Source organism: Brienomyrus brachyistius, chromosome 9, assembly GCF_023856365.1.
Source record: "Brienomyrus brachyistius isolate T26 chromosome 9, BBRACH_0.4, whole genome shotgun sequence".
Classification (NCBI taxonomy): Eukaryota; Metazoa; Chordata; class Actinopteri; order Osteoglossiformes; family Mormyridae; genus Brienomyrus; species Brienomyrus brachyistius.
The window spans coordinates 16,088,481-16,208,449 of record NC_064541.1 but is presented as its reverse complement, the minus strand read 5'-3'; the positions used below and the strand labels follow the sequence as shown (position 1 = coordinate 16,208,449).

Sequence of the window (119,969 nt, the reverse complement as noted above, 5' to 3'; positions counted from 1 at the left end):
AAGGGGGAGGAGACATTCCGAAGGACACAAAGTATGTGTCGGTTTTTTTAAATTTACTGGACAGTGATCTGGTGGAAACTGTAATTACAAACATAATGCAGTTGGCAAACACAATCAGTGAAATCCCAAAGCATCCAAAAGCACCAGTATGTTTGCGATATCTAACAGCTTTATAACAATCACTGGAAAGAATGCATTGCTGTACAAGAAAATATATCATTTTAAAAATGGTATGATTACAAGCAACAAAAATTCAAACAACAAAAATGATGAACTGTCTAAATTTTGTCCCAGCTGCATGCATTTGGCACAGCGTGCTGTTCTTGTCTGAAATCTTGATTCCTCCCCAACTGGCATGTGTTAGACAACATGCTGACTTAGCAGGACTCTAGAGGATGTCTGGACAGGAAGCTGTTCTACCACACTGCTGATCTCACAATTTTATTGTTTCTGTTTACTGTTAATTTCCCAGGAAAAGAGTCACATAAAGATTTCGGGATATTTGCATGGTACGGAAGGATACCCTGGCAGAGTCTGGAGTCCCAGCACTTTGAATAACTGAGAGGCTTTTAAGTTTCAAGCAATTCAGGTTCAAAACCAGCATGCGCAAAAACCCGATGCAAAACGTCAGGCAGACGATGGTCAATAACATGTCCGATGAGGGCCAAACAGAGATCAGGCGACAAGACAATCTCAGATTCTAGGAACAGAACGGAATCAGAAAACCAGAAAGCAGGTGATGTCATGATCTCCACCTCTCCTGTTCTGCTCATGTTTGACCAGCAGGGGTCTCTCCTGGCCCAGAGGAGCCCATGTCTCCAGTGCTCTTAGCCGCTGCCTCATAATGCCTGTTCCACCAGAACCCATCTGTCCAGACCCTATATGTCCAGACAGGAAAGTTCCTGTTGGCCCAATGATCAGCTGAGGGACCTTGGGAGGCTAGCAGAACCAGACCCATATCTGGGGAATTCCCTACCTTAAAGGGTATAATCACCTACAGCTAAGGGTACAACTGGGGTTCAGTTACTTGTCACTGGATCTGTACCTTTTTGTTCCGACAGTGTATAGTCCCAGTAACAAGTGACTGTACCCTTAAAGGTACAAAGTGGTGCTTTTTTTCTGACAGTGTAGAATCTATTCCAGGAATCACTGAGGTATACCAAGGATGGGAATTTAATCCATTACAGAGCACACGCTCACACACAAAGCAAATGTGAGAGTGATCAATTCAAATGGACTTTGATGGTGGTGGAGGAATCAGAGTACCTGGGGGTGGGTGTGCCTCCCAGTCCTGCAGAGATGAGGCACACCCACAGGGAGCCACAGTGCTGGCCCAGATACGGCCCAGAATCTCGTGTCATCTAGAGCAGTGTTTCCCAATCTGGTCCTCGGGAACCCACAGTTAGTCCATGTTTTAGCTCCCTCTCAGCTCCCTGCCAGACAGTCCATGTTTTTGCTCCCTCCCACTGGGATCTGGACAGGAGCAAAAATGTGAACTGTGGGTCCCAAAGGCCGGACTGGGAAACACTGATCTAGAGTCATCATCTGACCTACCCCAGTACAGCACACAGTATCAACAAAAAATTACTTAGAAGGCCCTAGAATGGCTTCTGGGTCATTACCTGGTAACTTCCAGTGAGCTAGTTTGGAGATTTCAGCACCTTGGACAAGGAAACCACTGCTGGCATTTCTAGCTCACTGCCACTAATAATAGTCTGGGTAAATTCCCACAACCAGAAAAGAAAATGTTCATTTCCAGCTAATGTGTAATGCGTTTCCACTTTAGATGATTCCGTTAATTCCGCTAAAATGAGCATTTAATATTAGATCTGTATACTATGGCACAACAAATCACGGAATTAATCATGGCTTAAAATAGCACTGCTGATAGGCACGATCTGTCTAGTTTATTCCTTCAATCCAACTGAAACAAAATTATTTAAACTACTTATAGTAGACCTGGGCAAAGGCCAGCTCATGGTCCATATCTAGCCCACGAAGATGTTTTTACTACTACTGCTGGCCCCACAGCTCGGTGCAATAATATCAGAGTTTATCCCACTGAATGAGAGGGTTTCGGGTCGGGGAGAAGTGTCTGACTGTCATCTGCGCCTACACGCTGAATGGAATTCCAACTGCATACCGGGGGAGGTTGGGGACACTGAGTCTGAATGGACACTGTTCCGGACCTCCATTGCGGAAGCGGCTGTACGGAGCTGTGGCTGCAAGGTGCTCGTTTCAGTCGTGACGGTAACCCTCATACCCGATGGTGGACACCAGAGGTGAGGGGGGCTGTCAAGCTGAAGAAGGAGGCCTACCGGGAATTATTAGCCTGGGGGTCTCCGGAGGCAGCTGACAGGTACCGGCAGGCCAGGCTGAACGCGGCTCGGCCGGCTGCGGAAGCAAAAACCTGGACGTGGGAGGAGTTTGGTGAGGCCATGGAAAGTGACTTTCGGTCGTCCTCAAAAAGATTCTGGCAAACCGTCCAGAATATCAGGAAGGAGAAGCAGCTCCTGGTTCCTACTGGGAAAGTCTATTCCGGGGTACTGGAGAGGAAGGTGAGATCGATAGTCGAATCTCAGATTCAGGAGGAGCAGTGCGGTTTTCGTCCTGGTCTCTAAATGAACAGAGCAGAAGCTTGGGCCGCATTGCCGGTAATAAGTCGGATGTGTTCCCCGTGCGGGTTGGGCTCTGCCAGACCTCCCTCTCCCCAACCCTTTGTCATCGGTCCTGTTTACAATATTCATGGACAGGATTTCTAGGCGCAGTCAGGGTGTTGAGGGTGTCCAGTTTGGTGGCCTCAGGATTGTGTCATTGCGTTTTGCGGATGACGTCGTCCTGTTCGCTTCATCTGCTGGGGACCTCCAGCGAGCTCTGGAGCAGTTCGTGGCCGAGTGCGAAGTGGCGGGGATGAGGATTAGCATCTCCAAGTCCGAGACCATGGTCCTCAGCCGTAAACGGGTGGATTGCCCGCTTCAGGTCAGGAAAGAGGTACTGCCCCAAGTGGAGGAGTTCAAGTATCTCGGGGTCTCGTTCACAAGTGATGCTAGAAGAGGTTTTCTATGCATGTCCTACAGGGAGGAGGCCAAACCCAGGACGCACTGGAGGGATTATATATCTTGGCTGGCCTGGGAACGCCTAGGCATCCCCCCCGAAAAGCTGGTAGAGGTGCTTGGGGAGAGGGACGTCTGGGTATCGCTCCTGATGAGAGTTACCTGGACCCAGGACAAGCAGATGGTGATGGATGGATGGATGGATAGATGGATGGATGGATGGATATACAACAATATCTAACAAGTCTATTATTGTAGCTCAAATTTGGCCATCCACAGAAAGAGTCAACAGCCATTTCATTGAATCAAGCCTTTGCACAAAATGTGCATAAATGCATAACTACTTAAAATAAATACTAAAATTATTTTAATATTGTGAATATAAATTCAAACATAGACTTGCAAATGTAGATACATGTAAAGAGGGAACAGCTGCTTTCGGTTAGAAAGGATATTGTTTAATATGCTTTAAGTCACATCTGTGTGCTGCCATCTAGTGGAATTATGTTGTACCTGCGTAATAGCCCGGTAACTGGGGATTTCGTTAGTGGTTATGCGAGTCGTTTACAAGGCGTAATGGCAAAACCGCACGTTAGATATCCCACAAATTTCAGAAATGGTATAGTGTCATTTTGATATCAGGAAAATCAACAAACCATGCAATTTCGTGCAAGATATCTTCGAATAATTGTGAATATTACCCGTAATAACTTTATATACGCAGTATAATGTTGAGGTTTTGGGGTTTCCAGTATGAACGTCTAACTGGAACAATAATTGCTTGCTGGAATCTTGCCTTTCATATTAACATTATGATTTAGCGAGATATGATGGTTTAATATAAAAAGAGAACAATTATAGTGAACTATTATTGTGTGTTCAAATGATTAATATCTGATGAAGACGTCGCCGGGCGATGAATGCGCAGAAATAGAACAGAACAGGTTCAGTAAGCCTGAATTTCTGTAATGAGGTAGTCAATGAGAAATCCGCGCTCTTTGGCGTTACTTGACTATTAAACTTCTGTAAATGGAAAGGATCACAGTGGAAAGTCAGCACGGCTGCCCATGTATGTAATGCCTTTTAGTAATCTTTTTACGTAACTGTTCAGTAACTGCTTAAGAGCTGTTTGTGTAGTAGGGTCATTGTTTCAAGCCAGGACTCGATTGTAACGAATTAATTTCATGAAAACCAAACGTAAAATTGTTTGTATAATGTTTATTTTTCTCAGTTAATTCGGACAAAATTCAGACCGTGTGGCTGATTCTTCTTCATAGTGCCGACACAAGAATCAGTTATACTTGCATGGTCATATAGAAGAGAAACAATGGCAAAATCATCGGTGACTATTTTTTGTTTGCTTTTTTTTACGTGCATTTTCTCCGGTTTAATTACTGTCGAAGGATGGTGGTCGCAGGATTTACCTATAAACACGTCAGATAGTAGCGAGAGCTAGAAAGAACTGGTGAGTGACCGGATTTGTCTTTGGGCAATTCCATCATAAATATTAGACCTGCGACGTAATTTTATTTTGCTGCCCTTTTTCAAATAGTTTGTTCAAGTTCTGCTTATTTTATTACACTCCTTTTAACATTATAACTGTTACAATTACATTGCTTGAAACGGAGTTTTATGAAACTATAGGTTGCAATACCAAACAAATCAGGAGATCTACATTCTGGGGAAAATTTTGTCATATTTATCGGCCTATATTAAATTTACAAGAAAAAAACTGAACGTCACAAAAAAAGGTTTAAATTCCATATTTTAATGCTTCTCACATGCAGGACGGGAGGTTCAAATCTGAAATCACGTATCCAGTCTGTGGCGTGTACATCCTTCACAGCCCTTACCATACGAAAAAGAAGTGTATTATAAATATATACTTAAAATTAGTAAGTATGCTCAGTAAACTTCCTATGTACTTAACAGAAATATATAATAAACAAAGTCTGACTTAAGTATACCTGGCTTAAACTGACATGCATTGAGAAAAGTCTAGCTTATATGTAAAATGTATTTTATTTTTAATTTTGGGATTCAAAACAATGTTCATTTTGAGTGACTAAGAGAAAAAAACTATAAGTATGTTTCGCTAATTTTTATTAGTGTAATCTACACATACAGTAGTCATATCGCTACTGTGCTGTTTGTAGCAATTTCAGGTATAAAATTACAAATAATTAATATTACTAAATAAATACACGTAAAATATATACTTTAATAAACTAAAAGTGGGTCAATTTAGTCCCAAGAAATATACTTAATAAAATGAATTTAAGTATGCCTTTTTTCAGTAAGGCTTAGGCACGAAAGTATGTGGCCAGCGGTTGCCTGACGCCCAGTCTAGGGGTATATCGTTACCTTAAACCATATGCTGCGTTGGATTGGCTCTAATCTAAACATTTTTCTATGCGTCAAGCGTTTTAATATACAATTTCTTTTAAATATATTTACAGATGCCCTTCGCTACATTTCGCTGACGCAATTAAAACATTCTGAGGAAACGCGGCACTCGCCTCGCGTGCAAGCTCGCGTTCTTTACCTAATACATTTATAAAAAAAAGTTTCCATTGTCTCCCAAGTTATTTCTCATTTTTGATAAGTCACATCACTGAACAACTTAGCTACGACGGCATGCTCCGTGTTATTACATGCTCCGAGCCAATGGAACGCTTGCAGCGGTGCATGCTTATGTATTTCATAAGCTTCGTTTTCATCTGTTCTAGCTGGATGTTCTTCACAATGTTTTGGAGAAACCTCAGAACAAGAGGATGAGTAACTGGGATAGGAAGCCGAGTCGACTTTCTGTTGTACGCAAACATCCACAAAATATATTTTACATTGGTGTAACAAATAAATAAAAACTATATAATGTAGTGCCCTCGTTGTTAGACTACTCTTTTTAGGGGACTGTTAGGCATAGAATAAAGTATTTTTACAAAGAGAATTAAACATCTCGTCCACTCCCGTTCAACATTTTTCCCAAAATGATATTTGTATCTAATGACGTCAGATCCAGTGTAATGCTTTAAGCGTGGAGTATCAACATTCGTACGTGTAAGTAGATTGCCGTCTTGTTAACTAACACATCACTGTTCTTCAGTTCTCTGCAGGTGACCTTTGTTCTGTGAAAAGGGGACCCCGGTTTGGCCAACTATGCGACTGTCCACGAACGTCAAAATGCAGCTATTTCTTCCTCAAATGTTTATGATATCACGTATGCAAACTGTTCTGCTATTTGATATACGGTTAAAGACTAGCTCCAAAATTAGCTGTCTGTTATTGTTTTTAAATAAATGTAATGAAACATATGCAAACATATTTCTATAACAACTATTATAATTTTGTAATGTAAAAATGCCAAGAGACTTTAAAAAAAAGCCAAAGTCCAAACTATTAATTTAATGAATCATATTTAACTCATTTCCATTGAGAAATATGTCTTTTAAATTTACACAAAGTACATTAATTACACAGGACTTTGTTATGCTGTTCCAACTTCCAAAAAAAAAAAAAATCAAAACTACCCCCCCCCCAAACCTGTAATGACCAGTTATATTTTCATGTTATTAGTCATTACACTGATTGTCCACAAGGGGTCACTGGCAAACAAGTGAAAATACTGTATGGTTCCTGCACTAAGGAATCAGCCAGTTATTCCTAGTAAATGTTTTAGACCATTAGTGTCCTAAAAACCAAAATACAATCTCTTTGCAGTTGGTCAATTACATTTTAGCAGCACCACAGACCATATAATAAAACATAAACCACATCCAAAAGTGAAGTCAAACACACTGCACAAAACTAGTTGAACATTATTTAAATAACTTATAAGATCTCAATAATTAAAAGAAAGACAACGACGGTGAATTTCAGATTATTCCACTACAAACGTTCAAATGCTGCCCCCCTCCAGAGATACTGAAGGGGTGCAAACAAGAGGGTTATTTGTGCCGCATGTTTAACCAAGCCCCACCCCACCCTAAAAGCTGCGGTCGAAAGCTTGACGTCCGGAACCCAGATGACAAATGTAATTTTAGCTTCATTATGGGGAAATAAAAACCTGGATAGGAGAACGAGAAGCCATTAATTCAATTGGAGCAGGACTTTGGAAAACGTGCCGATTCTGAATGATCGTGGAGAGTTAGGAGCGTGCAGAACACTGAAAACATTCAAGCCGTGATCAGATTCACTGCCGGTACTGACCTTAAAGCTCGCTTGCGGCTCGATTTAGTTGCTTAACACATCATGTACCATTCAGACTAGCAATGTGCATCACAGACGCCTACCACACTACCCACCGTAGAGCACAGAAATCCCACATGTAACATTAACATGATGGAACAGATCACTGGAAACTGGAACCAATCAAAAGGCAAACCAAAGCACTGGAGTATATCCACGTGGATTACTGACAGTGAAAAGTGCTTTTTTTTGGAGTTCTAATCCGTGCTGCACACAGTACTTAAATGCCAAGTCATTTTCTGGTCTTTAAATGGGCAGCAATGGTACTATAAGACTATCAGAGGAGCTGGCTATTGCTTTAACTCTGCTTGTAAATGTTTTCTGGTGATTCTCTGCACAACAGCTATAAATTAGTCCAATCTTTTCATCATTCATCAGTTTTTACTACTGAATTAATGGGCTTAGAATAGCATTTCGTCACATCATTTCCCGGCAAAGACGGGACACAGACAGACACCCAAGCAAGTCCTCTAGGAAGGTAATTTCACACTGGGATAAAACTTTAGTGATGTCTTCATTAAATATGTCGTGCAAACAGCACTGTAGCACTTTCTGAAAGAAAGGGTAAAAGTGTGAACCTTTGCTTGTCCCTGGAGCTGTACCCTTGAAATTCGACCTTTTAAGGTACAGAAATTGACTCTGATGAACATTACATAGGTACAAACAGCATTAATGTACCATCAATGGTACAGAAATGTTACTCGGGGTCCATTACTGTACCATAAAAGGTACAGTAACCTGCAGCTAAGGGTTCAATTGGCAGACCTTTGATGGTACAGGCCCAGTGACAAGCAAAGGTACAAATTTTTAACTTTTTTTTTCTGAGAGTGCAACAGGTGTCCAGTTATATTAACTCTCCTGATTACGGAATCACCTTTCCAAGTGTATTAAAAACTAAATCGTACATTTAACATGAAAAGAAGGACCATCTGATGACTCCTGAAAAAGGACACCGCGCCTTGGGTTGCCGGTTCCTGCCACCCCAGCTACACGGATTCCAACTGCCTGCGGACTTTCTCTGATGCCCGCCGGTCAAGTGCCCTCTGTCGCAAGATCACCAGGAGTGCAAAGACCACCGTCAGGCACAACACTGTGCCCTCAAACTTCCAGAAGAGACCTTCCTCCACTGCGACAGAGCGACAGCTGGGCCAGCAAAGGAAGGAAGAAATGTATGCAAATCAACTGCAGTATATCAGCCAAAACATAATGTAAACTGTAAAACAGCACAATGTTAAAAATCAGAGTGGTGACACATATAGTACAGACTCTCCGTCCACATCCTGAGGTACTGTACGAGACATCTAAGCCATACTAGGTGATAGGAATAATATATATTACAATTAATCTAAGCGTTAATGAAAAATATGATTTGAAATACATTTCAATAATAAATATGTAAAGAATTCAGCATCAACGAGACATAGATGATCACCTCTTGTACTCATCCTTCTTGGACTTGCCGCAGTTGATCTTCTCAACATATCCAGTTGGGTTGCAGACTGGCCATGATCTCTGTGGGGGGGGGGGGGGGGGGGGGGGGGGGGGGGGGGGGGGGGGATAACCATGAGGTGAAGGGCACGGCTCATACTGCACCCCAGCCGAAGGCAATCTGGATAATTCTCACCAGCTGGAAGGCGTTGCACTGGAAACACTCAGCTGATACCACAAATTCCTCCACCTGCCAGCACGGCGTAGCCATCGGATCCAGAGCTGCGACACGAGACCAGCCGTTAGCTTGCATTCGTTAGCTGCTATTCAGTAGCAGACTGAATAATTATTTATGCGTATTTCAGAAGCAAAGAATACACCATCAAGCTCTGACGTCTGCATCCCTTCATAAATTAAAAAACATACTTTTTCCAAATGTTTATGTCATAGCCTAATAACCAAAAACATAAAGAGACAGCTTACTTGAAGTACTTTCTTTGCTCAAAGCAGATACACCAAGCACGCTGTTTAGGCAGAAAGAAATCGTGGGTTATACCCCAAGCAAACGTTACAAAGCAACTAACCACGACTCAATGGATCTTTCTGTCTTACCTAAAGGATAACAAGCACCACAGCAGTGTGCAACAGGCAATTATCCTTCTGCAAATCCTACAATCGCTTTCCATCTCATTTAAACAGATGTCTGGATGTTGCCAGTACAGAATCACACCAAGTGTGACATCATCGTATACATTTTTCTACTTTTGAAGCTGGAAAGACAGGAAAAGACAGCCTTAACAAGCTAGTCAATTACGATTTAAAATCTAAACCCCAATACGTCGCTATCTGTGAAGCAGTTATCAAACGTTACAAATTATACAAGTATCTAATATGTCTGCGCTGCTAAGAGAACTGAACATACATGTAAACTTACTAGCTATAGCATAAACTCCTATTAGCTGCTACAGAAGGCATATACTCACCGAAAGATATTGTCTGTAGTGTTAACTTTGACAATAGTAGCCCATGTCCATCAGTTTCGCACGTAAATGGACTCGACAAGCTACTAGCAGGACTTTAAGCTGAACATTATACCGACAGGACCCCGTGAAGTTTTCCCACTTGGGGAACTCTGTACGCGCTGGGTTACTTTACGCAGGCGCTACGCCATCGCGTAAACATGCCGCAAATCGTGAGTTCCGTGCTGTAGGTTCCACGTAACTCGCGGAAGCGCGCGGGCACCGCCTCCCCGGCAGGTGACGTCATCGCTTCCGCTCACTTCGCTGCATCATGGTGGCTCGATCAGCGCGTACGTAGTATGTTATTCGAAGGTTCGCCTCTTGTGCAATATTAGATGCTGTTCGACTCCCATTTTAAAAGCGAAATTCGTATTTCCATGCCCAGTGGCGAGCACAACCTTTTGCTAACCGTCGATTCCGCTCAGTCTAACAAATCACGCTTATTAGAGACCTTATGGCTTATAATGGTGCTTATGATTACCCGAGAATTTGCCAAGGTTTTGACTTTGCTACTGTACGCACATCATAAACCTTGGAATGAAAGGAAATTGTGGTTCACCACTCTGCTCCAGGAATTACCAACACTTTATTAAACTTTTTACTGACACCGTGGCTAAATTTCCACAGGACACTTAAGTAACCTTAATCGTTTTTTCTATATTTCATAGCAAACACCTTTGGCCTACTGTAGTGGAACTAAAACTGTTTTATGAATCCCTTTCCCTTCTTCAGACATCAGCAAGGCAGTAGCTTGACTATATATAGTGAGGAAGCGTATTCCAAATTGTCAGATTCATCAACACAAGTGCTCTTCATCGAGCGGACCAAAATCTGAATGCTCAGTTACTCTGAAAAAGCAGGGAAAGCCAAGGCAGAAAAATGCCCATCCAAGAATCTCAGTATGTACACATTCATTCATTTTTTTCACTGCTTGCCTGGGTGGTGGGGGCAGTAGTCTGAGCAGAGATGCCTAGACCCTCCCTCTCCCAGGAGATACCGAGGTACTCCCGGTCAGCCGTGAGATCCATTACATCAACCAACCAATATCAGTACAAGACACTGCAAACTTCGTAAACAAGGGCCTGTATTTTTACAATAGTTCCACTCTTCATAAATGCATAACCAAAAAAAAAATCCTTCAATATATGCTTGCCTGTTTTATTCACATGTTTATAAGCACACAGAGAGTGCGATAATGATTCTATGGAGTTGTTTTTGTGCAGATAAAATTCTTCAGATAGGCGACACTTAGTTGTTCCTTCATCCATTTAACGAAACAGAAAAGGAGCTATACAAATACGCTATGTGGCTCACCAAGCTTACCAGCAGAAGGACCATCATAGCCTACAAAAGTAAACCTGTCAAATTGCCAGCAATCATCTGATGAAGAACCCAGAAGAACAAAGCTATTCGTACAAGATTGTTCACATCTCGTCCGCATGTGCTGGTTTCGTGGGATCGGCATCGCTGCTCCCCGGTCCTTCGGCTGAAGTCAAAGCCAGAGACAATGCGTCTGTCTGTCCCTCATTCGGAAGCAAACTGTTTCTGGATTGGTTCTCTGCCTGGTCCACACCTTCTTGAGGGACTGTCTCCAGACTTTCAACTGGCTGATGTTGTAGACTAGAAGTCCGATCTAAGGTATCCGATTGAGTCATGTCTGGTGAACTGGACAGGATTTCATCGTGAACGTCAGCGGCGTCCACGTCTTCTGATATTTGCAAAGAGGAGGCGGGGTCAGTCAAGATATTTCTCGAAATAACTGTAAGAGTGAAGAAAAACACAGAAAAGTGGTCATGATTTTTCTCAAATTCAGCACCTGTGAACTGATAAATCTTAATTCAAGCTCACTACATATACTATTATGCTATTAATAATATATTAAGAGTATGATGTTAATTATGTAAAACGCAGCCTGGAAGTTCATTGAAACCACCACAGAAAAATGGATCATTTTCAGGGATCCTTCCAAAACCTTCTGAAGTAAAGACGAGAAAACACAGACGTGTAAACTTTCTGTCAGATTAACGGTCAGAGTATATGCATATAGGAATCAATGAACCATGTTCCCTTGACTTGGTACATTACAGGCAAGGAGTTTGGGCCCCCACTCTCAGATTAAAAAAAAATAATAATGATACACTGCTTTTTAAAACTTTTATTACAAGAAAATATTACAAATATTTAAAACATGTAACTGACTGGTTTTGACGGGAACCCTTCTGCACTGAAAATTTTGATTTCTGCCCTCCGTTCAATTGTTAGCTTTCTAGCCATTACGAGCATAAAAATAAGAAATATTTATCAAAAATTCGGACTAGTTGTGACAAGAGCAGATTGAAACGAGGAACAGACAGTGCCTTAAACCTCTGACAAACTTATCTGGGACACGGCAGACAAGTAAGTATCGTTTAGTTTATTAAGACACAATCAAGAGAGGCCAAGAGCAAATCAAGTTCTGACATTAGTAAATAGAATTCCAACACAAAGTGAATGCCAATGCACTAAAAGATCTCAAATGTCTTATTCAAACCAATAATTTCTATCTTTGTGGCTAAATAATGTTACTGCAAGCTATACACTACTGAAAACCAGTCAGTTACATTTGTTTTAAGTATTTCTAATATTTTCTTGTAATAAAAGTTTGACAAAGCAGTGTATTGTTTATTTATTTTTTTTTTAATCTGATTGTGGGCCCAAACTTCTGGCATGTACTGCATAAAACTAAAATGGTATGTGTATGCTTTCTGAAGCAAGCAGAATGAAATCATGTAATGATTTAGACTTTTAAGGGAGAGCTAATCAGTTCAGTTTAGCTAAAGGAATATGGCTGGAGTTATTGGGGAGAGGGTGAATAATCTGAAATATTCTGGAGGGAGGGATAAGCATCCAATGACAAGAGCAGGGATTTGGCTGTTTTGTAGAGCACATTATTTCAGTCTGTTAACTACAGTTGTCAGAAAATGTTTGCGGATTTATCTGGACTTCTCAATGAATGGCTCCTAAAATGCGATTTTCATCTCGATCATCTCGAAAGTCATAGTAACAGATTTAACAAAGGACACGCGCTAGATTGCCGATTCTTTGCCGAAGAAATGGCTTAAACAATCAGGGCAGTTGATGAAAAATATGTAAACCTTCAGAATAATGATATCTTCAAAAGTGGGTAAGGCGTTTTAGTCAGGTATGGGTTTGATCTTAAAAAAATCAATTCAGTGTTGATTACCTGCTCTTCATGCTAGACCAGAGAAGAAAAGAAATTCAGCACCATTTCTACAATCCATAACAGTTGGTGTCTCAAGCCATGGAACATCAAACAAGTGACAAAGAAGCTGAAGGTGACAAGTGAGGATTTTGCAGGCATCTCTGCGCTTGAAAACATCCATGTTCCTGATTCTCTGATAAGAAAAACGCTGAAGGAGAGTAGTGTTCATGGGAAGTAACCAAGGAGGAAATCACTGCTCTCTAAAAAGCATCACTATCTCATTCGCTGAAGACCACCCAGATGTTCAACTGCACTACTGCAACAAACGTTCTGTGGAGAGATGAGGGAAAGGTTGAACCTTCGGTAAATGTATGCAGTGCTCTATATGGAGAAAGGAAAACACTGTATACTAACATCACAACCTCATCCCGGCTGTGATACATGATGCAGGGAGTGTGATAATGTGGGCCAGCTGGGGCCTGGATGACTTGCAATCACTGAGGAACCAATGAATTTTAAGTTGTGCCTAAAAAAATTATGCAGCAGAATGTCAGGGCGTCTGCGATCAAAAGCCTAATCCAATAATCCAAAACACAGAAGTAAATCAACAATCCACGTTTTCATGGCCAAATCAGAGCCCTTTGTTGTGATCTGAAGTAAAACATCCCAAAAATATGCATGAATTGAAACACCTACAGAGTTGCTTGAGGTTATTGCCAACAAAGGAGGCTGCATAGTTTCTAAATCCAATGATTCACATATTTGTTCCATCAATGGCCTTGAAAAACCATTGTTTTGTTTTTTTTTTTTTCAAAAACACAAGGTGGAGTAAAATGTTTTGTTTGTTGTTTGTCAAATAAAAACTTAGATGAGGATCAGATCATGGAACAGGAGCCATTCCTGTAGAAAACCAGATAAATAAAACAGATTTACAAACGTCTTTCATAACTGCATTGGAAATATTTTTCGAATGACTACAACGAATAACTTAACCAATGTTTTAAACTATGTAGCCTTGTCATGGCCTTCGTAACACGTGAGCGTTAAGAGTGTAGGAGTACAATGATGCACGGTGTGTAAATGGCATCTAGAAACAGATTTAGTTTTGCTACTAATTAATTGTCATTGCTGTTTATACTAAATATACTTACATTTCCCAGATTAACATACTAATTAAATTATTCATTTCATTCCTCTTACTGAGAATGGAATATTTTAGTTAACCCAAACTGAAATCCTACGTTTGGAAGTAACAATCTCGGTATATTTATGTTCACAGTCACCCCTGTGCCAACACCAGAATGAATACACAATAAAACATTTGAATGAAAGCTCTTGGAACAAAAACTATTAAACAAAATCACTTGGAGTCCTGTTTACTGAAGATCTCTACCATGTCAAAGCACACCCTTTCATATTCAACTAAATGTAGCCTGACCTGCCGCAGCAACAATGAGAACCGCAAGATCAAGATTCTCGCCACCCTGTTTGACATGCTTAACAGGACTTTTTCCAATTGTATATCTCAGCCAAGACAAAAGCATCCCTTAAATGGAATTCTGGTGTAGCTCAATACTGAAAAAACATACCTTACATTGATGCGGGGCTGACATTAACCCATACAACTCTACTGCAACATGCTGCGCCATACATCCAGCAAGCAATGGGAATACATTCAGTGTTTTAAGGGACATACTACATCAAAAAGGCACATATTGGAGCATTTTTGGCCAAACTGGGAATTTATGTTAGGAATTTAAGACGCTGTTGCAAATGAAACCTTGTCCTTGTCTTTTTCTAACTATTATTATCTTTTTTTTTTTTGCAAAGGCATGGCAACCTTGAGAAGATTAGTCTGCACTACCTACACAGGGGAAAAAAAAACCCTAAACAAACTTCACGTATTAGCAGAAGGAAGAATCTACCTCCAGTTTGCGCATATCCCTCCTCCACTGACGCGGAACCCCAGCTGAAAGGACTGTAACTTGGAAAGATGATGAGGGCCAGGGAGAAGAGGAAGATCTGGTAAAAAAAAAATACACACATGTAATCAGAGAGCTTTATGTTAATCATGTGTTGATTGGCTCTCCAGTTTCCCCCCTACAATCAAAAGACATGCTGAGGCTCACTGGAGTTACTGCATTGCCCGTAGGTGTGCATGTGTGAGTGAATGGTGTGTGAGTGTGCCCTGCGATGGGCTGGCCCCCCATCCTGGGTTGTTCCCTGCCTCGTGCCCACAGCTTCTGGGATAGGCTCCGGACCCCCCGCGACCCAGAAGGATAAGCGGCTTGGAAAATGGATGGATGGATGGATGGAAGGGTGTGTTTATTGGCCTCAGTACATCATTTATGTCATTCTTCAGTGAAGTCAAGAAAAACAAAGACTCCTGAGGATCGTTACCATAATGCAAGTGCTGGTCTGTGCTGCCTTGGTGGCCGTTCGCTTGATCAGGGCTTGCAGCTTTTGCAGCTGGGCCAGGAGGGATCTGCACACAGACATCTCCTGCTTTAACACCTGAAGGCCACTGTGTCACCACGCCGACAGGGACCAAAGTGCCGTATTCAGTCCTGGGGACTGACCAAGGTTTCGTTTCAACCAACCAAGTATAAAAAGTCACATTAACAGGGCACTCGACCGGCTGGTTGAAACAAAACCTTGGTCTGGATTTGTACTCTCTGAACTGGAACTTCCCACCTCTGTCAGTAACGGGTTACTTTCGCGAGCGACTTCCCCTGCACTGGCCTTATAATGAATCTGTGATACGGACGGTGACACATACGTATTGTGCCTTTCCAGCTGCTCCACTGTCCTCTGCAGCTCCTGGTTCTGCACCGAGCATGCCGCTGCCCTAGGACACACACAGCACCATGCAGAGAGGTGAGAGGATGGCTTCTTCCAGGAAAGAAAAGGGTTTTTGTCACTGGCACAGACTTAGACAGGCCAGCAGGCGCGATAAAGGTGGCGGTACCTGCTCTCCAGGCCGTCGATATATTCCTTTTTCCTGCGCCGGCTGTCCTGAGCCGACTGTTTGTTGCGGATCTTGCGCCTGACCTTCTTTAGAATGCGCTCCTCCGCCTGCAGAGGAATCCCACCACAGTGCACTGTTTTCACTGCAAATATGTCATAAATATACAGCTAAAAAAAACCATTATTTCTTGGTTATTATTTATATCATTAAGTTACCCGAACCAAACTGAAGATATCTCGATGAAATCGTACGTCCTGCAATGATGGAACTTATTTTTTTCCACCGGTCTGTGTTTTACCAGATCCATATTTCCCTGATTAGTGATGCAGTTTACAGCAATACCTTTGTGAGGGGCAGGTTATTAGGCAAGGAGATGCCTTCCTGATTCAGAAGCTTCTGTTCCTCATCGGTAAGATGGAGGTCTGGGTATAACTTTACAAAGACAAACAGGAAACCGCTAATGATACAATCACAGAGACTAAACATTCCTGGAATAAAATAAACCAGCAGTATTTTTGTTTCTTTTTAAGGCTTTTTATTTCTACTGACAAATTTGTAAGTGATATGTTTTCTCTATTGAATCTTCATCAAGACCTACTGGCAGGTTCTCCAGGTCCTGGTCATCTTTGCAGATGAGGCTGGTGGATGGGGCACCATCAGGTTTTGCTGTAGGTGCCAGGGGCAGTTCATTCACAATGCAGGAATCAGACATCAGCATGTGCGTGCTCCACTCGTCTGGGGAAAAACCCACTGCACTGTCATTACCACCGCAGGCATCTTAATGTGCTAAGGAACATAAGGTATCTACACTACAAAATCCATGGCACTTAAAACTGTTTTTTTTCTATCCATCCATTTCCTGCACCCGCTTGTCCTATTTAGGGCCGTGGGCTTCCGGAAGCTATGGGCACATGGCAGGGAATGATCGAGTCTGATGAGTGTGTGGTGAAAGCCCATAGCAGGGTACATACAACCAAACAAACAAACAGACACACATCTATGGACAATCTAGTAACTCCAATTAGCCTCAGCATGTCTTTGAACTGTGAGGGGAAACCGGAGGACCCGGAGGAAACCCCTCAATGACACGGAGAGAACATGCAAACCCCACAAACATGGAGCGGAAAACTAAAACACTGGTCCCAGAGGTGTGAGGCAACAGCGCTAACCACTGCACCATCATACCACTCGCACTGTCCACATTTGCTAATTTTATCATATAATTCTTAGAGTAATGCTCACACAGCAGACTTCCCTTATCAATACACATGTGAAATTATATCAGTCTAACCACCAGACCAATCTGATACTGATAGGATCGTAAATTCCATTAGTCTTTTAGCATCGTTTAATCACTAAGAACTTTCCCAAAAATATGGCCTAAATTCTCGTAGATACTACAGATAACAGAATGTACATCCATTTCAGATCTTTTTTTAAAATAACATGGATATTGTTTGCAAAATACCATGTGATTTACCTAGCTGTATGGAAATCACATCCATACTCGGTTGTTCTGGCTCTGTCTTCAGATTATTTAGACTGCTGATGTCATACACCAGCTGGTAAATGGCAGGCGGGGCCTGGTGGGGCTCCGAGGCCCTTGGAGGGCTGTCAGAGCTTGGATCTTCTGAGATACCACTGTCGGTTTCTGAGAAGACCTCCCCAGGAGGTCCGGAGGGATAGACATCATTTGGGTTGATGGCAGAGAGGACATCTTCAGGTTCACTGTCCTTCAGACCCTATTAAAGGAGAAGAGATGTTTATCTGTTAAGGTGGCGACTCAATAAAGGAAAAAGGTGCATAGGTTATGTTCCCCAAAGGTCATAATCATCCATCTTCCAACCATGTATCCTGGTCAGGGTTGCAGGGGACGTGGAGCCTTTACCAGGCAGCACATGGCACAAGGTACACCCTGAACAGGAGAGCGGTTCACATCATTAAGTGCATGCACACACACACACACACACACACACACACACACACACACACACACACACACACACACGCGCGTCGGGTCAACATATCTTTATGGGGGGCCGCTCATTCATTTCTATGGGAAAAATGCTAACGCTAACTATGACAACCTTAACCCCTACTCAGTTTTTGCATTTTTAGTTTTTTCATTGCAGTCACAGATTTTAATTAAACACTGTGTCCCCATAAGGTAAGGTATACTCACACACACACACACAAACACACACACATGCACCAGGGCTGAACTGGCCATCTGGCATATTGGACCTTTTCCCAGTAGGCCGATGGGTTTATAGACCCGTCCCTCCATTCAGCGGATTTAATCATGGGGGACCCCAATGTCCATGGTTGACTTTTAATCCCAGTCCAGCCCTGACACACACACACCAGCATGCACTACAAGCTAAGAGGCCAAGCAGCCTTACTGCATGTATTCAGACTGTGGGAGGAAACCTTGGATCCATGTCAATAAAAAAAAAAAAAACAGTTCGCAAAACAACAGCTATCATTTAATCCTAAAACATACATACACATTGGGGGTCCAGTGCCCAGGCCTCCAGGGTCTTTGGTGTCGTGCTGTACGGGGAACTAGAGCAAAGGAAAGGCTCATCCAAACCCAGACCAGCCTCTATCTCGATGTCGTCCTCTCTCTGCCCAAAAAACACTTCTCCGTTCTCTGCATTCATGTCCTAAAAGAAAGAAAAATAATGTTTTACAGCTGAACAAAATACACAAAGTTCACAACGATAAGCATTCAGAGGAATGTTAAAAAATGTACAATTAAAATTCAGACGGCTTCCCACTTGATACATACGTCTCCCATCAAAACCAGACAAGAAGAAGAAGACATGAAGCGTCCTCATTAGCTGACAAATGCGACATGGAGCAGGTGTGGAATTTGCTTAAGGAGTGTTCATTGCAGGAGGAGTGACTTCAGAGCACTTTTTGTTTAAACAGTGCAAGTTTTTCTAGAAAGGATATTTGTTTCCTGGTGGGCACAGGCCTATTTTCCACAACTTAACAAACTTTCACATCCGGAACACCTTTTAGCCTATAACGTATTTACTCATAGCTTTATATACACAAGCGGCAATAGAGTTTCCATCCGCAGGCAAGAGAAAAAATAATTTTCACATACAAAGCGAAAACCTACTAAGCATCCCAGAATTTTTGAGTTTATAAATGCAAGCCTGTAATTTACTTGAAAGAATGATATGGAAATAAATATTTTCTGTACAGCCGTATCCGACACAATTTTCTGGTTATTTAAAACACATAAAAAAGCTTGATAAATACTCATCTCATCCTCAGTTTATCTAATCAGTTATGACTTGCACAGGGAAAGTATAGGAACCATTATGTTTATTGAATATTTTATCACCACTACATATTTTTATTGGCATCAGTTCTTAATTTCTAAGAGGACTGAATAATCGCACTTCTTTCACATAATGATACCTAATAATTGTACTTATTTCCGCAAAGGCGTAACTATCAAAAACCATCGTGTCACGTATAACTATCAATCTATGCGCTTTTCCGCGCTATTAATTAATACCCTTCGAGATTTCTATATGAAAATATATAACATTCCATCAGATAAATGCATGCACAGTACAATTAAATGTTCACGTATATTCAGAGCAAATGATTTTCAATGTTTCTGTATAGTTTTGTTTCCTGGCATTGCATTGCAAAAAATAGAAACTTCAGACAGTAGGTTTTCAGTGCTTCGATCTTTATAACGTGGTCATCTTCGGATATCTACTTACCTCGCATTAGCCGAATACAACTTTAGGTTGCGACACCGTCTCAGTTCTTCTTGCTCACTGTGTGGGTGGAGCTTTCTTTCTTATGTCAAGCCGGATAAACAAGAGATATATTGTATTCACATAGTACATTAACACCACCATTCACTAACCGACTGTGCCAGAGACTATGGATAGATTGTATCCTGGCTTTAAGCACTGTTCGTACATATTCTCATATATTCTCATATACACCTTATCGTAAATATGTGTTATATCGCTGAATGTACCTTTGCACTAACTTATCATTTTTCCGAAGCCGGTGGTTAGACAGGGAACTTCTTTACTCTCCAGTGGAATCCAGCTGGCAAACCTTATGTCAATCAACATGAGAAGGCGGATGTAAAAACGACGGAACTCCCTCGTCCCTTATTCTAATTGGCTGGTATAATTCATCTGAACAATAAAATGGCAGAGGATTGACCAGCATACTTTGGTCGTCAGTAGTTAGCACTTTGACTGGGAACTACCAGTTTAGATTGAGCTTTTGCAGCAGCGGGGATGTACGTAGTTGTCATTAGACTCGCATTGCTAGAGGAAGACGGTAGTTCCGCTATAATGACGCATGGGCTCTAAAGAGGAGCGCAGAAGTATGCATGCTAGTATGCATGCTAGATTGCGTGCTAGGTCTGTCTAAAATTCAGAGCATACCGAGGACACTGATTACTTAAAAATCTGTCATAAATCCTTAATTTTTTAATAAACATTCTTTAGATCCACGTAACAAGTTAAGTTCCTCCCTCGCAACGTCAAATAAATAACGACTTCCTTGTTGTTAAGCGGGTCTCCCCCTGCACCCATTTCACTCCGTCTCCACTTATGTGATCAGCACAGCACACAGAAGTGCGTGATATCTACCTTTCAGACCTAGTGATGCTTCTGTCTTTATCGCCGTGGACGCTGTGTAAAAAGAAGCGTGTCGTTGCCTGTTGCAATTGCTTGCACCTATTATAGATTGTAATGCATGTATTTGTAACATAATGCATGACATTTATAAATTGCGCAAATTAAAATATTAAAAGAGCAGGTTTACATCGCTAATCATTTAACCCTTACGATTGCCGAGTAATTTGGCTTTTACAAATATCAGTATATCTGGTCTAATGAAAAACACCTTTTAAAGATTAACTTTATTGATCCCGGGAGTAATTATAGGTTTGTCTTATGAACTCATGGATGAATAGCCTGGTAGGACTATGTCAAAATGCATATCTCTACCACAAAGAAATGTCGTTTAGTAGGATTGTTCTTTCTATATTATATGTTTAGTGTTTAACGGTGTGTATGAGTGTGTCTTGTCAGAGTACTGCATATACATGTAGGGAATTCCCTCCTGTGTGACGTGTGCTTGCTGAGCTAATCTCCATTGGATAAACATATTGGATTAACAGTTATAGAATTTAGTGATCAGTGGTCATTGTTGACACACCACAGCACACAACAACGAAATGCATCCTCTGCATTTAACCCACATGTCACATGGTGACATAGCAGGGGGCAGCTAATTCAGCTCCCAGAGAGCAGTGCTTGCTATTAAAATAGCAAAAAGAACCAGATTACAATAAAACTTCCTTGCAGGATATTTGAAGCCATCTATTGGGTTGGATGCACTTTTCTATTAACTGTCTTTAAAAGTTACTGGCCTTGCGTTTCTTGCTTTCAAGGCAACTGATGAGTATAATTTTCATTTTGTTCATTTATTCTTCACATTTGTCATTTAAATGAGCTTTTATTGGTGTTAAATTGTGTCTGTGAAGATGTCACTGTTATACCACCTTGGATACATTATGTAGAAATAACTCTAGATGTGAACAAACCCGAAGAATACGTTTTGACTCGGGTTGTGAACTGAAAATAGTTACTGTAATTCATAGAAAGTAATGGACGGAGCTGTAGCAGTGTAGCCTCAGTGGTGAAGGGGTTGGCAGAAGTAGTACGGTGGTAGTATAGATGTTTGTTTGTTGTATAACATCATCATTATTGACAGAGACTAGGCCTGTCAAGGGGCTGGTAAGCTGGGCTGTCAATCTACTCCATGGACCAGTTGCCCACAGCTCTGCATCATGTTATACTCTCATCATGCCTATGTGCACCCTTAGCGTTTGGCTTGATATCAGACCAAGGTTAATGTGCTTCTTCAGCAACCACTGGACGGAAGTTCATCTGGGGATCCGAGAACTAGATAACTGATGAACTTTTATGCTTTTCCCATATTGGTGCTCTTCGTTATCAAAGAACGAGTACAAAACATGTCAAATGCCATTTTTTTCCAAGACTACGGAAAGTAATATAGGTCTATAAGTAGTTTTGCTATCTGTTAAGATCTTTGAAAGTCCCCTCTGCACATTTTAGCGCATACATAAAGCAAACTCGCTGATAATAAGTACTTACAAGCCAAAATGGTGGATTGTATAAAGTTAGTGTCACGTTACAAACCCTCCTACAATTTTGGAGTTTTGCGCCAATCGGGTGACGAGTTGCAGAGATGCATTATGATTGAGTCTGAGACTCAAGGCGCGCCGGATCCTGCGGATTTACGGGAGGTATAGAGCACATTCTTTGTGGGAATAGCGACGTTCGCAAATTGAGAAACTGTTGAAACCGTCAGATCAGTCCTTTCGGTCCATCACCGCTTTGCCTAGATGGACGAAGACAAACACGGTAATTCAGCCCACTAACCATAACATCTAATGTTATGAAAACTTTTAACTTGTTTTTGTTAATGATTGACCTCTAAATACTTTAAACAGTATATTCCTTTAGACCTTTTTTCCGTTGTTTTGTGTAGAACGTTGTTCTATATGTACGCGTTATGGCATATTGTTGATTTGCAGACAACTGCATATCTATATTTACAGTATTATCTGTATCTTATTGAACTTTTCATATGAAAAGGAATCGACTTAATAAAATATCTAATAAATATGAGCATAATCTTCCGGATTATACCCACCCTTGTTTGAGTATAGTAACGGGAAGGAAATACCCTTGCGTCAATGTTCCGAGAAGTTATAGTCAGAAGTTGGATTCGATTCAGAATTCAGATCTAACTTGAACAGCTGTATTAGAACATGTTAAATCGTTCAATAAAGATTTCGGTTAAATATAATTCACTTTTCTATGCTTTACCACAACATCTCCGTTTATCAGATCTATCCCCTTTTATGACATGTGCTCGTGAGTTTGTCGTATTGTAGGCAACGTTAGTGGTCCATTAAACAATAATTATCAATCGTATGTCAGCTTGTAACTTCAGCGTAGCTATTACGATTGTGCGATAAGCAATGGATTTGCGTGTTTATATTCTGTGATGGGTAAGATCTTGATTATGAACATCGAAACACAATAATTTGTGTTGCCGCATGTTTGAAGACGTGGTCCGTACTTTGCATAGTACAGTTTAACGCTCATAAATTAGTACTTAATAACTCATTTGCGGTAAAGTGATAAATGCTAAGCCCAAATGTGTCGTTAGTAGAAACTTAATAAATATAATGTTGTTACCTGAAATATAGAACTTTTGCTGCTACTTCTTAAAACCAACCCATTAATATCTGTACATCGTGTTACATTTGTTTATTTTACTTGTGTTTTCTCATTAATATAAGAAAATGGAAATGCAGGAATGTGTTTTTTCATCCGTGATTTGGTTATTTTTCGTATGCCGTTACACTTTTCAAAACAAAGATCTTAAAGAAAACATAAAATGTAGTATTCGGCATTTTTTTTTATTTTTGTTCCAGGAAGTGTTGACGTTTGATTCGCGAAGGGCATCTCTGGCAGGGTGCCTAATTCTGACGAGAGGGTGAGATACGAATTTCGGGTAAAAATGACATGGATGCATGCTGAATCACAAAAAAGCTCCACAGCTTTCGAGTCCGGAATGGATACCACCTTGGGCACGAGGTCCGGGCTGGAAATTAAACTGGTGTCACTCTTCGTGCTGCTGTTCATGACACTTGTAAGTGGCTGCTCTGCCTTGTGCATCATCAGAGGAAGAGGGAGGTGTAACACACACCCAGGTAAGACTGCAACACTAAGACGATCGGTATTAATCGTCATCCACCGGTTTTCCATACCCATATTCGGGATCACGGGGGTCCGGAGACTATCTCAGGAGTGAATAAGCGTATATATACGTATTTCTGCTGCCTCGTGCCCATTGTTTCCGGGATAGGCTCCGGACCCCCCGCGACCCAATAGGATAAGCGGTTTGGAAAATGGATGGATGGATGGATACGTATTTCTGCGGAACATAGCTTCCTTTTCGAATAACGAGTCTTCTGATTTTTTTTCCCGTTTTTTAGTTAGTGCTATAGAATATGTGAGCCATTCAGCAGTCACACTCATATACACATATATTGTAGTCATACTCAAAGTGCAAAAAAACTTTTCAATTCCTTTCAAGGGTATGAATTTTAGGCCTGCTGCACACATGCAAAGTTAACTCACGTAACATCTAACGTCTGTTTATTTGCGTTGGAAGAGAACAGAATGTCTCTTGTCATTGTACACAAAAGGTACAGCATGTTTGAATTAGTTTATCTGACAAAACGGTGTGATTTACTACTCAGAGACACGCTGCAAGGTGCTAAGTTTGGCGAGCTGCTTTGCGGGTGGCGTGTTTCTGGCCACCTGCCTGCTGGACCTGGTTCCTGACTACCTGGTGGCGATCAACAAGGCCTTTAGCAACCTTGGGATCACAGTAAGGAGTTGGGCAGAAGCACAGTACTGTTCTCTCTCTCTCTCTCTCTCATACACACACACACACAGGCAGTCCCCAGGTTTAGAACGTGTTCCGTTCCCTAAATCGGTCTTTAAGTCAAATTTTTATGCAAGTTGGAAAAATAATAGTGTAGTACACAAGAATAAGAATATTATACAGAAATAATAAAACTACATATGGTACTGTACTGTGTGCTGAGCTGACGAACCGCTGAAGCCACGCAGTGTTTTCTGGAGTATCACAAAGTAATGCGTACATTTCTTATTCATAACCATTGTCTTTAACCAAGATTTTTAATATAATAGGCTTTATGGCATTTTGTTCGTAAGTACAAATTGTCTGCAAGTCAAACATTCTTAACCCGGTGACTGCCTGTATATATGCAATTTTTTTGTATATATTTGCTACACTTTCCAATCTTGCAATGTGGAAAATTCTGCAGTTCCTTTCGCTTGCTGCAAAATCAGCTGCATTTGGTTAGTTTCCAAATTATCATGCAGTAGTTTGCATTGTAATGATTGTTTGAAGAACAAGTCTTGCTTGTCTTACTTCATACATTGGAAATGTTACCAGTTCAGTATGTGCCGGATACTTGTGAGTGTTAGATAGTTCTGTGTTCTTCTCACACTGGAATTCTGTTCACCCAGTTGCAGTTCCCACTACCTGAATTCATCCTGGCCATGGGCTTTTTCCTGGTTCTGGTGATGGAACAAATTGTCCTGGTCTTCAGGGACAAAACAGGTGGCTTCACAGGAGAGAGGCAAGCCTTATTGATAGATCCAAGTATCCAATCACACGACAAAAATGGCTTGGGCCAAAATCACCTGCATTCTCCCTTTGCTCATGCCAGGGATGAACCAGACAGAATAAGACATCCTAGCAGGGAAGGAGTCCACCTCCACGTTGATTTCAACTCTCACTCGGCCATCCGTTCTTTCATCCTGGTGTTCTCGCTTTCCCTGCATTCTGTGTTTGAGGGGCTGGCAGTCGGACTTCAACAGGATAAGCAGCAGATTCTGGAAATCTGTTTGGCTTTGTTGCTTCACAAGAGCGTCATCTCCTTTAGCCTGGCACTCAAACTCACCCAGGGTCACCTTCGCCAGGCTGCAGTTGCCGGCTGTCTGCTGCTGTTCTCTGCAATGTCGCCACTGGGCATCGGACTGGGCATTGCTCTCACTGAGACCCAGTCCACCCCTCAACACCAGCTTGCACGTTCCACCTTGGACGGTCTGGCTGCCGGCACCTTTATATACATCACATTCATGGAGATCTTGCCTCACGAGCTGGGCTCCTCACAGAACCGCGTACCCAAACTGGCTCTGCTTCTCACTGGTTTTGCAGTGGTCACTGGTTTCCTGTTCATAAAGATATAGTGCCTTACCAAAACTGTCTTATCCTTTGTTTTTCTGAAGGGAAAACTGTGTCATAACAAATAAATTTGTGTACAAGAACATGCTGTGTTCACAGAACTTCTCCTTCAAAGGAAAATAATATCATCACATACCATGACAAAATATTGGATTTAATATATGTGTAAGTTTAGAATCTCCTTGCTTTACTGCATAAAAAGCACCTTCTTGAAATGTATATCCAAAACAAATAGGTTTATCAACTGCAATTTAAGTATTTGTAGCATTCAGTATTTTCCTTCTATTTCTAGACAATAGTTCTCCATCTAGGATGGCTCAGTATGTCGGACTATAGACATACAGCTCCAGGTTGACTTTGGTAGGTGAATTTCTGTTCCAAATGTGTCATTATGTCTGTTTCTGCCCTGGGATGGGATGACATCCCATGTCTTACTTGCTCACCACTACCCTGTCATGAAAAATGGATTATATTCAAATTAAAAGAAAAGTGGATCAAACAAATACATTTCCCCCAAATTATATTTTTCTTTAGAATAAAAAACATAAAATAGCACATTCAGGGGCTCATTGCAGCAAAGCAAGAGCATAAAGTTAGTTTAACAGGGAACTACTTTAAGCTGAACATTTCATAAAGTTTTACGATCCATGTTTACGTAGTGTACTCATATGTGGCAACTTGTATTTGTACTTCCAAACATTACTGTAGCGAGTTAGTATATTAATTTCCGTATTACGGTGTTAATTAATATTAAAGCTTTTGGCAATAAAGTCAAAAAAGCACATACAAAATTCAACATATTCAAGCATTCGAAATATCCCTTCTGTATTTTTGAATCATGAATCGTGCAGTTATGCACACACTGCTTAACTAGTTCGGCGATCAACGTTGTGTTTACAACTGAAGTGGAAGGGATCGTGTTACTTTTACACGCGTCACAAGCCTGCAGTCCGCAGGGGTTAATGGGACTTGTAGTTTAACGCAACAACTGACCTTTGACTGCACAAACTACAGCTCGTGTTATGTGAAAACTACACGTCCCACATTTCGACTTGGGCAGCAGTCCAGAATGCCCCCCCTTCCTCCCTCCCCCGCCCCCCTCCCTCTCCGCTGCCCTATTGCCCCTCCCCGTCTGCCTTCCTCCCACCAAGTCAGATCAGTTCACTTAAGTAAAAGATGTCTGCGGCGGGTACGGGTGCAGGCGGTTGCGGACCCGGTCCGGGTGCTGGTCCTGGGGCCTCAAATCCCAGGAAGTTTAGTGAAAAGATAGCCCTGCACACCCAACGGCAAGCCGAGGAGACGGCCGCCTTTCAAGAGGTCATGATGGACATCACCTCCACACGGGTAAGAGGAGCAGGGAGGTGTGGGGAGACTCCCGAGTATACACAGGCCTTTCTGGGTAGGTACCCGCAGAGGTACCGACGGACTTAAAAGTAAGGAGAGGTACGCCTCGCCAACTTGCCAGGTAATGCGACTTTTTGTGGTGAGAGGGGGCTCGTTAGCAGATACGTGCTCGGCTGAGGATGCTTGCTGAGGTGACTTGACGGCTAGTTTGGGTTTAGTTGGTACTGGACAAGCGGCGCGCTCGAGTGGCTGTTACACAAGTTTAAATTTGTTTTTAAAACAGATTCCTGTAGTAAACGCCGTAGTTAAACCGCGTCAGTGACTGCAAAGTGACACATCCGGAATGTCACGACGCCACTTCGCTAACTAGCGGGACCGAGCCGGCTCAGTAATTAACTTTAGTCCCGGCGCGCTCCAGCACTAACCGCCGCCGTCCGTCTGCTAGCTCACGAGCCTCATTTTGGGTCAAGTCCGTCTTTTAAAATCGAGCAGGCGACGCGTAACCCGGTAGATTCCCGCTAGCCGCTCAGCGTCTCGCCTCCTTTCGGCGGCTGGCGTCGCTGAATATGTCAAAACAGTCGCGGCCCGTCGGCTTGAACGTTGCCGACGGAAACTTCTGACGGATGCCTGGTAAAGTCGGCTAGCGCGTTAGCCGCGTTAGCTTGGCGGAGGATGCAGCGCGCTCGGCGCCGTTTATAACTATCCGAATAGACTGGCTGTCTAAGGTGTGCGGTTGAGTTTAGCATATTTTCTCAGTGCCTATTTGCCTTTTTGGCGTGCTCGTATTTACGTTTGATGCTGCGGGCAATCGAAGGGTAGCGCCCCCCTGTCGCCGTACCGAACGCTCACGGCGGCCGAACTGCCGAAAAAGTGACACATCTGATGAGTGACAACTCGTAGCCGCTCGTCGCTTAACTCAGTGGAAGCTCTGCAGTTTTGAATAGAGATGCACTGGCACAGTGTAGTGACGACGGGCCGTCCGGTAGCACTCGGCGACAGTGATTGCTTTTGCAAGTTCATTAGACTATTAAAACAAAAATGTGCATGGAAATGATGCCGTTGTTTAAAGACTACATTTGCATCAATCGCAGTAAATCGCACCGCCTGGAGCAGGACCGTATTTCTCGTAATCGCTCTTCCCCAATGCATGCTTGCATTCACCGTATTACTTCTAGGCTCTATTTTCTGCACGTCCGTTTGGCTGCCTGACTGCCCCTTTCATTGTGGGTTATGGGTCTTTTAAGTGGGTTGTGGTGGGTAAGATAAATTTAAGGTTCGCTGGGTATGAGCAGTGTTGTCGTCGTATGAGGCCTGTCTTAAAATTCAAGAAAGAGTAGAGGAAATTACTTTTGTACTGGTTGACGGATATCAGAACTATTGGGATGAATGCATCGCAGCTGCGGTTTTTGTCAATCGTTGAGGTTGTATCTCTGGCTTAGAGTATGTCCGGTGTATGTGGAAACTAGGAACCGATATCTGAAATTCCATCAGTAAGGAAAAGCATAATGTTTTACGTGTAGTAAAAATAATTGTGGTCCGGATTTGTGAAGCTGGAATTTAAGTAGGTAATTACGTGCCTATTTCCTGTGAAGTCACTTGTTGAAAGGCTGCGTTTGAAAATCCCCGAACGGTGATTTATTTATTTTTTTGTTATATTTTCAAAATTCCCCGATGGTATACCAACAAGCTCACTATCGAGTGTTTTTCTACACGTTATACTTTATCTGCTACCCCAGCAATTAATCATCTGTGGATGATGGTGATACATATCGTTTGTTAGGCAAAATGCTTTCGTAGCCAAACGTAATTCACCTGTATACATTCGCTTTTCAAGGAAGAGCATCTGTGAGTTGTATCGCACAGCAACACTTTCGATAACAACAGTTCCATTAAGAAAGGAGAACTCCTGCTTGTCTCAGTTGCTTTTGCATCGTCAGTCAGGCCTAGGTTGTATGTATATTTAGAACCCAGTAGTATCTCTGCTTTGCATTGAATGCTTGCATGCATTTCATAGAAAAATCTGTTGTATATAATTTATTGTTGTGGAGGAGGGGGTGATTTATTTATTTTGTGCATATGCAGCCCCATAGTTGTGATTTTAGTGACATATAATTTGCATACAGTCCAGAAGTATTTCAGTAATGTCATGTCGACAGGTATTTTTAATCCAACTTGCTTTAAGTTTCAGCACATTTTTTCCCTTCCCAAACACTCAAATTTCATATTATCAATGTCCTGTTTGGCTCAGAAGTCTGCAGTTGAACTCAGTTTTTGTCCAAATACCACCGAGCCGTAAAGATTTTACTAATCCTTGTTATCACATATTGTGGCGATTCCACAGTGCTCATCAGTCATAATTTTTTGTCCATCTACCCCTACTAAATTTTCATTTATGAGACGAGGCATGATATATCAAATCTGTACTTGCTTATTTACTCAATGCAGATAAACCAAGATTATTGTTAGCCTTCAATTCACAGTAAATTCAGTTTATCCAGATTTCAGTTACTGAAATCTGATGTACAGCTTGTTCAGATCAAATTAAAGGGCTCAACTGAAACAAACTCCAGCACTCACAGCGGACGCCGAAGAGCAAGACTGAGAAGTCTGATATCTAACAGGAATTAGATTCAGACTTTATCTATCTTCTGTCCTGCTAAATGACATGGGGGGAGACCAGCTGTGAAGTGATTTTGTGTTTTTCCTGCCAGATTCAAGCCCAGAAAGTGCGCTTGGCACGGACGCAGGGTCCGTATTATGGAGGTTCACTGCCAAATGTCAACCAGATTGGGAGAAATCCTTCTGATTTCCAGGTAAGGCTGAAGCACCCAGTCTGAATGTTCGCCTGTGATGTGTGTTGATATTTACTCTTCTGGTTAAGTCTTTGACACTGTCCATGTCACAAGAATGAATATACAGTATGCATATTATTAAATATGTCACTAATGTTTCTGTAATGTGTATCTAGTGCACAATTGTTTCCCATTCTGCCATGTTTACCTTCGTTATTTCACTCTGACCCTTTTGACCTTGCCTAGAGCATCTGTGTGAGTTTATGGTCCCGGCACTGCAGGTTCCTGCCTAGGGGGTACTATAAGGAGGTGTACAACTACTGTAAGAATGCAGATCTGCCCTTATCCTGCTTTTGCAATGGCTTGTATTATTTAGGTGTACGAAAGTACTTTTCAAGCCATACGAATGTGTGCAGACAGTATCTTGGCAACAAGGTTTGAAATGAAATAAAGTGATTCTTTTCCATTTGTGCAAGTATAGGTATGAGTAGATGGACATTCATTGGTTTTCGGAGTCCTTGGAGCATTTTTCTGGGTTAAGAGCCTTCAAGGCCCATAAAGTGATGCGACTACTCTGCCAACCATGGGATTTTAATGCTGTCAGTCGTAATTGTATCAGTACTAAAGGACTGCAATAAATTCTGTCTCCTAAGACTAAGGGTACATTATACCTTCCTAGATTCTACTGTCTCTCCAGTGTCCAGTCAAGGATGACCCAGTTGAGGGATGTCATTTTGACCTCCGAAGTTTAAGTGCTGAGTTTAGAGAAATGATACATTTTTCAATACGATAGAAAAAGCCACTGGACTAGGTTAAAAATCAGGAAGTGAGTCTCCCCGTGTGCACCAGTGAAAGTGTCGACTTGAATCCTAAGGAGTTGCTGGGTGGCAGGTATCTGTAAGCATACAGATGCCCCCCACAAATGGGCAAACATAAGGGATTCAGATTATTCCAGGCTGGTATACACGGTTGTGTAGGCTAACAGAACCTGGCATTTTAGTAACATTTCATTGTTTTTGTTTACATTTTAGATTGACTTCATGCGAACTCTGCGTCTTTGAAAGTTTGTCTTTTTTTGTTATGGTTTAAGGGAGTAGTCTAGCAGTTTTTTTTTTTACCAATACAAATTGGATTTTCTACATACTCAAATTGTTTAGATAAGAGAATTGATTCGTACTTAAGTGAATAATCAACAAAATACTTTTGGCAGAAAGCCTTTATTTAGCAACAGTGGATACTTTAAGCAGGACATGGTGCCCAGTGGCAGGTCTCTGTGGTGCTTTGTCCTCAAACAGTCCCTTGGCCTGAAAATGAAACGATAACGTGCCACGTCTTCATCAGCAGCCTTCTTGAAATCCCTGATAAACAAAGATTTTTAGTGGCATAACAGTTTGTCTGATTCTTAATACCTTGCAGTAAAGTTTTTGTTTGCTGTAACTATTGAACTTGTATAGGTTAGACTTATAAAGCAAAGCAAGGTTATATATGTGACCCATCACCACGAAATGAGTCTTATGGGTGAAATTCTACCAGTGCGACTTAAGACTCATTTCGTGGCGACGGGTCATGTATATTCAGTCATAACTCCGAAAAGTTTTCAGGTAGACTTTCGTTATTTTATAATATACTTTTACATTTAATTTTTATTGGATGTATCTTAATACTAAATGCATACTTTTATGTACATTGCCTCAATTTTTTTTTTAATGTAGCCATTTTTGGTGTCTTCTCATTTTGACAATGTTGTGTCATTTGTCTAAGGCGTTTCTCCGATTTGTCGTTCTCTGTCTCAGGGTTCGTTCCACTCCAACCTGGACTCCATTCGCTCCACGCGACACCACGGCCTGGTGGAGCGCGTACAGAGGGATAGGAGGTTCATCTCCCCGGTCCGCCCCTACAGGAGACAAGTATCCTCACTATCGTGACGTTGCATGGCACGCCCCCTGCTGTCAGTCACAAGTATTTCCTATTCTCCTTCAAAGGCTGAAACCAATCATGTGTCCAACACTAAACTCCCAAAGTTGCATATCGGTTAAGTGGATTTGGCGGGTGCTTCTGTATGCAGGGATTTAATTCACCATTTACTTTGTATTATTTTACCAGCTCACTGAACCTTGAGGGCGACTCGTTTGGGTCCCAGCATTGGATTTTTGGCTCTAGATTCACATTGTCAGTGTTTAGTGCTTTGTCAGACATTGTCATTGTGTAACTACTCGGAGGGGAAACCCAGCAGGAAATGTGAATACTTCTGATTTGGTAACTTCTAGCTATAGTATAAATCTTTGCCACGTTAGGAAATTTGCAATTTTGTAAGCACAGATATTGCTGCGTTTGTATTTATGCTTCATGCAATGCTTAAATTTTGCAAAAGTTGCATGTAATTAAAGGTGAAGATTGCTTGGAGCTGGATTCATGTTATGCTTTGTAGACGAGTTTAGATGGAATTTCTGGGAGTGAGGCTGCTGTGTTTGGCGTGTTGTGAGCGTGTGTTGTGAACTCTGCCTTAACTAGTGCCTCCTCAGACCGACAGCTCCCAGTACAACTCACCATATTTATCCCCGCCCCCAGATCCCAGCTGGAGAAGGTAATGGCCACCAGGCACATGTGCAGCCCCACGCAGGCCTGTTTACAGCTTGGCAGCTCACCTCTAACTGCAGCTTATGTGCCTCTCTGAGCTGTGCCTTTTAATGACTCATAGTCATTAGATTAATACAAGGCAGATGTTTTATTTTATCCGTCTTTTATTTATTTATTTTATATAGCTGATTCCTTTTAGGTATTTTTTTATTATTTCCTTCTGTCCTTGCATTGCATTTTCATTGGTCTTCACTGAACTTACCTTTTGGAATAAAGGACCTTCAAGCAGCTACTTTTTGATAATTTTATTAGTTAGCATTTGCGCAAAGAGCAAATGTCACACTTTTTTTTTTTTTTTTTTTTAACTCCCTTTCGTGGTTCTTGTTTTCTGTTTTTTATGACGAGTTTAATACTTAGTCGTTAGGATTGCTATTAAAATATTTAAATCCAAATGTCTGATTAAGGTCTGCAAAATGATTTTGTATTAAAGGTCTCCGTTTTTTTTTTTAAAGTGAGGCAGACCATTGAACTGGTGTATTACTACAGATCTGCATTCTGGTATCTCACTGATCTTCTGGTTCTCTTGTACTAATCCTACCTGTGGCACTTGGCAAGATTTCTGTACTTTTTGCTGATGTTGACTGGCGGCTGTTGCCCAGAACTTCTCCGGAAAGAGAAGTTGGGCTTTACTGCATCATTTCATGCAGAAACAAATGGCGGAAACCTTAATTTTGGATTTTTGTCCGGGTATTCCGGTTTCCCCAACATGGCACATTAACAACAATAATACGAGGCAAAGCTAAGAAGACTATCAGCTTTGGGTTGTGCTTTTGGGCACTTCCTCTCCCTCTTCTTCTTCTGCTATCTCTGCTCCCAATCTTTTTTTTTTTTTTTTTTTGGCTCCCATCAGATCTTTCGATTTGGAATTAATGGTAATTTTTCTGTCAATAATGAAGGAACTGGTCAAGCAACTTCCCCCTGGACAAAAGCCAGTTGTTCCAACTCCCAACCACAGCCCTTAACAGGTGAATTTAAGCATCCTTTATCCTTTGCAAAGGCTTTCTTGCGGTCCCCACCGTCCTCTTGCATTTTGGAATCACCCAGCAAATGACACCGAAGATTCTAAAGGACCTGGGTCACGCTTATGTCGTAAGCTTAGGGTGATTAGTGAGAGTGCTTGATGTTTGGCTGTTTCTGAAGACAGAAGATGTACATTGTAATCCAAGCGTGTAGCCCTGCTGTTAAGGTAGAACTGCTTTGACATGTTTGCTCTGAAAATGTTTTTCATATGAAGGAAATTTGCTCCTCCTTTGTTTTATTTTGATGATAATGCTGTTCTCCTCTTCGTTATCTTTTCCACCTCCTCTCCCCATATCTGCTGTTCTCCACAGAACAAACTCAGACTCTGCTTTGCACACCAGTGTCATGAATCCCAGCACAGGGGAAAATTTGAGTTCTGGACATGGCTTAACTGCCCCGAACAGGCGCAGCGGTAAGTTTAGCGAATAGCTCTGTGAACATTTCAGAGTTCGCATGCTACAGTGGCAGTATTTTTTTGATGACTGGTGTATTTAAATGGAAATTAGATGTTTTACTGTATTTTATTTCACAATAAACTTTATAATAAAGTTTTTACTGTGTGTGTGTGTGTGTGTGTGTGTGTGTGTGTGTGTGTGTGTGTGTGTGTGTGTGTGTGTGTGTGTGTGTGTGTGTGTGTGTGTGTGTGTGTGTGTGTGTGTGTGTGTCTTGTGATGGATTGGCACCCCATCCAGCATGCTTCCCTGCCTTGCGAGCTGTACCTGTTGACATTGGCTGCCAGTCCCCCATGATCTTATCCTGGATAAGTGATTGGATCATGGAGGAATTGCTTCATTAAGCTCTGGACTGTTATTTGTTAAGAACAAAATCTCATTTAGGATCTTAGAGTTGGTTTGTCTGCCAGACGGCCTCTTCAGAAGAAATCCTTTTAGTGTTTTCTTTAGTTCTCTTGATCTCCAGTAGAAACAGGCAGCCACTCTCTGAAGTATGTGTATTGTCACTGTCCTTTAACATCGAGTTGGACAATCTGAACCTTTTTTTCAAGGGTCTTTGGTCTTCTGATGGGGGTCGTGTCCCCCTTTTTGTTTTCCTATTCTAGGCTTGACTGAAAGTGAGGGACGAAAGAGTGAGTGCTCTCTTTTTCACTCCACAGCAGTCGTAAACTTGGCTATAGCTGTCATGAGCACCGTAAATGCTCAGATAAACACACCTCTACACTGTCAACTGAAGCTCATTAACTTTTAAGTACTCTCTTTTGGTTTGTAGTGGTGCAGGACTGGAAATCGTTTAGCTTTTTCACCAGTTTGATCCTGTCCTCCTCCTAGTGTTCCCCTTTCCTGTGCCGCCCATTGAGGAGAACATGGTAGATGAAGGGAAGCTGCTTAAGCCTTGGGATACCAAGAAGGTACCATTCTATTCTTTAGAAGCCATGATGGTGCAGTAATTGTAAATTACGTTGCATGTTATGTTTTAGTAGCTCCATAAATTCGGTAATATTGCTTCAATGCTTCATTGCCTGTTTTATGTGAGTGGTTGGGGCATTTGAGCCCATATATAAAAGGTCACGGGTTCAAGTCCTGTGGCTGTCAGTAATCATATCAGCGCCAGGCCCTTAAACCTGGTTATCACTGCTGTCCGTCCCTCGCTTGTACAGCGCTTTGGATAAAAGCACATGCTAAGTAAATGAATGTAATGTGAAGTACTTCCGGCGGAGAGCCTTTTCTGGGTTTGCGTTTTAATCTCTGCTTCTGTCCACAGTTACCTTTGCTTTCCTCAAGACCCAAATCCTGTGAAGTTCCTGGTATCAAGTAAGTCAACATGTGAATTCTGAAATGAGAATAATTCTTTATTGCGGCAATGTTTAGGATGAACGAAATCATTTGACACTGATTCTGGGTTCTCTTTTGAGGTATTTTATTAAATGTATCACTACCACTACATAATTTGGATTTGCATAAAAAATAATAAATGAGTGAAATGTATTCACACCTAAAGTAACCTTTTAAGGATGGCTCGTAACCTGATTCTGTTCATATTCTATCACTATCAGTGTACACTACTGCCCTTGTCTCTATATTTGTTCTAATGCTAATTCACTGCCCATTACAGTTCACTGCCTCTGCCTTCTGTGCCTCTCCTGACTCTCTATCTCCCCCTGTGTTTTCCCAGTGTTTTTCCTTCCCCGGATCAGCAGTCCTGTGCCTCCCACATTCCCTCCGGCCTGAACACGGGAGGCTCCTTGCCAGACCTGACCAGCCTGCACTTCCCTTCACCCCTGCCTACTCCCCTGGACCCGGATGAGCCTTGCTATACGTCACTGAGCGGGGGCAGCAGCACCGGCAATCTGGCCAACACCCTCACTCAACTGGGGATAACGACAGGCAACGCCTTCCACTTGCAAGGTAGATTGTTTCTGTGCTTCTCCTTACTGCCAGGACCAGTAATTAAAAACGTAAATCTAGGAGGAAAAAATAACTGCTTGTAGGACCGTTACAATTATTTCATAAGCCTGATCATGATCATTTGAACTGAATTTTTTACATAATTGTTAGAATCCTCTCCATTCATCAGTATAAAAATAGCTGGATGAGACGAAACCGTCGCTGCTTCCACATCTACCGTGTAATTTTTGGCTGGCGCTCGTTTAATGACATCATCTCACTGCATTTCTGGGCCGATGCATATACCACCTGCTCGATTTGTACCTCGCATGTCTACACACGCGCAGTGTTACGGCAGATTTTACGACGGTGCCCGATTTCTTTCACTACTTCAGTTTAATTTTACCGGCTGCTTGTGAACGATCTACCAACCAAGCCCAGCCCGATGTCCACTAGCCCAGAATATAACCCAGATGTTTCGATGTTGGGTTCTTTGTGTTGTGGAATGATCATATGTGTCCCTGACTCCTGTCACTATTTTGCTCCAGCAAAGTCAGTATATTATGTCAATAGGACAAAGAACTACAGGAATGTTTGTTACTTTTCCATTTATTTCTGATCCCAATGTTTTGGTGTAATATAAACAGGTGCACATAACTGGTACACAAGTATGTGTTTGCCATAAAGCGATACGTACGGGCATTTCTTCTTGTAGCAAGGCAATTGCATACGTATTATGTGTATTCAAGCTGTTATGACAAGGAATTATAATGCATTTGTACATTTGCTGATCAGTTTCTGAAGTCAACTGAATCATTAACACTAAGGGTCCGTATCATGTTTCACTAAGCTGGATTGCCCGATAACTTGTAAGATACCCTAGCTGTAAATGGATTTTATCTTCATTGTCTTGTATTTACCCTGGACTACCTTAATTCCAATAAGTTATTCGGCTTAGTTTATTGTAAATGTAGGCAATATGATTTGTGGTAAAATGGCAGGATGAACGGTGCACCCGTGCAAGGTAAAATCGAGCAGATAGTATATGTTGGGAAAAGTCAAGACCCACTATTTATCTTGACACTTAACTTCTTCACATTTAACTGAAGCGAACTGGGACCTGCTTGAAACTAGTGTTTTTTTCGCGGCATGGCTTATGTACGCATCGGTCCCTGTATACCAGTGGAAAAGTGCAGCACTAAGAAAGTGCCCATTTCATAGGGCTATGATGTCGGGCTGCACAGCACAAACGGGCTACGCTATCCCACAAGGTCACTGGAGTTGCAAACGGAATAATAGAACATTACCCACTTTGAACATTATCACAAATTTTTGTCAAGATGCCAGAGAAAGTTTCTGTACAAATTTAAGTAGAAAACAGTGTCCAGTTATATAAGTTGACTTGTTTTTTTTCCCCTTTTAAAAACTGTTGAAAAATTTTCACTTTCATGCTATGTCATTGGTAAACATCTGGTTTTGGCAGTATGTTCAAGTGCATGCATGCATACTGCTCTCCTGCATGCATACAGTATGCACTACATTAACAGTCAAGTAGTAGGCTTTTAACCAAATTCAGTACCTACTGTGTAAGGATGCAATTTCGGACGCACCCTTAGACTGAGGCTTGCTTAGGCTGTTGAAGATACTGAGAGAATTCAGAAGTATTGTCATGTCCCTGAGTTTTTACACCTTACTGCTGGACCCTTATAGCTTCCACGCTTCTATTTGGTGATCGTCCCCAAATAAGTGGCGCAGATTTTGAAAGCCATGGAGTGAAGTAAATGACGGCCATAGGGATTAATTAAATTGAAAATGAATTAAGCAGTTTGGCCTCATGTGTGTTTGTTGTATTGCAGTAGGACGTGTATTCAATGAACGTGAGCACTGCACTCGTTTAAAGCGCAGCCCATAATTAGTGGCTGTATAAATTCTCTTTTACCTCTGCCCCTCTTATAATAATTATTATAATTATGTTCTGCAGCCAAATGTACAGCTTCAGACTGGAAATAAAAATCCTTTCCAGTGACCTGCAGAGTTTATGGCATTCCCAAGTGGTTCTGTGATGTTTTGGGGGGTCCCGGACGCACTGACAGTGAGCTCTGTGTGTTTTTGTCTCTCCTCTGCTCAGGTCTCTCAGCATCCATGCAGGGACCCCTGAACACCCAATCTCTCCAGTCCTCGCTTAGCAACCCTAACATCCAATCGTCTCTGAGCAGCCACTCCTTCCCCGCGTGTCTGAGCCCTGCCTCCCTGCATTCGTCGCTTAGCAACCCATCGCTGCAGTCGTCCCTCAGCTCATCTCCATCGCTGCCACCCTCCCTCAATAACTCGTCCCTTGGCGGCAAATCCCTGCAGCCATCGGCCGGTAACCTTGGTTACGGCGGGGGCGGGGTGGGCGTGCCCAGTTCCTGCGCTTCCTCCTACCCCCCGCTACTGGCTGGCCAAGGGCAGCCGCGGCTCTGCACGTCGCCCAGGAGGCGGGCACAGCTCAGCCCGCTCATCCTGCCTGGCAGTGCGGATGCCCGTCGGCACCATTCGAAGCAGTTTTCGCCCACCGTATCTCCCACGCTGTCCTCCATAACGCAGGTAAAACCGGGGGATGAATGCCATGAAGCCCCCTTGGCCAATGCCATTATACTGATCCCAATCAGAATCAGGTTTATAGCCCAAGTATTTTCACATAAAAATGCAAAAAAGGATTTTATAAGTGATTGGTCGATCGTCTGATCACACGATTAATCAGTTGTTTGGGCCAAAACATATAGTTTAAAGAGAGAAAATGCTTTATTTAAAAATGCATTTAGATATGTTTTAAGTCAGTCGTAATTAAAACTTAGCACAGTGTTGAGAATCTCTGGTTAAAATGGCAAATTGGCTTTCTGGTTGTGTTGGCATGCCAAGTGAGCCTGGTTACTGACTTTGCAAGATTAAAGTAATTCCACGTTTTTGATGTTTTGGTCTTGCGTTGACCCTGCACAGTCGGGCCTGCTGTATCTGCCATACTTAGCTCGCTACTGACTTTATATAACACCAACATTTAATGTTTGCTAGGTGTTATATATGATTTATGCAGGAAACTGCAAAAATGCAACTAATCTTGCAAAATTTGTTGTCGGCTATTTCGATTGCGTTTTATCAAAGTTAAGTTAGTTGTTACCTTAATTGCAGGGAATTTCTCTGGTTGTCAGTGGCTCTCATACATACAATAGATGCATGCATAGTTATGACAATGCTCAAATAATGCAACACGTACAATGTATATGACCTTACAAATCAAAACATTTGCATTAATGTGGTAATGGGGTGGGGTTACAATGCAGCTGAGGGGTGGTATCTCATGTATTCTGACTGAATTTCAGAGACTGAGTGGCTCCACATCTAGGCCGTTGTTGCATCTAGTTTGGCTCCAGGGCTGAAATGTCCTTCTGCTGCTTGGTTTATTTTCTCCGCCTGGTTTCCTTTTCTGGTCCTTTTGGGAATAGAGTCCAAACTTCATGGCGGAGTTTTGCCGGAGGACATGCAGTCCCTTTTCCTGTCCTCCGGCGGCGGTCTGCATTCTCCCCGTTTCGGGATTCATGTCACTGACACTCCCGGTTGTCACCGCAGGGTGTCCCGCTCGACACCAGCAAGCTTCCCATGGACCAGCGGCTGCCGCCCTATTCCTACAGCCCGGCCCAGCAGCCCCAAACAGCCCCATCTGCGCCCCATCAATCTCTACCCAAGACCGGTCCGGCAGGGCAGCCGGCGCCGCAGCACCAGCAGTTGAACCACCAACAGCTTCAAGCACAAGCCCAGACGCAGCTGCACGGTCAGAACCTGCCAAATCCGCAGAAGACCCACAGTGCTCCTGGTGCGCAGATGCAGCAGCTGCAGAGGCCGGCTGCGCCGATGCAGGCCAAGGGCCAGAATCCCTTAGACATCCAGGGTCAGAACTGTCAGCACATGCAGCAGGACCTGCAGGATGCGCAGACGCGCAGCGGCTCGGACCAGCAGGGGCAGTCGCAGCAGAGCCTTTCTCAGCTCCAGCAGATGAATCACCAGCTAGTCAGTGACATGGGCGCATGCAGCGTGAGTATCCCCATCCTCCTCCTGGTTACTGTCACTCAGAACCACAGCTAGGGTCAACACTGTAGAGCAGAAAGCAAGGTGCTGCTAGAGATTTTGGGCCCTATGAAAGCATATCATATTAGCCCTCCAACCGAGACCAATCCAATTATGTTCTACACTTTACTCTACTACCTGTCACTCAGGGACCTTTGGAATCGTCCTTTTGTGGGTTTTTGGATGAGTCCCTAAGGTCTTCTGTTTTTTATTTATTTTCTTTTACTCTCCTATCTGTAGGATGCCTCTTTATTAAACTCTCTTCTTGATGACCCCTGTTTGGACCTCCATCTTGCAGCTAGACAAGCCCTTTCTCAGCAGGTAGGTCCCAAAGCTCAGCGAGGCGTGCTTGATTCACCCATGCAGTAGACCCAGGAATGCGGGAGATGAGTCGTTCAAACCTCGTCTTCATTTACATTTCAGATTTTGCAGTCTTATTGCTGTTTGCTTCTGAGTCACGGTAGCTTTTGTGTTTTCTTGTTTGCAGTTCAACATGGAGCCTCAGGTGGAAAGCTTGTCCTTCAACCACAGTTTGGGATCAGGACCCCCGGCAAGCAAAACTCACGAGGGGTCCTTCCTTGACCAGGTGTCCCTGGACTTCCAGGACTCAGGTGACCAGCAGCTTCTCAACAGCCAGAACCAGACCCAGAGCTTCGGCGGTATGGAACGACACGGCGTGCCTAACATCATTCTGACCGGTGAGCTGGGTTTAGGCTTTTGATGGGACTGTTGTGGAATCGAAGGCTGTAATGTCGCATATACTGTGAATTAAAAAATTAGTTGATTTTAAAATATGGTGAATGACACTACCTGGTCGTGTAAGTAGTAATAAATATAGTCTCACTTTAACTTCAGGCGACTCCCCAACTGGCCTTTCCAAAGAGATCACCAGCGCTCTGTCAGGAGTTCCAGGCTTTGAGTTGGACTCCTTTTCCTTGGATGACCCCCTGCGGATAGTCCCTATGTCACTCGAGGGCCTGGGCATCCTGTCTGACGCGGACCTCATGCTTTCCGACCCTTCTGTGGAGGACTCCTTCCGCTCTGATCGCCTCAAGTAGACTGGCGTTGGAAGGGTTTAATGAGACCTGGGTGAGCTGGGAGCGTCTCTTGGAGCCGGGCATGATGGGCTTGGGTGAAATGTGTTCTGTCGTCGTCAGAAATCGGGCATTTCTATGGAAACGATCGAAACGATCTAATCATGGGACCAACGCTTCCCTGTCCAAGAAATACGGTCACTTGTTCTTATGTCGATTTAAATATGAACATTTAAGCATTGTGGTAAGACTGCAACTGCATGTTAAGAAATGCACTTACAAAAAAATGTAACAGACCTGAATACGGAGCCATGTTATTGTCGCTTTTGTTTATATTGCTAACAATCTGTTTACCTGGCTGTTGTAATTGACGTGTTTCATTCCAGATTAGTAGATTGTCATTCTTCGAGTAATACTTTACACGCTCTTGGGGGTATTTTTGTTTTGAAGATGAAAGTACACCTGAGATTGAACCTAGTACTATATATGTCACCCGCTTATGCGTTTGGGGGGGCGGGGGGGGTCCTACATCCACATATTTTCTCCTACTTTCATTTCCTCTAACTACAACCAGATGTTGGCCGGTTTTGATAGTTAGCAGCTGTACCAAAATATAGGATTAAAACGATCATGAAAAGGGTCAAAAGCGTTCGGTATTGACAAGGGTGTGAGGGCGTGCTTGTTTACCCATGTTTAGGAGGGTTTAGTTAGTCTCTCCATATTTTTACAGACCAAATTATCTAGCCCCATTTCTTAACTTCTGAAGGTCAGCATGACACATTCCTGAGGCTTTTATTTGATTATTGCTGTTTATTTGGGGGGAAAAAATGTTTAATGTTCTGTAATGCACTTCTTGTAATATTTCTGTAATATTTACAAATTAATAGCACCTTTCCTGTTTGAACAATGGCTGGTTACACAGGTTCTTGTACAAGCACAGTTCAGACTTCTGAGCAGTTGCATATGGTGCGACGCCTTTGGCTACTTTTCAGAATCGACTCCGGCTGTAAAAATAACTGCATCTGACTGCTTGCCTTTCACTGTACAGTCAGGCTGCCTGACTGTCAGTCCCGAAGGACTGGAGTTCTGCTGGATTCATTGCAGTGTGCTTTGCTTTCCCCCCACAAGTACCCAGGTAACATGTCACCCAGGTCTCAAGGCATAGGCTGCTCTGTGGCAGTGCTTCTCAACCCTGTCCTCAGAGACCCCCCAGACAGTCCAGTTTCTTGCTCGCTCCTAGCTCTCAATACACCTGCAATAGGTATTCGGTGTTCTTGATTGGCTGGGAGCTGGGAGGAAGCAAAAATGTGGACTGTCTGGGGGATCTCCGAGGAATTATTTGTGAAACACTACTCTGTGAGAATCTAGTCATTGGATTATAGTGAATCCGCCTGAAAATGTAGCGCGTGCCTGCATGGTCAATAGTGAGTGAAATGGTGCTTAAAAACCATAGTCTTATAGGTCATTTCATGAGTGAAATTCAGGTAACAAAAGTAATTAATTCTAATATTTTTAAATGCATGTTGAGGTGGGATCTCGGGTGTGGTTTTGAAATGGTTTAAACAGTGATTACATCCCCCCCCCCCTCACTTGCAGGTGTTTCACCTGGTTAATCTAGATTGTAGGGCATATTTTAAAATGCAAAATAGAGCTAATAAAGTTTTATTTTTTTAAGAGTTAAATACATGTATAAAAACTAATGAAAAACATTGCCTAACGCAGGGGATCAGTGTGAAGATATCTGCCAAAGCAACACGTCATAAAGCAAAAGTCCTTTTGTTTTAAAGCTGGGGTTCAACCGTTTATGTTGTGTGCATGCGCGTTCGTGTGATGCCTTAGCACTTTTTTTTTAAAGGAAACTTTGTAATCTAGCACTATGCAGCCCGTCTGTGGGGGGTGGGGGGGTTAATGTAAGTGTTAAGGGTGTCCCTTATCATGGGGAATAAGCTCCGCTTCAAAGGGTTTTATTATTGAATAGTCTGTCCCATGCTAAACAATGATGAAAGGTGACACTCGCACCGCATGGCTGTCACCCTCATGTGCCACTTTACTGTGATTCCTTCAAATGTTCTCCCCACATCCCCAGACTGTATCAATGTTTTATTTTTTAGCTTAAAGAAATTGTGTTAACTCTACGTAAGTCTTAACAGTGCCTACCGTGTAGGTAATGTGGTCTTTAAGAATGAACCTGTGTGTTTGATACATAGTGGTGATGGCATGAAATAGTCCAGTGAGTTCAGGCAGAACATGCAGGCATTAGTTTGTGGTGACGATCCAGATTGTCTTAACTTGCATGGTCAATCAGTGCTCTTGGTCCCTCGCAATAGCCAAAGTATCTTTGCTCAGTAACTTGGCATGAGTGCTCTGCCCTATAGAAATTGTTACTGATAAAATTGTGTTGATAAAATGCATCTGTATGTGTTTTTTTTTTTTTTTTTTTTTACCATACTTAGAAGCAGCCTGCCTGTTTGAGAGATTTAAGTACATGAAATTAAAATGACTGGAGCAGAGAGAGATGGCCAGGTGCAGTACGAAGCTGTTTGCTGCTGCAGTGGTCAAGCCTCAATAAAGAAAATTCCATTTTTATGAAATAGGAGGAAAGAAGTATTTATGCTTAAGGGTCTAGCGCTGGAAGCTGGCCAAAGATTACATAATTTACAAATGTATTTACACCTTTTGTGAGAGGAAAAGCTCTATGTAGGAAAGATCCATCAGTATGCATTTGGCAGGTGCTTCATTTGCTTCAGAAAATATTTCATTACGGACAGACGTGAGCGCCATATTACTACGATACCTTTGGATATTAAGCAAAACTGTCTCTTACTGCATGATGTCAACAGTCTACTTGTTTTACATTCTATACCATTATAAGAATATCAGCTGTTTAACAGCTGCTTTGGTCATTCAGCACTGTAACTTAATTGCAGGGTTACTACTATAGAATTGATTCGAAATGCGTAATGGTATGAACTCAAAGTCTAAAGCAAAACCGTTAAAGCCATATTAAGATTTGTGGAGTGTGAGTTAAGGTGAATCAGGGAGTTTGTACGTGTTAAATAGATGCAATAGTAACGTATGACGGTTATGCTTTACGTTCCCTCGAAAAAATTCAAACAAGAATGAATTTCACTTGTCTGCAATTTTTGACGTGTTACCCTGTACTGCAATAGCGTTGCATTCAATTTTGTTCTCTTTCCAGTAGGGGTAGCTGTTGAGCAGCAAAAAAAAAATGTGATTAATGGGGACTGTGTAAAATAACGGCCATATATAAATACGAATTTGTTTTTTCTTATCAGTGCTATTGATTGCAGTTGTTTTAATATGTATTAATGTGTATTTTAAATTTTTTGCTTTGTGGTGGTGGTTAAAATGCAAAAAAAACCCTAAAATATTTGCTTCAGTGAAATGCTTTTTACATTTTTATGGCTATCACCAGGGACACAATGTTGTAAATAATATTATACTTTAGGTGCTTCTTAAACCTAACAAAATTTTTTTAAAGACTGTATATTCACAATATTTTACAAGAAAATAAAAAGGGAGATAAAAAAAAATGTGTGCGCATTTTTAATGGTCAACTTCCCACTTTCAGTTGTTGGAACACACTTTGAAGTATGGAAACATTAAACCTTCCTGGGACAGCTGTAAATGGGGTGCAACAGCTGCAAACACTCCTCGGACTTTTCGGCAAGCGGTGTCATAAATAAAAAACGAGGCGCCATTTTTAAAATTATATTTATCCTCTTCAACCCCAGGATGTGACTTGGACAGTTACTTATCTGATATTCCAGCTTGCTGATTATACGAAGGTTATTTAATTTGACTGTATCTGTCCCCAGTACAGTTTAGTTGAGCTGGTGGGTGAGGGCATTTCTGTCGTACATCCACGCCGGCAGTCGTCAGTGTTTGCTTTGTACGGGCACCATTGGACACCCCCATCAGCACCCACCCCCACCCCTTACGTAGCCGTAATGCTGCATATGACGAGCTGGAGTGTCTCGCCTCTCTCTCCGCGGTCAGCTGTAGACGGAGGCCCGTAAACTCCTCCCCATTAAAGACCGATAAGCTATTCCGTACCCTGCATCATAGCCGTTTCAGGAGAGACTAGAAGCGCAAAGGAAAAAAGATTTTGATGTCGCTCGGAGCATCTCCCACTTGGACGTAAAATGCTTCAGCATGACCTAAACTGTTAGAGATGACGATTACAGAGCTACGTATAAGCTGCCAGCAAGGACTACGCGGTAAGGATGCAATGTTTTAATGTGGCGGTGAGTCATTTACAAGTAGCTAGGGCCGTTTTATCTCGCACTTTTATGATCGTGGCTTGTGTGCTGTACTATGGGGCTGTGCTAATGCGTGCTGATCCCCGGACTGTGCAGTTCAAACGTCGGGATGCGGTTGTTTCTATATGCGTCGCTTGGGTTGAATGTACACCCTACCGATTTAATAGTAAAATAAAACGAATGCAGCTTTCATGCCTGTGATTTTTTTTTTTTTTTTTTTTTTTTGTGAAATGTTTTATTTGTAGGGGTTGGACGGTTTCCGTTCTGCTAGCTAAATACACTGCATGTGGGGATTTTATAAATGCATTTGTCCATTCAGTGCGATTAAAGGGGTCGCCGTCTGGCTCGCTGTCGTGGTCGACTGTGTGACGCCTCGCCTATTTTTGATTCAGAATTTAAAAAAATAAAATGAAGAAACCGGTCACATCGCTGTGTGTTGGTGCTTTTTTGTCAAACAAATGAATACTCTGATTTCAACACGACACACACGTGTCTAGAGCTAAAAGAATCATAGATCCGTAGTGTTCGGGTCATATAACGTGCAGACTGTATTGCTTTAGTGTGTTTTTTCCCCAAGAATTAATACAGCATTTAGAGCTGGAAATGTGGTGTCTGTATTGGAAAGAAGGTCGAGTTAAATAAAATTTGCATGTCACGAACTATTTATGTAAAATCGCATAATCAAGTAATATCCCGAACAGTCGAAGCTTTCAGTTCATAACAATCATCTCGATCAACGTTAATGATATGCACTTCTATGTAAGTCACCTTCGCAACTGACATATAGACCCGAATAAGGCAAATAAAAATGTTAGACTAATTTAAATTTTTAGGGGCGATATAGCTATTTAATCTTCGTCTACGTATTTGTTACTCGGTGCGTGATGTAGGCCAAAAACAAATGTTACACAGTTGATGGCATTTGATGTATCGATGCTTTTGTTTTTCTTACGATAAGGTAGCTTTGTAACAGAAACCGTAACTTCCTGCGCAAAAACCTCACACGCTTCGTGCGCCTTAGTGTCTTTCAAACGTACAAGTTCTCACAAGTTTTAGTTATGCGGGCGTGACTGCGAGCTGTGCCAGTTACCCGCACCGGTGTGCTGCGTAAAAATGCATTGGATGTGAAAGGCCGAGTGGTATTTTAGTTGAGCGCCTTTCTGTCCATGTCAACACCGCTAGTGAAGAGGGCGATGACGACACTTAGTCTTTGTGTTTGAGCTTTTTACGGATATCATTCTTTTTGGGTTAATTTCTAAAACGAGTTATGCGTTATATTTGAACGGCGATACGTGGGGTCAAGGTCCACAAACTTTTTCACAGAGGTTGATGTTGCGCCCCCTGCTAGTGTGTTTGACATAAGCACTTGAAATGTGACGTGCTATGACGTCATAGTATAGTCCTTATTGTCACTATATAATGTGAAGATCATGGTGAGAAACCAGCATTTCCTACAGCACTCACGAGAAAAGGTAAGACTACTTGCTGCCATTATTAGAAATCAGATTAGGAGCATTTCATGAAGTTGTTTTAATTGTCCACGCTTTTCCTTTATAGACATTTGAAAACAACAGCAGAATCCCTGTAGGTATAAAGGTTTTTTGAGAGCTGTGTCTCTCTGCAAGGCTGCTTTACCGAGTTATGTACTGCGGGACAGGTTATAAAGGTTGCCTTCTTTATCCGTCACCTTGAACTTTTGAGGCACTAAAGGGGATCTGAGTGGAACCGCATGTAATCTCACAGCCTCCTTGAGGGGCACAAAGTGGGATTTGGGTTTCTTTATGGGCCGAGGGTGCCACGCTACAAATCCGGCATGTTTAAATGAATGGGATTTTTATCTCCCAAGTTTAAATCCAGTCTCTCTTTGTAGATGTTCTAGAAGTTTCATGGGGCATTATCAATCTGGGAAGCGTGAGCTGAATGCAGATATTCTTGCAGTTGTTTCTCTGTTTAGCTATTTTTTTTTTTTTGTCCAGTTATCTGTTAAATAACCCGATCAATGAGCTTTTGTTTAGGGCAGTTTAGTTCTGGAATCCGTGTTTATGGCAGCTGTCTATAGATTCAAGGCATTGAGTTTCTCAGGAACCTGCTTGTTCGCCGTCACTGAGGAGGCCAGATCCGTGGAGTCTGCTGGGAGCGAAGCTGACCTGCTGTTTCACGCTGATAGACTTTCTTCCCTCTTACCTGCTGTCCTTATCATACCAGCCGTGGGACATATCTGAGTGGAGCAAGTGACTCCTTATGTTCATTGTGAAATGAGGCCACATCCATGCAGAATACATTGTGGGGTTGTGCACCAGAAGGATGACGCAACATTTATGGCTAAGATGATGTGCTGCTGATGTTACGGTTTTGGTTGAAATATTTGGCCCCATTTTTGTCAATTTTCTAACTGTTTTTCCTGGTCAGGGTTAGTGGCCTGGAGCCCAAACCAGGCAGCGTAGGTGCACCTGCTTTGTTGTCCCAGTCCGTCTTTGGACAAACTGACTGCATAAGGCTTCTGTACAGTACTAAGATTTGTTTAGAGCTGTATATCCAAGTAGCAAGTGTATATTTGTTTAGAAAACATTTGTATTATTTGACCATATACAAATAAACAGTATTGATACAAAAAAAAAATTCTTTTATCATCCTAGATGTTCTTATCTTGTTGGATGGCTTGAAGATTATAGGTTTGGCCGCCAAACCTATCATTACGTTTATTTGTTAAATTTCACCAATAGCAATTAATTGGTCACTGATTCAGTTAATTCGCCTCATGAGGTATTGATTCGTCCAAACAAGCTGTACAAGCGGGTGAGTTCAACAAATACATGGATTTATTGAATGGTAGCTGCAAGTACCGGGGCGACTTGAGGATTGGTTTCGAAACTGTAACACTTCTACAGACATAGTTTTGTACCGAAGTAAGCGAGATTTAAACATGCTTTCGTTTGCCTGCCTGAGACTTTCGCAGAGCACTGTAAATGCGCACACTGGAAAACGGAGGGAACTGGCCAGTACGGGGAGAATTGCACACACAGAGTGAAGGGGGTCTTTGAACTGCAAATCCTGCAGGTGTGAGGTCATTGTCCCACCCCCCCCAGGCATATTTAGTCAAATTAGTCCGCTGCTGCTGATTCAAAGCATATGAGTCAGTAGTACTGCAGGATTCTGTTTGAAGCATAATGCTTCTTTGGTAGATGGGCAATTTTGCAGAAGGTTATTCACAGCGCTGGCCCACTTGAACATGTGTGCTATGACAGCCTCCCAACAAGCTGCGGATTTCCACATTAGTGTCAGTGTGTTAATAAAAATCATATTGGCCAGAATACTAAGGAAGTCAACATTATGCATATTTTCAACGCAATTCCATTTTTACTCCCTTTTTTTTAGTAAAACCTTTGAATCTATCCATTTGAGATGGTCTGTGTATTGGGCTGTAATCAGTGCTGAACCTTGTGAACTAGTGAAATTTGTTACAGTACATTTCTTTGCTTCTCTCATGAAATATTTGCAAGTTCAGAAGATTGTTACAGTCATACGGGTCCTTTATTACAGTCGGTTATGAAAAACACCCTCTGGAATGCCAACTTGTGACCAACACGTATTTTGAATTTGTATAAATATTTCTTTTCATTTAAATGTGTTCAGTGGGTCCTGCTGCCCCCTCACTAGCGGAGATGGTCTTCAGCATTAGTAGGTTGCTGTCCCTACAGTGTTTTTTTTAGACATCCTTTGGGCAGGTAATTGCACCTTTTAATGGCCACCTTGGGTCAGTGCTTACAGACCGTTCTGGTCAGAGTGCTCAGCCTTATGCATAATAAAGGCACCTCCGACAAGCCAGTCCATGGTGTTGGTGCTCTCTGCTATGGGCTCCTGGGATGATGGGCAACAAATATCAAACTTCACATTGCTTCGGACCTGTAGCTACAACGTTCTTCTTTGAGTAGGAGCGTGAGACCGGTAACGATAGGTCAAAGAGGATTTTCTTGATCTAGCTAATATCCAGGCACCAGGCTGCATGAAGGCTGTCTTTTGAACCCTCTCTTGGCGGAGTCCCTGGCGAGGGGAACTAAAAAGAAACTAAGTGAATAAAGAGCTGAAACCCAGGGGTAGAGAAGAGAAAAAGTAGAAGGAAAAAGTCCCCATCTCATTTGCAGGAGTTGGTGCCATCGCTAGGCTGCGATAGTGGGCTGGAGATTGAGTTCTATCAAACGACCAGCATGATGAATTTCATAATGCGGGCAGACAGGCGAGTGAAGGTCAGGTTTGGTCTGTAAGGACTGGGTGACCGATAGCCAGCTGACCATAGCCGCACGCGCTAGTGCCGGTCTGTGTGGATGTGAAACCACAGCATCTCTGGCTTTGAGAAGCTGTTTTAATTTTGTTAGTCGAACCTCTCGTGTGGTTTTATCGAAGTGAGGGATTTGTCCAGCTCATGAAAGGAGGAAGTGGCCGCCCGAGCTGTGGGTTTGAGCAGTGGCGGGGATTGACGCTTCCCAAGAACTGTGTCCTTTCTCTTTGCGGTCTAAACCCTGTCTGTGGTCACATGTCACATGATGGACTGAATCGCAGGAGTGACCTACATGCCGCTGTACTCCATTGTTATCGCCGAAACATCTATGGCTGCACTGTTGACATTCTTCATTGTGCACAAGAATCTTATTCATCCTGTCTTTCTACTGTCATCTCTTCTGGTAAAAGAAGGTCTTTCATATGCTAACTCTGTATGATTGGTGAGCAGATCAATGCGTAATCCACTCTGAGTGGCCCCGTATCGTAACGATTACGTGCCTCTCTTCTGGCATCGGCACAGCGAAAAGGTCGGCAGTTTCTAAATGCCAGCTCTGCGTTTTCTTGGGCCGCTGTGCGGTGGCGGTGAGATCTCGTGCCTCCGTTGGCCCTCCAGCTCCTCAGTGCCATCCTGCCTTGTGGCACCCGTGCAGGCCTTCCTTAGTCGCCAGCCGGATAAGCTAACGGCCTGCTGCTGTACTACTGCTGCCATCTTCCTTACCCCGGTGATTTGTATTCCGCAGGCATGTCTTGATATATTATTATTTTAATCGGCGTCTCCCGTTTGCCGTGTCTGAGGGCAGTGTGACATTCGACCAAAGTCATGCTGTGGCGTATGAAACAACGGTGCGAGTCACAGCAGTGTTACATGTGTCTTTACATCATAGAGTGGGTGGTGCTTTATATTTTCTGCCAGTCTTTTTTAATACGGTCATCCTGTATATGAGTTAATCACGGGTCTTCTTCCTATCAGACCAAAACTGCCAACTGCTCGAAATAAACTCTTCCTTTCTCCCTTCTCCTCTCTCTCTCTCGCTCTCTCTGTTCGCTCGCTGACTGGCGTTCACCCATTTCTGCCTTCATCCCTGCCATCTCTCTAATCCCTCTTCCTTTCCCCTTGTTTTTCTTGCACCTTCTGCTGGCCCCACGGGTGCTGACTTTCCAGTCTGTGTCGTGTCGCCTATATTTGTCCCTCCGTGCGCCTCCGCCAACGTGCGCATTGCCTCTCGCCGAGTGGTTAGATTAGGTTTCCCCGTGCTGACCGGAGGGCTCTGCCCAGCTCCTTAGAGGAAGATCTTTACCTTTGTTCTGAGTCTCTCAGCCACCCTGACCTCATGGAAGCACTCAAACAAGGGAGAAGTACTTGCAAAAAGAGACGTCTCATTCCCTGCTTTGTATGCAGCAGTAGGGAGACAATGTTTGGACACAAAAGGACATTTCTTTCGTTAGTTTTCTGTATGCAGTTGTTAGGGCTGTCAGTCAGAGTAACTGATTATGTTCAGGCGTTTAGCCTTTTTAAAGATGGCCAACACAAGCTCCCTTAAGTTTAGGTGTAGCTGAGGCCTGGTTTCATGTGCCCTGCTGTCTCTGTAACACAGGCTCAGTTCCCTTTGCAGATTCCCCCAATGCCACGTTTTTTCGTTTGCCACATGTAGCATTAGCCTTCGCTAATTTCTGTAGGCTAACGCTTTCTCGAGAAAATATATTTAATAATATCCCATATACATAAAAGAATTTAATATGTCGATATAAATATTTTTTTTATTGCGGTAATAACTGCTATCGTTTATCAGGAAATATTTATGTCGTGAGAGAAGTTCCACTGAATGGGTACCATTTAATCTGAAAGCGTGTGCAGTCTACTAATTACACCTTTTCTATTTGGTTACGCTACTCACTGTCCGCTTTTTTAGTTATGTATTGAATATTAACCGTGGGATGTTTTAACGTCTTAGGCCTTGCGCTGTTTGAGTAAAAGCTGAGTGAGTTTGAGTCTCCTGCATAGATGCTATATTGCCTTTGGATCCCTTGCTGTGAAGCGAGTCGGTCTGTACCAGCTGTGGCACTCCTGTACCATGTGTCCTCCAGTCGCTGTATTCCTGAGGGGTCTTAAAATAGAGAGCCCACTGGAAATAGCCACTTCCCCGGTACGCTGACACGCTGACGGATAGGGACGGCGTGCCCACGTGTCCCGTCAGACGCCTCTGGAGCAGAACTACAACACCGAGCCGGGACTGGGCTGCATGCGCGTCGCTGACAGTCGACCGCCGTGACTGAGCTGGGCTCCGCTGGGGATCGCGATGGGTGCCAAGGCCTCGCAGAAGTAGATCTTCCTGGAAATGTTATAACGGAATCTGTTTAATCAAACTAAGGGGCTTCTGGTAAGTCAAAATAACGTTTGACTTTTTTTTACCTTTTGATATTGTTGTGCTATTGGGAATTAGCTGCTTGTCAACAGAGGTAATCGCAGTAGATTTCTTCGCTTCTCCCATGAAATATGTGCAAGTGTAGAACAATGTTATCATTCTCTTATGTTACTGTGAGTCGTTTGGGTCTAATAACAATGATATGAAACACATGATTAAAATGTCTTGCGGTTGGGATCTGTTACATGTTCAGCGGTCTTTGTTGCCGAAGAGTAGGTTATTTGTGATAATTTGGTATTATCGAATATTGTTACATTTAGAACAGATGTAGTAATTACGACAAAAGCAAGATGTTGTTCATGGACTGTTAGGCAAACCTTGTAGTCAAATATAGATGAATGCCGTCATCGTAGTGTCATTCGAAGGAAGCAGGGCTGTTTTCAAACATCAGTCTTGCTCTTCCTGTCAGTGTTGATGCTGAAGTGGTCGCTGCTGATTCTTTTAGTCCTTGTGTATTCTGATTGCCAGCGCAGTTTTAAGTATTGATGACTCCCTCTCAAGCTTGTATGCATCGGCCTCATTTTTTTGGACTTGGATGCTCGCGTGTTTCCAGTTTGGCGTGTTTTCGTTCCCTGTTAACGAGTGTGCGAGGTGACATCACGTGCTCCTACTCACAATGAGGCGTTGTGGACTGGCCGGACTCCCACGGGACCGCCATTGTCGCGATGGCCCCGTGTTGGCGCGGGGGGGGTGCTGTGCCAGCTGGGCTTTCTATAAACCCTTTTTCTGATACGCTGAATAACTCCTCTGTGCTTCCCATTGGCTGGGCCAGTGACCCGGGCACTCTGACAAGCTCGTGGCTATTCCCTAACAAATCTTTTTTGCTGACTTAATCGACTTTTTGTCCTCCACAAAAAGGCGTAATGGCCCGTTGATTACAGAATAACAAAATGGCCCTTTGCATAATGGCATTAGAATGCTTTTAAATTAAACATTTAAATTAAATGTAAATTTTATAATCTCTCTCTCTTTCTCTCTCTCATGTTCTTCCGAGTTGGTCAGAATGCCACAGCTTCCATTTGTAAGGAGACCAAGGGAGTTTGTGGGTTTTAATAGACTTTGATAGCATATCAGCAGGTAGGCCTTAACTAAAAGGATGCTGGTCCCTAGACCTGCTGTGATGCCCTTAAAAAAAGTATTTGTCATTTAGGTATATTAAGGTACTTAATATCTGTCTGTTTAAATGGATCAAATTGTATCCTTAAAGACAAAGAATTGATAGGTGACACGATTATAAAGAAAGCGATAACAAAAACAGTAAAAACAATAAGGATCCATCTCCACTGGTGCTTGGACCCCCTAATAATAAAGGATTTAAAGGATTTTTGGTAACACTTAAAGCAGTCATGTATAATGCATTATAGATACCTTCATAATGCATTATAATGCATTCATATTTTAAACATGGTTCTAACTATTTATAAAAAGCTGTGACACATTATAGTCATATGTATTATGCATTACGAATGCTCTATGAAGCTCTGATCCATAATGCACTATAGATGCCTTCATAATGCATTATAATGGTCAGTATTATGTCCGTTATAATGCATTATGAAGGTATTTATAGTGTCCTGCATGTCTGGCATTTTTCAGTGCAGCTGTTTGGAACTATGACTGTTTGCAGTATAAACCTGGATATATCTGTAGTGGTCTGTGTCAGTCAGTTCTTTCATGGCGGCCTGTGTTCTTGAAGGATAGGCTGTTATGCTCGGTTCTGTAACAGATTTGGTAATCGCACTTGGTGTGAAGAGCTTGTAGCAAGTATGGAAGGAATCGCATCTGCCTTTGGACCCTGGAGACGTATTTTTCCACAGCACAAACTTGAGCGTAGGATGGCTTGGAGCGTATGAGGAAAAACAATGCACTGGACGACAAAGCCTAAATAAATCCCCAGAGATGGAGGGAGATCTTCTTGGCTGAACATCGCGATTCCGGTTGACTGCAGAATCTGGTGGGAAGGCGTTTTGTGATTTTGGAGGAGAGCGACTTGAACACTGATGATTAGCAGGTCTGAAGGTCTCATCAAACGGGTCGGTGGGCTAAAGGGTTCAGCGAAGCCAGCGTCACTCAGTGGCGCAGAATGTGGAATCGCTGCCCTGTGATGATGCTGCTGCTGTCCTTGCAGTTTGTCTGGACGGTTCTTATCACCCACGGGCACCTGGGGAACTCGGTTGAGTGGCTTCTGCAAGCCTTTCTCCATCTGCACTACTGGTACAGAAATGATGGTCTGTCTCTGAGATATAGGGCCCTTGACAGACCTCTCTATGACTCGTTAATCAGCAGCTATTTTTAGAATTTTTATATAGGTGCTGTGCCTTTTGCTTGGGTCTATGTGTGTATAAATAAACATGCTTTTTGATATAAATAACACAGGAAGGAACTGGTGCACTTGAGGTGTTTTGTAGTCAGCTGCTCTAATATATAATCTGACTGGTTGCCACTCTGTTGTCATATAAACATACCAGAATATTAACAGAACTCTACAAATCTTGGGGGGGGAGGAGGTTGCACATTTTTTTCCTTTCACTTCTACTTGCAGTAGGACGCCTATTGTCAGCCGGCCAGCAGACTGATAGTACGGCGCACGTCCGGTGATTCTCCGTCTTAACGGATCACCCTATGAATGGTGTCTCGATTGGTTTTTGAAGTGTGTCAGATCTCGCAAGACGTATTATTATTTTTATTTAAAAGTTGGGTGTACCTGGAATCAAGAGTGAGCACGATTACACTGAATCCCCAGATGAACTGCAGCTGCGATTTCCTTCCTCTTGTCACGCTTTGGTGGTTATCACAAGTTATAACAGAACCCTTGTGCCAGTTTCCCCCCTGTTGCCACATGCTGATTACGTGGCTCGGATTGACCCCAGAAACAAATGGCAGTTTGGAAGAAGCTGAGCTCTTCAGCTGAGAAACAGTAGTACAGACAGTCGGGTGATTAATTTTTTTTTTCTTTCACTTCTTATTTACTCAACATGAGTTTCAAAATCTTTATTATCATTTCTACAAGTACTCTGAATTACTTGTGTACCTATTTTCAGGTTTAAGACAATATATCAATAAACGGCAAATAACAGAATTATCAGGGCAAATAATAAATGTACGGCATACATGAAATATACATGCTGTATATTATATACATACAATATACAAAAAGACAGAATTAGGACAACAAGGTGCTAACCCTTAAATGGCAGCGGTCAATAAATGACAATGGGGTTTTTCAGTTAATGTTACTGCTGCTGCGTACTTATTGCATACTTATTGCTGCTGGAAATAAACTCTTCCTGAATCTTGCAGTGCAGTTCCTGATTTACCTGTTCTGTGGCCAAATACAGCTCCAGATCAGACACTGTGGATCACCACAGAAATTCGAGGGAAATTTCATACCTGCAGCAGAGCGTTTCAGTCCAGTACAGATTAATGCTGCTGAATGTTAACTGAAGTTTTCTGGTTTAAACAACTAGCTTGAGATGTGGACGGCATTTGGTTCAAAGTTGCGTTGCTTGGCCTAATAACAGAAAATGACGAAACTCCTGCCTGTTGTGATTGTCAGCATTTCATTGCTTTTCCTGTTCCAGTTAGTCAGATGATATATGCAGTATCTAATAATGGTCCAGTGAATTCTAATATCCCAGCCCGTGCTCATTAGTCCTTATTTTAATTCCAGTTTTAGAATAAATTTCGCGCTCGGTGTCCGACGCATCTGTCCGCATCCCTGCTCTGATGCCTCCGTAGAATAACCATTACGTAATTAGTGCTGGCGTTCGTAACACTTTTTAAAAAAATCATCATAGAGATCATAGAGATTTTTGTGTATTTCAGACCTGCTGTTAATTTTATATTGTGTGGAATAGCTGATGTTATTCAGTAATTTGGAGGGATGTTTGTCAATGTCTGTGTGGTTTTATAGTGCAGGAGGGCATGAAGAATTATCAAAATTTATCAGCAAACTGTGCCTCTGTATCTTGTCCTGATCACCTGCCCGGCTACACCATGCTGGCGGCTTGGCCAGTATTATGGTAGCGTACAGTATACTGCGGTATCTTGAAATTTAGCCATTTGGCGAAACTTAACCCCTCCCCCGGAAAGTTGTATAACGAGGGACCACTGCCCCCTGACTGGGCAAATTTTTTTTTTACCAAAACGAGAGTGTCGCTTTTGAAAACACTGTCCAAATACTGCATTCCATGGTATAATAATGGTATGAAAAATGAGATGCCAAGCACGCCCCCTATGAGGATTCCCAGTGCACCTCCTCACATTAATCCCCGAAAATCCTGTGTGCTGTGGATCTGTTTGCCTTCGCTAACAACAACGTTTTCACAATAGCTGTATAGTCAGAGCAATTTAATGAGTGAGCAGTGAGTGGTGACTGTATATGATCTTCTGATACTCTTCATATCTCAACCTGTCTGTCTCTCCCCCCACTGCAAGGAAACTTCCTGTCACAGTTAGCTGATGACATATTTTACGGCGCAGTCCCAACGCAAACTACCGTCCATCCTGTAGGATGTAAACATGACAAGGTCTCCCAGATGAGCTGAGTTTGCAAATTATAGCTGTCATGTCCGTCACAATTTCCTCTTGGAAAGTGAAGTAAACTGCTCTCTGTTGAGAGAGAAAAGAAGAAAAATATAGACCTGCTATTTTATTTGCATCTACATGTGAAATACTGGCGTGAACTAACTCTTAAAATTTCACTCTTGTTGTAAGAGGAGGTATCGACTAATCGGAAACCCCCCCCTGGGGCGTTATTGCTGCCGGCACGCTGCTGAGAAACTCAGTCCCGGACAGGATGTGCGTGTAGCTGGGGTCACTTCCTGTTTTCTTTTTCCCTTTCATAATTGTGTTTCATCTCTCTGCATTATGGCAGGCGGTAATAAACCCGCTGTCAAACATGGTCGTGTTGCTATGCGTGCGCCGTAATGATAAATGTCCCTAAGTGTTTGTCGTAGCGCAGTTTTACCGAAGGCAGTTTATTTATGCGAGTTCTGTTAATGCAGCTAAAAGAGGAGGATTTCGCAAGCCGGCTTTTCTGTTACGCTCATGATGCCTGACACCAAAGGATCCTCTTTTTAGCTCTGTACGCAAATAGAATTTCCCACTGTAAGAGGAAAGCGGGGGAATGGCCATTATTACAAAAGGAACTGCAAACGTGAGCCATTTCATGTTATTTCTTGACTTGTTTTAAAGTGTTGTTAACCTCTCAAGCCCGAAATCTAGGGCCAGACAGCTGCGGGGGGGGGGGGGTGTACAGAAACAGAGGGGCCTAGACGAGGATAAGAAAAACAATGATTAAGGCCGAAAGCGGAGCGTCAGGCTCGGAAAGGGGGCACCTTGCTTCAAGCACCGTGACAACAGTGGTCTGTCGTAAGAATGAAATCGGCACGGGGGTCGCTGGTAACCAGGAAGGGTTTCTGGAGGAGGTTGGGCCTCTTGGAGAAAAGCGTACACTAAGCAGTTTTATTATTACCATGACACGCTGTCCGTCCGCGACCCCGCCTGCTCTGGGCCCCAAGTCTGTGTTGGATATGACTGATAATTAACCGCTTTCAAATGTATCGACTTGTAGCGGATAGGGTAACGGCCTGCCCTCATGTGGCACCATTTCACCAAATGGCATTTGACCCCCAGAAGGGAATGAGCTCCCGGATGGATGTCGTTTCTATTAAGGATGTTGGCCTTGTACCAGACGCATGTTCCAGACGCATGTTCAGGTTTGCATTAGTAGCAGTTTGCGACTTTCACTGGGCATTGAAGGTCTTACCCCGAGTGATGCTTCACTGTAACCTACCGCCCCTTCCGGCCAGCTATGTAGAACTATCCCATCGATTTTAAATATAAAGGCAAAGATCCTCGAAGCCTTCGATGGCTGTTGCTCACCATGCCCCAGCCCCCCGTATCGATTTTGCCATGTTTGATTAAGGAATGCGATGCCTCTCGGTTTTGTCTGGTCAGATATTCCTGTCCACGTCCTCAGCATAATTCGCTGATTGAATTGCACCTATTTGTCTGGACTGCTTCTGTTTATCTGACATGCGAATAACTGACGACTCCTGCTGTATCTTTATGTGGTCGAAAACCTATAGAGTAGACCTTCGTAGCAGGCCAGGAAGTGGCTTGTTGAAATGCTTGTTTATGAATGAAACGTTGCTGCAGTTGCATGTACCCGCACCAAGTTGATCTCGTTCCTTGCGTATCCTTCTCCCTCGCCCTCTTACTCGCTCGTTCCCGCTTTCGCCTCACGTACCCATTTCTCTCTCTCTCTGCCCCCGCAGTGGCAGGCAGGCAAACGGCATGACTGAGGAGAAATGCCCGCAGCTGGTGGACTACTTCGTGGTGGCTGGGCTGGCGGGGGGCTCGGCCCCCCTGGACGAAGATGGGCAGCAGCGAGGTGGACGTATGGTGGAACCGGTGACAGACCTGGCCGTGATCGCCAGGGGGCTGGGCGAGGAGGTTCCTGAGGGTTTCACCTGCATCGAGAAGACCCAGGGCGGCCACCCCGCCGAGCTGAGCGCCGGCCTAATCAACAACCCCCACATGTACCTCTGCTACCGGAGGGGCCATGACAAGCCTCCCATCCTCGACCTCGGGTGGGTGGAGGGCGACTCTTGTCTCTTTTTGCATCAAAGGTGCCAACGCCACCATTCTACTTCCAAGTATGCCTTTTCAAAGTATATGTGGATTGACTGAGTGCACCAGTAGTGGTGCACCGATATGGTCCCTTCTTTACTCATATTCAAAGTGGCCGCCCTAATTCCAGCGGTGAATGAGTGACAGAATCCCTCGTCCTCCACTACAGAAAATGGCTGACCTTCTAATGCAGCGATTTACATTATTTTAGTGGTTATGTTTTTAGTTCTGTTGCCGCTGGCTTTAAATATTGACGATAAAGTTGAAATATCGACCAAGATTGATACATGGGGCCGATACGGATATCTTGATTTTTAACAAATATCGTACGATACCGATATGTTAACCGACGTATTGTGTGTCTCTGTGCACTGGCAAAGGTGGTAGCTATAGTCCAAGATGTTTTTTGGCTCTTTATGTGGCAGATCTCATATTTTTTATATGGTGTATTGGTCGACTGAGACGTTACGCAAGCTTTAGCCGCGATTCTTTGCAGAGGAATAGATCTGCATACCAGTCTGAGAGCATTTGCTTGCCTTGATTCACAGCAGTGACCTCATACGTAGTGAAAGACTTGGGTTGCTTGTCTAAGTCCCAGTGGCGATGTCCTTCCCCAGGGTGCTGTACGAGGGAAAGGAGGCGGCCAAACCCGGCTGGCAAGTCCTCGAGACCACGCCCTACAGCCGCTCGGCCAGCGTGAGCTGGGGGGGGCCCACCACCCACCGCACCTTCCTGATGTACCGGCGGGCCCCCGACTCGCAGGCCCTCAACACGCTGGGGGTTACCGACATTGCCCTTCTCCTCCCCAGCAAGGGCGAGACTGTGCCCCACACCTTCTGCAGGGTGGACAAGAACCTCAACACCGGCATGGTGAGCGTTCAGAGGCTTGTGATTGATGCAGGAGTAACAGAGATGGAAATGACTCCTTGGCATATTTAGAGAGGAAGGAGCTGAGCTAAACTGCAACGTGAGGAGAGCTCCTGGAACCCAAATATGGTTCATGCAGCACTCAGTTTAACTAATAGTGAAAGTGCATAAGTGACTCAATAGCATCAATTCAATGATGCAGTCTTCAGCTGAGTTCTGGATTGTTTTACCCTTTGTAGTCCAAATGTAGTCATTTGTCAACAGTATTTTGGTACATTCAAAGGTGGATTTTTCAGGTCCAGAAAATAAAATTCCAGACCAGGATTTTGCTTCAAACAACCCTTTGAGTATAAAGAGTCACAGGATACTCAACTGATTGGTTGAAACAAAACCTTGGTCTGGATTTTTACTTTCTGGACTGGACATTTCCACCTCTGGGTATGTAGGGTTTTTGTTTTGAGTTTTTATTCTGCAGTCTTATGTGGAGTTATTGGGGTAACTGAGACATGCGATAGCAGTAAAGATTCTCAAGCAACCTCAGCTATATAATGGCAATGTCTTGCATGGCTCTGGAAGGTGTTTAATGTTGAGTCTTGGAAAGCTTGGAGTTCTTTGACCTTGAATGAACGGCATCACCAGGCAACAGCTCTCCCTGAGTAGAAGGTTAAGGAGTGGAGAGCATTAATGCCTCGATTCGACCCTGAACATAGGGGAACCGCACAGAAATGAGATGGGATACCAGGTAGTCAGCACCATATTCACCATTGTTGCACATGTGCTTTGTCTGTAGTGGGGTCCGGCCCTGTACCTGTGCTATAAGAGAGCGATGACCAAAGCCAATGCCCTGGCCTACGAGGCAGGTGGGTCCTTCATCTATCAGCCTCGTATCCTTGTGCATTACAGCAGGGACGCAGCCAAAGGGCACATTATCGTCATTAATCATACTCCGGAGGCCCCGTTGGGTTGTTTTAATAGCCACCTTCACTGTAAGTCTTCACTTGGCCGCCCCAGCATGTGTACTATAGCCAGTAAGATTAGATCCTTTGTACAAACGCTGCATTAATTAGCGAAGCCCAGCGATTCCCGAATTCAGTAATCATCTTTCTGCGTGCGAAGGTCTGATAAGCCGCTATCCCGAAGATGACCTGGACTCCTTTCCCCTGCCGGACTGCGTGCCCGTGTTTTGCCTCCCCATGGGCGTCACTGTGGAGAGCTGGCCCCTCAACACCAAGTACCAGCTTCCTGTCTTCTCTACCTTTGTCCTCACCAGTGCCTGTGGAGACAAGGTACCACTGGAGCTGCCTAGAGCATCACCTGCTAGATGATTAACCTCTTGCATCAAACCTCTTGCATTAGTTTGCTGGGCGGAGGGTTTAGCACGTATCTCTGTTTGGGTTACCTCACTTTGTTTCGTTTGTGGTAAAGGAGAACCTTTTAGGGAAGTAAGGCCATTTGCGGTTCTGTCCTTCTACTCCAGGAATATACCTGACGGCAATATTCAGGCAGGCAACGTTTTCAGATCCGGCCTGCCTGACCATTTGACCTCGTCCTCAGGTGTACGGGGCCGCCATCCAGTTCTACGAGGCATTCCCGCGCGAGGGCCTCTCGGAGAGGCAGAGCGTGCGCCTAGGTCTGGTGAGCGTGGTGGACCGGCGGCCCATCACCAACCGCTCGCTTCAGGTGAAAAAGAGCATCTGCGTGCTCTCCCACTGGCCCTTTTTCACCGTCTTCCAGAAGTTCCTCACCTTCATCTACCGCTACTCCATCTCCGGCCCCCACGTGCTGCCCCTGGAGAAGTGAGTGACCGGACCGACACGGACTTGTACTCGAGAAGTAGTCCCGTACCCATGAATCACCCCTGTAGGCACGTGGTCCACTACTTATAATGTCAGTCCTGTCGACTTGTGGCAAGATCCTCTTTTCATGATGTAATAAGTCAAGGGCAGCAACAGGAAAGGCTGAGCTCACAGAAGTTAGAATAAGAAAGATGGAACAGAAAGCCCATTGTGGGAAAGCATAGTCATTGTGGGTAAAAAAAAATGTTTGTGCTCCATCGACACAATACAGAGAAGCTTGTGTTGGTGTTGGCTAGAATAACAGGTAACCTGTATAAACTGGACAGTTTCTGCTTCTGCATCATTACAGGAAAGTGTTCAATCACCCAAAAAGAAACTATACTCGTTCGAGTGTTTCTGTTTGTGTAAAAAGGAGGAGAACAGCACTCATGTTATATGTCTCATGAACTTCCGTGGCATGAATGTCGAACAAGTCTGAAATGAGTTATTCTCCATGACTGTCTGTTTCATGTCCAGTCAAGCAAACCTTAACGTCTCTGCTTTTCAGTTCTAGTAGCTTTATAATTGTCAGAATCAGTCGATGTTCCTTTCACTTCATCTTTATATGCAGGGTTATGCATTGCATAGCGACGGGGATACACTCTGGCAAACGCATTATGTAGGCGATTTCATCATTGTGCAGACATCTTAGGGAGTACAGACGCTCCTCTACTCATGAACGTTCAACTTATGAACTTTCAGACATGCGAATGAAGAGGACTGTAAGTCCAAACTGTTGACTGGGCTCCTGTTTCCTGTCCGCAATGTCAATTTATTTTTTTTTCGGTGCTCCAGTTCCTCCTAGTGCGACTTCTGTCCGCTACTCCCGCCCGCTACTCCCGCCTCGCAGCAGCGTAGCGTGCGTACTCCCAGCATCCTAGTTCTTAGTCTCTTGCTTATCCCATTAAAATGATGTTGAATAACGACTTACGAACATTTCAAGCTGCGAACGGCTGTTTGGAACGTATCTCGTTCGTGAGCAGAGGAGCGTCTGTATTTGCACACTATGCGTGACATGGCATACTGTAGAGTAAAGTACAGTAGAGTGAATTTTTTTTATAAGTGGAACGACTACACTCTAATGGTAAAAAATACAGTATAGTAAATACATAAACCAATAACTTTTATCATTATAGAGTATCAGGTTCTATACATAATTGTATGTGCTATATGACTGGGAGCGCAATAGGTCTGTTTACAGCAGTATTACCACAAAAACGTTGTGTGTTGCACTATGATGCTATGATACCTTTCAGCTCCGTTCTTAGGAATAATCTTAGGAACCACCATTATTTATGCAGTACGTCATTCACCGAAATGTTGCGCAGTGCATGGCTCTCAATTGTATCGTTATAGTCGGGATTATTTTTCGCATGCAAGTACACACTTTTGGTATAATGGTTAAAATGCGTGGTAATTTCTTGTGATAACAGTGCAAATGCTTTTTAATTTTTTGCACATTTGCATTGTTGCGACAAGAATTTACCGCACATTTTAGCCTTTACGCCGCAACTGTGTACTTGCGTACCATCTATGACAAACCTAGGTTGTAGTTTCCCTTGCTTGTTCCCTAGCTTGTTCCCTAGCTTGTTCCCTTGCTTGTTCCCTTGCTTGTTCCCTAGCTTGTTCCCTTGCTTGTCCCCTTGCATCTCTATTCTCACTTGCCAAATTGTACCCCCCCATGGGTACACACACATGTGCTTGGACCACGGCACCTCCTCCAGCCTGAATGCATGTTGTCTTCGCAGGCACATCTCCAGCTTCATGCACAACGTCCCGTTTCCCTCCCCTCAACGCCCCCGGATTCTCGTCCAGGTAAGACGGCTGGCCAGTGAGTGCAGGCGAAGCAGCCCACCCTACAAATGCATATGTAAATAAACACAAATGAATGCACAGCTAACCTTTGAAAGTCTTTCTTAGTATAGTACTGCAGCATACTGCATCTCACCTCTCATGTTCAGTGATGAGTTCCCATGGACCTCATGTTTGCTTCTGTTTTGTGAATTATTTAAGGGTCCCGCTTCTTCCGCAGGTGTAGGGTTTGTTGCCCTGCCGGCGGGGGGGGGGGCAAGCAAGTGATGTCACTGGTCAGAAAGTGCACATGCGGCTTTCGGTAAATTGCCCTAAATGGCCAGACAGAGCTGTCATTAAAATTTCAATCAGTCTGACTGTATATTCCCACCTACAAATGGATAATCATTTTACATGTAATCACCTGGAGACAGAAGCAGTAGAGCAGGGGCGACAGATGTGATCCTCAGAGAGTCGCTGTGGGTGCCGTTTTTTTGGGATGACCTCTCAATCAGCCAATCACAGTGGGTCCCCAGGACCGGAGTGGGAACCGCTTCTTGTCTATTGGCTGAATAAGAGGTCATCCCAAAAACCCGCACCGGCTCTCCATGGATCAGGATCGCCGCCCTTCAATTAGAGCATGGGGCGTTTTGTCCAAACCACCCGTGAGATCATTCACAGCAGACTGGACTGTCTGTGGACATCAACAATATTCATATGCTAGGGTCATTAGTTAGTATAAGCTATGGGTCCAGAATTAGAAGCAGAAACAGACGATGATGATGATGATGATGATAATTATGCAGCTGCTTTTGGGACAGGTTATGGTGTTGAGGTCGGACACAAAGAGCAAATGGTAAACCACATGAAAGTAGGGAACCATCCAGAGGCACCACAACTTACAGAGTGTGTGGCTTATAGATCTCAACTTCCCTCAAGTCTCCCAGATTCCTCTCTCTAACTGCTATAAGCCTCTAAATGGAATGAAGGGACAGCTGGGTTATAGAAGTATAGTATAGTATAGTAGGGGCACCATAAAGGGGGGATATGATGTGATATGACATGATATCATCGGCGCTAAACTGTCTAGTAGCGTACCTATAGACGTAGCATGGCATAGCATTCAGGTGTCTCTGGTTCCGAGCCTGTCTCCAGCTGGCTACTTATTAATTTGTGACTAACATTTATCTTATAATTAATATTAATCTTTTTAGTTATAGCCATTTATTTTCTTTCTTCGGAATTGACATAACAGCACAGTCATGCCTAATTAATGAAGGGCTGTTATGAAACGAAAGTCTGTGACGAGTCCCTGGAAATTGGGGTGGAAAACCCTCGTTCAGAACACAGTGACAGATGTAGATTTAGCTGGTGTTGATTGGTGGAAGGTGATCCGATGATCAAAGCATGCCCTGCATTGTTTGATCAGAAGTACATCTCTCTGGCTACTTTTTCTGTCTAGGAAGGTCTTGACTGAGTGTCTCGTTGCAGCTTTCCCCATACGACAACCTCCTCCTCTGCCAGCCTGTCTCCTCCCCTTTACCACTCAGGTAAAGAGCATCGTCAGACATGTCCCATTTAATTGTCTCGCTTGTATTTCAGTGCCTTCAATCTAATATGGGCCAGATAAGATGTTGGTTTGTGGCTCAGCCAGTTTGGTCTGTGTTCTTATAGTCGGAAAGTTGCTGGTTTGAATCCTGTCCTAGTTGATATTTATTCACCTCCCCGTTGGGTCTTTAAGCATGGCCCCCCAAACAACTCTGTTTCTGTGTGTGTGTGTGTGTGTGTGTGTGTGTGTGTGTGTGTGTGTGTGTGTGTGTGTGTCTCTCGATGGAGAATAGATGAGAGATGTGGCAACTCAGCACTGCGTTCTATCTGTACTTTTGAGCATTATCTTGTCATTCCGGCAAGAGCATAGACCCCCTTACAGCAACTGCAGGATGCAGTGTGGCCGTGCCCCGTGTCTGAGCTCTCCTCCAGTGTTCTCCTCTCTGCCTGCAGTGGTGCCAGCTTCGTGAAGCTCCTCCAGAACCTGGGAGCGGAGAACGCCTGCACACTGCTGCTGGCCGTGCTGACGGAGCACAAGCTGCTACTGCACTCGCTGCGGCCAGACGTGCTCACCTCCGTCAGCGAGGCACTGCTCTCTGTGAGTCCCCCGTGGACCTTCCTGTAGGACAAGCGCAGAGGTGGGTGATTCAGGTCCAGAGAGTAAAAATCCAGACCAAGATTTTGTTCCAACCAACCAACCAACCAGCTGAGCACTCTGTACTGGTTGGTTGAAACAAAATCTTGGTCTGGACTTGTACTCCCTGGTCCTGAATTTACCCACCTCTGGGCACGCAGGACTGCCAGTCAGGCGCATGGCGCTCAGCCATGGTTGAGTCATCACGTGATTGAGTCGTGTGTCATTCATAAAGGGCTCAATAACACACGAGGTTAAACTGTTAAACATGCTACGGGACGATCAGCTGCATGTTGAAATTTGACCAGGAGCCCAGTAGGCCATTCAGTATTAAGATTAAGATTAACTTTATTGACCCCCCCAGAAGGTAATGCTGGAACTATGCTATACTCGGCAATACTCAAATTACCTACCCAACCCAAATATGGGATTTAAAAAGTAAGGAGGAAATTGACTTGTTGAGTTCAGGTTACTGTGAAAATGTATTTAGCTGTAAACACAGGAAGTCTGTAAATTTATAGTTGAATCAACAAAAGGAGACCTGTTTGCTTAAAAGACAGCTGGTTTATAAATAGCACTCGCTGCTGTGGTGGTGCTGACTGCTGGTTTCACTGCTTCCCCCTCGACGCAGATGACATTTCCTCTGCGCTGGCAGTGTCCCTACATCCCCCTGTGCCCGCTGAGGATGGCGGACGTGTTGTGCGCCCCCATGCCCTTCATCGTGGGCGTTCACTCCAGCTACTTTGACCTCTACGACCCCCCTCAGGACGTGATGTGTGTCGACCTGGATACCAACACCATTTTCCAGTGAGAGCATGCAGTGCTTGATCTGCTCAGCACTGGGATCATCTGTTGTTTTATCCACCGGCCCCAGGTGCCGGGAAATGTAAGAATCAGAATGCGTACTCCATTTTTTTTTTCCTTCACCTCAGATGTGAGGATAAGAAGCCGCTGTCCTGGCGGTCGTTACCCAGAAAGCATTGCAAGACCCTCTTGACGACCCTCAGTAACCTGAATAAGACCCTGGAGAAGAGTGAGTTGGTGTGCATTGTACGTGGCTGGAGGATGGTGTCTGTAGACGTCTGGGACAGTGAAGATTCCTTAGAATGCGTTTGTCATTAATACCCAACCCATTTGTGTATACTTGGTATTCATCACGTTAATACGATTATTATGGTCTGTTGTCCTTCCTTGGTACTTTAGTAGGTTTATCCAAACTCTGAATTTCTTCGTTTTCATGCCCTTTGTCTCCCCTTCTTCCCTGCCCCTGTCCTGCTTCCCTCAGTCTGCATCCCCGGCCAAGAGGACGCCACCTTGGAGTTCCTCCTCACCGACTATGACCTCATTTACGGGCGTCAGAAGCAGCTGGAGCTGGAGATCCAGGAGGCCTTCCTACGCTTCATGAGCTGCTTGCTGCGGGGGGTACCGGGCGTACCTGCTTCCCATCACACAGGCCCCCTCGGAGAAGACCACCAACTGCAGCTCCCTGTTCAACCTGCAGGGTATGTGTCTGTCTGTGTGTATCTGTGTTTGTGTTTCTGTGTGTGAGCGCAGCAATTCAGAGACTTGCTTAAATCTTACGTTGCTTCACAAGATATATTCTTCTGTCAGGGTTCCTCAAATCCCGGGACCGGACCCAACAGAAGTGCTACACCCAGCTGACGCGCACCCAGATGTTCACGCACTTCATCGAGGAGTGTTCCTTCGTGAGCGACAGGCACGCTTCACTGGAGTTCTTCGACGAGTGCGTCCAAAAGGTCTGCCTTTGCGCGCCAAAGGAATGTCTGCACGCAGCGGTGCCCACACTGCCGTCCTTGGCGCCCTTCGTTGAGCAGGAGTGTTGTGTGACGCTGTCATTGAAGTACTTCTGGTCATGACTTTCTGGGGAGCTGGTAGATAATCACAGGGTGCCGTGTCACTCGCTGCCCAGGTGGACGTGGAGAAGCCGGAAGAGGTGCGGCTGATAGACCTTGATGAGACGCACAGCGGGGAGCACACGGTCTTCATCATGCCCCCAGAGGAGCCGCAGGAGTCTGATGGATCCGAGTGCCCCGCCCCCTATAGGTGACTCATCTTCGTAACCTTCTCGCATGACCGAGTAGCTTCTCTCCACTCCCCCCCCCCCAGGACGCACTGGCTTCCCAGACTGCGCAGAGTCCCTCTAACGCTGCGGGGAAAAAAACACAAAACGTTGCTCATGGTGACACTGCGTGAGCCGCCCGAGGAGCTGGAAAGGAGCCGAGAGGAGATCCGTGACCCCCGGCAAAAAGAACATGATAAACAGCTTTGTACTAATTTGCTAAACACTCATTTCACGCCACACGTCTGTGCAAACAGGCCGGATGAGCAGCACGATTTATAAGCTGACGTATGGCTGACGTTTATGGGGCTTACAGCAAGCAGGCAGCTTGTTCCGCTAGCTCGCTAATAGGCAGAATTTTATATTTGCCTGCTTGTTGAATGTCCCACTCAATTCACTAATAAGCTTCGTTATGACGCATTGGTTATTTCGTAGCGTCTGCCTTTTCGTCGTTAAATGCGGAAGGGATCACTTTGGCTTGGCTTAAGTCACTGACCCAAAACTCTTGTCTAATCAGAGTGGGTGAAGGTGCTGTCTCTCAGAATGAAAGTTTTGTGGGAGCTGTTGACTTCCTTCAGGTGTTGGGATGCTTCCTATGACCTCGTGTTGTAAATCTCACCTGTCATGCCTTTTAATCACATGGGAGGCTCCGGTCCCCTGACAGTCATTGCTACACGCTTGCGTCACCCCAACACTAAGTGTAAAAGGTGGCAAGTGAGGCTCACAGTGGCTGCGGGCCCTGACTGCATCTGTCTGCATCTGCGCAGCTACGAGACCTTCCCGTCACTGCACCTGGAGCTTTTCGACCGGCCACAGGACCAGCTCCGTGCCCCGGCCAAGGGGAGCGCCCCCAGCAGCCCGGCCCCTCGGCGCACCAAGCAGGTAGGGGGCTTAATCTGCTGAGGCTGGGGGGGGGGGGGGTTGTAGGCTCACCTCAGCACGTCAGACACACTGGAATCTTCTAGGACTCGGGTGGCTGCATATTTACACACGTATGAACAATAAAATTACAAATGTTGTTTTGTTTTTCAGCCCATCCATTATTACACTAATCAGCCTAGTGAGGTCCTGTCATGTTGAACCCTGATGCCTTTATGAAGCTGTTAGTCACGTCTGGACACAGCTGGTTAGAATCTGAAGGGAGTACAGAGGTGGGGAGGCCAGATCAGCACTGGCTGTCTTACACAGGGTTGCGAGATGGAATGTGCCCCCCCCCCCCGGCCCTGGCTCTTATGTGTCCTCACAGGCGCAGTGGGTGGGGGGACAGTTTCATCCAGAACTGGAGTGAACTGAAATTGAGTGGGAACCAAATGGCTTTAAGAGGTTTTACAGTATCACCATGGCGATGGTTTCTGAATTTGCTGCAGTTAAAATGCTATTGCTGGCAGGAGAATTTAAACCATGTTTTTTGTAAATTGATGGTTTCTTGTGAAGTAGTTGAGTTTTTTTATTCTTATCTTTCTTGAATCCATTGAATGTTTATCTTAGTGTTTCCTCTTATTATTTGAATGCTGCTTTATATTCAGGTTTTTCCTCATTCAGTCAGATGTTTCATCATTTCTGTTCTGCTTCTCCTACTTTTATTTACTATGTCTGTAGCTCATTGTTCGACATCTAACACACCACTCGTACATGTTCTCCTGTTAGCAGTTAGCTCTTACACAGCTTCCCCCTTATGTTCTCCTGTTAGCAGTTAGCATTTAGCTCTTACACAGCTGCCCCCTTACATGTTCTCCTGTTAGCAGTTAGCATTTAGCTCTTGCACACCTACCCCCCTACATTTTTTCCATGTTAGCATCTGGCTGTAGCGCAACTCCTTCATTTGCTCCTGGCTCGCATGTGAGCCTGCAGCCCACATCCTTCTTGTTTGTTCTTATGCTTTGCTGCATTTGGCCTCCATTTTCCCGTCACTCCTGTTGCACTGATCTGGAATAAAGAGATATAAACCGAGATTTCAAGGTAAAAAAAAAATAAATCTGTTTAATTTCTCTTCAATCGAATGCCCCGTCGTCCAACATACCTTAAATATTACTTTGAGTATATTGAGCGTGTAACAGGCTAACAAATGTATAGAGCATAGGGTGATTAATTACGAGGAACTAATTATTATGTAGGAGCACAATAATTGTAATGGCAATTGTCCTGTAAACTGTGATGGTCTTTAGAGCAAGCCATGCAGAATTAATAGGTAACTTTAAATTTGGAAGATATTGCTTTTGACATTAAAAAAAGAGGTTGCTTTAACTAGGACACAATTAAATCTAGATAATGTTCATGCTTGTGTGCATGACTTCGATGTCGATTAAGTTTGACATGTACTGACAATGCACTGTTTGTGAAACTTTAGGAAGTGGGAAATTTTTAAAGAGATTACCAGATCTGCATTCGAGGGAATATTTAAGCAGGTTTTATGTAAATGCATAATAAGAAATTCTACAGAATAATTCCATCAGCCTAGCTTGAGGACATGGAACACATTTGAAATCGTTACTGACAAAAATTGAATGCCTCAATGACGGATCTTGTAATTCTGAAACAATCACTCATATATTAAACTCCTGTTTTGTTGTTTGATGAAACTCCAGGTGACTCTAGTGTTCAGAACTTTCTCTGGCGTGTCCAAGCAAGTTCTTTGTGTGTTTGAGAAGCAAGCAGCTAACTATATTATAATTAAGGCTGCGTATCTTCACAGGTCTCACGATTCGGTTTGATTACAATTATGTCAGCGGCTCAATTAGATTCCACGATTCTCCTATATTAATGCACATGGCTGCTTTTTTATCAAAGAATACAATCACTCTGAACTCCAAAATAAGTGGAATAGGCCTAGCCTACTATATATATTGTTTGACATCGGTCATCGCCATAAAACACACCTTAAATCCTTCTGTAGTGTAGTGCTTTACAGGTGTGCTGTAGCTTGTAATATACAAACATGTTTCTTAAATAGAACTTTAACGTTCTTTTTGCTTTATAAATGCCCCAATATTTATTACAACTAAATAATACATACAATTAATAATAAATAAAAAATTCTTTAAAAATGAAAGCATCAGAGAAATACATTTGAAAAATTCAACGGCGATTTCTCTTACCAGAAATCATGATCCGGTTACTTAATGTCATCCGCAGACTTTGCAGTGAGCAGTTTAATGTAGGAACTATTTCCTTCTACTGACCTCCGCACACCGATCATGCCACTGCACGGAAGATACAAGCAGAAACAACCCAGTGATTGGTACTGGTACTCGACCAGGAAAGTTAAAACGAAAAGAAAAAATACAGCAAAGGTTGCTATTGGGAAGTTCTTTTAACTGGCAGAACTTTAATTAAAGCAACGTTACATGGCTATCGTCAGTTATGTTTGGTCACTGCATCGATGCAGAATCCTCCATCTGCATTGCAGTGCATCTTAGAAACAATTAATTTCAACACCCCTGAGAGAAGATGCAGAAGTTCTAAAGAGAAGATGCAGAGGTTCACTCCCTCGGGGTGGTAACATCATCTTCGATGGCCATGCTAATGTTGTGATGTTCTGACTTATTGAAATGTTTATCCATCACACAGGAGATCAAGCTGGCCCAGAAGCGGGCCCAGAAGTACTCCTCAGTGCCAGATATGTGGTCCAAGTGTCTGCTGGGGCACTGCTATGGGCTGTGGTTCATCTACCTGCCCACCTTCGTGCGGGCGGAGAGCGCCAAGGTGCGGGCTCTGCACACGGCATACGAAGTGCTGAAGCACATGGAGACCCGCAAGGTGGTGCTGCCAGATGAGGTGAGGGAGGAGCCCCATTCCCCCCGCTTTCTTTGGGTGGTGTTCTCCTGTGTCAGCTGCTGCCTTTGATCATTAGGCGCTTTCACACCTCAGGAACTTTTTTCCAGAACCAGAACCTTCATCTGGATCCAGGGACTATTGTCGTGTTCACAAAACAGGATCTCGGCCCGATTGTAGTTCCCCTTGCGTAGTTCCAGAACCCTTTTTAGTACCTATTCCAGACTAAGTATTTGAACAAAAACTACGGGGGGGGGGGGGGGCACTTACTGCTAGGGCTGCCGCTAATTGCGGATTGATTCCTATGGATTGATCTATAAACTATTTTTAATAATAATTGGTCGATTATTCCAAAACAATTTTCTTCCAGAGTATCAAGTTTCTTTAAATGTTCACAACAACAAACGATACCATTGGAGGGAAATAACATTGGTACCAACAAGCCCAACATGCACGATCACACACTGGTACCGTCAATCCACGCGGAATAAGGCCAGATTTTAGCCTAAACATTTTCTCACTTATTCAGTGGAGGTAGCAGACAGACAACTTTATGGCTTTGATTATTAATTTATTCAGCAGTTACAAGGACAAAAAAATATTAAAAAGCTCTCTGCACTAATGTTAATTTAATAGACGTGAATAGACAGCGCGGTGGTTTTCTGCTGCTCCAGAATAGCTCCTGTGCATTTTCTCTTCCAGTATCTTCCATAGTGCTGGTGCTGGCGTAGCATGTCATCGAAACTTTGCACAGTGCAAAACCATTTCTTTGTTTAATGATAATTTGAACTGCTTCTATAATTATGCAGCGATATTAAAGGAAAACTATTTTTATTATGAAGTGAAGCATTTCATGAACCATAGAAGTAATTTTGTAAAAATAATATTAAAAAGATTGATTTAAAATATTTATGGGGGCCTTTCTGAAGGACCCAAGGGGGAAACATTCTGCCGACTTTTAAGCTGTAACCTTCTGATCGGAAGCACGGTCTCACAACCCGCTGAGCTTCACGCCACGCAGTCCAGCCGCGCGAATAACGCAGTGCTACTGCAGTGGACTGATGAGCTTCATCTTGCCCGTGACTCTGCTGAAGCCCCAGGTTTAGTGGCGTGTGTGAATCTGCCGTCAGGTTTGTTACCGGATTCTGATGCAGCTGTGCGGTCAGTATGGGCAGCCGGTGCTGGCAGTGCGGGTGCTGCTGGAGATGAAGAAGGCGGGAATCACGCCCAACACCATCACCTACGGCTACTACAATAAAGTAAGTAACAATACAGGGTCATTCTATTACACTTATCCCTCTATATCTGCACGCAGCCCTTATTCTCCTATTCTGCTCGTTACCTCTAGGCTGTGCTAGAGAGCAAGTGGCCGTCCACCAATCAGGGCGGCCGCCTCCGCTGGACCAAACTGCGAAACGTGCTGATGGCCGTGGCACAGTTCAGGCAACCAGTCAAGCGGCGGCAGAAGAGCGGGTCTGTGGGATCCCACGCAGGTATCTGTAAGCTCAGCATGGCCGTGGGCGTCTCCCTGTGGGTAGCTGGCAAGCGATTGGCTGCCTCTGTGGGCCTAATTACGCTCTGCTGATGAGCGGCTGTGCCTCCCTCGTACGACGGTGCGTGACCTGCTGTTTTACGAAGAAAGCGGTCGGCTTGGCGCCGCACGCTTGACTTTCAAAGCATCTGGTCCAGTTGGAGGATACTGCAGGCAATTAAGTCTCTAAACCGAACACTTCTGAGTGATGCTTTGCCCGATGCTGGTGTGGCACATGCATGCAGTACCGCTCCACCCATTAGGAGACATAGGTAGTCACCTAGGGTGGTGTCTGTCTAGGGGGTGCTGATGTAGCAGGCCAGTTTCACTTTGTCTCTACGTGCTCCTCGTGTGGGGGGGTGGGAATGGGGGAGGCTTGCCTCGGACGCCACCTGGACTGCAACCGGCACTGCGTGTACAGTTTTAATTGCCAAGCCACACATATGATTGATTTAGGCCTGAGGTGGCAGTTTTCAAGGCGTAAGGAACAAGGAGACCTCAGTGCTGATTTTTGCTGTGCTCCTCCGATCTGCTGCAGATATTCTTGTGGAGCAGCACGCGCAGCCAAAGCTGCAGTCCGCTCTAATCCGCCAGTCCAGCTGGAGTGGGCTGAGCGAGGCCTCCAGCTATGAATCCCTCACCAGCCTTCTTGTCAAGAGCAACAGCCTGAATAGCATGCGGGCTTCAGTCGACAGTGAGTCATTCTGTCCTTTCCAGTAATCACTTAAATATCGGGTCTGTTGCTGCAATGCCTTAGTAAATAAGTTAGATTGTGCAGAAAGTAATCAGGTGATAATAATAATTATTTCATAATTAGTATTAGGGTTCTCCTGGTTTTCTAGCAGGTTGTGTACTGCGAATATATTTAGGAAGCGTATCAGGGATATGATTATTCTTGAAATGTGACCTTAAGATGTACCTTCTGTCTTGGCAGAGCCTACGATGTCCAAGAGAGTCCTGGCCCAGAGCGGTGCAGCCGCGGCCCGGAAGCCGCCAGTGGGTCCGCGCGACTCCGTAGGCTCCACCGTAGCGCCCCCTGGTGGCCGATTTGTGCGGCGGAGTGACATCTGCTTGTCCACCTTCTACAAGGACTACGCTGAGCCGGCAGGGTCGGACTGCGTCTGCCAACCTGGAGGGAGGGAGGGGAGGTGAGAGGGGTGTTCATATGAGGTTGGGGGGGGGTTAGGGTTTGGGTTGTGTAGAATAACACCATGTTACCATGGCCCCCGGCGGCAGAGCTGCAGAACCACGAGAGGCGTCGGGCCGGAAGGCCGTGGACGAGAACTGCAACAACGTGTCGTCGCCGAGCCGCGGCCTGGCGGGGAAGCTGCAGCAACTGCTGACGCCCACAAGGAACCGCGCCTCTGTCCGACGCGCTGCCAGCGTGGATGACCGCAGGCCTGGGGGGGGCACCGTGGCCACTCGCCGGGTGTCCGAGCAGCGGCAGTCTCGCAAAAACCAGGTGGCAGACTCGCTGTTGAAGGCCAAGGAGCGGCTGTACAACGCTACCTCTGAGGTGTGGCTTGGGGGGGGGTCTGTCACACCGGGCTGCCACTGTTCTTGTAGCTCAACATGCAGAATGCTGTGCAAACAATGTGATGGTTGTGGGTTTGAATCCCAGGCGGCGCACGTAAATTGTAACGTTTTCCTTCACTCTAAGGGTGATGCACAGGGGAACGTTTAGAGCAATGTTGCTGGGCAGTGTTGCTGACTGATGTTGCTCAGGCACTTTCCCATTGATAAGGGGCAACAAATATCTATTTGAAAAACTTTGATTGGCAGTGGGCAACTTTACGGCATCATCCAGATCCAGATGAGTTGCCCTTTGTCTCATCTGCTCGGCATCATTTGCTCGAGAAGTTGCCCTGTGTACCATCATCATAAGATGTGTGTCTGAAATTAGAGTGAATTAGAACAGGTTTCCTTGTCAAAGAAGCCTCTGACTTTTTGACTAAGATTATGTATTATACATATATAGTATGTGTATACATGTTTTACAAGTACAAAATACTAAGGAATATCTCAGTTCAGTTCCAGTAAAATCAGAAGACTGATTGTCAATCTGAAACATCTTCTATCTGTTTTGCTGTCTGTTTTCACCCCAGAGTTCGCTCTCAGTGGGGAGCGACGTTGACATCATAGAAACCACCAATATGACCTTTCAGCTCAGGAAGTCCTGGGATTCCACACAGGAAGGAGCGGGGCTTGAGGTTTGAACCGTTTCCTGTTGTGTTTGCTGGAGTGCAGAGGAGTTACACCCTGGCATCAACATGTACGGCCTGTATCTTTTCCATCCTTTGTGTGAACCCTACGTGATGCCTCTCCAGGTGCTGATGTCCAGTTGCTCAATTTGTCGAAAATGTAATTCGCTGGTCTATGATGAGGAGATTATGGCCGGTTGGACGTCTGATGACTCCAACCTCAACTCCAGTTGTCCCTTCTGCTCAGCCACCTTCCTGCCGCTGCTCAATGCAGAAATCTGCGACCTGGGGTCCGTCTGCAGGTACATTCACCATCTGCCTGCTCTGTGTCCTGCTCCTATGCTGAGATGGCCCATGCCAGTCCTGTTCCCTTATATACTTTTCCCAAGGGTATTGATGTGCCAGTAATTAAATGGCTAACTGTGTCCTTGTTTTTGAGACAAGAATGTCTTGGTGGCCTTTAATGTTCCCTTAATAGGTCATGGAATATCTCAGTTTTAGCTTTCAGCATCATTAACATCTGAGGGGCGATGAAGGTGCACGTGACGGATGCGATGCAGCAACCAGCTTGTGGTTTCGCTTGCAATTTACAGCTTGGAGCGCAACAACTCCTTTAAGAATGGCTCTGAGGCAGCAACAGCGCTCCCTGGTGGAGTGGATGGATTAAAGCAGCATCTCTATAATGGCGTGAGCGAGGATACCGGCTCTGAAACCAGCGCGTATTCAGAAAGCAGCACTACCACGGTAGTATAGATATCTCTTGGTGTCACCTTCTGTCTGTCATGTTGATTAATGGAGAGCTAATGTATGGATTAATGCAGGCTTCTGGGTATTTAGGACATGTTTCCTATCATTTTAACAGTCCGGGCCCAGGTATCTTAAACCGAGATTCACATGCTGGTGTTGCCAGCAGGAAATGAGGTTTAATAATGTACATCCATGTATCACTCCTGCATGTAAATGATCGGCATTTTTTTTGTAGACGAGTGGGAGTTCCATTCATCCATTTTCTGAAACCACGTAATCCCAACTGGGGTCGCGGGGGGGGGGGGGGCGAAGCCTATCCCAGGAACAGTGGGCGCAGGCGGGAACCAGCCCTGGGCAGTCGGCAACACACCACAATTTGTTGTGGAATTTGTTGTCTATGCCATTGCACCCTCTCCGGTTTGACTAAAATGCTGTTCCAGTCAACTGTGCAGTACGCTATGTTAGATATTAATATGTTAGAGCAGTGTTTCCCAACCCTGCCCCCCCCCGACAGTCTACATTTTTGCGGGGGAGGGAAAAAAGTTGACCATCTGGGGGTCCCCCCAAGGACTGGGTTGAGAAACACTTAGTGATGACCCAATGAAGCTTCATGAACCAAATGCTGTACTTTCTGACACCACTAGATGGTGCTGTGTATAATTTAAAAAAGTTAATAAACGGCTCAATTCATGCCCCAAAGCAAACCAAGAGCACCATCTGGTGGAGTTAAAAAATGGTTTCTGAAACTTCATCTGGCCATCACTAGAAACTCTGTTTTAGAGCATCCTCTTCCTTAGTTCTTTCTCTGAGCTTTGAAACAGTGCTGCTTCATGTGCGCCTGACTTGCCTGCCGCTTCTTCCCCCAGGGTTCCTCTGCAGGGGGTATGCCGTTGGTGACTGTGGCATACCTAAGCCCCCTGGTACTACGCAAAGAGTTGGAGAGTCTGCTGGAGAATGAAGGAGAGGCCGTCCTGTCCCAGGGCCAGCTCCTGGACAACCACTCCATTATATTTTGGAACCTGGTGTGGTACTTCCAGCGCTTGGGCTTGCCCAGCAACTTGCCACAGCTTCTGCTCTCCTCACAGCTCCCTGTTCATCTCACCCAGGTGCCCCCCCTAGTGTTTTCTCATAGTACTGCATGTCCCTACTTTTCCTGTGGACTTCAGAGGGTGACCGTACTTCCCTGTGTGACCCAGGCTTCCGAGAACTTGGCGGTGAGAGTGCGACTGCTGTGGGACACCCTGACCCCTGATACCGATTACTGGCCACCGCTCTATGTCCTCTGGAGAATACATAGTAAGATTTTCTCTGCCGTGTACCTAGAAGGTCGCGCCATTTCAATTCTGTCATAAGGGAATATCCTGCAGGCAGAGATGGTTGTGGAGTGTGTGACTAGTTTGTGTTTCGGGGTATGTAAGCAGTGCGAATTGTGTACCAGTGTGCAAATTATGTTTTGAAGTTCCAGTGTATAGTTTAATGTAATCAGTGTAACTCTGTGCATGGTTTTTGGTGAACCAGTTTATGAATTATCTGTGGTTTTTGGTGTACAGTGTCTGTGGTTTTTGCTGTACCAGTTAGGGCTGCACAATTTATCGTAAAAAAAGAAAAGCTGTTTCAGTTCACACCTCATTTCTGAAATGCGACGGTTCTTCTGCGTTGTATTGCGTCAGCTGGATCAAATCAACAACTACTTTTCCCCAGAGAGTCCCAAGCATCCCATAATTCTGCGTTCTCTTTAAAGGGCGCTTTTCCAGTGACCCCGCCAGGTACCTTACTTTTGGTTCTGCAAGAAGGTACCAAAAGTACAGTACCTCAAGGTGGTTTTCCACTGGTGTAAAATCTGGTACCGGCACTGAATGACATCACAGCGTGAGGCGGGATATTTTGTACTGAATTCGAAAAATGACTGAAGTATATTATACGGCTGGTCGATGTGCGGCGATATTACCAACATCGCATGTTGTGCAATTTTTACTTCCGCGTGCATTTTGTCTGTGGTTCTTGGTGTACCAGTGCATGGATTGCGATGCTGCCGGCACTCTAAGCCACACGTGGTCCTCCTCTCCAGGCGGGGTGCCAATGCGCAGCTACAGCTGGAGGAGACACAATCACCCCTTCACCCTGGCGTTTCTGGAGGAAATGCTACGCTGCGTTGGCATGAATGAGGTGCACAAGGCAGTCACACTCTTCCTGGATACTGTTGCCAGGCAACCTGGAACTCCTCTAATACAGAGGTGAGCGAGAGAGCGCGAGAAACGAGACGATTGCTGCGGTACCTTTTAAGTGTGGTGCACTTCTGTTACATGCAACTGTGTGTCACTTATACTGCTGTGCAGAGGTCTTAGACAGAAAGAAAATGATGCTTAAATGATGTTGGTGTAAAACTGTGGTTTAACCGCTTTCAAAATGTGTCAACGAAACCATTTGAAAACCTCTATTGAAATCGCCCTCGTATTTGCTACAATCTTCCAACGCACCCATTAGTCTTCTGACCCGACCACTAGCTCTCCTCATTCGGATGATCAGTACCTCAGTCACTTTCTTTACAAAATTAATCAATCGGTTAAGTGAGCTGGTGGTGAAATTTTAACAAATGCATGGGATGGCTGGGGTGCCCCCGAGGAAAAAGATCCGACAAGATGCCAGTAACTTTTTGGAGAAAAGAAGAAATTCATGTTAGTTTTCATTGCGTTATTCTTAATTTGTGTTTGTTTAAATGTTAAATAGTGTTTTTTACTCGGAGCAAATATACCCTCACTGCTCGGATAAACAGCTTTAAACGTTTCCTTTGGCTACCTGACTGCATATAAAGTATGATGTTTACTATTTTATTATAATAAATATTGTGGCATATTTTTGATCAGCATTATGCTGCCGTAGGTGCAGGAATAAAGAGTTCTGAGTGTTTCACGGACAGACGTGTGTCACTTCTGTTTTCTTCGTAGGAGTCTGTACAGAGAGATCCTGTTTCTCACTATGGCTGCAATGGGCAAAGATGTTGGTAAGTTTATCAGTTCATCACTGAAAAGAAAGGTGTTTGTCTCTGTCTGTCACTTTAACGTTTGGCCAAAACGTAACAGGCAGTGATACCTGGGAACATGGACGATAACTCGCTGTTATACCCATGTACATGGTACTTAACCATAGTGGCTCCAATGAAATACCTTCGTAACTAGCCAGCCTGAGGCCACCTTGGGTTCCTCCAGAATGAACTGGATTCTGTGGCTTTGCAAAGGGGGGCCTCTGCTCTGGGGCTCCGTCCCCAATGAAGACCTTGTCTCCAGTTCCGGTATTATGGGGTTAAATATTTCGATAACTGGTAATTTGATCCAAAATTAAACAGACACCAGTAATTTCAGATCTGCCTTGTGACAGTCGAACTGTCATGCACGTCTTATTTGTTATTTTGTTTGCACTCGTTTGTTGCCACTAGGGGTCACTGCAGAGGCTCAGTGCAGAGGCTCAGTGCAGGGCTCGCTTCCAGTGACGCGCAGCAGGGTTTTCATCAGTTTGAAGTGTTTCCCCCCCCTCCCGTCTCCTTTGCTCCCACAGCTGCGTTCGATAAGAAATACAAGGCGGCGTACACGCGACTCAGCGGGTCCCTGGGGAAGGATGAGCTGCACAGGAAGAGGGTCCAGCCCCCGAGCCCCAAAGCTGTGGACTGCAGACGCTGCTTCCTGTTATCGCTGGAGTGCTGAGATCCACCCAGGGAGGGGCCAACACCCGGATGAATACACACACACACACATCCACGCTCCAGTGCGTTTGCCTGTCAGAAGCTTCATCCCAGTCTAAACTCAACTGGTGTTTTACCCGCTGCGGCCTGGTCAAGCTATCGCTAGTTGTCTACTCGCTGTACCTCAGTTCTTCAGTCTGAATTCCCTGACTCACCCCTAACTAATCGCATTCACAATATTGACTTTTACTGAAGACGAGTGTGTAGTTGGTTTAGCCTGGACCATTCTTTGCCGCAGTTTTGTTCTATACATCTTTGTGTATCCTGAACTAACCCCCTGTGGCCTCGTTGTTCCCTCTGGTGCCCCCCGGGCATCTGAAATTAATCGTTGTCGGAAAAGCACTTTGACCTGCTGTGACCTTCCGAATCTCGTTTGACTTGAAAATTAAGCTACTGCTGGAACCTTCTCTGAAGTGTGCGTACCTTGGAGGTGTAAACCACTCAAAAGGAGAGACGCGACGCAGCGGCCCATACTGATATGTAACAGGTTTAAACGGAGAATAACGCAGTTTTCCTTGGCACGCGTCATGTGAACCGGTAACGTACCTTTAGCTCGGAGCTAAATGTCACCGATGAAGCTGTATGTAGTAACACAGAGCCGTGTTCGTACAGACCCATGCAGAACAGCACTGAAGATCAGAGTAGCTGTCGCTTGATGTCATTTACGAGCCTGTATTATACTTTGCGGGCTACTTGCCGCCCTCTTTTGGCTTTCTGTTAAGGGGCTAGCCAGTGTTTGGCGTCTAACTGAGCCCTTTCTCCTACCGTTATTCATTGGAATCCGAGCTACATCCCTCCGCTGGGCTTCCTCTCGTTTGGTGATATGGCAGGCCGCTGGGTAAGAGCATGCTGCCTTAGCGCACGCTGGCTGTGGCGGGGGGGTGCACCTTCGCAGGCCTTCATCCCCCTCCCCCTCTCAGGAGGGTCCCTTGAACTTGCCGTGCCCGGCATCAGAGTCCGTCGATTTTTGGCACCCGAAGACACGCGCGTCACTCGTAGAGAAGATTGACAGGCCGTACGAGATGCAGCGCTGTACGTCTGCCTGTTGCCCCCCCCCTGCCCCTCCCCCGCCATCCCCAGAAGCAAGGCCGAGAACTTGGACCAAGATCGATGGCTGCAATGTTTCACTTCACCAGACGGTGGCAGCAGAAGCACTGAATGGTGGCCACTAAAGGAGCCAAGGCCTCCGGATTCTGACTTTTTTTTTCCCTTTCCTGGACCCACACCTCCAGGTTCCTGCCCTGCAAATATACATCAAACCATTTTTTCAAGGTTCTAAGCTGTGTATTTTTTTTTTGCCTGTTCTACAGGGCTTTTCTGGCCAGGGGGAAAAAACTGTGAATACTGTATATTGAAGGAGATGAGCAGAATAGGGAAGCGGGTATTGGATATGTGATCCCTCATCTTTTGTATTCCCCTTCCTTCCCGTCCTTGCTGTATACGATAGATATGTCTTTGAACGCTTCAGGTAATGTAGGTTCAGTTTTATCATCTGCGGGGTCTTTCAAGAACTTACCCATTGCTACTATTTTCCCACAGCTGTCTCTCTTCATTTGTCCCTGTTGCCTGGATTTTGATACAGGGCTTAAATGCATTGTTTACTCTCTGTGAATCCAGGTTAATGTTTTAGTATCTCGGTGGTTTTCAGCTGTAAGGTCCTTCGCTTGACAAATGAAACTTATAATGTGGCTTTTGTATAGCATTGGTCGGGTGTCTGAGAAGCTTTTCTATTGCACAGTAAAAATCCCAGATTTAAAACTATACCCCCATAACAGTGGGGGGGGCGCAATCTGCAGTCTACTGTAACATTATTTTCAATTAGCTGTTACCTTTGGAGGAGTTGTGTCCATGTCGGATTGTGGATAACATCTAATCTTTTTGTGCATTTTACGTCCCTTGTTGATATAGATTGTAGCATGACTACTGTGCTATTCACAGCGCCCCAAGATGCACATTCAAATGCATAGAGTGTAGATTTTAACCCAACAGGCCGATTTGCACAATGCGTTAACAATGGTAAATATACTGACACTTGAGAAAAGTCTTCAGAGTTATTGATCCACCAGCCTAATGTGAATAAATTATTTATTTTAATTCTTTTTGGTCCAGCAATAATATACATTTAAGAACGCTCCGATTCCAGGCGGGGTAGCCTCTGGGTCTGGTTCTCTGTCCTTCTTAGAACCAAAGACTGCAAGTGGTTCCGTATAATACTGAGGTTTTAATGGCACCTTCAAATCTTTATTTGACCCTTCCATTTGGTTCCGCTGATTAGTGTTAAGTCTACACTGATCATTTAGCTTAGAATCTTAGCCTGAGATGGGGGGGGGTTAAAATTATCACAGTGTAATAATACGTTAAGTTAGCCTTTCTGTCTACGCTGACAAGAGCAATAGTTTTGCTGTACCTTGTGCCATATGCTTTGGTAATGGGTATACAACACAGTAACGATATCTGATATATGCTGTGTTGATCTGAATTAGTCAGTGCTATTTATCAGTGGGACAGTTACAGTTGAAACCCTGTTTCCAGGGTGTACTTTCAAAAGAATAGATATGCCATGAAGTAATTGACTTAGATTTCCAGGCTGTTCCCATCAGCTGGATTGTGTGGCTTTCGACACATTTGTGTTTAGGCAGCTCACTGCTTGTGTTAACTATCGTTTGGAAAAATCTGTTCAAACACGCGGGCGGCCTTTTCGTCCTGGTTACTCTTGGCAGGCGATCGGCCCACCTTGTGCTTTTGCTCGGCTGAAACGGACGTGCAGCGGACCTTTGCAGAACTGAGCTGCCGCATTGGGTGTTCAGCGGTAAGAAGAGTGGGTCTGGTCAGACCTCGACCAAACTAGCTTTTGGCAGGAGTGACCAGGTGGCGGATGGGGTAGTAAAAATCAGCTTTATGGTAGTGAAATGTCTCTTAAGACACACCAGGGTTCAACGTTTATGCTGGACTAGAGCGTGTTTCATTTTCAGCCCCAGTGTAATTCAAACCGAGAATGTTCAAGAGGGAATTTCAAGTAAAAAAAAAATATATATATTTTTATTTTTTTATGGATAAATGAACAGAGAGATGAAAACGATTTTATTTAAGAGTGACTTTTATTGTGTTGCTGTTGTAATTTATATGGCTGTAATTTTTTTTGTTTTGTTTTGTTGTAATTGTCTTGTTTTTAAAAAACAAAACAACCCTGTAATCGATTTGGCTCAGCGTGTTCTGTCTGCTCAGTGTGTGCTCACTTTGTTAGCAGATATGCTGGGACTACCAGAAAATTTGCAAAAAAAAATGAAACCGCTGTGTTTACTTGGACAGAATTTGAGTATGTACTGGCTGTCATCCAAAGTGACATGCATAGCTTTTCATTTTTCACATTTTACACATTTATAATTTGCAGCAGTGCAGGTGTAGGCATGTCGTGCAAGGGGACACCCCGAACCCGGCTTGTATGGACATGCAGGGGGGGGGGGTGATACAACCGAGGATCCTGAGATGTACTGCAGCATCATAGTTAATCCTGCAGATGGACATAAAGAAATAGAAAGACTGTTTCTTTAAAGGACTGACACTTGGTACTGATCCATTATGAAAACCCTTGCAGGTTTAAGAGCTTTTCAGTTGTAACACTTGTCAATTTCATTATAGGACCAAGGAAGAGGCAGAGCACTACTTGTTAAACATGAGAAAATCCATGCAGCGCAGAGCAGAGCTCCATGAATCTCTCCCTCTCGCTTTATCCCCAGTGTGGTTTTTTTCCCCCTGTTTTTTCCTCCTTTCCATCTCTCTCTCTCCCTATCTTTCCAGCTTCACCCCCTTTCCATTCCCTTTCTCTCTCGGCGCTCTCCGCCGGCTCCTCTACCCGCCGGATAATGGAGTCAACAGCTTGTGAAAGTGGCAGTATGAAAAGCGCGTGGGGTGTGATGGCAAACCCGGATTAGTGTCCTGTGATCGTCGCCATGGGTAACCGCGAGGCCATTATGCAGCAAATGGGATAAGGGGCTATGGCTTTCCGGGCAATGGGCAGCCAAGGACACTTAATATAGCTCTGTGCCGTATAGCAGCCCTGACCGTTTAACTCCAAAGGCCCGATAAACAACTCCATCGCTCTAGGCACTCTGCCAACACAAACTAGGTGGAAAAAGGTCTTTTCTCTCTGAACAGCCCCTCTGCCATCTGAAGTCCTAATCATTCACTGCCCACCATCACTTTATACATCTGCTTGCTCCGGCTAAGTTTGAGTTTTCCTCTCTGCACAGCAGCAGGTGCTTTTGATTACATAAAAATTCAGTCGTCGTTTAATTAATACGTACATCCCACGACTGTGTGGCAGATAGGCGGCTGATTGGGTGGATGATGCATGCCTTTGTTGGATTGTGAGACCACATCACCACAAATAAGCCCAACCATCTCGACTGCGAGCACGTCGATTCTCGCGGAATTCCGGGAGCGTGCCTCTGCTCCCGCTCCCGACGTCTTGGGAGTTTTCTTGCTCCGACTGCCTGATGTTTGTCATTCTGACATTGCTACCCATGAGAAATATGGAAACCTCACGCTGACCCTATGAAAACATCTCAGTTTAAAGTACATGGCATACGCTACCTATTTGGCTGTGCTGGTGTCGTTGCCACAGTTGGTATTCAGCTGCTGCTTACTGCGTATTGAGCTGCACACTAGTCTGTAAAATTTATATGGTCTAACTTCTATATAGCAAGCATGTGAAGTATTGGTTCTGAAGGCCATGTGCTGCACCGTAGCCAATCACAGAAGAGGAGACAAGGGCGACTGTTCTAATCGGCCGGATGAATATGTGCCATTAAATGTGGTGCAATTAGACAGTCCTCTTAAATTACACCATTTGTTCCAAACAGCCCGGCATTAGATGTGACTGTGAGAAACAGGTCATTTAATGGGAAGAATTCCTGACGCCGGGGTTGGCATCTAACATTAATTGCAAGAACAGTCAAGATGTATGCAGTAAACTGGTTATTCTGCTTTTGTTTGCAAAATATGTTCCGAGTACATGATTATGCTTAATGCATCCCATTTTCACGTATTACAGAGGATGGAATGAACTTATAGCGATGGTGGTGGCCAGTGGTTCGGGAATCGCACTTGTGATCGAAAGGTTGCTGGGTCAAATCCCTGACCAACAAGCTATCACCCCCGGTGCTGAGTTAGCTGCCCTCCGCTATGTCATGATGTAGCGGACACATTGTGTTGTGGTGTGTCAACGATGATCACTGATCTCTAAATTCAAAACAGAGATGTACACTAGCAAAGTTTCCACTACAATCTTAATATTTTATATACTATTACGTATTTGATAAATTGTTACATTCAATCACATTGCATGCAGTCAGTTTGCAGTAGATAAGTGGTGGTGAAAGGTGGATGATTGAATACTCCTTATTATAAGCAGCTCAAACAGTGCACAGCACATACAATGTACTCTGTGAGGGATCTTTCACATTGCAGTTCATTGTAGTATCGATAAGAATTGACACAGCCTTTTAACTGTAACAGTCTTGCTGTTTTAAATGAGTGAAGCAGTGAGTACAATGAAAGTGCCCGTTTGTCAACTTTATAATTCTAAACTCTATATCAACACAAGGCTGCATTGCAAGCAACCCAGTCCTGATGTTAATTTGATTAACACCTTCAGCTCTGTTGGGGTAGGGTGAAAATGACACGGTGGATTCTGAATGAGCGAGCTGTATTCAAAGGGTTCTTCGAAAGATTCCTTGTTTGTGTTCGCTACATAAAATACACTGAAATAAAAAAAAATGGACGGTTGGACTTCACCTTTTCCAGATGATCAGTAGGTAATCAAAGGGCTTATGAACTGACCTTGTGATTAAAGGGTGCATATTCCAGTACTTCCAGAAAGACCCGTTGCTCCCTTGCATTTAATCTATATTGTTATTCCATGGTGGAATGATCTTCATGCATGTTGGTACCGTGAGAAGCATCGGGTTTTAAAATAACCGAAAATGTTGAATTGTAAGTTTCTCAATGTACAGTGCATCTTGTGTGCTTCTTTCTTCTCGCGAGCAGAAATGTAAAATGCTAAGTAAGCTGTTTGCCTGCGAGAAGCCGTACAAAGAACCGATCTCTTTGACGTAAGGCATTTAAATTTTCTATAGCGCATGGTTTTTCGAGCCGATCAACTAACGTGTGAGGAGAGGTCAAACGCAAAGTGCCATTGCAAAATGACATCAGCTACGTAAACGAGGAAGGGTTTGCATACTTTCAGCACTATGGCATGGAAAGCGTTTCGTAGATGTGAAGGCAAGGAGGGCTGATAAACATTCAGGGCATGCAAGAAAATTATTGTTAAATAACAAAAAAATTTAAAAATAAAACAACCCCGTTAAATATTTTAATATTTGTTATAGCATGCAATTCTATATTTTCCATTGAACTGGCCCATTATATATGTGCCTTAATACTGTTAATTCGTTTACACCTATAAATATGGTGCTAAGGGAAAATGGTACATAATCTGTCAGTGTGTGTACACAGCCGACCCTTCCAGATCGCGGTTGGGATTTGTGAGTTACAAAACTTTTCGTGTGTTATCTGCAGCTTTCACAGATCGCCCAAACACTCCCAAAAACATCCCCGCGTAATTTCTTACGCAGACCCTGCACTAAATCGCAACCGCGATGAGGAAAGTGGCAATACAGAATTTTTAAAGTATTGCTGAACGTAAATGAGTAAAATAGTAAGTGATTTAACCTGCCCTGGGAAATACGGAGCAATAAAGACCAATAAATTAATTCCAGAAGTTATGGGCTCCATGTACTAATTTATCTACGAGAGAACTGGGCTGCCAATTCGCAGCTCACAATTTAGGGTGAGAGGTTAGTGGTATTACATCATATTGTATCACTGCTAATTGAGACTTCATACAGTTCAGAAGATACAATTGTCATATGTACTATATTAATCAAAAACATTTGTCTTAAGTAGATCTCTGTAGTGCTTTGCAGTTGCATGCTGGGAATTGTATTTTTTCCAGTATTTTTTTTTTTACATCCGTGCTGTTAAGGTATGAAACACCCTGACCTCATGTGCACCGAGATGGCACGCCAGATTCTACAAAATCAGGTAGAGATCAAATTCAGGGCTGCACACGCAACATAGCAAGGCAAAGAATTCCGCAATATTACACCCTTATTCACAAACCACCTATGTTATGCTTTTGATTTAAATTCTCTCCCATTATCCAGAATTGATGTCAGGGGGCAGAAACTGAGTTAATCTCAATGCTAGCATGAGGTATGTAGAAAGGCGTGTAGAAATACTAAAATACGTTAAACAGGAGACATGGAGTTAGTTTAAATGATAATACATAAGTGCAGGAATACCATAAGAGGTATGTGGGAAAATATATAGATTAGGGTTAATTATTATTAATCACGAAAAGCAGATGGCCAGGCTGCATGTAAACACAGTGCTCAAATTACACTGCACAGGTTTCGCTCTCAGATACGCAAAATAGACCAAACTTCCTTTCTATTCACTTGTATGCTTGGAATAACCCCTGGAGAGGAAGTTAATAGGATTGTTAGGAAGATCATAAAGGGGGCTAATCTGTAGCCCTGCCAGAAAACAGACATGCTCCCCTTGCTCCATGCCCACCCAGTCCCGGTTCTGCATGCTGATATCCAGTACATAATGGATGCACTGTACCGACTTGAAACCGGCCCTAATTAGATCTATTTTGCATGGCCTTTGTGAGGGAACAGAAAAGGCATCTAATGAAAAACACCCAGTTGGCCTGTGGTCCCTTTTAAGGGGCTGGCCATTGTGCGCCGGTGGTGCCCCACTGCGTATGTTAATGCTTGTTAATTGGCTGTTGTGTCGTGCTGGGCGGCACACAACTTTCCGACAACTCTCTGGCGGAGCCTCCCTTTCTAGCTGCCCTGCGGAGGCGAGCTGATGGGGAGGAGCAGGCTGCCAGCCCGGGCTCTTACATTGGCAGAGGGCACCGTGCATTAGCTCCAGATCAGAATGACTCCATTGTTTCTTGCTGACCCTTTTGGTTTCAGCTGGAGGTGGAAATGCTGATTGTTGACATTCTCCGCATCCGCTGGTTTTATTAATTCCTATATAAATAGCTGTGACTTGAGCTGCCTCTGGCTGAAGCGGCGAAAATGCGCGAATACTAGAGTGGGCTTTATTTAGCTGGAAACTAATTGCACCGATTTGACTGCTCGTTAAGCGGGAGCAGATTTCATTAAATTCACAGGTGTCAGTTACCAGAACTGAATGTGTGACTGAAGGATACAGATCCGGGTCTCAGCTTCAAACCAGAGCATTTTCTCCTGGATTCCTACAGTAAAACGCATAACGATACAAGCAAGCAATGCTGTATGTTAGCATGAATATGTCTGCAAATAATGAACTGATTGCAATTATTAACCTTAACTCAAAAACAGCCATAGTGATTGTAAAGGAGAATCGATCATGTGACGTCTCTGTGATACAGACTATGCTATGAGTGAGAGAGACAAACCAATCACAGGTGGGGCAGAGTTTTTATGATGTTGAATGTAAGCCAATTGTGTCACGTGATGTCTGTGCGATGTAGCTGAGGCTGCTTATCCCGGAAGCAATGGGCTCGAGGACAACCCAGGATGGGGGGCCAGCCCGTCGCAGGGCACACTCACACACCATTCACTCTCACATGCACTCCTATGGGCAATTTAGTAACTCCAGTTAGCCTCAGCATGTTTTTGGACTGTGGGGGGAAACCGGAGTACCTGGAGGAAACCCCACGACGACTTGGGGAGAACATGCAAACTCCACACACATGTGACCCAGGCGGAGACTCAAACCCAGGTCCCAGAGGTGTGAGGCAACAGTGCTAACCACTGCACCACCATGCCGCCCCGGCACTACTACTACTACTACTACTACTACTATATACTACTACTAATAATAGATGCTTTATTGATCCTCATAGCGAAACTGTCTTTTCACCTCCATGAACGCAAGCTTGGGCAGCCACCAGTTATACTATTAACTATGTATTAATTATCCACAAACTAAGTCTTAATTACATAATGATCTAACGTTAATCCATCGTTAATGAATTGTGATGCATGTTTTATCTCAATCAGTTACTATATTTACGGCGTCTGTTATTTCTGTGAAGCTTTGTGAACTACTGAAGGAAGTACTGAAGGAACAAGTAACACAGGTTAACGGGTCATTCTCATCAAAGGTGATTTTATGTGGGTTTTGTAGTATTTTTCATGCTGATTTCAAATCTAATTTCAAATCTTTCTCTAGCACGTCAAGTTTTTATGATGAAGCTGTATGTAGTATGATATTATGTACATAGCATCACCGTTCTCTAGGTGACTAGATCTTGAGTTATGTTTTATTGACACTTGTCTAGTTGCGATTTGAGTATAATTAATTTGCTCTGGTGCGCATGCACATGTCTTCTGTATATAACTTAGTTTGGCGGGAAACGGAGGTAGCTGTGCCTCAGGTTTCATTGCGCTGACGTAAACTTCCCGGTGAATTTTTTGTATTATTTCTCGAACAGTTGCAAAAGAAATACTAAATCTGACTCTCGAGTTTGAATTCTGGGTCATCGTCCTGGAAATCGAAGGCGGCGGCGACAAACAGCATCAACTCTGCTGGCTTTCAGTCTCTATCGTACCTAGAAAGTGTATTAATCATCCAGACAGTTTCTGTTATGCGTGTGCTTCGTTCATGATAAAAGCACAACGTCGCCTCATCACTGCAGATCTTAAGAAGATATACAAATTATACTTTGGCTGTCCACTTGGAGACCAGGATAAATCCTGGGCTCCACATGTCATCTGTACCAGTTGTTCAAACGGTCTGCGTGACTGGCTAAATCGGCGAAAGGCAGCAATGCAATTTGGAATTCCGATGGTGTGATGGGAACCGCGAGAACGAATGCTACTTTTGCCGCACGAATACAAGTGGATTCTCAGCTAAACCTAAGCACAAAATTGTTTGTCCCAGCCTAGATTCTGCAGTCAGGCCTGTTCCTCATGACGACTCATTGCCTGTCCCTGTACCGCCACATGATGGTCTCGATTCTGTAGAAGGTGATGAGGAGTACGGAGAAGGTGCAGCTGGTTACAGTGCAGAATCATCTGATACTGATTACATAGCTGATGAAGATTCAGAACCGGAGACTTTTACACAAGCAGAGCTTAATGATCTTGTTCGTGATCTAAATCTATCAAAAGAGTGAGCAGAACTTCTGGTTTCAAGGCTTAAGCAGAAGCACTTGCTTGCAAAGGGTGTTACTGTAACTCAATATAGAAAACAACATCATAACTTGACAATGTTCCGACAGCTCACTGTGCTACTGTCATGACATCAATGTACTCTTCAACAGTTTGTCACAAGAACATGTTCCATCTGAATGGGGTCTCTTCATTGATTCAATGAAAAGAAGTTTGAAGGTAGTCCTGCAGCATAATGGCAATTCCAAACCCAGTGAACCGATTTGCTCATTCTGTTCATCGAAAGGAGTCCTACGAAAACATGAAGATACTGCTTGAAGCAATCCGGCATAAAGCGCACGAATGGAGCATCTGTGGCGATCTAAAGGTCATTGGCATGTTGATGGGAATGTGAGAAGGATTTACCAAATACTGCTGTTTCCTGTGGCTGCGGGATAGTCGATCTACTGCGGAATATTATATCAAACGTGTCTGGCAGCCAAGAGGTGCTCACGAGCCAGGAACAAATGGTGTTCAGGTTCTGCCTCTAGTTGATCCACGTAAGGTATTTTTACCTGCTCTCCATATCAAGCTGGGCTTGATAAAGAACCCTGTGAAGGCCATGGGTAAAGTTAATTCACAAAGTTTTCAAAACCGGGCTGAGAAATTCCCAAACATAAGCCTTTATATATTTACATATTTTACCTTCATGCTACAGTGATGCTGTTGTTTTAGTACACAATACTTGCAATGACGGTATTAACTAGCATTACCCATAACTCAAAAAGTTGACGTGGCAGAAAAAAAAACTGAAAACAGTTGAGGAATCAGCGTGAAAATGATGATTTAAAAAAAATTAAGTTTTTTGTTGTCCTGTGTAAAGAATAACAAGTGAAATGCTGATTTCATGTTTGCTCATCCTTATGGAATTGAGACATATTTTATCTGAAGTAGCAACTTTATTTGTTCATGATTTGTACTTCAGTAGTAACTGAGTTATTACTAAATATTTGTGCCACATAAAGGAAAATGTTACTGGCTAAGTGATAGGTAACAATACTATGGGAAATATTCAGCTATAAAAATACAGGAAATCAGATCAACAGCAGAGCTCAAAAAATGTTTTGTTTTTTTTTTTCATTTGGCCGTCAGTTGGCTGCTTATGGTCACAGTCAAACCGCTGCACTTCTGTTCCTCAGAGGCTACAGAAAAATCAATATGGAATGTGTCCTTCGGGGCCTGTAGGTGTCAGAACCTAGATCGCCTCAGTTTAAATTAAGAAGAAACAATATAGTGGTTTGAATCAAATTTGGCCTATTGAACTGTGGACAACCGAGGGGAAAACGGGCTGAAATTCCCAGTATACTCAGTATAATGCAGTTTGTGGATCTCAGTAGTTTCAAATTTTCCGTGAAAGGTGAGTCAGCAATCCCCGACTTTCAGCTGCCTTCTGTAAATTTGTCAATTACAGATTATTGGAGAAACTTTAAAACTTTGCAAGACACAGAAAGCCCCCTAAACACACAGTAAAACTGTGTGACTCCCCCGGACGCCGTCGCATTCCCATTCAGACGCGCGGACCTTTCATTCCGTGCGTGCGCGCGCGGCGCCGCCCTCCTCGCAGCCTGTCATTGGTTCGCTGTCTGCAAACGTGCCTCCGCTCGCGGACGGTGTCGTATCAATGCCCATTCATCGATCGTGTGTTAGCGGGGACAACAATAACGCTGCATAACTAATGCTCGCCGTCCCTTGCGGGGGTCCTATTGAACTGAGGCTTGGACCATTCTCAAAGTGGGTTCGGACGGGGCCAGCAGCCTATTCTGGCCATCACTGGACAAGAGAAATAAAACAGACGCAAAGATGCATTCTTGAATGAAATTCCTTTCGTGCATATCGAAAAGATCGTTTAGAAGACTTGTGACCATTATATGTTTTGCATTTAACCTTGTTGAATTTTTTATAGTCAAGACTTTCCGTCGGTTCAAATGTAATTTTCTAAAGGGTTTCTCAATAGACCCAGCTGTTTATAGACCTGATACTGGATTTGTTTCTCCATCATGAACACCTTTTGCATGTTCCTGGTATTTTCACTGCTGGTCTTCGATTCAAGTAAGTTGTTTTTCAATATGTATTAAATTTGTCTTCGCACAATTTTCGTTTTGAAAGAAAATGTTGGTTGAAAGGGATGGATGACACGGCACGCTACTGTCTCTTAAACTCATTTGGTTTTTATATAACTTTGCACTGCATATCTTCTGCGAAATGAACCGATTCGAAAATATGTAATGTAAGGTGTTTGTGTTGAAAGTTACAAGCACCGTTACAGCGACGAGCGCCGTTTGTGGACTGATCTCTTCTTGTAATTTGCATTAATTTTCTTTTTGAAACCTACGGGTCAAATAAAAATGAACACAGAGATCTGGTTTTAAGTGTTGAAAATGTTGGCAACGTAGTGAGAATAAAAAAAAAATCAACCGCATTTAGTGTCTGTCACCTGCGGTAATCAGCCTTTATTACTTTTACAACCAGTAGTTAATCTTCCAGTTTTACTCCCAAGAAGAGCACATGCTCTAAGAAACAAATTAAATAAAAACAATTTAAATGGTAGTTTCCGTTTAATCATCTGTGGGCTACAGAAAACAATTCAGTAATATGGTGACTTGTTAAATCATGCATATTTAGCTGCGAAATCCGCTGGGTGGGTAGCCAGTTTTACAGAATGGGCTTTAGTAAGTCATTCCATTATATTTAGGCATTATATTCCGTCTCTTGATTGTTAAATGCAGGTCTTCCCGTGCATTGAAGAAAACAGACTATCTTAGACAATCTCAAGTCCGTAGTTTAAGCGCAAGTTCACGTACGCGCACAAAGGGGCTGCGAGCGCACTGCAGCGATTTCTGCGCCTCCAGGTTTATTCCGTTTTATAATGACGTAGGTACTCAGTATACTTAGTGTTATAAATAGTATTCGGCGGTTAATTCTCAAATGCCACCTCCCAACCTTTACAGTTATGTATGTCGTGTGTTTTTGGTGCGATAAAACGAAATGATTGCGACTTTGTATAATGTGTGAGAAAGAAAATGAGACTGGGAATTAGCTAATTAACGTTTTTCAGAACGTATAACCTAATATAAAAAGGAACTTCGTTTTTTTATGGGTGCTGTTTATTAAACTCCACATTTTGACGAAGCTTAGCCAATATCAAATTTTGTAATAAAACTAAATAAATAAAACTGTTGCATTAACTTCTGTTAATTTTGATAACCATCATCGTCCACCTGCTGTGTCCTACCTGATATGTGATTACTTAATGTGGGGAATTCGCACTTCCATTCAGAGATGTGTTATTTATTTGTTTGATTATTGTATTGGTTTGTTTGCGTTAAACCCTGCATGAGGAGAAACGGGACACAGCGGAACACGAAACCTCCGTATTATGTAAGATGTTCGGTAAACCAGTGTTTGTGGGCGTAAATATGTGATATGTGGTTATATGTGATTTTTATAACCAATTATTAGGATTCTTTTGAGTTTTGTAGAAGTTAAAACGTGTCTTTTTGTAGTTATCACGACACTTTCATGCCAGTTAGAGAAACGTACTCTTAAGTAATTCCTTTGTTTCAGCAATTTACACGCAGCACCTTTTAAACTTTTCCTTTTATATATTCAAGACGTTTATTTCTAATCGCGGAGGATGAATATGCGACATTTTTCTCTTCCAAGGAAATCTGACTCGCGCCTGCTACCCCGGAGAGATTTTAAAGGCATCTCTAATCATAAGACCTCAAATTATCATTAGACCAATAGATAAAAAATAAAAATTAGTGCAGCTCATAGCTCATTAACATGAGCAAGCCCAAGAAACCAGACATTTAAGCGATTATTAAACTGATAATAGACTTTATTAGTTCACATAATGAGTGTAATGATATTACAAGCTATTGTTTGGACCTAGTGATGTGGAAAACCACACTTGCTACAGGGAGTGCTTGCTCCAGTCCAGCCACTGGAGTCACACATTTCAGGGAACTAATTTTCCAAATTCCAGTTAGGGTCAGAACCTAAAAAACAAGGGGATTGCCAGTGTCCCCCAAAGCAGAGGGCAAAGTGATGAACCTCATCTCTGGCCTCCCTGGCATGGAGGTGGGGGCAGATTAGCCTCTTCATCCCACTCCTGGACAGCAGAGTAGCTGGGGGACTGACTGGTAGATAATGATAAAAGCCCCCACCTCACACCTTACACCAGAGCTGGTCTTTTGTGGGCCTCCACAGATTGAGATCTTATTAAGGAGGACAGTAATCCTCCCTCAGCTGCCCTGGACCATGTCTGCATACACAGAGTCCAGGCACATATTGGGTGATCTTAATTCAACAAGACACTGCTCTGATTCAGTGAGATAATCCACAAGTCTTAAATCAAAACGAATCAGGCCTCCCCGCTCTCCTGCAGTGAAGCAGTGCGACGTCTCTATTTGCCATCGGTTTGTGTAAATATGTGCTGAGCTCCAGAGATTAAATATCTTCATCATTTGATGTAGCCCTGATTCCGTGGTGTAGATGAACAGATGTGGATCAGCAGAGGATGTTGTCCAAAAATCTGACTTCTTATAAAACCAGCTACGGACACTGGAGGAAAACTTTGGTGTAAGTTGAAAAAGTTGAAAAGGTTTAATAATACCAGCATTTGTTATGCCAAAATCATTTTTCTGATTCATTACAAGAGGAATTTCAGTTGACAGTCACTGTTTTTATCGCTCGTTTAGTAAATTGTGCAGCATGTATTCTTAAATCTATGAAAGGTCACTGCACACCCAAAATACCCTAAAATTAAATTAGTTCGTGCTTTGATTGTCCCTGAGAAACTGCAGTTTCAATTTGAGTCAAACACTGTAACGGAAGCTGAACATGATACCATGGAAAATAAAGGAGAACAAGGCCGGAGCCTCGATAAACCAGTGTGCTTGTCATAGTCACTCTGTGGCCTCTTAGCTGTGACCATTTTTTTGGTTCATTTTGTGAATCTTTTCCTTCTTTCCCAGCTTTTTGTGTGTGAAAGGGAAACTCACTCAGCCTTATGCTTATTGTGGAAAATATCAAGGTTATCCAACGGGTAGATTTTCAGTGTAGTGACTTCAGTGTCTTCAGTCTAAATCACCGATGTTCCACATAGACATTTTTTATTGCCTATAACGAATAATTGATAAAACTCTCCTTGAATCACTGATTAAAAGATCTTCACTGAAGAAAATAATTGAATGAGGTTCATGCAAATTCAGATAGCGCTGTAATTAATTAGAGTGTTCCTTGGCCGGCCAATCACGTTTCCTGGGGCGAGGGTAAGTAATTGCGAGGCTGGGAATTCTAGTCTTTGGCTTTCATTCAGGAGCGGTTTCCTGTTTACACAACTTTGAATTTAGCGGCCTCCAGTTAATGATGATCAATCTCGTAAACAATGGCGCTCGTCCTATATTAGCCTGTTTGCAACGCACGCCTTAAAAGAGCCCACAGCAGCCCAGAAGAGAAGGAGTTTAACTCCCATTACGGACACAAAGCCCAAGGCCTTCACTGTACACTGCATGCTGTGCCACAATTGGAATGCCTCTCCTAGGTCCCCGATGCCTTCCCTGCACGTCCTGCTTTCAGCCATTGTTTACGTCAGTCCTCCAGCCACTTTAATGGGGATAATGGGGGGGTGGGAGTGAAAAGGGGAGGGATTCTCAGGGTGCAAATGCATGTGTAATCCTCACAAAGGCCTGTAATACATTTTCGGGTGGGGGGGTGAGAGGTAGGGAAAGAAAAGAAAGTTTACATAAAGGTTTTTTTTTTGGTGGGGGGGGGGGGCTTTTTTGGTCAGCCAAATTAAAAATGCACTTTTGAAACCCGTTTGAGGAATTCATTTACGGGGAAAAAAAACCTTTTGTTTGAAATACAAATATATGAACTGAACGCCTACTCCTTTATATGCCTGTATTTTGTAGGGTTGCGATTTAAATTATCATTTAAAATGCATGCATATTCCATGCTATATTTTAAAGTCCATAACCTCAAATATTTAGTGATGATGAACTTTCTGTCTCGGGTATTGGGCAGAGCATGTCGTGGAATCATATTCAAACCTCTAAGTACAGATGCAGGTCCTTGAAATTTGTACTGAAATTGAATGAATATTTTTTCCCACTTTGTTGGCTTCAGTTAGATAAAGCAGAGGGGAGCAGAACTGAGTGTTTGACCGATTTAAGATTCAGATCCTGGCTGATACTTAGGATTTACTGGCTCCTACTCGCATCCACGAGAGACGCAGGGAGAGAGGATGCAATCAATGAGGGGATTTGGTAGTGTTTGCCTTATCCCGGCTACCCTGAACCCCCTTTTCGTTTTCCTGGGGGGGCTTAACGCCGTGGCGATGACAATGGGCTGAGAAGTTCACGGGCAGCCATGGAGACAATGGGCGAAGCAGGGGCGGAGGTGACCAAACGCAAGCTGTCCGCCACCTCCATCCCCGCACCAACTCTCTCATGACCCCCGAGGGACTGAGGTCACTGACTGGGATCGTGGCAGTTTGGGGGGGGGGGGTGCTGAACCTCTCTCCTCATTATTCACACCCAGATGGGGGGCGAATTCATCCCCACGGTCACACGCTCAATCACACCCGGAGCACAGGAGTCTAAAGATACGTCAGCGGCCCTGGGGGGAGGGGAGGGGGGGGGAGACCAGCAGTTGGAAAATATATGTGTGTGATGCTGTGATGGAGTCGTGGTATAAACCTTCCCAAACGCTTTAGTCATTTGTCCCTGATGTATTGAAAAGCTGCCCTATATTAGGCATTTTTAACCCATATTCTAGGTATCTGAAACCATCACTGTCCCTGGGTCACCCCTTCAAAGGGACACTTCCCGGTGTGTGACAGAGGGCACGCGGCTGGTGAGGTCACAGCGTGTGCTGTGTGATGCAGGTCTTGCTTGGGACGACCTCATTAACACCTCAGCAGACCGGAGCTCAGGCCACAGTGTGTGACTTTGCAAAGACGACTCAGGATGTAGGTCATGTGCCCGTATGATATTTGATAGCTCAAAACGCCCTGAAATATCTTACTAGAAAAATTTGGTGAGGATGTTCTGTGAAAAGATCTCTTGCTGGAAAACTGGACCTATGTAGATTTGTAGCAGATTTTATGGTTGGGGGGAAAAAATCAAAGTAAATTTATTTAACAGTTTTGTCTTCTTTGACATGAGGCATCCTGTCCTGCTTCTCACCCAGCCAGTAAAATGTCCATTTCAATATTCTGTTCCCTCATTGCTGTGGGGGAAAACATCTAGCTTGTGTTACACAAAAACCATGGACTTATGTGCTCATGAGATCCAGGAAAGTTTAATTTAGATAAAAAAAAAACATTAATTAAAGGTTGGAATGGTAAAAAGCGCACCACCCCCCATATGTGCTGTCATCTTAAAGCCCTAACTGTCCTGTTTAAGAAACAACAGGAGTTTACAGTGTGGCATATGTAGTTGGCGATACATGAGAAAAGACATAATAACCTGTGTAGGGGACAAAAAGTAATTGCTGGTTTTCAGGAGGATATGTGCAAAAGCAAGTATAAGAGCGGTAAATGGGATGTCTGGCAGACAGCTGTCAGCGCCAGGTGATGACAGGGTGAAGGGGTCTCTGCAAAGCACTGACGATGTAAGGTGTGGATGGAAAACCAGGGAACCAGCAGTGGAGGCTGATCATCTGAAACTCTATCGATTTCATGTGTGATGGCAGAGTGCTGTTTGCCTGAATTATTATGATTTTTTTTGATTTTCTGAGTTGGGGGGGGGGGGTGGTGGTTGGGGGACTGGGACTGATGGGTTCAGAAGGCAGGACCGGCAGAAGGTGGAAAAAGCCCCCCCAATTTCACATCTCATTGCGCAAGTTCAAGTGCAACTTTCGATTTCTCGAGCTCCGATTATTTCCATAACAGCTGTGGGAGGGGCGACGGACATTAGAGGGGTCAGAGCCGCGACTCGCGGACTAGGGCGAATCTGCAGTCTCTGCCCCCCCCTGAACTGGCGAGGAGAATGGGGCAGGGGGAGGGGGGGGGGGGCGCGGGCGTGTCTGGCAGTGGGATGGGTCGGGGGGCCTGGTTTGAGTGATCGGGTGGCATGGGAAAGTCACCCCCAAGTTTGAGTGAAAGGGAGAATCTGAAGTGGGGGGGGGGTGTGGGAGAATTGCTAAGAAGGGGGGCAGATGTTTCCTTCGTGCGAGCATTGATGAGACTTGGGGGCCAGGCGGGTGGGTTGGGGGTGTGTGTGGGGGGGGTGGCGTGCCATCAGTAGACTGCAACCCCCCCAAACTCATCTCAATAGAAGTCATCTTAACTTGACCCCCCAGTCCTCGGTCTCCTCTTCCCCAGCCTAGTCATTGTGCTGGCCTCTCTGGCTCAATGGCTCCATGGCATCTGCCCCCCCCCCCGCCCCCCCCACCATTGTAAAGGGGTTGGGAGATGAAGCGGGGGGGGGGCGCTGTAGATCTCGCGGAGGACGAGGGCAACACTAACAGAGCTATCAGTCAGCCAGGGGAACGGTGTCAAGTGCAAGTTCACCCCTGAAAAATTTATGCAAACAGCCCTCTGTCCTCCCCTCCCAACTGCACGCATCTGTTTTGAGGCCCCCTTCTGTGCTGTTGTCTCCTGCCTGCCCCCCACCCCAGTATGGGCTGAGTCTCTGTTCCCCCAAGAGCGGAGCTGTTACCAGTGAACGCAGCGGTGAGCCCATTTTGCAGGGCAAGACGAGTCTCACTTTTCAGGGGCCTGCTTTGTGGGGATGAGTTAGGGAGTCACGCATCTCTCCCCAGTCCCATTCAGCCAGCGCCTCATGGGCTTTTAAGTGGCGGTGCAGAGCCGCGGGGCCTGTGAGCAGCCGTCCTGCTCCTCCTCATCCCAAGTGAACATGACTGATCTCCAGCTGCAATTAAGGCTCTATCAAGCAAATGAGCGGCTGGTTGAGCAAAAACCCAGGCCGTAACGGGGATGTAAACCCAGAGACACGGGGAGAGACGACCGCCTTTGTGTAAACTATTAATTTTCCTTTATTCCATTGTCATTAGCATTGTGTTGGCCGTAATCACCATGGCGATAAATAATTTTCAGGCTGACAAACTCATATTTCAGAAATGAAACATAACAAGTATTAAAGCGTAATTTATTCTGTTTCAGAAGTTTCCTCTCTACGGGGTGTATAACCGCATCAAAGGCAGAATTTGACTTCAAAGCTTAACGTTTATAATGACAGATAATGCACTGTATACATGCGTGTTCAAAGAACTGAAGGGCAGCACATATCGCTTTCATCGTCAAAGGAACAATCGCTGATGGTAGCGACTTTCCGCGAGAATGGCGCACATTTTTATTTTGAGTTAATCTCATTATAGCTTTCATCGCCGGCTTCCTATTATGGAGCTGAAGGCTTTGTGGGAAAACCTTTTCAAATGATGCCTCCTGAGTGTACAGCTCCCAACTACATATCTTTGTAACTGGTCCTCGTTATCATGGTGTGATGTTCTGTAGTGAACACATCGCAAGAGGTGGTGACAGTCTCGGAGAGGGTGTGATGTGCTGGAAGAGGTTCTATTGACAACATTGGTTGGTGGCAACCTTTGAGGAACGTCCTAGTAAATTTACCACAAAATGCTCCTCTGATCTCTATCTGGCCAGCGAGTTTAGTGTTTTGAAGTCAGCCACAAAGAGTACAGCTCAGAGCACAGGTGTCCTCGGCTCCACCACTGGTGTGTTGATGGAACTTGGCGCGGAGATACTGCATCAAGACAGTCAGACCGTTTGTTTTAAAACCAGCCCTTGTGAACTTCAGTCAATTAAAACCCTGACAAAGAGCTTCATGCAAACCTCGAGATGTCCTGGCATGACATATAGACAGCCGGAAATTGCTTCCCTCATAATGCTGATTTGATGTTTTCAGCCACGATGGAGTTGTATCAATGGCCAATCATCTTTTTTCGGTAGCTACATTATTATATCTGTATGTTATCGGTGTGATTTTGTGTAACGCATTCTCACTGGATCCAGTGCTGATGACGAAACTGTTCTGTGGCAGGCGCAGCTGAAGGCTCTGAGCTGGCTTTCCTCACGGAGCCTGGCGACGTCATCGCAGTGCGAGACCGGCCCCTGATGCTCCACTGCCAGGTGGAGGGTGAAGGGCCGATCTCGGTCACATGGAGGCGCAACGGGGTACCCGTGCCGACGGGGGAGAGGGCCGCTGTGCTGGCCAATGGGACGCTTCTGATTAAGAACTTCCAGAAGCGGCGGGCCGAGCGACGACACCGATGCCGGCGAATACGACTGTGCGGCACAGAACCGATACGGGATGCTGGTCAGCCGCAAAGCTCGGGTTCAGCTGGCATGTGAGTGTAGCGGCACGGGTCCGAACATTCAAACACTCCTGTAAATGAGATGAATACACCCTTCATGTGGGTTTATCCTGTCATTTTACACTCCTCTGGTTTCATTTTCACTATCTATAGGAGTATGAGGCGTGTGAATCTTAAGATTAACGGAGGACTTTCGCTAACACTGACCAAATAGTGGTGGTTTTAACTTTCCGCTGGCTTGTAAAATTATGCACGGGCATTAAAACATCTCACACGAGGGCTTCTTTGTAAGAAAGGTGCTTAATTTAACTGTGCAAAACATACAGGAAGATTTAAGGAAGCTTCATTTTTCATGCTCGTGAATATTTTAAATGTGAAAAGTTGAAGTACTAGGACAAGAAAGCAGAAACATCTGAGATTCTTTTGGTGTCATTTTCTGCATCCTTTGCCCCATCTTCCCCTTCCTGGTGGGGGTAGCACAGTCAATAACAGCCTCAGTTCCATTTGCAGAAATAAGTGACCTTTTCCCTCACCCATTCCCCCTTGACCCCCCTTTATCCAAATAAAACCAGTGGGGGGGTTAAGGGGGTTTCCACAGAAATGTGGCTGTCACTAGGTTGGATGGTGCTTCTTCCTCTGGGCTAGAGGTTACCATAGCGACGCACTTTAGTCTGAAGACAACCCGCGCGCCACCAACAACACACGTATTGATTCCGAGGGGAAAAAAATAGTGTTGATGTTGGCTATGCTGATAGGTTTTCTGAAATCTTGGAGGGACGGGATCGGTATCGTTACCTGAGTGGGAGATGGGGAACAAAGGTCTGAATGGGGTAGAATGGCGCTGAAACCACACTGGGGGGGAAAGTTTCTCAGTGTCGTCTTTCCTATGGCAGCTCTTCCCAAGTTCCACCTTCACCCAGAATCGATGGCGGTGGAGCAGGGCGGTGTGGCGCGATTCCACTGCCAGGTGAATGGGATTCCAGAGGCCAGTATCACCTGGGAGAGGAACAGGACTGCCATCAGCACTGAGAATAGCAGGTAACACACACACACACACACACACATGCATAGACCTGTAGTCATATCTTTGTGGGGACCGCTCGTTCATTTCTATGGGAAAAATGCTAATCCTAACTATGACAACCTTAACCCCTAACCAGGGTTTTCATTTGGTCCCCACAAGGTAAACTATATCTGGAGATCACCCACACATACTTACACACAGGGTCCCCACCGTTGTCCCCTCCCATGCCCCGTGATGCTCCTGTGCCCCCTTGGCAGTGCTGACACGTCCCCCCCCCCACAGGTACACCCTGCTCCCCACCGGCATCCTGCAGATCACGGGTGTGAGGCGCGAGGACAGCGGGGTGTACCGCTGCGTAGCCGCCAACATCGCCAACACCCGCTACAGCCTGGAGGCCCAGCTCCAAGTCACCGGTGGGCATCCTGCCCGCGCACTGCATGCCTGGGTTTTTATCGTTAACGAAAACCGAAACTACTGTATGACGAAACATTTTCTTAAACTGAAATAAGATACTTTTCATTACTGTTTAAAATACTGTTTCATTTAAGTAATTTGTTTTATTTTTGATGGAACATGTTTTAGCTACTTTCAGGACATTAGTACTTAATGTGCATTGTGGATTCATGTAGGAAGATCAGACACATTAAATAGCTCTAACCATAAAAATATAATTACTAAAACTTGAATTGAAAGTAAAATAAATATAGACTCTCCTCTACTTACGAACTTTCACCATTACAAACTTTCAGACATACGAACGAAGAGGACTGTAAGTCCAAACTGTGTTCATTGGGCCCCCGTTTCATGTCTGCAACATAATTTTTTTTCTGCTCGCCAATTCCGCCCAGTATGACTTCTGGCCGCTACTCCCAGTCTGGGTTACTTGCGTATCCCCTTAAAATGATGTTGAATAACAACTTAAGAACATTTCAAGCTGCGAACGGCCGTTCGGAACATATCTCGTTCGTAAGTAGAGGAGCGTGTACATTGAAAAATATCTTTAAAATAAAAATTCATAAATCTACACTGAAAATGACCTAAAATGAAACTGAATTAAAACTGAAAATAAAAGAAAAATAAAAACTAAATAAAAAAAAAAGCATTATAATTACAGTGGAGCGTACTGTCCACCTGCTCCCGCGTTTGGCCCACGCGGAAATTTCAGGGGAACTTCACTTCTCCATCTTTAATTTCCCAGAATGGGGAGAGCATGGATATTTAAGGGGAAGAGGGGAGGGTCACATGGAGTCATACACTGGGGCGAGATATCATTCCTGTTGGTTGTAGTGCAAATGAAAACGCAATGGATATAAATTCACAGACATATAAACATAATATGCCCCATGACATTTTCAGACATGGACATTAAGACACAAAGACGTGATGGTAAATCCCCTGATTGGTAGAGAAAAACAGTATAAATTTGATTTGACAGTTTAGCATAGAAGCAGAATGTGTAAATTCAAAATTATAAGTCCAAAATTATTAGTCTTTGGGTTGGGGGGGCGGGCAGACTGTCCAAGGGTGAAAGAGTATGAGGGAGAAAGCTGTTTGTAAACCTCACTGTCCTGAGTTTGGGAGGATTTGCTGTGTACGTGCTGGAAAATGGGAGGCTGGAGACAGTGGCCATGACTGGGGGTGTTTAAGTTAGTGCTTTTTGTGCATCTTGGTTCATATCCAATCCATCTGTCCTGTAGATCAGTTTGCTGTCGGGTTGCAAAGGGGCTAGTAAATTTCCAGAATCTTTCCATTACATGGGAAGGTAAGCTGGGTAATTTTGGACATATTCTAAGTTGGATACTTTCCATGGGAATTACCAGGAATAAATGGGAATTAATGGAAAATTCCCAGAAGTTTACGACCCTAGTTTGCTATCATGTGGATGCCGAGTTTCCTTTGCTCAGTTTTAACGTCTGCGCCTCGTGTGTCGTCACATTAGGGCCGACTGAGAGTGTTGCGGCGTCACACGTCTGCACGCTCTGGCAGTGCAGGAGCCTCCTCACTCACTCTTCATCTCTTGCTCCCTCTTCCTCCCTGCCCTCATGTAGTCGCCGCTCCTCGACTGTACAAGGAACCGGTGATCCTGTCGGGCCCCCAGAACCTGACCTTGACGGTACACCAGACAGCCATCCTGGAGTGCATCGCCACTGGGAACCCGCGGCCCATCGTCTCCTGGAGTCGACTCGGTGAGTCTCGCTGCTCACCTTTAGGGTCACTTCTCATGGCAGCAACAACAAAACACATGCAGGACTGTGCAAAAAGTCTGAGGATGTCAGTGAAATAAAGAATTTAACAATAGAATATATGGAGATGAACAGTAACAATGTAAAAAAATAACAAAAATTTCTTGCGTTCCCCAAAGAGGTACTGATATGTCCTTAGATGGCTAGAAGAACTAGAAACCTCTTCTCAGGGGCACCCAGATAATTCCCTCTATTCATTAAATTTCACTGCCGGCTCAATCAATCAATTAATTAAAATGATTCTGTATTGATTAGCCAGACATGGTAGGCTAGTGTTTGAGTCAACAAATGCCGGGAGAAATGGATGGTCGCTGCAAATCTTGAGGTGACCTTACGAGGTTTTGAAATGGCCACAGAGAGATAATATTGTAGTTTTACACCATGATGAAGATGATTTGAACATGATTGTCTTGGGCTGCCTGAGACTCTCGCACGGTGCTGTACATCCTATCACAACGCTGCTGTTAGTTCTGCTTCAGCTCACAAGACACACGCGTTGAGTAAGATGCGACTGATGGAGCACAGCTGTAAACAGAAGGTGCTGCTCAGTGATTCCTGCTGTGTCTGGCGGTCCTGCCCTGACTCTGAAGCCCGCCCCTCCGCTGCGCGTTCTCCCCACAGACGGCCGCTCCATTGGAGTGGAGGGCATCCAGGTGCTGGGAACCGGCAACCTGATGATCTCCGACGTGTCGCTGCAGCACTCGGGGGTCTATGTGTGCTCCGCCAACCGGCCCGGGACCAGGATGAGGCGAACCGCCTTGGGCAGGCTAGTCGTGCAAGGTGAGCTCCCCATGGTGAAGAGAAATGATGATAATGCTTTATTTGCACAAGTACAGGTACATTGGGATGCTTCATTTCACATATCCCACTTCTCCTTTGAGACACACACACACACACATATGTACACAGCTGAGAGTAAAGCGGGGGTTCAAGTGCAGGGTCTGCTGTTTATCCCGTTAAGGGCTTTGCTCAATGGCCCAACGGTATGACTATAATACTGAGGACAGGACTTGAACGCCAACCTTCCGTTGACGGGCCCAAACTACATTAAAGTCTGGGTCAACCGTCAAAACCATCAAAGTTGACTGTTAAAGGGGCAGTTCACCCCAAAACTGAAAAAAAGATGTTTAGAGGGGCTTTAGTGCTATCTGACCATCTAGATTTTTCTGCTGGGAGTTTTGGAGATATCGGCCATAGGAATCTCGATTATTTTGAGTAACCGGGTGTTGATTTCTGGTAAGAGACTCTGCTCTTGAATTTTTCACATGTACTTTTCTGGTGCTTAAATCACCACAGAAAGAATGTCATTCAGTCACATTGTCAGCTTGACATTTTTATGGCTGGTATCTCCAACACTAGGCAACTTCCAGTAAAACAACCTAGATCTACTGATAGCACTAAAGCCCCTCTAGAACATATCTTTGGGTTTGGGGTGAACTGGCCATTAACTGATGATCCTGTTCCAACTTAAGGCCCTTTCAGTTGAGGGTAACCAGTCTGCTCTAGGTTTCCTCATCCTGGGCTGATCCTCCAAGCCTTAATGCAAACCCCCGTGTGCTCTGAATGGGCTCCCTTTTCCATGCACTGCAGCAGTGTTCAGCAGAGACAGAAGGTCATGGTTGTGGGGGCGGGGACGAATTAATGAGCACGGGGGATGGGAGGGGGGATATTTGGACAGGCCAGACTATATTAACCAGCCCTGGATACGACCGTGACCTTAGGGACGAGTGGGACGGGGGCTCAGCAGCTGCCCTTTGACCTGCCGGTTTTCGTAATGAAGCTGCTGCATGGATGCATCTCCAGCTGCCCCAGCTGGACGGCCCAGTGCCCCCATATCACACGTCTGCAGACTGACAGGGTCCCTCTGCATACAAGCTGCCATGCACTGCATCTATACATCACGCCGGATGTGCGCTTTGCTGGTAATTACGGACTGCTATTGATGGCCAGGTAAAGCAGCGTATTTATAGACATCAGCACATGCACGTACCGCAGACTCGTTTGCTACTATGTGAATTTACAGTGTGAGGTTTCATTTTAAGTTCTGTCTCTTTCAACATTTTTATCAACAACGCAGAAAAAAAAGAAAAACAGGTGAATGTCAGTCGCTTTGTGTCTTCCTTTGGCCACTGGCTGCTCCTTGACCCAAACAATCGATAGTACCCTTTATCAGTCCTCCACAGAGAAGTGTCAGTGTCTAATATATTCATTAATTTATTGATTTGGGCAAAAAAGGAACAAAGGCCCTTAGCTTTTCATCCAGAGCGTTTCTCGGACCTTAAGGTCCTACGTGCTTCGCCATGGATCCCGAATGAACGTCAATACGTCTGAGTCGTACCTCACTTCCAGGCTTTTATCTGTTTATTCTCTCGTCTTTGCGTTTCCCGGTCTCTGTTCTACTGTGTTTCACCTTCCCTGCAGATAAACAGGGTGTCCATAAAGCCTCTTTGCAATTTCAAAAAATTATTAAAAACGATCTGTGGAAATGATTACAAAATCAGATGTATATGTTTAATTTTTTTGCCTCATTTAATACACCTCTATATGATCGACGTTTTCTATATGATCGACGTTTTCCTCAGACGTTCTTGGTCGCCCACTCCTCCCTTTACCGAACACTGTCCCTGTCTCCATAAATTGATGGACGTGACGGTGGATCTCTTCCATATCTAGTTCTGAATAGTTCTGCAAATCCGATTTTGTTTCAATAAACCGTTGAGGAGTAGCCATTTTTAACGGGGTTATGTACCTGAAATACATAAATGCAATGTGATTAAAAACTTTGATAACCACTGAGTACATAGAACGAATCTGATGAAGATATCTCATCAATTGCCATTTTTGAAATTGTAAAGAGACTTTATAGACACACTGTATTTTACTTGTTCTGAGGTAAAAAAAAAAAACTATTAGAATTTGAATATAGTGCTTTTCAAAAATCTTAGGCATGTTTAAAGCTGTTTATCTGGGTGCTATGTATATATTTTCCTGGAGAAAAACCACAGCACTAGAATATGTCCAAAATAACAGTAAAACAATAAAAACAAACAATAGTTTCCTTCATTCTTCAAAAAGTTACAGAGATCTCGCTGGACGGCTCGATGAACCTCCTGGGCACCTCAGCCATTCCATGTATCTGTTACAATTCACCACCTGCTCAATTAATTAATTAACTTAATTAGTTAAATGACTTGATGGGATATTCATTAGCTGAACATGGTGCGCTAGTGGTTGCTACATATCCCTGGTTTCAGATATTGATTAAAAGGACACATATTAACAAACATCCTTGTTTTCCCACCAACATGACGATAATTTCTTTTGCCTAAAACTTTTACAGAGTAATGTGTAATTGAGTAACCATTCACAAAACTATATGTATATATTGGGTATGATATACCCAAATTGGTAGTATTTGGTAAAAATAAGAAATGTAATATGTTCTTTTAAATAAGGTATATTTTATGTCCTGGCTTGTCTTTATTACCTAGGACACATATTTATTAGTGTTGTTTCCTGTGTGTGAGTTTAGGTCAATTTCTGTATGTACGCCATCTGCCTGCTAACGCAGGAAACACTGTGAACTTGGACAGCCTTTGCCTCATGCTGGGCGTCTCGCAAATTCAAGTTTAAGGTCTGTCTGGCCCGGCCCTGTTTATGTATATCCCCCCCCCCCCCAAGGCGATCTGGTCCATCCTTTCAGCCTCCTAGACGCTGCCACACCCCCGTATCCCCGGTCTGGTCTGGGACCTGTGGTCACGGTCTTAGGGGATATTGAATGCCGTCCTGCGGGCAGGTTGAGAGCGAGGCTGCTGGGACAGATGTAGGGTGGGGACAATGGGTGGCCGTCTGAGAGACTGAGAAAAACAGAGAGAGAGAGAGAAAGCAGAGAACAGGGAATGGGGGGTGGGGTGGGGTGGGGTGGGGGTAATTGTGTCAGAGTGAAGGATCACCCCTGACCTCTGACCTCCACCCTTGTTTCCCACAAGGCAGAGGGAGAACAGCTTTGGTGGGTGGTGGGGCTGTGACGATCCGGAGAAGAGTTGTGATTGGGAGGCGTGGCCGGAGGGGCCTGGCTGGAAAGGTTTGCTTCAGCGAGGCCCGTGTAGAAGATTGATGGCAGCGGGCGGAGAGGTGATGGTCTTCACCTCATCACAACCCTCTCGGGTCTGTCTTTCTCAGCTGGCAGTCAATGTTCAGGGATAGAACCGAACGACTGTCAAGTTCAGGGTCATCAGACGCTGAGAGAGCACAGGGTACAAAGGAACGAGGAGCTTTGTGAGCGAAGGGAGTCGGGCCGCATGATCTTCTGCAAAGAGACCTTCAACTTCGGGGGGGGGGGGGGGGGTGTGGCTTGAGCGTGTTGTTCTCTGCTGGTTTTAATTGGACGTTACGACGGCACTATTGAATGGACGTCATCCTCAACGTCCGTCCATAAACCTTCATTCTGGTCCCAGTCTCGGGGGGGGGGGCCTGCAGCCCCCCTATCCCAGGCAACACAGTGTGATCCGAGGGTCCAGGAACACAGGCGTGTCGGTCTCCAAAGTCTGGTGCGGATGAACAGTAATCTGGTGCCACGATGATGGACAGAGTGCTTCATAGAGAGAAAAACCAAAGCTGCCCAGGGTCACCACATCTGACCCGGTTCGGCCTGACCGTTTTGGACGGGAAGCCCAACTCACCGATAAACGATTCCAGTAAAGTTCAAGTGTGAAGGGCTCTCGAGGGGAGGGAAGCGTGTCTTACTGGCTAGATTCATTACACAAGCCCGTCCCAGCACCCCCTCACCCCTGGCTCTGACACCCCCCCCCCCCCATCCCTTTCTTCAGACTCTAATTCAGAGGCTCTATAGGGACCTGGAGAGTCCTGCATTCAGCCTCACAATCAGCTGAATCTATCTTCTGCTTGTGGGGAAACTAGCAGCCCTCAGCCTAACCCTACCTGCCCCTGGATCGCTGGGGGGGGTGTGCTGTTGTACCTTCAGTGAGTAAACAGAGACGAAATATCGAGGCAGGAATCCTGCACCATTCCCATTGGGCAAAACTACCTGAAACGCTTTGTAGATCCAAGGCAGCCGGTTTTTACAGACTGGTTTGTGTCATTTAATATCAACCAGTTTTTTTCTCTCTGTGATAAAATTGTAATTGTTTTAAGTTTCTTCTTCTGTCATCATCTTCCACATGGTGTTAGAAACTATTTATGGCTCCTGTAAGGAAACTCCATTTGTTCTGAAGTGGTTAAACAATTATGTTTTGTTTTAAAAGTGGGGGCTGAAGTTGAGAGAATTCTCCTAGCTGGGCCCTTGAAGGATTTCAAGGCTACAACCTTCATATCGTTAAACCTCAGGTTAAAATACACATTTTCAGAAGTTTTGCTATGGTGGCATTCCATTGGTGTCAGCGAAATATCATCATTTACCAGGGGTGACTGCATTTGTACCAAAACTGAGATGTTTACTGGTGTAACCCTGTGTTGTGTTAGTTTTGAAAACAAGAAACTGGATTTCATACAAAAGTTGTTTACATTTTTGTCACCATGAATTTGTAACGGAATTCTTAAGTGCGGCATGCAGCACGGTCAGAAAACTGCCGAGTTTCTAAATATAAATTTGATGTTTGTTTCTGTCTTTTCCTGGAGCCGTTTCAATACAAATCAAAATCGCATCACCCATATAAATATTGCAACATATGTGTAGTAAAACATTTTTTTTTTGCCCAATTGGTATCATGGAATTTGAAAGTTAACAGCGTTGAAACGAGTGATGACAAAAACAAGTTTCTTTAAAGTTCGACTTTTGCGAATTTTATGGACCGCTCTAATGAATAATGTATTTGTTTTTCATCTGAGAAAGAAAGGGGTGACTGGGCCCTGGGGGTGAAAGCGGGGAGGAATAAAATTCATCACATGATTGATTAATGGCCCCCCCATTGAAGCTAACCTCCCCCGTTCCCCCCTCCCCCCCCCTTCCAGTAGGACCCTCTTCCCAGCATCCTCACAATAGGCCCAAGAGAAAGCTATTATAGTGGGGGGAGGGATGGCAATAGATCAATGAGATGCAAAGGGCGGGGGCTCCAGGTCTGGCGTATGTACACTCCCATTGTGTTTTTATTGAACCGGGTACTGGGCCAAGTGGTGAACCCACATCTGTCCCCTGCGTCGAGTGGGAAGCAGTACTCTGCTCCTGCCCCTCACTCGTCTTCCTCCAGGTCCCGCTTGGGGGGGGGGGGGGGGGTCGCACTTCTCTGCAAGTGACCGGGGGCTTTACACCTGCCTGTCCGATTTTGGGCTTCGACCCCTTCACACATAAACCGTTTGCACAGAAACCTCGATTAATATGATGTTTGAGAAATATGGATGCAGTCAGATACAGCCCTGTTATGATCTTCTATATGCAGAAAAGTCAGAATATGAGTGTCCACTTGAAACAGTTTGGGCATAATAGATAAAGCTGATTGCGGACTGTGGGCTGGTGGCCCAGTATCGCACCTCCTACTGTCCATCTCTCTGACTTATTGTGCAAACCGATAAAGTGCTTTTAATGGCAAATGCAATACCTGCTCTTTGAAATATAGGTGATGCCACATTTCGTGATGCTATATTACTCATCACTGAAAGGTGTGTGCTGCCCCCTGTGGGCATGTTTGTTAACTGCATGATACCCCAAGCAAATCTCATTGGAATTCAGCTGCAGGATGCCTTATAAACATCACAAATGTGCATCCCCAGCCAGAGCATTTAAGCTTTGTAAACACACTGGGCTATTTTTTTATATATATATATATATTTTCCCCACACGTAATAACCAGTTTGCTTCCTTGCTGTTTATGACCCTATCCAGCTCCGCCTGAGTTTCTGCAATGGCCGCAGTCTGTTTCCAAGCCAGCAGGGGGCAGTGCTGTGTTCACTTGTTTGGCTCAGGGTGTCCCGGAGCCTCATCTGATCTGGCTGAAGAACGGCAAGATCCTCACCCCGAAAGATAATGTCAAAGTCACCAATAATAATAGGTGTGTTACAATTTTATCTTGCGTTTATAGATAATGTATGAAGATGCCAGAAAGAAGGAAACTGACTGAATCGCTTGCAGGCACAATCTGCTTTTTCTGTCTGTTTATGCAACGACTAAAACATTAAACATTATCCCGCTATTTTCATCTAAGTGACTGAAGCACTGATCTATTCAGATACTTATATATAATATAAAACACATTTTCAGTGGTGTAGACAAACAAAACTGCAAACCAACACTTTAGGCCTGTACAGGCTACAAAACAATATCACACGTTACTGGAATTTTTATACTGAGGAGTTGCAATAAAGATATGAACAGAATACTCCTTTGTCCTGGGTGGGTTACGAAATGTAACAGTATGTCTCGGTGCGGGTTTAATGCCCTTTGTCACGCTATTGTTTCAGTGCAGAAGGTTTCACCAGTTGGGGGCAGCGTTGTGGTGCTTCTCACAATTCAGATAGCCTTTACTTGCAATATTCAGGACGCAATCGATGCGTGGTCACGTGCAGTGTCAATGCGATGAAAGTCTTAGTTTGTTCGCTCCTCCAGGTGATGCGAAGAAGCAGAAAATAAAAAAATAGCACAATGCATTAGCATATTCATACATATCCGCCACAGATAAAAAAGAAAAGTATATTACAATGTAAAATATACATACATAAAACATGCATTAAAATATGCATATATGAATGTCGGTTCTGAATGTGCAGCTTAAGTAATGCGTCGTGTTCATCACTCACTTTTTCCTGCATCCGCAGCACTCTGGCTGTGACTCGCATCACCTCGGAAGATGAGGCCATCTACCAGTGCATCGCCGAGAACAGCGCTGGAACCAACCAGGCCAGCGCCCGCCTGGCGGTGTCCCCAGCCACCGAGCTACCCGAGGCCCCCCGAGACCTGGTGGCCACCGCCCTCTCGACCACGGCACTGCAGCTCAGCTGGGCGCAGCCGGCCGTGGAGGTCACAGACGGCATCATCGGATACGTGCTGCACATCCGCAAGCTGGGCGGTGAGGACGGGGAGCGCGGGCTTGTGGGGTGGGGGGGGGACTCATTAAGTGTCCTCCTTCATTTCACCACTCGCTGACTCTGCACGCTCCTCTAACAGAGCCGGACACCAGCGAGCTGCAGGAAGCGGTCAGTAAGACCACGTTTCAGCATGACATCAGCAACCTTGAACCGGTCACCACCTACTCTATTTACCTGAAGGCCTACTCTCCTCTGGGAGCCAGCCAGCAGTCCCAGACGGTCATCGCCACCACACTGGGGGGAGGTAGGCCTCACAGCTCTTTTCATGTCTAGAGTATAGTATAAGAGTATAGTATGAGTATAGTATAAATATACTATGAAATGTTTTCCTTTTATGCTGCACTCATTAAATTGTTCCAATTTAAAAACTTTGTCAAATTGTACCTTTAAAATGTCTTTCACATACATTTTTACAGTCCCTTGCAAAACTATTGAACCCCCCAAATAATACATACACATATTCCTTCTCTCAATATAGTTTTTTTTTGCAAACACATAGTCTCTCATAGTACAAAGTCAACATCAGTTATGTGTCAGCTAATCTTTTAAAGAAAATCAAAAAACTGAAAAATGCTGCTTGCGTAAGCATTCAGCCGCAGCACGCTGGTATTTGGCAGAACCCCCTTCTGCTGCAGTAACAGCTCTGAGTATTTTGGGGTGAGTAGCTACCAGCTTTTCGCGCTGCTTTGCCTGACACTGTATATCCTGTTTATCACTCACATCGTTCAGGTCGTACAGCTGAAGGTGACAATAAAGATTCCTTAACGCTGATTGTCCGTAACTGTTTTACTGATTCATGTTTTGTCTCCTCCTCCTCCTCTCCCTTTTCTTTGCACCTCTCTCTCTCTCATTCCTCTTCCTCCTCTCTTGTTCCCCTCTTATTTCCCTTCTTTAATCCCCACACCCTCTTCACTGCCTCCCCTCTCCATCTTTGCTACTTTCATATTTCCACATTGCTCTGCCCCCCCCAAAGTGCCCCCCGCTCCCAGCTTCTTCACCAAGGTGCTGAACGGCACGGCCGTGCAGGTGTTCTGGGACCCGCCCAGCAAGCCAGGCAGACTGCAGGGCTTCAGGCTGTCCCTCCGCAGGCTTCCGGAGCCGGACTTCCAGGAGCCCGTCGTGTTGCCGGCCCACGTCACCACGCACGTCATTCCGCAGCTAGGTCTGTGGGAAACGGCACGTCCGTGCGTCCCCTCACGCGACAGCCCCCAGGAAACGATGATGCTGCTGATTCAATTCAGTTCATTTCAGTTTATTTTTATATAGCGCCTTTCATAACAGCCCCAAGGCGCTTCACATGGGTCTGTAATACATTCCTACATTATTCATACAGAATAATACAAAAAGAGGTGACTGGCTGCCCAGCACCCCCCAGGCATGCTGACACTATAGAAAACTGCTTCCTAAAAGCAGGTGTAAGATGTGGTCAAAGGCAAAGCCAGAGTCCAGCGATGAGTCGGATCTGTGTTGGGTGGCAGATTGCAGGCTGCATCCACGATGGTGCAATTCGCACTGATGATAAACTAAAAGCATTCCTGAGAAACTGGGAAAGTGAGATATTACAGCCAATTTGCAATTTTACATACAAACCCTTCAACTACAACTGTGTTTGTGATGAAGTAGGCATTTTACAGCAAAAATGGCCAAATGGGATTAGTTTGAAAGCCAGTTTGGGATTATGCTTTTAACTGGGATAGTATCTTTGTTTATTAAGTCATGCAAACTACTGATATTACTTGCCTTAGGATGAGTATGTCACCTGTACTGAGCAGCAGGTTACGGATTCTGGCACTGCAATAACATCTTACACGTCTTCCAGAGCCTACAGCCATATACGAAATGAAACTGGTGGCGTACAATGGAAATGGGGACAGCAGTGACACCACGCAGCTGGTATCCATGGCCGGGGACAGCGGCAGCGCCAAGTCCAGCATGGGTAAGTGTCCATCTGGTGACAGTGTCTAAGGGGTTTGTGATGTCTGTGGAGGTATGGATCTGAAAAGTCAAAGCGCACCAAAAAACACCGGAGAACCCAATGGTAAAAGTTTGCTTACAATTAAATTTCTCTGGGGGGGGGGGGGGGGGGGGGGAGGAGTACGGTAAAAAATAGATGGCAGATAGCAGAGCTTTAGCGGGCCAGGTAATAGTGGCTTCTGGTTTACCGGCAGTTTGGCTCAGCTTGGAGCTCAGACACAATACAGGCCAGAAGAATTTGTATAGGAGCAACTTGGTATAGATTAGAGAGTGAGAGGAAGGGTAGCGTGAAACAGAGGGATCGTGTACCGTTAGTCTCCACACCTGGAAAATGGGTCGCCTGTAACGAGCCGAATGACGGCGAAGTTGGAAATGAAGCCTAGTTGTTCTGTAGATCAAACTGTCAGGGGGGAGGCTATGGGGGGGGGGGGGGGGGCTGACAGTGCAGCACACAGTCTCTTTGTTCCTCACCGTCCCTGTTTAGATCAGGATTGTCAGTGTGGCTGCTGTGTACCTGAGCTGGTGAGGTTCACTCTCTCTCTGTTACTAACACACACACACATACACAGGCTTGTAATTATATCTTTGTGGGGACTCTCCATTTATTTTTGTGGGGAAAACATCCTATCCAGCCCTGACCCTAACCATAGAAAATACAAGACTTTTTAGTGTTTTGATTGATCAGATCAGATCAGAATAACAGGTTTTTATTACATTGTGGGGAACATTTGGTCCACACTCACACACACACACACGCATATATACACACACACACACACACGCATATACACACACATTGCAAACCTCATTAGCATTCTGTGCTTCTGAGCATCTTAATAAGGACTGTAGCCGGAGTCATTGATTCACAGGCAAGAAGCGAAACTATTTCAGTGACGGAGGCAGGGCAGAGGTGGTGCCGCCTGTGCATGACCTCCTTTATGCCGTGTACCTCCATGTGCCCATTTTCCTCTGTTCTGCTCGTGTACCTTTGCTTTGCCCGTGTACCTCTGCTGTGCCCGTGTACCTCTGCTGTACCCTTGTACCTCTGTGTGCCCGTGTACTTCTGCTGTGCCCGTGTACCTCTGCTGTACCCTTGTACCTCTGCTGTGCCCGTGTACCTCTGCTGTGCCTGTGTACCTCTGCTGTACCCTTGTACCTCTGCTGTGCCCGTGTACCTCTGCTGTGCCCGTGTTCCTCCATGTGCCCATGTAACTCTGCTGTGCCCGTGTACCTCTGCTGTGCCCGTGTACCTCTGCTGTGCCCATGTACCTCTGCTGTACCCTTGTACCTCTGTGTGCCCGTGTACCTCTGCTGTGCCTGTGTACCTCTGTGTGCCCATGTACCTCTGCTGTACCCTTGTAACTCTGCTGTGCCTGTGTACCTCTGCTGTACCCTTGTACCTCTGTGTGCCCGTGTACCTCCATTTGCCCATGTATCTCCGTGTACCATGGCTTAACCATCGCCTCTCTGTCGGCTCAGGTGGTGAGAAGGTGTGCAACTGCAGGCAGGATGGGGAGGAGTCCATGGCGGGTATCGTGGTGGGCATCCACATTGCCCTGGCCTGCATCATCTTCTGTGTGCTTTTCCTCATGTTTGGATACCGACGCAGGTGAGAGCTTCAGGTTCCTAAAACTATTTCAGAATCAAGGCTTTGAAACTCGCACACAGTTACCCGCCGCTCTGTGGAAGCAAGTCGATTGTGTCTGTTCTGGGCTTCTGATTTCCATCCGCTGACCCACAATGGTGTCAGAGGGGGTCTGCAGCTTTTTCCAGGCAGCACAGGGACACCCTAGATGGGATGCCACTGCCGTGCAGGACATACAAAGCAGACAGACACCGATCGAAATGCCTGCAAGTCGTTTGACTCTGGGCGGAATCCCACACAACATGGGGAGAACGACTACTTACAGACAGTGTAGGCGGGAGTGGAACCCACTGCCCCAGGGGTGTAAAGCAACAGTGAAGTAACTCCCAGTGCCATTCTGATCTGGAGCTGTGAAAACATTATATGTTGAGGAAGTTTTCACAAAAGTAATTCATTATAGACAAAATCTATATAAATATATAATATATTATAACAAAATCTTGGACTGGATTTTTACTTACTGGTTCTGAACTATCAGAACTGTCATAACCTTTGCTTATGTTGTACGGTATATCTGATTGCTCCCCAATAATGATCAAGATACGTCCAGACTGACTTACATCCTCATCTACGGAAAGTTACCTGGACGTAAGTCGAGGGTCAAGGTCAAATTTATTTATATATAGCGCACGTACCTGATTGAACTTAACTTTCCACGGATTATTTTTGTGAGTAACTTCCCCAACATGGTACGTACAGGACCTCCTGTACTTACGGATAATATCCTTCCAGGTGAGAGTCACTGGGGTGGTCTGTAGCCAGTCCTAGGCAGCAGGGGACCCAAGGCTGAGGTGCACCCTGGATGGGATGCTGAATATTCATAATAAAATGCAATCCTGATAGCACACAGGCCTTGGAGCATAGCCCATTCAGACATGAGTAAAGCCGGCTGTAGCCACAGGGCTGACTCAGCATTCCTTCCCCCCCCACCCTCCAGTCTGTTTTGTAGGAAGGGAACCCAGGACAGCTGGTCTGTGCCTCAGGCAGGCGAAGGAGGCCACCAGGGAGAGAGAGAAGGAGATCCGAAGGAGGTGGTCGCCCGGGCTCCGGAAGCCATAGAGTTAGTGCCTCAGGTGAGCCCCACCTTCATCCGTAATTACAGTGTATCATGAAAACCTTATTTTAGCAAAGTCAGTTAATAGTTAATGCTGTGTGAATAGCAGTTATAGACAGAAACTCCTTGCTCGTTTAACCCCCTCTAGTGGCCGCTGATACACTGCCAGGTGTCGATACCCTGTCGTTCCCTAAATACACACCCTTTGTTTCTCTTGTGCAGGGTGGAGATGGGCAGTGCCAGTCCCATCCAGCCCAATGCCAGGTTCTCATCGAGCAGCACCCATCAAGCCAATCTGGCACGGGCACTGGCTAACACCCCTCCCCCCCACCTCATGCTCCACCTCCAGCAGGGGGCGACCTTCATCTCAGCCCCTTACTTTGCCTGTGCACAATCAGTCAGACACCACTGAGAAACCCTTTACCTGTAACCTCGCTGCCCCCCTTACTCTCATTCTCTGTAAAGTGGCTATCATTCGCATTCTAACTATACCAAAGCAAGATAGCATTTGTATTTTTGATTCATTAATTTAAATTCAAAGGATCTACATTCTTGATGAGCAGTTTATGTGGAATTGCCGACACTGGCCTTTAATATCACATTTATTTACCCCATTTTCACCATTTTCGAAGGGTTAGGGTTTAGGTTAGGCTGCATTTTCTTCTGCTACCATGCCATGTAGTACATACACTATAATTATTACCAAAGTATCTACTAAAACCAAAATGTGCACTTAAAAGGCTCTTTTTGGTAACATTAGTACCACTACTGCTGTGCTGTCAACATTTTAAAGGCAGGATCCCGTTTGTTATGAATGCGATAGATGAATGGCTGCATCTGTTTATGCATCCTCCAGCCATTTATGCATCTTCTAGCCGCTTATCTTGTCCAGGGCTCTTGAGGCCTTGAGTCTATCCCAGACAGCACTGGGCACAAGACCAGGGTACGTCCTGAACAGGATCCCTGTCTGACAGAATAATATGACATTACAAATCTTTCTGATGAATTCTTCATGTCTTGTCATGTGTTGTATAGGCTTTCATAATTTATAAAGAGCAGTACCATACAGTCTGACTGATTGGTGTACAGGCGAATGGGGTCGCTGTAGAAGCGGCTGGCCCGCCCCTTTCCCCCGCCCCTTTGCCCACCCCTTAAATTCCATACCTCCAAAGATAGCTACCTCAGCCTGACGAAAACGTCTGAGCCGTTAAGATGGCCGCCGGCCAGCTGCTTGTTTCCAGGAGATCCCTACCTCAGCTGAAACACCCCATCTATGTGTCCCCCCCCGCCCCTCTCCACCCCACGCACGATGGCCGGTGACCCAAGCCAGCTACGGCCACCTCCGTTCAGGAAGCCCCCAAGATGGCAGCTGCCAGCAACAAAGCTGTGACTAAGCGATGGCAAGCTCGTCCCCTGTGCTCCACCTCCCGTGTGCCTTAGCCACACCCCTCCAGCCTTTTAGAGCCACAGTTTGATCTGGGAGGTTGATTTCGCTGCACAGCTTCCAGGATTGAACCTGGAAAGGCATCTCCAGCTTTGGCCTCCAGTGACCTCCAGTTTGGAGATGTGCCATACACACTGTTGGCCACTAGGAGGAGACTGTCCAGCACCCTGTGAGAACCTAACCTGAACAAATGGAGTGACCTCTGTCCAACCTCAGCCCCCTGTAGACAGATACTTCACAGGTGGGTGATGGAGACAGTGGCCATCAGGATGCCGTCGAAGGTCATATGGCCACCACTGAAGCTGCCTTGTCTGCTGTCATAGCCTGCGAAAGGCCTTGCAGAGACCTACTGCTCCAGGCATGGTGACTCATGAGAATCCCCCGATTTAGACATAGAAAATGCCAGTGGCACTTATTTCAGTAGGTAACAAAACAAGGACGTGTCATCTTCGAATCGGGGGGAGCCTGCGTGCTTCTGCAAAAGTAACAGTGCCTACATGTTTTTCTTTACTATTCTCAAAGAAGTTTTTTTGGTGCAAAAAAAAAAAGTGCTTTTAATGGAAAGTTCGTACTCCCTTTCAAAACATACATACACTCCTCCATCCTGGTGTAGTTGGCAAGATGTTAACCTCTTTCTTAAGATTTTAATCTCTTTCTGAAATTTCCAGAAGTGTCAATAACAGCTTCATATGTCCTTGAAAGGACTACATTTCGAAGCTCATCTCAGCCGAACTCTAAATCCGCTTCTTATTTGCCCTTAATATTCTACTTCTTGGGTGTCACAAGAGCATGTGGTCGTTACGGGGAGATAAAACACTGTATGGCGGATTTCCTGGCTGATAGACTTAGTTTGGTTCATGTGTATGTTTCCCTAATTCCCCAGAAGCAACAGTAAGGTCTTACTGTAGGATTTTCCTTAACTTTACAGAGATAAAATCCAAACCCGAAAAATATCCAAAGACATCAAATTGAAATGGTTTTCATTCCTTACATTTTTAACACTCAAAAATAATGATAGTTCCCTTACTCCTTGTTTTAAGAGGATTTTGGATAAGCAAGATCTCTCCGTAAACCAAAGGTAAAAACACCAGGATTCGCATAGTAATAAGGGTTAGACAGGCTTATTTGCATATGTCTGTTTAATTTTACGCCTTATGATCTGGAACAGGTGAACATTTTTTCCTTGAAATATGTGTTTTAAATTTTTTAACGACAGCAAAAAGTATTTTCATATTTTCACGCATAAACACAAAACTGACTTTGTCTTTGTAACTGTAGATTTGAAAGTTGCCAAATAACTCTCTTTTAAAAGTTAGTAAATATGACCAAATACTTCTTGTATATTTTAACATTAGTAGTCTTTCCCTTGAGTGACTCTTACTCACAACCAAAGCACAGGAACATGCGTGTGTGTACAGGTGTGATTTTTTTATACGCGTGTGATGGAGCATTGCGCCACTTCCTGGCAGCTGACCTATGAAAACAGTGTGTGCTGTATTTCCTCATTCTACCCCAAACTGAGTATTGTGCCAGTTGTATTGTGCTACAGATATATACAGAGAAAGGCACAAGAGTTTTTCCTGTGGTGAGGCAGGAAAACAGCCACCGATAGAGTAGCTGCCAGGCTTCAAGGTTTGTAAGGGCTCTGCTGTTCATTGTCCAGGTGCCTCTGCTTCCATTTACATTTTATACTACATGCAGAGCTGAGACTAATTTTATACCAAAAGAAAATTCATGTATGTGTTGTGGTGTGGGAGATATTTTATCCTGTGTCTTTTGGCTGTTCTTGCTACGGAACTGACGCGATACATTCTTTTGTTTTTTTTTTTCTGAACAGTTTTTTTCCTGCTGAATATGGGGAAAATTTGCCAAAATGTGTGATTAAGTTCATTTCTACAAATGTTATTATTATTGTTATTAATGTTATAATTATTGTTTTTTTTATTTCCGATTTTCCCTTTCCCCGTTCGTTTACCTTATTTCCCCATTTTTTTTAAAAACTCTGTAGCAATGAAAGGATTGTGTATAAATGATTCTTAGGAATGTCAGAAAAAAATAAGGAATTATACAGTGGGTATGGTATAGGGTAAGCACTAGGGCACAGAGTACAACAGGTGATGAATTTATGGGTTTATGGGTGACATGTTTTATGATTGGACACTTGCAGGTCAGGTGACTCATGACAACTCTGACCTAGACTCACTTGACAGGAAAGCACTGTGTGGAGGCACCTACAACAATGTAATGCTTCAGAAAAATCTAATGCTGCAAACTTGCATTATACGTACAAGCCATAAAGGAAAGCCTGAGCCATAAATGTACACTGCGGAGATGTAATGTAGTGCTCATGTTGATTTTGTACTGCTGTGTCACTCGGTAGTGCTTTGGAAGCCTTGGTGATCAGGGCGGAAGCACTGATTGGGTTTCCCTGTCATCTGTTGTCATCTAATTGTTGGCTGCGTGTAAGTGAATAAGCCGGTATTTTTACATTATGTTGTTGGACCCTAAACCCTACATTCTTACCCACCACGCCCACTGGTTAGAAAA

The 119,969-nt window shown here is 44.4% G+C and overlaps 6 protein-coding genes across 13 annotated transcripts; 4 read left to right on the top strand and 2 right to left on the bottom strand.

Annotated features, from left to right (window-relative positions):
• Positions 1–4,805: 4,805 nt before the first annotated feature.
• Positions 4,806–9,966, bottom strand: LOC125748722 (protein JTB-like). 2 transcript variants are annotated; one of them, XM_049025224.1, is made up of 6 exons: positions 9,713–9,965; positions 9,342–9,499; positions 9,213–9,253; positions 8,926–9,011; positions 8,734–8,813; positions 4,806–8,444 (listed from the first exon to the last, which is right to left on the bottom strand). In XM_049025224.1, the coding sequence occupies exons 2-6, from the start codon at positions 9,413–9,415 to the stop codon at positions 8,288–8,290; spliced, it is 438 nt and encodes a 145-aa protein (XP_048881181.1). In that variant the 5' UTR covers positions 9,416–9,499; positions 9,713–9,965; the 3' UTR covers positions 4,806–8,287. The 2 variants fall into 2 exon arrangements, with proteins under 2 accessions (XP_048881181.1, XP_048881182.1); XM_049025225.1 differs by lacking the exon at positions 9,342–9,499 and having other exon boundaries at positions 9,713–9,966.
• An 849-nt stretch (positions 9,967–10,815) lies between these two features.
• Positions 10,816–20,063, bottom strand: creb3l4 (cAMP responsive element binding protein 3-like 4). Of its 3 annotated transcripts, none has more exons than XM_049025221.1 (11): positions 19,934–20,063; positions 19,668–19,742; positions 18,426–18,584; positions 17,399–17,660; positions 16,517–16,653; positions 16,261–16,350; positions 15,919–16,025; positions 15,730–15,798; positions 15,351–15,435; positions 14,876–14,972; positions 10,816–11,507 (listed from the first exon to the last, which is right to left on the bottom strand). In XM_049025221.1, the coding sequence occupies exons 3-11, from the start codon at positions 18,579–18,581 to the stop codon at positions 11,173–11,175; spliced, it is 1,338 nt and encodes a 445-aa protein (XP_048881178.1). In that variant the 5' UTR covers positions 18,582–18,584; positions 19,668–19,742; positions 19,934–20,063; the 3' UTR covers positions 10,816–11,172. The 3 variants fall into 3 exon arrangements, with proteins under 3 accessions (XP_048881178.1, XP_048881177.1, XP_048881176.1); XM_049025220.1 differs by having other exon boundaries at positions 19,668–19,746; positions 19,934–20,048; XM_049025219.1 differs by lacking the exons at positions 19,668–19,742; positions 19,934–20,063 and adding an exon at positions 18,710–19,658.
• Positions 20,064–22,110: 2,047 nt separating this feature from the next.
• On the top strand, positions 22,111–25,880 carry LOC125748721 (zinc transporter ZIP1-like). 2 transcript variants are annotated; one of them, XM_049025223.1, is made up of 5 exons: positions 22,111–22,364; positions 23,447–23,725; positions 24,278–24,408; positions 25,077–25,189; positions 25,280–25,880. In XM_049025223.1, exons 2-5 carry the CDS (start codon positions 23,533–23,535, stop codon positions 25,800–25,802), a joined length of 960 nt encoding a protein of 319 aa, XP_048881180.1. In that variant the 5' UTR covers positions 22,111–22,364; positions 23,447–23,532; the 3' UTR covers positions 25,803–25,880. The 2 variants fall into 2 exon arrangements, with proteins under 2 accessions (XP_048881180.1, XP_048881179.1); XM_049025222.1 differs by having other exon boundaries at positions 22,115–22,364; positions 25,077–25,880.
• Positions 25,881–26,931: 1,051 nt separating this feature from the next.
• LOC125748571 (CREB-regulated transcription coactivator 2) lies at positions 26,932–44,612 on the top strand. 4 transcript variants are annotated; one of them, XM_049024859.1, is made up of 15 exons: positions 26,932–27,141; positions 29,853–29,954; positions 31,727–31,840; positions 32,456–32,517; positions 33,467–33,535; positions 33,902–34,002; positions 34,648–34,674; positions 34,874–34,953; positions 35,307–35,356; positions 35,718–35,950; positions 38,058–38,515; positions 39,536–39,997; positions 40,271–40,351; positions 40,518–40,728; positions 40,886–44,612. In XM_049024859.1, the coding sequence occupies exons 1-15, from the start codon at positions 26,974–26,976 to the stop codon at positions 41,086–41,088; spliced, it is 2,421 nt and encodes an 806-aa protein (XP_048880816.1). In that variant the 5' UTR covers positions 26,932–26,973; the 3' UTR covers positions 41,089–44,612. The 4 variants fall into 4 exon arrangements, with proteins under 4 accessions (XP_048880816.1, XP_048880818.1, XP_048880817.1 ...); XM_049024861.1 differs by lacking the exon at positions 33,467–33,535; XM_049024860.1 differs by lacking the exon at positions 34,648–34,674.
• A 420-nt stretch (positions 44,613–45,032) lies between these two features.
• On the top strand, positions 45,033–80,722 carry LOC125748570 (DENN domain-containing protein 4B-like). The gene is given in 30 exon segments (XM_049024858.1): positions 45,033–45,332; positions 58,330–58,644; positions 59,302–59,554; positions 60,342–60,411; positions 60,668–60,837; positions 61,106–61,347; positions 63,135–63,201; positions 64,669–64,727; positions 65,179–65,323; positions 65,991–66,166; positions 66,292–66,392; positions 66,645–66,778; positions 66,780–66,861; positions 66,971–67,116; positions 67,290–67,423; positions 68,207–68,321; positions 71,007–71,213; positions 72,341–72,469; positions 72,559–72,703; positions 73,280–73,435; positions 73,676–73,889; positions 73,978–74,257; positions 74,847–74,951; positions 75,069–75,244; positions 75,536–75,686; positions 76,556–76,795; positions 76,886–76,985; positions 77,758–77,923; positions 78,635–78,690; positions 79,242–80,722. Coding segments are annotated over 30 exon segments (4,488 nt in total). The 5' UTR covers positions 45,033–45,324; the 3' UTR covers positions 79,388–80,722.
• Positions 80,723–91,417: 10,695 nt separating this feature from the next.
• LOC125748724 (immunoglobulin superfamily DCC subclass member 3-like) lies at positions 91,418–116,293 on the top strand. Its single transcript, XM_049025227.1, is given in 15 exon segments — positions 91,418–91,748; positions 99,728–99,935; positions 99,937–100,034; positions 100,895–101,039; positions 101,308–101,438; positions 103,074–103,211; positions 103,890–104,048; positions 110,107–110,272; positions 111,036–111,286; positions 111,385–111,549; positions 112,279–112,467; positions 113,125–113,241; positions 114,759–114,888; positions 115,862–115,997; positions 116,201–116,293. Coding segments are annotated over 15 exon segments (2,178 nt in total). The 5' UTR covers positions 91,418–91,696.
• Positions 116,294–119,969: the final 3,676 nt, after the last annotated feature.

What these genes read in the sequence shown, in the direction of transcription:
- creb3l4 (XM_049025219.1), bottom strand. Translation starts at nt 18,745, where the DNA reads ATGTCTTCTTCTTCTTGTCTGGTTTTGATGGGAGAC. An exon ending in GGGCACTGGACCCCCAATGT is followed by an intron (nt 17,661 to 18,425) that starts GTATGTATGTTT and finishes CTCCTTTAATAG; the next exon opens with GGTCTGAAGGACAGTGAACC. An exon ending in AGGACCTGGAGAACCTGCCA is followed by an intron (nt 16,351 to 16,516) that starts GTAGGTCTTGAT and finishes GTCTTTGTAAAG; the next exon opens with TTATACCCAGACCTCCATCT.
- LOC125748571 (XM_049024859.1), top strand. Translation starts at nt 26,974, where the DNA reads ATGTCTGCGGCGGGTACGGGTGCAGGCGGTTGCGGACCCGGTCCGGGT. An exon ending in TGTGAAGTTCCTGGTATCAA is followed by an intron (nt 35,357 to 35,717) that starts GTAAGTCAACAT and finishes GTGTTTTCCCAG; the next exon opens with TGTTTTTCCTTCCCCGGATC. An exon ending in GACAAGCCCTTTCTCAGCAG is followed by an intron (nt 40,352 to 40,517) that starts GTAGGTCCCAAA and finishes TCTTGTTTGCAG; the next exon opens with TTCAACATGGAGCCTCAGGT.
- LOC125748722 (XM_049025224.1), bottom strand. Translation starts at nt 9,415, where the DNA reads ATGGAAAGCGATTGTAGGATTTGCAGAAGGATAATTGCCTGTTGCACA. An exon ending in TGGTGCTTGTTATCCTTTAG is followed by an intron (nt 9,254 to 9,341) that starts GTAAGACAGAAA and finishes CTGCCTAAACAG; the next exon opens with CGTGCTTGGTGTATCTGCTT. An exon ending in GAGCAAAGAAAGTACTTCAA is followed by an intron (nt 9,012 to 9,212) that starts GTAAGCTGTCTC and finishes CTCGTGTCGCAG; the next exon opens with CTCTGGATCCGATGGCTACG.
- LOC125748721 (XM_049025222.1), top strand. Translation starts at nt 23,533, where the DNA reads ATGACATGGATGCATGCTGAATCACAAAAAAGCTCCACAGCTTTCGAG. An exon ending in GAGGTGTAACACACACCCAG is followed by an intron (nt 23,726 to 24,277) that starts GTAAGACTGCAA and finishes TTTACTACTCAG; the next exon opens with AGACACGCTGCAAGGTGCTA. An exon ending in TTAGCAACCTTGGGATCACA is followed by an intron (nt 24,409 to 25,076) that starts GTAAGGAGTTGG and finishes CTGTTCACCCAG; the next exon opens with TTGCAGTTCCCACTACCTGA.